The following is a 144,179-nucleotide window of genomic DNA, read 5'->3' as shown; positions in this document are numbered from 1 at the left end:
TGCGGTTAACGTTTTTTTAGGGACACAGCCGCAATGGTTTAAGTGAAACGTGATGTAGACAGCTATTGCGAAGGCCATAGGCCGATATCCGCATAAGGCCGAAGGCCCGAAGCGTCCCAAAGTGGCGTTCCTTTAGCTTCAAGCGTGAGTCGGACTGAAGACAAAAAATGCGACTAGGCTGTAACTGGCACATAAGCAGCAGAAGTTGCTAAGCGGGCGAGGTGTTCAAAATTACCTTGACATGCTCTTATTGTCTTAACTATAAAGTCGCGTCCAGATCATTTTAAACCACTCACCAGCTTAGCAACTTCTGTTGCTGACTGTACTGATTGATTAGGTTACTATTGTTACGTGTTTTAAAAAGCACTAGGTATACAGGGTGGCTAAAAAATAAACTAAGTGTATTCCCGTTGCCAACGTGCAACCCTGAAATCGCGAGGAAAAATTGACCGTAGTTATGCAGAAAACGACCAACTCAATTTTTTTATCAATACAGAAAGCGACCAAAGCCACTGAGTTAGGGTGTAAGTCACTTTGACAAAAATAAAAAGTTGGTCGCTTTCTACAGAACTATGGTCAATTTGGCTGTTTCATACATTTAGGCTGGTCCGTTTTCTATGGGAGGATACTTCTTTTTTCGATTTTGGGGTTGGTCCCATACTAAAAGTCGCTCAGTATAATCCCAAAACCTCCCTGGCTACGGAAATACACTTTTATTTTTGACCATCCTGTAGGTATTATCTCTCTTCGGCCTTCGCTTTTAAAACACTTTCGGAAGTTGTAGGAAGCGCGACCCGTCGGACGCTCGAGTTTTCACTGTTTTCAGCTCTACGCATTTGGACACTTGTACTATTGTTCTGCATTTAATCTTCAGAGATGTAAAGATATAAGCCACCACGCCAGAAAACTTCATGTTACATCTGGTTTTTGATTGACCCATTCGGGTTTTTCAAGACGTTTCACGTACAAAAAATGTTGTAAATTATGTGATGTACGGAACCCTTGAAAGGCGAGTCCGACTCGCACTTGACCAGTTTTTTTTAATATGATAATTATTTTAATAAAAACAGAATTATTTTATGTCCAATGAATCTAAATAAGCAAAAGGCCGTTAACTAAAACTAATACGTGATTTGATTACACAGTACTTAAAAAAGGTATTTTTCTTACCTGCTTGCCATCTGTATTGAAGTCCAGTTTATACATATAGGTACATACATACCTACTACTTGTAAGGATTACAAAATCAACTCTAAACTTTTTACGTTCAAAACAGGGATTCCCCACCCTTTCTGCGCCGAGTCCTTTAACATAGTAATAAAACCAGCCGATATGATGACTTCTTGATTGGGAGCATTCCACGAGCTCTCCCGTACAAACGCATTTTATTTTTCATGAGTTGCGACTTTTTTTTCGGCATTTACCTAAAGCAGGCGATTATTTTTCTGTGCATATTTTTGACCATATGTCATAGAAAAGGAAACTCTTGTACTTACCTGCAAATCTTCAGAAAATTGGCGTTTGTACCAACGGGACAAACGGTACACAATTTCATGGAATGCTCCGTAGGTAAACCTTGCTTGATTGGTATGCTTTGGTGGTCGAGCCCCTTTACCATCTCGCTGAAGCTTTTTCAGACCTACCTATATCTAAAAAAACATGCAAATATTTTACGTGCTCTGGTTAGACTCTTGCCTCAAATTATAAAATTAGTTATCCAATTAAATGAAGATCGAAACAACATATTTTTAGAAACCTATCTAGATTAGGTACCTACCTACGTAGGTAATTAATATGTATATGTCTACATAAAGCGTCGGTTTGAAATATGTACTTTCCGAAAGTAAAAAAAACTAGATCTCGATCACGCTAGATCGCGCCGTCTAGTTCGTAGTTGTTTACAATTTGGTATTTATTACAGGCACGTATTTAACCGGTCAACTAATTAATCGAATTTGGGTAGTTTACAAAAAAATAGAAATGGGTACTAAAATTAATAGTTTGGCAACAAAAACATAGCCTTAAAATATATCAATATGAGCTGTATTTTAATGCCGTTATAGCTTTTGATTATTTTTAGGCAGGTACCAAGTATTTATTTGGCAACTGAATTATTATATTGGAGACCATTTATGAAGCATATTTTAAAAAGAAAACGGCTATCTATTAATTCAAAAATGAAGTTCTTTTAAAATATTTTGTTGATCACTACACGGTCAACCTAACACGCTCCTCCTCGCTTCGCTCGTCGTCGCACCTATCTTTTGACTCTTGCAGAACACCGTGATAACTATTGAAATTAGTAATTAAAAATTTAAAGACCTAATGGTATAATGGCCATTAGGTGTTTCATGATTAGGAATTTCGACTATTAATTATGCATATGTACTGACCATTGGTAAATAAATTAGTGGTGTTTTGTGGACCGGGAAATTTGTCCATTTAAAGAACTAGGTATGCATATGTTTAAATTATTTAAAATGGAGTATTTATAAGCTTATGTATATAGTTATCATATAGGTATTCTGGATATGTACATACATAAACAACCAAATTTTATGATAGCTTTACAATATTAGTTGCCAACTTATTATTTTAGACGCCAACCTATCAATTTAAGTTCCCTATAATTTTTTTGGGTGGCTGGATTTTGCTGCCAGTTTTTTTTAATAATATGATACTTAAATTTGAGGCTAATATAAATTTATTGGCGCTAAAATATTAATGCACAGCCAAATTATATTATTATATGCCCAGTAAAAGTTCCTGTTTAATATTTTAGTTGCCCGGTTAATAATAAGTCTTTATTACATAGTCCTTCTCTTATACATTTAAATCTAGATTGGCAGCTAATCTATAGAATCTTTTCGAAAAATGGATCAGCAGGTAAAGTGAAATGTGTATCGTGCAATGTCACCTTGAAACGATTGCCGGTGGTCCACTCGGTATTTGCGCGCTGGCTTGCGTCCAAGTCGATATAGGTCGGCGCACGAGTACAGCCCTAGTGAAGTAGTGAACTAAGGTACTTCGATTTGAAAAATGTGTCGGACGGGTCGTTGATCTACGCTGGATCCCATTGTAATCGATCATGAAAGTAATATACCTACATACCTAGTTGTGAACATCAAATATCAAATGTGGGATATTTAAATTTAAATTCTTCATTTCAGGCCAATAAATGACCACAAACATTAGAACTTATCATCGCATACTAGGAGCTTGCAGTTAAATATTTCATAGGACCTTTGAAAAGGTACCTGAATGTTTGAGAAATGAAGGCTAATGATTTCCAGCGTCCTTATGTACAGTCAGCTGCAGAGATAACTGCCCCCCTGCTTAGAAATTTGATTGCAGCTGTAGCTAGCTGATTGTACCTATCTCTATGTCAATCTCTCTGGCATACCCAAAAAAATTTATTGGTATGGTTTATTGTCACATCAATTTCAGATCGGATTCTGTTTCAACGTTGTATTTTGAAGTCGGTTTCTCATCAAACGACCTTTGAACAAGCACTCTGAACCCTTCGACTTGAAACCACGAATCACCGCAACCATCAAAAGCGCTACTTTAGACGGCTTCAACCAATTCCCCGAAGTTTTCATACGTCTTTCAGAAACCCTCCAAAACCCGAGCGTTGCCAAACCGAATCTTTGTTATTTGTTTTCTTAAGGCATAATGGTTTAAGTTTTCGTTAAATCTGTTTACACTGCGGTGTTGTTTTAGAATGGCGTAATCACGTAGAAGTTTGTTCTTATAACGTGACTTTTTGGTATCGAAGAAGTGCTTACGCCTTGTGGCCGTTGCACGGATTGCGGTGTAGCATATGCTAACATTGCTCACGCGGCGTAGGCGGGGTCTTATTCATGGAAATCATGGATGACAGCACAGCATTCGGATCACTGAAAAATAACTATTTTTAGACGCTAAACGACAGCGGGAACATAGTAAGCTTACTGGAGGCGAATTCCATTGGTTTTACTTACCTAGTGACAGCGAGTCTACTAGAATGCTATGGTCAATTATCGTAGCTTTTAGCCGCCTATATCATTTTGCTGCCGTTTATCTAGACTTTGAGATAAGTCTGGTAGTTTGGTAGCACTAGGCGGTGGCTGTATTACTAAATTTGCCAAGTCATTAGAAGTAGTTAAATGTTACATTACAAAGGTTTAAAAAAAATTGTCGAATTGCCAATAAAATTTTCTATAGGCAGCAACGTTGGGCTGACGACCAAACCCAGGCTGTGGGAAAGCAATGGATAGCTTTAGACCATAGAAGGTAGGATCCTATAAAAGTGGTATACGCGTGCCTCCGTGAGGGAAAAAACATATGCAATGCGACACTATGATCGGTTGAATTTATTTGTTGCCCACCATAATCCATACTAAATTTACGGTGGGGAACAAAAATTATGTGAGACTGACAAGGACAAACAATAATAGCGCTTTCGCTGCTACTCCTACTGAAAGATACATAAGACTATCCCGTTCGGTCATTTCCCCCCACCCCTCATGCCAAATCCAGTTATATACATACTTTAGGCAGAATCAAATGGATTGAGTTAGAGGAGGCCTCCACCCAAGTGGGGGTTCACCAGTAAGTAAAGGACAATTAAATTTAAACAAAAATGTAAACAAAACCTTAGTGTAAATAAATGGCTTTTACATTTTTTTATACGTACTTACGTAGGTAGGCAATATAGTAAGAATAGAGTGTTCACTCCATACATCTGGTCTTGGTACCAAGAATACCATTATTTTCGCAGTCAACATCTAGCATCGAGTAACGGAATTATCAGTACCGCTACTTGATACTAAAATTCTCTAGTGTCTCGACTCACGAAAATTGTATTGAACAATAATTTACAACTAATATAAAAAACAGAAGGAGTTGAAATAGAGTTCCGGTTATATGTATATTAGCTGAAAATTGTTGAGCATTATATAGACTTTTTGGTCGTTGCAACATCTACTGTCAAGTAACAGTTCTGATAATTCCGCGACTCGATGCTAGATGTCCACTACGAAAATAATAGTATAATAACTGATTTCGTGCTATTGCGACCACATCACGGACATCACCATTGAACTGGTAAGAATTATTGTTTAGAGTATCTCTATAGGTAAATTGACAATAAGTCTTCCCCATAAGTGTATGTACAATGCGTGAAAATAATTATTTTGACTGTGTAATGTAAATAAACATTTTCGAATACTACCCTTACTTACGAGTACATACATACAATATTATACGTCAAAAGGGTGTTTGTGTTATCCTACGTTACAGTCAGTCAGAAACAAAATTGGTAATTTTTCTAGTCAAGACTGAAATACTGAGTACCTGTTCCTATTGTAACTCTAATGGTACCTACCATTAGAGTTACACCAAGAAAACTCTGCAGCGATTTTGATAGCCCACGCAGGTTAGTTGTTATTTATACGTCATAATTTCACAGAAGTTTGACGTTTAAATAAAATAACACTGGCACTGCGAAGGCTATCAAAATCGCTGCAGACTTTTCTTGGTCTAACTCTATAAGGTAAAGTAGAGTAATTTTAGTTATATTCTTCTTAAATTCCCTTTTACTTACAACACATACTTTACAAAATAATTTAACTTTATAAGTTAAGTGTTAAATTGTTCGTTCGAATCGCTCTTGTTTATACATATTTTTATGAATACATATTTTTGGGTTTAGCTCAATTACAGGGTGACATCTACCGGGATTAAGAGGAATTTTCTGAAACACCCAATTAGCAAGCAAGCCATGTCGCAGCTGCCATCTATAAAAAACCAACGAAACGACAAACCATACACCGGTTTGTAAGTTCCCAGTTCTCTTCAGTTTCAGCGAAAGTCGTCAGACGGCGCTGTAATAAAATATTGAAATAAGAAATATACACATACAAATAAAATGTCGGTGTATCATTTTGTCCTATCCAAAATAAACATTCGACCAATAACGAACTGAAAGCGCTACTACAACAAGAGTCATATAAAACTATTGGCATCGCTTTAGTGGGGGCAGATTTATGATTATATAGCAGACGGATGCCAAAGGTCGTAACCCAGCAACGGTCGTTAATGAAAAGGCATCGATCAAACAGATCAAGATCGCATCCGGGCGCTCGCGCGCAGAGTTATTCCCAGCGCGACGCGGTGCGCGCGCGGGGCGGGGACTCGGCGCCCGCGCTCAGTGTGTCGGCGCGCGCCCGCCGCCATGGGCAACCAACACTCCGCCTCACACCCCGCTCTCAAGCCCCGGAAAAACGTCCACTGGAAGTCCGCAGGTACCCAAAACGACCCTGTCGACCGGCAGCAACCCGCCCGCACCCAGCCCCGCGTTCCCACCAGCACCTACCTCCATTTCTATTTTTAAAAACCGTGCGCGCTGCGATTCCTAAAGCGTGGCACAACAAAACAAATCGTAATCGCACCGTCCGGGTTCATGTAACGATTATCACGCGTCTAATTTTGTTAGGAGTTTTATGCCAAGCCACCGTACCGCCGACTGACGAGCTGACGCGCCGAAACTTACTTAACTGAACAGTTTGCGTTGTGGTTTCAGGACGTCCGGCGGCGCCCGGAAAGCCGGATATTATCCCGATCCTGTCCGACGATGAACCGAACGCGATCACGCTGCGCTGGGTGGCTTCAGCGCACGACGGAGGCGCCCCACTGCAAGGCTACCAGGTGGAGTGCAACCGGCTGGGCTCGGCCGGGTGGGTGCGCACGGCGCCACCCGTCGTCGCGCGCCCCGAGCTCGTGCTCACCGGCCTCGAGCCCCCGCACCGCTACCAGTTCCGCGTCGCCGCCATCAACGCCGTCGGCCTCTCCGACTACAGCGAACTGTCCGACGTCCTCAACGTCGGCTCCGACCGCCCTTATAACGAACCGCCTATATTCTACCAGCATCTGACCGATGTAACTGCTCTCGAAAATGATAAAACTGAATTCCGAGTCAGCTTTTCGGGCATGCCCGCGCCGACCGTCTCCTGGTTTAAAGACGATTATGAAATATTCAGCAGCAGGCGAACGGCGATCACGACGACGGAGTCTTCAAGCGTGCTTGTCTTCCACCAGACTCTGCCTAGTGACGAGGGCGAAATCAAGTGCACGGCAACAAACCGCGCAGGGCATGCGGTCAGCAAGGCGCGGCTGGCGCTCGAGGCGGCGCCGAAGCTGCGCTACCCTCGCCAATACGAGGACGGTCTGCTTTACGAAATTAACGAAACGGTATATCTGAAAATGTCTATAGTCGGGAAACCGACACCGACCGTGGAGTGGCGTCACGACGGCCAGCCGATCGCGGTGGACGATCGGGTGGAGATCACGAATACGCCCAAATTTTCGATGTTGAAAATACACTCCGCTCGCAGGAGCGACCGAGGGGAATACCAAGTTCACGCGAGCAACATAATCGGGGAGGACACGGCCGCGTTTTTGGTGACCATCACTGCACCGCCGGACCCACCGCGGCGCGTGACCGTTACGCGACAAGTAGACAAATCCGTCACGCTCGACTGGGAGCCGCCCGAGGACGACGGTGGATGCCGCATAGGCAACTACGTCGTCGAGTACTACCGAGGTGGTTGGAACGTATGGCTAAAGGCGACAACGAGCCGCAAAACGAACGTGACTCTTTTTGACCTAATTGAAGGCAGCGAGTACCGATTCCGCGTGAAAGCAGAGAGTCCATACGGTATGAGTTTGCCGAGCGTGGAGTCGGCGCCGGTGCGGATCCCGGGTCGCTCGGTCGACATGGAGTTCCTGGCGGTGGAATCCCGCATTATCAACGAGGTGCTGACCCGCGAGGACGGCGAGACGGCGTCGGTGTCGCCGGCGCCGCGCCGCAAACGCGCGCAAGCCGCACCGCCTTCTCCGCAGCCTAAACGTCGCGCCGTCACGCCTGACAGGGACCCCACTGGTAGCAACGAATTCATGCTCGTACTGTACCCCGACAAGAAACAGGACGATAAAGCCGGTAAGCACATCTCAATATTAAACATAATTAACCACAAACTTTCAACTGCTATACGTGAAAGTAGTCAGCCTTATGTTATGAGGTTGCGCTCGAGCGACAATAGGGGAGGTAACGGCCCACTCGACCGCCCCGCGCAGCACTTGCCTTGTTATTTGCTGCCCCTTCAAGACACCCTCAGCGTGCTTGAAAACGGGGGAAAGGCGCGCTCCTGCTGAAATATTGAACGAGCTTTATTAACTTGCATAATAACCAATATCTCTCAGCGCGTCAATTTGCCTTTTGAGCTTGATGATATTACAGGAAGTTTTTTATATATTTTAACGAGACGCAGCCATTCAAGAAGCTTTTACTAAAGGTAAAAACCTTCTGTAAAACGTTAGCGTTTAAGAACGCTTTTATGAAGCGCTCGTAACAGTTTTATTTTATTCAATTTGCAACCTTCTTTTTCCGACATTATGCTGGTCGGATCACGTCGAAGGAAATAAGAGTATAACGAACCACTCACTCATGCTCACTCTGTTTAATCTTGTTCCGATATTACATAAGTACCCGCTTTTCCCGTATGCTGGCGTTTAATGTACAGGCAGCTTCAATATTATCGGATAAAACAGTGAGTACTAAGTATCTGTTATGCTGTTAATATCTGTAGTTAGAGACTTGTCGCCACAGTGAGTTATAGTAGTATAGAAAAATGTATCTGTAAAGCTACGAGTATTAGAGCAAGGTTAAACTTTGATGTCTGGACTAGCTAGACTTAACCGATATATTGTTGCAGCTGACTGTAGGTACACCTCGTGTTAGGCACACAATACATAGTAGGTATATATAACTTATTACGATAAGGTGCATATTGCACGATAATTATTATGACAATCAACGTGATATATATGTAGCTATTTATATACCTACCTATAGGTAAATTTCACTTTTCGCTTATTAATAACATTAATTGTTCCTCGCTGTCAAAACATTGAAGAATCTTATATTGTACACGACCGGGAGTTAATCTTATTTGATGCAGGTGTGCTACAGGACAAAGGTCCATTCCATATTGTTCCCGCGGGAGTAATGGATTATGAAATAAAAAAGCTCTAACTCCCTCGGGCTGCGTCTGTCGTGAATTGATACCCTCGTTTCCAATATTTCACTTAGGTTGCACAAAAATAGCAAAGTTAGCAAAGCGAATTCTAATTGGCATCTAGCGAAGTTGCAACGTATCGTCGGGTAGCGAGTGCTCTCGGTACTGGTTTTCTTTACAAATACAGTACCGGAACCGGGAATTCCCGGTTCTCGCCATACAAACTCAGTACCGGGAGCATTCCCTTTAGTCGGGTGTCAATCAAAAGTCACTAACACCATTGAAATAAGTGGACAATAAACCGTGTTACAAGTGTAATAAAGTGCATTGTTTACTTTAATTTTTTGATAGTACTTAGTGACTTTTGCTTGTCACCCGACGAAATGCACAAGCCGGTTTTAATAGTTAGGCGACTAGAGCGCACAATGGGCTCGCTATCAATGACAGGTCATCGTCGCTGGGAGCTGGCGGCGCTCGCCTCAAAGGTATCAGCCACCCCCAGTCCTGCATTCAACTACAATATCTAAACTATACCAAAATGAACCTGCGAATAAGTTTTATATCTGTTTGACGACTGAATTAGATTTCGAACTATAAATAGACACGTCGTCAAGTTAACTCCGACCGCCCGCTCTGTTATACGCGTACCTACCGATTCTGTAGTTAGTCCTAAACCACGCCAATGCTTTTGCGAATATTGTTGTTTGAGAGTTTGCTGCAGCGAATTCACTAACGGCGGAAAATAAACATACAAAACTGTGGCTGCCCGAGACAAATATTATGGACGCGGTGCGCGGGTAAAGATAATCAGTTCTAAGCTCACATATAAAACAAGCTTGCTAATTGATTCGGTTGGAGTTGAACACAAGGTGGATTACCTAAGCTAAAAGACTTACATAAAAATAAACACGAATTGTTTCTCTTTTTCAGATAAAAGAAAGTCGTTCCAGTTAGAGCTGGAGGACGCGTTGTCGCCGCCACCGCTGTCGCTGTCGGCGCCCGAGCTCAGCTCGCGCGCCATCTTGCCCTTCAAGGCGCTGCGCAACGCTGTCAGCTCCACCGAGCTGCTGCACGAGCGCGCCATGGCCCGCTTCTACAAGGCCGTCGCGTTGAAGGAGGAACAAACCAAGAACCAGAAACAAAACAGTCAAAACACACACATTCCGTACACTACACACGACACCAACGACAGCCGACCAATTGAAGAACAACCAATAGAGGAACCAAAAATTAATCCGCCGCAAATATACATAAAAACCGATTCGGTTGAGAATAAGGAGTACAAGTTCAACTCGCGCCTAGCTTCCAACGATTCCGAGTCGTCAATGAACAAGTGGCAGAACGTGTCGTTCGATGAAGACTACACTGCCAGCACTGTCTCCTCGGACGCTGAGTACTCAGACGAGGGCAGTCTTAATGGTGAAATGGACAGAAGAAGCCAGTATTCGAACGAAGAGGACACCTATCATCCCCGAGATAAAGTTACAAGACCCTCACCGTCAAAAGAATATCTTGATGAAGAAGAGGAGGACGAATCCGAGAGAGAAGTCTTAAAACCACTGCCTCTCCCTGATCCTAATTTCGTGCCAAAGCCTATACTCAAACGAAGAGAAGTTGGGCCGGAAGTGAAACCCACGCAAAATTGGTTGAAGCCAGAGGAAAAACATATATCAAAACCACAGCCAAAAACAGAAGAGAAACATACATTTGGACCACAAAGCAAGCTCGATGAAAAGCAGCTATTTGGATCCCATCCGAAGGTGGAGGAAAAACGCACATTAGGGCCCCAGGTAAAGACAGACGAGAAGCGTTTGTTTAGTCCCGAAATTATAGAAGAAAAAGCTAAAAGTGAACCCACGGAAATATCTGAAATTGAAAATAGACCTTTATCTCCAGAACCGAAACCCATAGAAACACTAGAACAGGAGGAGAAACTCACAATAAAAGGAAAAAATAAGATTGAACCCAAAAAAGATGTCTTTGAGAAGCCTAAACATGACGAAAAAATGACCTTATTCAAGAAAATTACAAAAATGCCGGTTCAGAAACCTTCATTTTCCTTTCCAAAAATATTACAAAAGAAAGAAACAGAGAAACCGCCAGAGAAGAATGAAGCGAATGAAAAACCAAAAGCAATTAATAAAGTTGAAAAGAAAAAGGACGAAATAACAGAAGAAGGCAGAACGGTTATTGAATATTACGATAACATAGTTAGAGAATATAAAAGTATTAAAAAGCCATCTACTCCGCTTTATCTAAATACGGAAGATCTTAAACACGTCGCAGAAGAACAAGAAGAAAAAAGAGAGAAGGCTGCTGAACAAAAGAAACTAGTGAAACAGGCGAAAACTACAGCAAATAAAACAACAGGTCATAAACAATTAGCCAATAAAAGTAAAATCGGTAACTCCGTCCCCAAACAGACTAAAACGAAACTAGCGAATCAAACAGATACTAAAGCTAAACCAAAGACGGTGAGGCAAGAAAAAGCTGTACCTTCGAAATCGGACGGCAAACAAAACGAACCTCAAGAGAAATATACTCAACAAATTATTCTTAAGACAGCTGAACGAGCTACGATAGTTATACCTATAGATTACCAGGAACTGGAGGAACAAGCCAAAGTAAACGTGAGGTCCGCGATAGATTACATGGTGGACGTGTGCCTGCTAATGCTCGCCTTCTGGGTCTACTTCTTTAAGGACGAGAGACTGGCCATCCCATTCCTCATACTAATCATTTACCGACAGGTGCAAGAGACGATCCTGTCCGACATCCCCGAGTGGGTGCGGACCCACACGCCCAGCTGGCTCAAGAAAAAAGCTTCTTGACCGTTCCATGAAAAAGACATTTTGTGCGATAATCTGATTGTAATGTGAATACTGTGTGTTGTGTGAAATTGTGGTTTACTTATTATAAATGTAATATATACCTAAACTTGTTTAAAGTTTAATTACCAGTATGGGCGAATATTCGTATTTTTAAAAAGTAAGTGGAGAAAAAACATCAAAACCAGACGGTCATGCATGTCACAATAGATTTTTTGTAACATTCATGTAAGATTTTTTTCAAATACAATATCAAAATTCACCATGTTAAATACCAAGATCCCCCATACCACTCCGGTTATAATAAAATGCGCCAGGTACATATCGCAATTCCGCATACCATTAAACGACTGTCGGAATCCCATGCCGGAGCGGAAGGTCATCGACCCAAAAGCGTGCGCGAAGCGAGACCGCGGGCTTGTGCTGGGCGTGTACTACAACGAGAGCGTGGCCGGCGAGCGCGCCATCCTCACCGCCGCCGCCGCCAAGTACAACAAGGACAACGGCGGCAAACTGTGGAACCTGCTGGAGCTCTCCCCCATCCCCAAGCTCGGTGAGGCCAGGGTATTCTTCGACGTGGACCCTAAATATGCTTTCGTGGCCGTTGCAGGACTCGGGACGGAATGCTACACTTACAACACGGTGGAACGGCTGGACGAACACAAGGAGGCCATCCGCACCGCCGCCGGCGTCGGCGCCCGAGCGCTGCAGGAGCTGCAGCCGGCTCACATCGACGTGGAGTCGTTCGGCAACGCGGAAGCGGCGGCCGAGGGCGCCGAACTCGCTGTCTGGCAGTTTACGGAATACAGAACGCGATTACTCGGTACTCAAGGCAAAGTCGAACTGCACCTCTACGACGACTGCGACTTCGAAGGTTGGGAAATAGGAAGAATTAAGGCAGATTCCCAGAATTTAGCCAGATATTTGGAAGAGTTGCCGGCAAATGTCCTTAATCCGACGTCATTTGCCAAAATAATCGTAGATCTTCTGTGCGAGCTGGATATAAACGTGCACGTGAAGACGCGAGGATGGGCCTCTGCTCATGAGATGGGCGGATTTGTCGCCCTTAGCCATTCCTCCGTGCAGCCACCGCTCTACGTAGAGATCGGGTACTTCGGCGGGAGCCCTTGTAAGCAGCCGGTGGTGTTCATAGGCAAAGGAGTGACCTTCGACAGCGGCGGTTTACAATTAAGATCGCGGGAGCACCTGCGATATATGAAAGGTGATATGGCCGGGGCGGCGTGTGTGGTGGCGATTGTTCGTGCGGCCGCTTTATTAAAACTGCCAATAAACATTAGGGGGATACTACCGCTTTGCGAGATGATGCCGAATTGCATGAGTCCGAAGTTCGGAGACGTCATTTCCAACGCTCACGAGAAAAGTGTGAAGATTCGTATGCCGGCACGGGAGGGAAGACTGCTGATCGCGGACAGCCTGGCGTACGCTAGGAACTATTGGCCGGAATTTATAGTCGACGTAGGCACAATGTCGGAAGAATTGGAGCACGCCCTCGGTAACGCGGCTTGTGCATGCTACTCGAACTCCGAAGGTTTGTTCCGCGATTTCGAAGTAGCCGGCAGCAGGACCGGCGATAGAATATGGCGAATGCCGCTGTGGAAATTCTATTCGGACCGAATAAGCGACGTGCAGGAGACGGATCTGGCGAACACGGCGCGTCACTTCTTCGGCGACTCTCCGAACTGCGCCGCGTTCCTGCGGCAGTTCGTGTGCGACGGCAAGTGGGTCCACCTCGACACCTACAACGTCACCTACACGAAGGGCCGCGACTTCAAGTACCTGCGGCGCGGCATGACTGGTCGCCCTACACGGACCATTATCGACCTTCTTCAGCTAAGATTATGTGCTAGTGGCGAACTGTAAGGGATTCACTGTCGATTCTTGACTAATGACTGCACTCAAAATCAGTGAAAAAGAGTCACTTTATACCTATAAAAATATACATGCCAAATGACCCATATTCATTCTTATGAGTGTATTCGATAATTAATGGAAACCTTTTTCCCAATATTGAGGTTTGCCCGTTGGGTCATCGACCACAGTAACAGTTTCTTAAAGGAAATGTCTTAAGTCATATCTAATGTGTTTGTGTATTTATGTACTTAACAGACATCTGACGTGTCACAATTAATGGAATGGGGAGCTATAAAAATGGTTATTTGGTCATTTTAAAAAGTATAAAATTATTGTATTAGTTTGGTCGTCATGGCAAGGAGTAACGTGAAAACTCGGCGTGAAAATGTCGATTGAGCAATTAATTAAAAAAATCCAAACTCTTAGTTATAATAAAAATTGCAACGTAATGTTTATAAGGGTATCTAAAAATATTTATTTTATTCGAAATGATCATGTTGTAAAATCATAATTGCAAAACAATAATAAGGTGGAAAATAATACTCAATTTTTGACTTTAACTTTTCAACACGAAAAGATACATGTAAAAATATTTTGCAAATATGTAGTGGGCATGATTGAATAAATAAAATACTTATTTATATCAAAACTTAAAAACTTATTTGTTACTATACAAATTCGCCAAATGTATTGAAACTATCTTCGTATGACTTTCAAGACTCAACGTGATTGTCTCGTAAGTGGATTTTTTGTATAAGTAAACAGTTTTTTTTTTCAGTTAATAAAAGATGGAAGTCCAGTTTAGTTTTATTGCGAATCATAAATCTCATTATTAATTTCACTGCCTATCTCTCGCCATTCTAGCTTGGCGCATATGACTGCTGACATCAACAAAAATCGTGCAAATGCACAGGAGCTACAAATTTACTAACCCATTTTTAAGACCAATGTGTAAGTGCTCAATGTTGTGTAGGAGCGACTAACAAAACTATGACAGTCGTTGCACTGTCATACGCACCAAGATACAGTCGAATACCCAAACATATTTACATAACTAACGTTCCAATACACTGACAATACCTAATGTCTACATAGTAAATATATTTTTGGAACGTTGGCTTATTGTAAATATGTTTGTGAACTAGACCGTACATTGTATTTAGGTAGTGACACTAGTGACAGAATCAAACTGGACAAATATATTGGGGCCGTGCGCATTGGGGCTGCCATCTTGTGGCCTGGATCGGAAACATTGATACTTCACGCCAAAGCAAGTGGTGCCCTCTACAGTTGACGTACGGTTTCTTGTGCATTGTAGGTTCTGCCATCTTGTGGGCTACTTTGCCAGCATAAACATGATATTTAGAACTTGACCTATACTCTTTGCTGTACCAGTGCCATCGAAACACTTAGAGAAAGGACTTTGGACGTGGGCATAAAATATTTTTCAAAAACGCTACTACAAGTATCAATTGCATCTAATTCTCAAGAAGAGTACATTGCGCACACAATCCACGTATTTCTTGACGACGTTAGAGCAGTTGCCTGAACGTTCCTGGGTTTCGTAGCAGCATTCCAATTCGCTCCTCTCGTGTTCACAGCGGACGGGCGGCCAGGCCATCTGATTGGACAGCGTGTCCACCATCTTGTTTACCGCGGTTACACAGCGCGTCAGCTCACGGTAGTGTTCCTTTTTTGAAAAAACGGTATTATAATACTGCCCTGCTTATTCTATAGGATATTCATTATTACTACAAAAACTGTATCGCCGTGCATCGACTTGTCAGTGAGATTTACCGAATAGGTACATAACACCAAAAACGTAACCGTAAACCGTATTACCGACCCTTTCAAAGGAAACCCTCAAGTTGTAGCAAGCACTGATTATCAGGAATCATTAAGTAAATCTCAGCCATCAAGACTACCAAAATTACCTCATAATGTGAAGGGCACACAGCGACAACTACTAAGTACAGTCGCCATCAGATATTTCGGAGCGGCCAAGGTGTTCACAATATCTGACCACGCGCTCTAAGTCCCTGACAATAGAGGCGTGTTCAGATATTTGTGAGCACCTTGGCCGCTCCGATATATCTGATAGCGACTGGACCTACTTTAGCTGTCAAATTCCAAACATTAACTTATTTGAGTTTTCTAGAATAAAATTGTTTGGTATGATTGTCAAAATATTGAGAAAAATACCTTGATATCTAAACTAATTTTGTCGACCATAACATCACCAGTATCTTTGTGATTCGCCTTCTGAAGTATTTTTTTGGGGACATAATTGTTTTTCCCATTTTGATCGCAACAGCACATACCACTAAAAATTTGTAAAACTAAAAAATACTAAATTAAAATAAATGTCACAAATGACAGATAATCAGTATGGTTCTGATTAAAACACAAGTGCCTAGTATTTGATACGTTTATTACTTAAAAATTAGTAAGTTCTAGGAAGTTTTGCTTACCTAATATAATATGGCACATAAAAAATATCTATAATATAATTAAAGATACTTTTTAAAATATAATATATTATTATGTTGAAATTATTTCCTAATTGACAATAAACTTAAATATAATAACTCTAATAAATGCAATTATGACCTACCTACAAAATAAAATTCGGACAGTGATAACAACATATCAAGAGGTAGAGTATATATGTGACGTCCCACGGGCAAAGGTACCTTATGGCGGGTATGGAGTTATGCATACCCCAGTAATCTACAATAAATAAGCTATCGATAACACAAAAGATCAACCTTCTAAGTTGCGTAGTTACAGAGATATGATTTTTTGAAAATAATGTTGTGAAATGAGCAACTTTACAATAGAGAAGTTTTAAGTTTAGCCGCCTAAAAAACTATGTTCCTGAAGTAAGTTACATAGTTGACTACAAATAATAATACCTTATATATCTGAGATTAAAAAAATGTTGCGACTTGTTCTGTAATGCAAATAGAAACCTTTGATATCGACTGATTTATGTGTATACTAACCAATCTCTTGAAAATAAAGTTTTATTTCATTTTCACGATTGATTGCAATGAGCTCTCAAGATTTAAATTGTATCTATTAGAAAACGACACTGAGAGACAGTTTAAGCAAAAAGCAATGCCGATTTAGAGGTGAAAATGTATTTTCTGACTTTTTCATATAAAATCAGAAAATTGAATATTTTTACTTTTAATGTAACAAACAATCAATTTTTCTGAGCACATATGAAAGAAATTCTATCATTCAAATGAAATAAATCCTAAAACCCCAACTAAATACTATATTTAACCCCTTATGCCACTTTAAACTTACATAACAATTACAGTATTTGCTCCATACATTTACGAAAAGGTACCTTATGGAAATAAATCTAATAATACATCACTACAAAACATCAATCACATTGAAGTTTATCTTTTATGAATAGAAAATATTAATTTACATTAAACTGCCACAAATTTAATTAGTTCTTCGTCATAATAATCTTAAAAAAGACCAATAATTTGTATGTAATGAAAAGGTACCTTGTGGTTAAGTTACATGATGAGGCATGATGATGATGGAACAGTTAGGATAAACTAATAATATTTTGGGGTAAAGATGGTATAAATAGTCTATTTCTTATCAATAATATATTTTGGTTGCCATTGAAGACAAGCGGCATTGAGGTTCAATGACCTCAGATATTCCATAAGGTAATGCGTCGGGTATTGGCATTTTTCAGCAAACCAATGGCTGATTTATTGCATGCGACCAAACCAAATGAAGATTATTCTAGTTAAGAAAGACTTGACGAGAGTAACTTTGGTATAATAGCAGGCTACTTGGATTTGTAATGTCGGTCGATGTACGGTTATAATATTTGCTAGGCGCCCCAACCAGAACTGAAATTATCAAATTAGTTTTGCAGAATGCTAATACAGTTCTCTACCAAACTTCTTTTCCCGTATTGACTAGTTTTTTTGGGAATTTTCAATCTTTTTTCCATAAGGTACCTTTTCGACTAAACTCTGAGACGACATTACTAGGCTTATAACTAACTTGTAACAAAAATAAAAACAGGTAAACAAACGTTACGCATTAAGGTTTCAGATCACACAATAAAAAAAAATTGAGCATTTTTTCACCTCTTTACAAAACATTTCATATCTCCGAAACTAGAAACCCTCATAAGGTACCTTTTCCCGTGGAACGTCACATATAGCAATTGTACCTATTTGACATTAGGTACTAATACTAATTTAATGCGTCATAGTGTTCATAATATCATATTTTTTGCGTTTGGCGTAATGTGACCAGAAAAGTAACTTTATGGCACTTATAATGGCACCATTATAGAAATAGATTAATATTAATAATATCCTAATTTTGCTTCAGTGTTTCAATAAGTAGTTATGAAGCGGAAAGTATTGGACAGAGTATCTACAATGTATTGAGTATCTATGTCGAATGTCCCCAGTGTTTGTTACCTTCAAAAGGAATCAAATGCAGATTTATTAAGATTTTTTTCGTTGAATTTATACGCACTTAGGTCGCAAACGTTAACGAGTTGAACGATGCGGCTCCCGGCTTAGTAGGTACTTTGTCAAGCGCAGGGCGTAAATCCTTTTGACGGGCGGTTGTCGAATATGCCAGTTTAAAGTATAACTGCAAAACAGAACGAATAAACTAATAAACGAATAATGCGTGATCTAGTGGTTATCTGTATAGATCACTTAGCCACATCAATATCTGTCTAACCTTACTTCCATAGCGTTCGCCTCCGTCGCTTTTTCACGGCTACATTAGCCGTTTGGTTAGGAATCTTGGTTTTGAAAGAGGGCAGCGGTCATAGCTCGTTCTTGACGTGCTCGGAAGGGGCCCCGCGGTCACCGCGGTCACCACGGTCACCGCGCTCACCGGGGTCACCGTTGTCACCGTGGTCGCCTAATACGGTGGAGTCCTCGGTGTCGCTGATGTAGCCCTCGTCGCCGGTGTAGTGTGTCGGGTGTATCAGGAGAGGCGCCGAAGAGTACGCCAACAGGTTGCGGTTGGGGAAGTATGATTTCCATGTGTCACTGTTAACATAAATACATTATTAGTACGGTAGGGTCGGCGGGTGTTAAAATGGGTTTCTTAAAAAACGGTCACCCATCCAAGTACCGACCCCGCCCGACGTTGCTTAACTTCGGTCAAAAATCACGTTTGTTGAAAGGGAGCCCCACTTAAATCTTTATTTTATTCTGTTTTTAGTATTTGTTGTTATAGCGGCAACAGAAATACATCATCTGTGGAAATTTCAACTGTCTAGCTATCACGGTTCGTGAGATACAGCCTGGTGACAGACGGACGGACGGACAGCAGAGTCTTAGTAATAGGGTCCCGTTTTACCCTTTGGGTACGGAACCCTAAAAACCAATTGTTTTGAAACTATAGGCTATTTTTATTTAAGTTAGGTAATATTATTCGGGATTCGTGGGGACTAATAGCCCAAGGCTCTTGCGCATGAGAGGCCTGTGCCCAGCAGTACGTATATAGGCTGAATTATTATTATTATTTGTTTCTCCATTACAAACTCTCGGGTTTTCAAGCCCGGTCATTAATAAGGCGTGCGTGGTGATATTGATCCAAAGAGGCCGTTTGGAGAACTTTGATGTCATGTAGAACGCCTGCTGGAACCCATTCACGGGTACATAAACGTTGGTTGTCGGCCACTCACTTGGGGTGCTGGTCGAACATGATGGGCAGGAACTCGTCCACGGGCAGCATGGTCTCGAGCGGCCTGGCCGCCAGTAGCTTGGCCGCTCCGCGCGCGCTCAGCAGGTACCCGAGCGTCCAGTACGAGTACAGGGGACGGACTGTGTGTTCCGGGGCATATTCTAGTTGGTTGTCGGCCACTCACTTGGGGTGCTGGTCGAACATGATGGGCAGGAACTCGTCCACGGGCAGCATGGTCTCGAGCGGCCTGGCCGCCAGTAGCTTAGCCGCTCCGCGCGCGCTCAGCAGGTACCCGAGCGTCCAGTACGAGTACAGGGGACGGACTGTGGTGTTCCGGGGCATATTCTAGTTGGTTGTCGGCCACTCACTTGGGGTGCTGGTCGAACATGATGGGCAGGAACCCGTCCACGGGCAGCATGGTTTCGAGCGGCCTGGCCGCCAGTAGCTTGGCCGCTCCGCGCGCGCTCAGCAGGTACCCGAGCGTCCAGTACGAGTACAGGGGACGGACTGTGTGCTCCGGGTCATATTCTAGTTGGTTGTCGGCCACTCACTTGGGGTGCTGGTCGAACATGATGGGCAGGAACTCGTCCACGGGCAGCATGGTCTCGAGCGGCCTGGCCGCCAGCAGCTTGGCCGCTCCGCGCGCGCTCAGCAGGTACCCGAGCGTCCAGTACGAGTACAGGGGACGGACTGTGTGTTCCGCGGCATATTCTAGTTGGTTGTCGGCCACTCACTTGGGGTGCTGGTCGAACATGATGGGCAGGAACTCGTCCACGGGCAGCATGGTCTCGAGCGGCCTGGCCGCCAGCAGCTTGGCCGCTCCGCGCGCGCTCAGCAGGTACCCGAGCGTCCAGTACGAGTACAGGGGACAGACTGTGTGTTCCGGGGCATATTCTAGTTGGTTGTCGGCCACTCACTTGGGGTGCTGGTCGAACATGATGGGCAGGAACTCGTCCACGGGCAGCATGGTCTCGAGCGGCCTGGCCGCCAGCAGCTTGGCCGCTCCGCGCGCGCTCAGCAGGTACCCGAGCGTCCAGTACGAGTACAGGGGACGGACTGTGTGTTCCGGGGCATATTCTAGTTGGTTGTCGGCCACTCACTTGGGGTGCTGGTCGAACATGATGGGCAGGAACTCGTCCACGGGCAGCATGGTCTCGAGCGGCCTGGCAGCCAGTAGCTTGGCCGCTCCGCGCGCGTTCAGTAGGTAGCCGAGCGTCCAGTACGAGTACAGGGGACGGACTGTGTGCTCCGTCGCATATTCTTCGTCGTCGCTTTGAAGGATTTTGCGACCTATGTATCTGTAAATCGAAGAAGTTTTTTAAGAGAAGTCTTATTTCTGCAGATGTGGAGCATATTTTTTATCCATCGTATCCTCCTAAGTCCTGAGTTCCTTTAAAAAGGGCAAATCTAATTTTGAACTACCTATGATGGAATAAAAGAAGGTTTCTAAATTCAAAACTTCAAAAATAACTTTAGGAGGGTATTTTCACGGAAACTTACGAACGTGTCTTGCTATTTCAATTAATTTCGATACAAAAAGTAACTGATATTGATTGAACTAGCATGACAAATACGAACGTTTCCGAGAAAATACGATGGAAAACAATTATGCACTACATCTGTACAAGCTTTTGTTTGATGTGTGATGAATCTGACAAGTTAAATTAGACCCATTTCCTATTATTCGACTGAGCTGAAACTAGATACAGTCAATGAATTTAATTTCCGTACCATTTTGTTCCTTAATTGTCCCAGTGACAATCAATATGAAAGTGGCTAGGAATCTCATACTATTGTCACTGTGACAAGGTACGAAGTGGTACTGAAATTAAATGCCTTTACCGTACATATGTAATTTATTTGAGTCACAATGTAATACATATTATGGTAACATCGAAATCTGATGAGGAGGTGGCCATAGGCACTCTGTGATTAATTAACCAACGCAACCTGATTGTGTTAGGGTTCGTTAAAATTGTCATGATGAGTATTAGTTGCCTGTTGAAAAAAAATAAAAATGTAATAATAATTTTTTTTTTTTTGAAAAAAATCGTTATTGTGGGTTCCCAGCGGGGCGAGATGCGTACGATGCGCCCAGTGCGTATGTGTAGACGCTTACTTTTAAAGTCAGTTTAAAAACTTGTGGATCAGACTAGGTACCATTGACCGGGGTGAGTTTCAAATGCAGGGGCGACTTTAAAATTCTAGTTTTTAAGCCATAATATATATTCATGCGAAATTTTTTACAGTAGGTGAATATAAATATGTAGTAATCTAACTATAGATGGTCAAGCAGATCTTGTCAGTAGAAAAAGGCGGCAATTTTGAAAAATGTAGGCGCGAAGGGATAGCATCTCATAGAAAATTTGAATTTGGCGCCTTTTTCTACTGACAAGATCTGCTTAACCAAGTATAGTAACAGGAACATTTTTAGTAAATAATGAATAATGGTAATTCTATTGTCGTTTTAAATTTACCAAAGTGACCCCAAATTTTCCAAAGTCACCCCGGTCTACGGTTTACGACAAGGTACCTATATCTACGATTATCTAATAAGTAACTTAACAAAAAGTGATGTCTCTATATTTAGAAGAATGGGGTTGGCGGCTGTCAAAGATTTGCATAGATGGCGCCATCATAGCTTGATTACGACTATTGCTGCTACGGATGCCGACTATACCATTGCCCACACTATTAACTGGCCATCGGTGGACCTTATGCCTTTTGTAATAAGGTCCACCGATGTACAGTTAAGAGAGTCGTCATCAGATATATCGGAACAGCCAAGGTGCTTACGAACATTTGAAAACGCCTCTATTGTCAAGGCGTTAGAGTGCGTGTTCAGATATTGTGAACACCTTGGCCGCTCCGATATATCTGATGGCGACTGTACGTACACGAGGTCCCAGTCCAAGTGTTTGAGTTCCCTCAGTAGCTGTTGGAAGCGGTACCGGAAGTACGGCGCGAAGTGGATATCGTCCTCCAACACTAGCGCGATGCCGTGGCGTTGCTTCGCTATCTGTACGGAAAACAAACGAATGTTTGCTTAGAGTCTGACCAGCGAGTCGTGTCACAAGCTATTTTTTTATTTCTTTATATGGCAACTTTTTTTCCTATCAAATAAGCTGTCAGTTTCAAATTGTCATTTAATTTTGTTGCCAGGCGCGGTTTTTAATGAAATTCCCGCGTTTTATTTGTGACACGACTCGCTGGTCAGACTAAATACCCAGTAGTAGTAGCCTTACCACGAGTTTAACACTGACATATTCGCTAGCGTGTGAGTGACTTAACGTAACTTACGCAGACGTTAGCGAGTATATCAGTGCCAAACTCCTGTTATAGGTTAAGAAATATTTGTGCAGTCTATAAAGTAAGGACGATAAGTAAGAGGAACCTTATACATTGACCTGTCATTTCCTATCTCAATCGCACGCGTATAATGTATTGATATAGCTGTCCCGCCGATGAATCGACGGTCAATGCCTCGCCGAGAACAGCAAAATAATTACGCGCATGCGAAAGAGGTAGAAAATGGCGTTGTCCATGTTCAATTATATCGAAGCAATTTATATGAATTGAAGAGGCACGAATAAGTGATATGGTAGAAAAGTAAAAATAGTAATAACGATACCTTTTCCCAGACATAATAGTGGCTTAGGAAGCATCCGACCTCGCCCGCCTTCATTGGTCTGAAATCAAATAAACATATTTTCACCACACCAACTCGGAAAGGCTTACTTTACACTTAAAAAACTGATAGCAAAGTTGCATTTTATTCACATGTGAGGCAAAGTAATCAAATGCAAATTTTGAGTTATTTTTTATGTTTGCTGGTAGAATTGACTTTTAAATAATGATTTTGGATGATAATATTTAATAACATTCATTTGGATTTGATTTTGTTTGATATTTTACATTTAATATTTGGTTGGTGTGGTGAAAATTTTTGTGTTTCACTCGGAGGCAAATTTTGTTTAACCCTCGTGCTTTGAAACCCTCGCAAAGCTCAAGATTCCATTTTTCGAACCACTTGCTACGCTCGTTGTTCAATTTTGCAATCTTTCGCTTGCTCGGGTATCAATATTAGCACGAGCGGTTAAACAACAACTTTGCCCCCGAGTGAAATAACTATTGTCACGATTGTTAACTATTTTCGGGAATATGATGAGTGATCATTGAACCAAGCTAAGAACATTTTAGTAGCCCATAGAGTCTGTGCGGAAAGAGCAAAGTCGTGGAATGTATGGGGCCCAATACATTCCACGACTCTTCTCTTTCCGAACAGACTACAAATTTACCCTAAAATGTATTTAAAAAACCTTATCTACGTGTTCAATTATATTAATACCTTTTATGATACGGATCCATGTAGTTAGGCATTATTGTGGCAGAATATTGTCTCAAATCGTTTAAGTCCAGATTTCTGTAAAATAAAAACTTGTTTAGTATCTGATTTTATTGTAGTTTTACGAGTACACAGATTTTTTCTTAACTTGTAAAAAGTAGGTATGTAAAAGTACTTATAAGGTCGGAGCTAGCTAACTATGATAGACTTTGCAATGAGAAAGGGTGGAAGTGTTTCATAAACGTCAAACTTCTATGGAAACATGTCGATCATAATTGCAAGTCGACTCACGTTTACTAATTTTAGTCAGACTATAAAGTCCGTGAAAAAAGTAACTTTGTGACTTAAACATAGGGAGCATTACTGCAATGTTCTGCCGACAGAGTGCAGCACTAATTTGTTTAGTAAACCATAGAATAACTTATACATACTAAGCCTTTAAACAAGTTTTTGACAAGTTTTCGCTATGACATTGATGTACCAAGGCGGTTTGTTTACAGATGGCCTACCGCGAAACGCGATAACCGAAATTTCTTTAATTTATCTGCCTCTCTATTGATCGAATTCAAGAGTAATAGAGAGGCAGAACCGAACTACCGACTGTCTTGTTTCACGGTAGGCCATGTGATTGACATTGTAACGCATGATGTGTTTGATGATGTCAATCAATATTTGTTTACTGTATTGTATGTGCTAATGGTGCCACCTACGCAGAGCTTTGCCTAATATTCCCTATGGAACGGATAGGTTTTAAAATAGTTTTCTAAGCCCACTTGGTTTTTTAATACGATACTAAAATGTTATAAGCAGCACATACCTCCCATCAACCGCCTTAACCGTCGTAACCTCCATCCCAAGCTCTTTAAAGCTCATCTCCATCAACCGGCGTCTCTCCGTCCGTCTCTCCAGATTGATCATGTACACCTCATCGCATCCGAACCTCCAACGTTTCGGGTACTTTATCAAAGACTTGAAGGTATCTAGTAGAGGTATAGGGGAGCCTCGGCTGATGGCTTCCAGTTTAACGTTGAGGAGTTGCTCATGGTCTTGGGTTAGCTCGTCACCGTCTTCTAGGGGCACGGGGACGAAGCCGTACAGGAGGTCGTTGCAGACGGTTAGATTGATGCCTGGAAGTAATGACAGCAAAATAGGGTATTTTGATACTAGTCAAATCAGTTACTTTTTTAGAACTGTCAAAACGATTTGCTAATATGGAATTTATATGAAACATTCTATCCGATTTATTAAATAGAACTTGTGTTTAAAAATAACTCGGATCTGTGTTTTTCTAATAATTATCTGGTGCTTTATTTCATGCATGGTGTATGGTGTAAAATAATTTATCTTAAATACAGTATAATACCCTATTAAACTTTATGTGAAGGTCACTGTGGTAACTTTACCAAAGTAACTTGTTAGGGTTCCGTACCCAAAGGGTAAAACGGGACCCTATTACTAAGACTTCGCTGTCCGTCCGTCCGTCCGTCCGTCCGTCTGTCACCATGCTGTATCTCACGAACCGTGATAGCTAGACAGTTGAAATTTTCACAGATGATGTATTTCTGTTGCCGCTATAACAACAAATACTAAAAACAGAATAAAATAAAGATTTAAATGGGGCTCCCATACAACAAAAGTGATTTTTGACCAAAGTTAAGCAACGTCGGGAGTGGTCAGTACTTGAATGGGTGACCGTTTTTTTTGCTTTTTTTTTTGTTTTTTTTTTGCATTATGGTACGGAACCCTTCGTGCGCGAGTCCGACTCGCACTTGCCCGATTTTTTATCAGTCTATGCGTCAAAAATATCTATCATTCTCCAAAGATCGGTTTTTCTAGGATAGCGGTGCCGTCATATAGCGGCCGTCTCCATACTAAATAATACAGACATAGACAGAGAGAATCATACTATCTTTGTCTTACACTAGTACTAGCACCCAAAAGAAAAGGATGAGTATAGTTCTTACTGACTGGCAAATTGCTTTGACCAACTATAATTTGACTACATGACATTGTTTTCTAATTATTAGCACATTTTATTCCTTATTATATGTAATAGAAGGTTTCACAGTGTGTACCATGATATTTCGCGTTGACAGCAAACGCTATGATATCATCTTCGGGTCCTTCGTAGCCCTTTATCTTCGTATTGTCATAGGTGAGGCCGTCAGACACATCACGCCTGAGTGACACGAGCACCGCAGAGTGCACCATGGGGACACTGAAGCATCCAACCTCGGTCCTTGTTAAGATCGGCTTGTAGTCCTCCGTTCTTTCGTAATAATAGTTCTCGTTCATTCCACACCTGAAATAGGACATACATATAGTATTTTTAGACTCGCCCGCATTTTTATATCCTAGATAATAAAATAACGATCCATGCAGCCAAAAAATAAAGGTGAATTAAGCAAATAGAAGATTCACGTAAGAATGCAATGATTAAAATTGACTACATTTACAAATGAATTATTTGCATAAAGCATGCTGCAGTGGAAAAGGCTGTTTATAAAAAGTTTTGACGACCGGTCTGGCCTAGCGGGTAGTGATCCTGCCTGTGAAGCCGATGGTCTTATTTAGTACAAATTTAATGGATTATAAGGACCCATTTGCATGCTGTCAAAATCAGCTAAAAAGGCTTGGACATGTAACTCTATAACACCTTTATGTAAAACCCTTTTTATGTGCAAATAAATGATTATGATTATGGTCCTGGGTTCCAATCCTGGTACTTAAGGGCATTTATTTGTGTGATGCTGGTATATCGTCGCCTGCTACCCATAGTAGAAACATTGCTTAGTTTGAGGCTAGGTTGATCATCCGTGTAAATTGTCCCCTGATATTTATTAATTAATTAATTTATAAAGTCGCCTGACACGAAGATCAATGAAAACCTCTAGCGCAGATGTCCGACCAGCGACGTTCAACAAAAAGCGACGACCGAAGTTTTGAATGCGTCCAACTGTTTACTCTTAGAAGTACTTGCTAGCCGACCGTCGTACAAATAGACAGACGTGGTGGGGGACTTTGTTTTATAAGATGTAGTGATTAAGGCCCGGGGCTAAGCGTTAACCCAGTGTCAAATTGTACTGGTAATCATGGTAAATCCAGGTTTAACCGGTTAACCCCAGGTTAGTGGAATGGTGCAAGTGAGCCTAAATGAATAATAACAGAGGGTTAGCATGGGCACGTGTTAGCAGTGGGCTTAAACTTAAAACCCATCTTCTTAGCGCCACTTGCATCATTTCACTAGCCCGCGGTTAACTGGTTAAACCTGGAGTTACCAAGGTTACCAGTACAATTTGACACTAGGTTAACGGTTTGACCGGTCAACCCCGGGATAGTGAGATGGTGCAAGTGGGCCTAAAAGGTTAAAATTAAATAAGCACCTTTATAACGAGGTCATGCATCAGACACAACAAGATGCAACAAGAATGAGTGATATCCAACCAAAAATTAGAGTAGAGGCCGTCGGAGATCAGCATGGGGGCCACCACGGGCACATCTTTCCTGACTAGACTTTTGAGAGTCTGCTTTTCTGTGAGAAACACATCAGCATCCAGCATCTGAAATTAGAAAGGATACAAACCAATGAATATAACAATGAATTGTTTTCAATGTCATGTTTTGGCCAATACACTAATAAATATTACAGAAATAGAAAGTTTGATGAATTTTAGCAAGGCTTCTACTAAATTGGTTTATTTTTACAAAATACTTACACAGTAAGACTTAAACTGTGCCTATAAATTTTACAGTACATATGGAGGTACTTTACCGCCCTAGGTCGGTAATTAGCACAATACGTGCCTATGTCGAAAATTTAAAGAGCCATATGTACTGTAAAACGTTGTACAACACACGTGAAAGATGCATCTGTTTAGAGTATAATATTTTTTCTAGTTTATGCAATGCCAAATTTTTATAAAATGTATGTAATTTACTTTTCTTTTTTTGCCCTATTACAGTGATGGAAATTGAAATATTAGTGATTGTTCTCTGCTTCTAAGTTGGATTTTTCGAAATGTAGGGACCACACCCTGCATTGCGTTAACTTTGAAACCGGGATAATTTTGAAAATAGCAAATATGTATCTATAAAACCAGAAGCGCTTCGTATTTTAGCAACACTGCTGCAATGCATACCACATCATCTTCCATGCAGTTACTACAGTAGAATGTGCTTTAGTTAAGTAGATATTTGCCATTTTAAAATTACCCCGCGAAGCTATCCCAATGCTCACACCATCACCCACACTGTTAACTGTCCATCGGTGGACTTTATGCCTTTTGTAATAAGGTCCACCGATGTACAGTTAAGAGTGTTGCTGTTTCTACATAATATTACACTTACAAATAAAAAGTCTGCCCATTTTTTCCTAGCATAACTCAATGCTTCCTCTCTTAGCCGTATAACATGCTTGAAATGCTTAGGGCTCCAATGTACGGCATTCTTCTCATCTTCGTGACGAGGCCCACTAGTTTTATTGGCCGTTATTACTATATCATTGTAGTCAGACTTGTATCTAGCTGCCCATTCTTCCAGAATACCTATGCTGCCATCTTCATTGAAATCACTGTATATCCTGTTTATAAAAGATTAACTTTAGCTATTATTAAATAAATTCTTATGTACAGTCACCACACGGGATTCTTATGTCATTTAGGGTTCTTGCTAAATTGGGACAGTGAGCAGCGGAAGTTGCTAATCGGCTCAGGTGTTCAAAATGATCTTGACGCGATTTTATTGTTAAGAGAATAAGAGTGTGTCAAGGTAATTTTGAACACCTCGCTCGCTTAGCAACTTCTGCTGCTGACTGAACAACCAATTTAGCAATCGCGGAGCGTGATGTGACATTAGATGACCATTGTAGCAGAGGTAGATTGAAGAGATAATAGGAGAATATTAATGGATTCGCAAAACAAAAGCATTACCATAATTAAAATAAACATGTAGGTATTTGGAGGCTTTTTATCTAGTATTAAAAACATTAAGCCAAAAAATATGCTCACCAGGAACTTGCACTATTTTTATTGTTTATTTTGCCAATGTAATTAATGTAAAGGGTGGCAAAAGCAAATAATGGATTACAAACACAGTTATTAGTATAAGTAGTACCTGTTTGTCTATTATTACGTCATTATCTGTGAGTTCCTATAATTGGCTGCCCGTATCTACTATAATTTCTATGTTAAAATGTCATAGGTGGTGGATCTCCAAACAAATTAAAAAATAAATAAATTGTTTGTTTTATAACAGCTTACATTATTATTTAATTCTTAAAGAAGGTATTCGTACCTAATAATGAGAAATAAAACAGTCAAAACAATTAACAACTTCGCTGCATTGATGAAATAGTTTAATTCCTTCGCAAAGCCACTTAGCTTAACTTGCAATTGCCCATAATTATAGCAAAAGGTCCAACCAAACTAGAACAGTGTATTATTAACATTTGTAGTGGCAAGTGCCCCATTTCCGATACAAAATCAACACACCAAGCTTTTTCTTGGCACTGAATGTGTTAAACTAGCCCCCACCCCAACTGTGTATGGAAGTAATGTTGATAATAATAATCATCATCTTTCAATCAATAATTTATACATATAGCCTTAGCAAATAAAACATCTAAATGTCTCTCTTGAATCACTCTATCTTTTGTTGAAAATCAAATTCGCTGCAGACTTTTTATGGTCTGACTATATTACACTCATGTTTAGTATTCTATCTAAAAGTACTATAATTTTTTGAAATGTACTATATTTTTGATGCCTAATTCTGGAAAATACTATATTCCAACAAAAAAAAGTTGGCAACCCTAATCCAAACCAAACATTTAAAAAAAATATGTTAATGTTGTGTAAACATGAAAAAGAGAAGTAGTAGTCATCAAATTCATCTTGCCAAATATTATTATTATATTATCATTTCCTTATAGGGTGGTATTTCATCTGTCCGTGCAATATCTTGGTCCAATGTGTATGTATATGTCTCACATTTTGCTTAATGCTTTGGACAAGTGGAATACCACCCTTAGGTCAGAGACATCATTAATAGCTGATGATCTTTACATTCTAAAACAACACATAATTGGAAATATTCTGAGCTGTGTAGCGCACATGCGGTTGGTAGAAATACAATTCGTGTCGTGTCACAAATTTAATGAGGTGACCTAATTTTATAACGCATTAATGCCCATTTGGCGACCGATGTTTAACACTTACCAAATGTACAGCCTGTCCTTTGGATAGTCCAATTCCGTCAGACAACTCAGGAAATAGGGCAATGTGTGCTCTTTATTGCGAACCAGCACAGATATGCCCACTGATGGCCATTTTTCGCTAGAAACATCGTTGCAGCTAGTGTAAGACAAGCGGAATATGAATAGTATTGACAGAACTTGTATTGATAGCCGCATTATCTGTCTGTAGCATAGAACATTGGGTCACAAGATTTTTCTTATACACAGGCGGATTATGATTTATGTTCCCGGCTCACGTGTTGAATTACATTCAGAGGAAAACATCAACATTACATTACAAATCATCAATGTCATTTTTATTTTTTTATTGATGTTGCCACTCTAGAATAATAAGTATTGATTTGAATTTGATCTCACACATTTCTTGCGTACGCAAGTGCGTACACACCGAAATGATTATGAATCGTATAGATAGGAACGCACCTATTCGTACAAGGGAGATAGCTATATTTTTATAATGTTTTTATAAGAGCAGTAAAGTTGGCCGCTGACTGCTCGGTGTGTACCGGTGTGTACTGCCGGCCTAGCCAAGGTTACAATCGCTTTCGCTTCGACAACGAAAACCATTATGTCTCTCTATCACACTTCCATATTAGTGCGACAGTGACAGTTGCGTTTCGATCGCTACGGAGCGTAAGCGATTGGCATCTTGGCTACGCGGCCTGTACGCAGGTAGACTACGCAAGCTACGCAAGTACGCAGTCATTTATCTCCAAGCTGTTTGAGACAATGGAGATGGAGAAAAGTGACTACATTTCATTTTTACCTGTCATTAATGTCAGAAAACTCAGCTGTCAGATATAAAATACACATCGTTGCCTTGTAAATTGTAAACTAATTTTATTTTGAAATTGAAAGAAATAACTAAGATATAGCTCGTCGTCAAAGTCAATATCACAACATGTCTATTTCCATGATTGCACTAGTCATATTGTTTTTCGGAGGAACGATATATTGCGAAGAGGTACAAATTGAATTTTCGGAAGGTAAATAGTAACAAATCAATATTTAATTTAGTATGTTATCCTAATTTAACATGTGTGGGGCATGTGAAGGTACGTTACCCTATAGGTCCTTTATAAATGCTCAATAAAAACTGAATAACTAAGTGCGATTCATAAAACTATTTGACCCTGAATGGATGCACTTATACTCGCCAGTTAAATAAGGATGTGCAGTTTGAAATAATCGTTTGAAGAGAGGACATGTTCTAGGTCATTATAATAAATAAATAAATATTAGGGGACATCTTACTATTAAGCAAAGCTTGTATTATGGGTGCTAGCTGACAATATACATACTTATATACATGACATCCACGACTCAGGAAAAAATATTACATCACACAAATAAATGTTTTCACGAAGATTCGAACCCAGGACCACCAGCATCACAGGCAGGGTCACTATCCACTAGGCCAGACCGGTTGTCATTATAATAGTTTAATTTAAGAAATAACAGAGAATCAAATGCAGCTATGAATAATATTATTTTACATATAATGAATTTCGATATAATGTAATTTCTCTGTTCTGCCAGGTTTTGAGGAATTTATTAGTATCTTTATTTATTTTTCTTCTTAAGTTAGGTTGTTTATAACATGAATATATAAATTTATTAGTTATTATTATGTTTCTGCAATTATTTTACAGATGATTTCAAGTGTACTCTGCCTGATGTGAAAAGTGAAGATGACAAACTAAATGTAACAAGGTTCAGATCTGACTTCTCCAAAATATCTGAGGTATGACACATTCAAACTGTTTCACTACCTGCTAAAATTGCTAAATTAAGTTACAGTTTTATTGTGCAGTCAACGTTAAAGCTATGTTTTCACCTTTTTGCTTTATTACAAAGGAGTAAGGTGCAAAAAGGTAAACATATTTTTGTCATTGACTGTACCTACTTACTATTACCAATTCCGCATTACAAATTGTTTTTGTGTTTAAGTTAAATGTTAGGTCATCATAACACATTCGTGAACGGTAAGTGATCATGTCATAAGTGGTGTGTTATACGCCAAACGCAACTAAAAAGTAATATGTAAATGTGTTAACATTTAACATTATTATTTACAAAAACAAATGAATTATGGTTAACAACAATATGTCAAATTACATTCTGAAATACTTTTTAGGTTAAATTTCCAGGTGTGATAGGTCCTCTGAATGAGAGACTAATTTGTAAGATCAAGTGCATTGATGGCAACTGGGTTGGTCCGCTCTGCTCCACCACACCAGGTTGAATATTATCTTATAGTGCATGAATCATTGTTACATTAATAATTATCTTTGTCTTATTTTTTATTCTACAATTTAATTACAATTGTTACATTATCTATGAAAAGGGACCTTATTGTCGATGGCGCTTACGCCATTATTAACGATGCTCCGTCATAAATACAATGTCGCGCTACGCTGTGCGGCGTAAGCGCCATCGACAATAAGGTCCCTTTTCATAGATAATGCCCCAATTAGAGTTTCTCTCAACCAGTAACACTTTATTAGGGATTAATATTGCACTTACTACCAATAAAGTGTTATTTATCCTCTAGCCGCCAAGAGACCTATAAAAAGGCCTTCCATTCCACTGTATATCTGAATTTTATTCGGTCAAATCTAAATTGCCTGTCTTAGTAAGTTTTGATTTGAGGACGGCTAAAGGTTATAATCATGGAATCATGAAATATATTCAACCATACGCTGTCGCGACCTTAGTAGCCTTAATTCAACTTACTTTACTTTTACAGATGGACGGTTTCAGCCGATCCTCCGTGAATGTGTCTACCGCAATAACCACCCCTTGCTGGCCATTTCTTTCAGAAACTCCACCATTGAGGTAACTTTTACTTTATTATAAAAAAAATCTTTTTATGTCATCATCACCCATGAAGTAAAAAACAAACAAATAAATGTAATTATTTCTCATAAACGTTCTAACTTACTAATTTTCAGACAAAAAGTTTCCAAAATTGTGATACAATTGACATGTAAAGTTTTTGCAACTTTTGCAATCTTAAATATTATTATGAAATAAACCAAATTAAGTATCTACTTTGCAAATTGCACATTCAAGCCGACAACATATTATATGTTGGACCCCTGGAAATACTGTATTAGTTATTAGGCATGTTCCATTGGTAACATAAATTTCTATATTCTACTATCCTGTTTTTTGTGCAATAAACTTTTTTTTTTAAATATGTATAATATATTGTACAGAAGGTAATGCAGTTCCCCCACGGCGCCACTGTGGTAGCGCGGTGCCGCAACTTCGGGCTGTACAAGATGAAGGGGGACGGCGTGCTGCGCTGCGAGAACGGCGACTGGGCGCCGCGCTTCCCCGAGTGCGTGCCCACAACGCTCATCACCAACTTCACAAGTGTGTACAGTTTCATAATCATATCATAATAGCCTTTATTGCCAAAAACTAAAACGGTATTATATATATAAACAAGTTAACTTATAAACTAGCATATTTGATTGTCCGCATTAGTGGTCGGCGTGTCTTGTGACGCATAGGCCTCTCCCAGCTGTTTCCATTCCTTTCTATTAGCGTATTCTACTTTTGTTTTTGTTCTTAATTCTTCTGCTTTTCAGTTCTATTTGTTTCATTTTTTATTTTATTTTTATTTTTATTTTTTAATGTTTCAGTGTTGGAGCTATTTCTTATTGTTTCAGTGTTGGAGCTATCTCTTATAGGAGCTGGAAGGGATTGGTCCTAACCCCCACGGGGACCAGCCGGATTGGGGGTTTATTGTGGATTTTCTTTGTCTGGTTAATAATTTTTCCTTTGTGTGTTGTGTCTTCCGGTTTCCGATGTGTGTCTTTACAGGTTTTGTGGCTGCGCTTCTTCTCGTGGGATCTTTCTGTTTGCCATAGCGTCAAAAGGGGTAGTTTTTGATTGTTTAGCTGGCTGCTTGATTCGTTCTTGTGTACAGTTTATTTTTATTTATTCACTTACTGCCTAAGGCTGGTTTTAGTGTGCGGATCGTTCCGCACCGGAGCAATACGTATTAAGTTCAGGTATGGTTCAGGGAGCGTTTACAAAATGTCAAAGTGGTTGAGCACCCCCTTGTAGTTGAGATAAAGTTACAAAACTTGGTGTATATTATCAGCATAATAAGTGTAACCAAATAAGGGGTCCCGCTGCTTCTAGCTATGTAGTACGTAAAGTAGGACGGCCTGTATGCATTAGTAAGACATTTTTGCCTTGTTGCCCCAAATAGATTTTTTTACAAAAAATACATTTTATGCAATAATATATTCTGCTTTAAATAACTAAAAATTGAGGTTGTCGCTATCTCTGAAATATTAAAAAAAAGGTTAAAAAAATAAAAATAAAAATTTCAGCATTTACAAACAAGTAAGAAGCATGATTTTTTTTTGAAAATTAATTACTATTAAGTGCATGTAACATCCAAAATTCAAAACAATCGAACCACTAGTTTAGCTACAATTTCGATTTCCGAAAGTCGCCTAGGTTTATTCAATCGTAATATTACTAAACAATTATGTTGTCTTTCATGTACCCAGGAAAACCCTGACTGTTTGAGTTCCGAGTTGTTTAATTGTATTAAAAAGGAATTTGATGCCTGTTTCATTCAGAAAAAGGTGCAAGGCAAGGCTAAGACTAAATTTAGCGACTGGGCTACACCGGATATTCACGAGAAAAGACGCCGGCTCTACGTCTTATATGATTTAAAGGCAATTGATAAAAGACCGGAATTTCTGGAGTACGTCAAAAATTATTCTAAATCTTTTAAAATGTTGTGTGTCGCCGCTAAAGCCGATTATTTGTCGAAAAAGATCCTAAATTCCAGCGATAAAGTCAAAACTGTATGGCAAGTTATCAGTAATGAAACTGGAAAACGTAAACTGAAGGATCCGCACTACAACCTACGAATTGCTGACACTTTAGTAAGTTCCGACCGTGAAGTGGCAGATCATTTTGAGCGGTTTTTCTCGAATATCCCGGTAGAAACAACAAGATCCCTTAATTCATCGCCAGACGTCGCTGAAGAAATTTTGAAGACAAATGTGGCAGAATCAGTGAACGCATATATTTAGTATGGAAACCGCCTTTAGGAACATTACCGTTCAAATTCTCGGGCCAAATTAGCACACATACAAAATTACGCCTACATTTAAATAAGACGACGCGTTTACAGAGCCTGTAATCAAAGCTGGTAAACAAAATAATAGCCATCTTTATTACACTAATGGTACATAGCTAAGTGTAGATGAAATGCATATAATGTCAATAACTACCAATCAGCGACATTAATCCGCTAATAACCTTTTTGCTGTACGTACTGGCCGCTGAGAGTTTGCGGTTCATATTTGATTAGAATATGACTTGGACAGGGATAGGTTTATGCCATACATTGAAGAACCAGTCAAATAATTCACGTATAATAATTTAATGCAGATTAAAAGATAACTAGTTCAAATGTTGTTATGAAATGACAGACTAACTCAACATAAGTAAATATATCATTGTTGTATAAATGTATTCCGCTATAATAAGTATTTTGTATATTTTATTATCAATTTGTATGGCAGTGCGAAGTCACGTTCAGGTATAGTCTGTCCGTTTTTCTAACATCAAGTACGCCATTGTAAATGTATGGTAAACTTGATCTTAGAATTCGGACTGGCTATACAGCCTGCAAAATTTACATGGGTACACGAATCGGGTCAAAAATATTTGAATAGGCGGAGTCACAATAAATCCCCACTTTCAGTTCCAATGGAAATATTTTATATAGCTGGTCAAGCAAGTTTGTCAGTAGAAAAAGGTGCAAAATTAAAATTTTGTTTGGGACAACGCCCGTTCGCGCGCTTACATTTTCTAAATTTGCCGCTCTTTTCTACTGACGGAAATGGCTTGAGAGAGAACCTACATATATGTGACGGTAGAGGGTGGATTCGAATGATCAACATTTTCAGATAATGTGTGTATTTGTTAAATTAATTCAGTGGAAGTGTATCTACATATAGGAGACCGGGTATGATTATCTCACGAGTTATATCTCATGAATAGAACATATTCTAGATATCTTTCCAGGCCTCCACTTAATTTCATGTCTCTCTAATTGGACAGCTTTTTTCCATAGTTCTCTGCGAATGGCATCTTGTGGGAATCTGAATGGAAAGTAATGTAAAATGATAATATCAAATTTGATTATTAATTTGAAATAATTAGGTAGTTTTTTTACAGCTCCATCTCATGAAATAAAAAAGGAAAATACAAATCTGTAAGAAAGAATTCATTACTACATTTATAATTATATAGAAAATACCTAAACCAAGCACAAGTTAATAAAATGGTCTACTTCATTTGGCATAACACCATCCCTATTATCCTCGCAATTTAAAAAGTCGTATGTTGTTATGAAAGTCGTATGCAGTTGTTACGTTTTAGCTTAGCACGGTAGTATTGAAAACAAATAGTCATGTTTATTCCAAATTTTACTGAAGTTATCTGTTTACTACAAGTGAAAAGTGATTCCACTATCCTTGGTATAAACTAAAATAACTTCTTCACCACTTCACGACACATGAAGACATTTTTAATAACAAAAAAACGTTGTTTTTATAAATCAATTTAGCCATCCGTCACTGACTGTCATCTCGGACGAACTGAAGTTGCGAATCGAATAGTTTGTAAGCACCGCCTACAATCGAATAGTTTACGTTGGGTCATAAATGAGCGGACAGAATACTTCCATGTATATCAGTTCGCTGGGCAGAATGTACAGAAATCCTCAAATTTTCGTACGTCTCATCGAATATAGTTCTTAAGACTTTTAGGTCTTTAAATTTAAAGAAAACAGAAGATCTTTGGGGCCTGTCTGTCATAGTATTAGATTCCATCATTGAGTCAATTACACCATACTTAGCTGAGATTTTCAACAGATGCATTGATGCTGGAATTTTTCCAGATATTATGAAACATAGCAAAATTATCCCTCTGTTTAAATCAGGAACGAGAACAGATCCCACGAACTTTAGACCGATTTCAATACTACCGGCATTAAGCAAAGTGTTCGAGAAACTTATTCTGAATCAACTATTGTCACATTTCAACAGAAACAAACTGCTTGATAGCAATCAATTTGGTTTCACCAAAGGTCGATCGACTACTGACGCCGGTGCGGTACTTCTAAAACACATCTTTGATGCTTGGGAAAAAGCTCAAGATGCTGTTGGAATTTTCTGTGATCTGTCAAAGGCATTTGATTGCGTTGATCACGAAAATTTAAAGAGAAAATTAAGCCGCTATGGGATAAAAGCTAGTGCCCTTGACCTGGTCTCATCGTACCTTTCGGATAGAACTCAGCGAGTAGTTATTAATGGAACTCAATCGGCGGGGTCCCCGGTAGCCCTCGGAGTGCCTCAAGGTTCAATTCTTGGTCCCTTCCTGTTTTTGGTATACATTAATGACTTACCAAAAGTTGTGCAAGATAGACATGATATAGTGTTATTTGCAGATGACACTTCCCTTATATTTAAAGTGGACAGAAAGGAAAATAGCTTCGAGAGCATTAATGACGCGCTATCTACCATTGTAAACTGGTTTACGGCAAACAATTTGCTTTTGAACGCCAAGAAAACCAAATGCATCAAGTTTACGCTACCTAACGTCAAGCAGGTAAATAACAGCAAGATTAAAATAAAAGGTGATACGCTGGAATTTGAGGACCGAACTGTTTTCCTGGGAGTCACTCTAGACTCCAAACTGCAATGGCATGCACATATAGGCACTCTAGCCGGAAAACTTAGTTCAGCAGCCTATGCAGTGAGGAGAATCAAACAGCTGACAAACGTAGAGACGGCCAGGCTGGTATACTTTAGTTACTTCCATAGTGTTATGTCTTATGGAATTCTGTTGTGGGGAAAAGCGGCAGATATTCAGACAATATTTGTGCTGCAAAAACGAGCTGTACGTTCCATCTATGGACTGGGCGCTCGAGTATCCCTAAGAGAGAAATTCAAAGAAGTTAACATTCTTACCGTTGCATCTCAATACATACTAGAGAATATTATGTATGTTCGGAAAAACATCCACGAATTCAAGGTTAACAGTGATATCCATAACTATAACACTAGAAACAAACATAAACTTACTGTGCCCGCCCACCGCCTCCGTAAGGTTAGTACGTCTTTCGTCGGGAACTGTACACGTTTTTATAACAAAGTCCCCACTGATGTAGTGAATTTACCACTTCACAAATTTAAGTCGCACATTAAGCACTCCTTGTTACGTAAGGCGTACTACACTGTAAATGATTTTATAAACGATAGAGATGCTTTTAAGCCGGTAGCTTGATTTCATTAGTATAATAAGAATTAAATAAATATTGTTTTTTTTTTACATTGTGAATTAATATGCTAGTGTCCAGTAGAATTGACACATGAGACAATGATGTTCTCGCTTGATTATATTGTTTAATTTAATTTTAGTTTTGGACACTTGGAGACCTTATACATCTCTAAGTACATATTTATTTATTTGATTATTATTTTTGATTGTACATACTTACCTATATTTTTAATGTTTCTGACACTTAGAGACCTTTACATCTCTAAGTCAACTTAGGCTAGTAATTATGTGAAGCTATATTACTGTCTTTTTATGTAACATATGAGCACAAAATGCCGTGTCTTACAGCTACATGTTATTACTATTTTAATATTAATGTAGGCCGGTAGCTTGAACATGTCATGCTCGCTTAAAAGTCTTTGCTTACGGTGGCGTTGTTGATCGGGTCGCCACTTTCCCGAATGAAGGTTGAGGGAGGCGATGGCTGAGATACGCGTCATACTCGTGAACGGGTGCTGTTTGTGGAGACTGGTCTGTTAAGCTAACACGAGCTATTATACTTAGTAACTTTTATTAATTAATTACAGTGAGACGCCTCATTCTGTTCTCGTATGTTTCTTTTCTTTTAATGAATGTATTAATTATACAGGATATTGACTCTTGGAGACCCTATACATCTCTAAGGATAACTTGATAAACTATATAATCTTATAGTTCTGACACCTAGAGACATTTACACCTCTAAATATTATAGATTTTTTTTGTGTGTGTTTTTTTATCTGTATTTTGTATGTAATTCGACATTAAGAGACCATATACATCTCTTAGTAATTGTAATACGTTAGATTGAATTGTTAGTTTTATTTTATAAGATTGTTGATGTTATTATTTTTGCTTTTATGTAAATTCAATGTTGACGTGTAAAAGTGCCCTTGTGGCCTATTTGCTGAATAAATGTTGATGTTGATGATGTTGATGACAAAATAATAAAAAGGTTTAAAAAAAAATATTTGGCCATACCAAAGGGGATTCTAGGCTTGAAATTTGGTAAATGATATCTTATAATAAGACAAATAAACGCACCTAAGAATGACACTTCAGCCAGGGGCAGTTTCACTATAGGATTGCGGCCAAACCCTTTACCGTGTAATGATTGTAAACAGGTGACGCGCCCCCAACGATCCTCCACACGGTCGTCAGCGGCTCAGCGGTGGTGTCCGTGGCCGGCGAGTTGTTCGTGTACCCGGAGAGCTCGCTGCGGCTCGACTGCGTGTCCAAGCGGGCGCTTGGCGATCCCGAGTGGGGCTGGACGCAGGCGCTGGGCCAGCACACACAAGGTGCGCGCTTATATCGTACTATGAACCCGCACAATCGGTAACGACATAAGGCGAGCTTTGCAGGGTCTAACTACTTTGAGGCCAAAATCGGAAACTTAAACTTGATATTTGTAATTTGTAAACAGGGCATGTGCTGCTCCCAGCAGTTCAAGCATGCTTCGAATCAAAAACCATGCGAATGAAAGGTTGACATTGTCCATTCATGCCGCTCCCCGGGACCTTTGTCTGTTACGTTACGCACCTATGCATACTGCGTCAGCGTTGCCTTTTTACAGTTTTCTCGCACATTCCTTCGCGCTCTTAAAGCGAGCCATTGTTAGGGTTCCGTACCCCAAGGGTAAAAAGCCCTTTAAACCCTATTACTACTAAGACTCCACTGCCCGTCTGTCTGTCACCAGGCTGTATCTCATAAACCGTGATAGGACAGGTGAAATTTTCACAAATGATGTATTTCTTGCCGCTTTAACAACATTAACAACAAATATTAAAAAGTACGGAACTCTCGTTGGGCGAGTCCCACTCGCACTTGTCCAGTTTTATTATTATTACAAGCTTTTATTTTAGTTTCACCTGTCCCGTGGTCTGTCGTTCTGTAATCAAATCTTGCAAGTTAAATTTGATCCACTTCCCGGTTTCCGATTGAGCTGAAATTTTGCGTGCATGTATAAATCAGATGACAATGCAATATTATGGTACCATCGATCTGATCTGATGAGTCAGAAGGTGGCAATAGAAAAGCTTGTAGCAAAAATGAAATTTATGCCAAAAACTGAATTTTACAATATCGTTCGAAACACTTATAGCTTCGCATTCGCTACATGTGAATGTACCTCTACTATGTGGTATTGTTGGCAGGCTGGTCGGAGGAGGAGGGCGAGCGGGAGACGCACTGGCGGCTGACGCTGACCAAGATGTCGGCGCGCCACAGCGACCAGTACATCTGCACTTCGCCCGCCGGACACACCAACACCGTGCAGATTAAAGTTGTTAGTGAGTTTGCTCGATTAACATGTTACTTCTCATGGAATATTTGGGTTCATTAACTTTTTGTTGACACCCTTTTTGAACCATTGTATGTGCCGATGTCAAATAAAAATAAAAACTTTCATATCACTACACCTTATAAAACCAAGTCCCCCGCCGCGTCTGTCCGTATGTACGTTCGCGATAAACTTAAAAACTACTCAACGGAACGGAACAATTACCTATATCGATTTTATGTCGATTCAATTTGTTTTTTTTTTAATGGTGGAGCCATGAGGTACGCGTAGTTATATAGCCATTAGTATTAATAGGATTACCTTTCTACCACGTGTTGTAATGTTTTTCCAGGCGTGATATGCCCATCGTTGAAGATCGCATCGCCGCGCGTGCGACAATTCGCTCAAGGAACGAGACTTGGGCATACGGTGCATTTCAGTTGCCAGCCGGGCTTCCATCTCAACGGGTCGGCTGTCCTCATCTGCGGGGCGGACGGTATAAACATGCCTGCGCTTTAAGCGATATTTATTCCATAAAAAAACGTGCTGCCTTTGCCTTGTTTACACAACGAAGTTTATTGGTCAGCTATTTACTTTTGGGTTCAAAACTGCCAATTGGTTGCTGTAAGTTGTACTTAACTTGTAGCTTCTTAAATTACAGGTTTTTGATAATTCTATTTTGTTTCGTGATACAAAACCCAACTAGAAATAAACAACTTCCTAATTTCCAGGTAATTGGTCATCCCTACCCCCAACGTGCGTCGAAACCTTCTGCCCTATGCTCAACACCCTCGGGCCTCACCTGAGCGTCGTCGAGTACAACTCGTCGTACGGTGGCCGGGCCGTGTTCCAGTGTGCATGGGGGTACAGGCTAGTAGGGCCCCCGGGCCTCGAGTGCGAGCAGGACGGCGTGTGGAGCGGCGACACCCCGCGCTGCACGCGTGAGTGGGACAAATTTACTAGAGTACAACTCGGCTTACGGCGGGCGGGCCTTGTTCTAATGCCGTCGTAGCTTTATTTGACATTTATAAGCGCATTGTAATAAACCGACTTGAATAAATAAACTATTTATTACTGTACTACAATTTACTACATACCATCGCATCTACGTAGGGGCCCACAGATTACTAGTCCGCCGGACGATATCGGCCTGTGAGTTAGAAGCAAAATTTGACAGCTCCGAACAACTGACAGACTGATATCCGGCGAACTGGTAATCTGTGGGCCCCTTTAGGCCTGGGAGGGTTACTGATGTCAACTAATCTGTTACCAACTGCTTTAATTTTTTTTTCAGCTATATACTGCCCAGACCCGATAGTGCCAGCGAACGGTCGTCTTCTCACACAGTCCTCCTCAAAACACGGAAAGTACCCAGTCGGCGATCTCGTCATATATGCGTGCGAGGAGCAGTTCCAAATGGTCGGGGAATCCTCCATAGTGTGTACGGAGAATGGGTTCTGGTCGCACCCCCCGCCGTTCTGTCTGCAGCCCTCAGAGATCAGGAAGGCGGATACTATTTATATTGAGAACACTACGCTCGTGCATGTTGAGGAGTAAGATGTGTTGTGTGCAGTTATTATGTACAGTAGGCGCTCGGTATTCCGTCCCGACGCTAGTCAATCCGGCACGCCCATTTCCGGCATTTAGCGACTCAGGTGAGCCGCTCTAAAATCCAGCAGTTTACACATTACTATAATATTAAGAGAAATAATAGGTAATAGACCTGGAATCGGAGAGTATTGTTGTTACGTGTAATTTTTTTTTCGAAGCGGGAAAGCTAAAATGCCAAATATTACTTACTAAAAAATTTTATCAGATCAAATAATCCACTCTATATCTTTATACGGGTGTTTAGTGTTTACCTCTCGCATCGGCGCCATGGCCTTGATTGCTTAGCGTCAGGGTACCCGCTTCATAATTATCACGTGGCGTATCATAGTTGCGTAAATATCACCAAGGGGGAGGGGGGTTGAAAATAGGCCAAATACGATCACATGATTTCTGGACGGCCCCTAAGGGGGAGCATTCACCCGGATTACCGAGCGTTTACTGTAGTTGTAGGGGTGCAATGGTGCTGAAGTAAAATAATTTTGTGTAGGTAAGGCCCATTTGCACCATTTCACTAACCCGCGGTTAACCGGTTAAACCTGGAGTTGTCATGGTTACCAGTACAATTTGACAGTAAGTTAACGGTTTAACCGCTTAACTGCGTATTAGTGGGATGGTGCAAGTGGGCCTAAGTATCTTAAACTTGTTGGGGGGTATTTTGTAGTATAGTGTGAACAGGATGAGCGGCAGAGATGTGTGTAATGTGACTAACGTGTATGTGTATTAAATTAAGTGTGTGTATATGGATCCGTGGATAGTGTACATTGTCATGTTCTCATTTTACTATGTACCATTTATGGCGGGGTAGCGGTCGACACTAATAAAGTGAAAAAAAATTTTACATTAAAATTAATTAAGTTAATTGATGAACCAAGAATAAACTTTTATTATTCTATTAAGTAAACTTTTATTAAGTGAACAAAAATGAAGTGGTAAATATTTAGATTAACTCCTATCCATGTTTCACGGTAGGATAGTTCCTTTTACTTTAGCACTGTTGTATCTCTACTCTCTGATAGATCTTAGTCAAATAAGCCAAAGATGTACTTATTCCTGTTTAAGTGCTATGTTGTTGATTGTATTAGTTGTAGTTGTTGGTCATGTTATTATTTATTCATTAAAATTATGTGTTATGAAATTTACTTCCGTTTGACTTTAGTTAGAATAGCCCCCCCCCCCCCCCACATCTGGCGTCTTTCGAGCGTCGGCGTCTACAATTCTATGTCCGCTGCTCGACGCAACGTCGACGCAACTGCGCAGCGACGTCATTTTCCATAGCGCTGACCAGACGCCGACAGACGCCGACGCTCGAAAGACGCTAGATGTGGGGGGGGGGGGCTAACATCTTCCAAACCTACATAAAATATTATTTTAATTTGAAATCGTATAAAAGGCCTGTGGTGTTCGCAGTTATCATTGAGATAAAGCATCGGTCAGTCACTTCCTGACATCACTGAATAGTAATAGGCGGACGCTTATAGTCTCATAGCTTGACTAAGGGCCAGTTGCACCAACCACAATTAACCTGGTCAATGTCAACCGTAAGATGTTAGTTACGATCCACAATCTACTTAATTATAATAAAACTTATTTGGCTCTCCCACTCCCATAGATGATACTACGACGAAGCACAATTCCAGTTTCAAGACAAAATTTCCCCGTGAGATAGAACTGAAGGGAATGGTAAGTAAATAAATACATATTGATATAGAGGCAGCAATATTTATTATCGAGTAAAGGCACAAATTTAATTGAATAACGCACATCCATAGGTACTGTTTTGACATTTTGTTATCCTTTAGGTATTATCTATAGTAGTAATAGTTATTAGGAACGCAGTTATATATCTGCTAAGTCAGGTCATTTAGTATAGATAGATGAGGAATGAGATCATTTAAAAGTATCGGGCAATGTAACGATAAAAGATATTCTTCACAAAATTATAATGTAGAGACAAAATTATACCACCATAATGGAAATATTGAACTTGAATGTAATGTATAAGTAGTATGTAGAATCGTCCACCTGCAAGCTACATCTATAGTACATATATAACTACCTACCTCTTGTGTAAACGTTACCCACCAAAAATGAAACTTTGTCGTCACGCCTATAGTTTGTCGTGACTGGAATGAAAAGATATACCTACGTCAGAAAAGTTGAGATAGGTAGGTATCAAAAAAAGTAGTACAACATAAGCCAAAGACAGTCAATATCTGTTCTACATAAAAATTGCCGTAAAATGATTGGCAAAAGATCAAAGGGCGAAAATATGATAGTCTGTGCGGCAAAGAGAAGAGTCGTGGAATGTAAGGGAGCCCATACATTACACGACTCCTCTCTTTCCGCAGCACAGACTAGCTTTTATTCTAGACGTACTTTACAAAGGTTCTCATTTATTATTTCTACAACAGATGACAAAGCTACACTAAAGAGCAATGAAAATCTGTCACATTGTATAAAATATTTCCACAGGGTGAACTAGCTGAATTCATTGCGCTGTTGCAGTCTAATAATATTATCTAATATGGCGAAAGTTAACAATATAAACTATTTATAATCATATACATAATGCATACGGTAGTTTTGCATATATCATATTTTAATTAAGTATATAAATATAACGAGATAACGTACGGTTATAAGCAGAAATTTTGACACATTTTTGCACTAAGTACCTAAGTATTCTTAATCCTAGAGTAAATGTAATCAGAAAATCTTCGATCGGGCAACACCAAAAGTAGATCATTATAGTAAACATATCTCTTGTAATAGATTATGGTTTTAATAATGCTGCAGTATTTAAATAATCTAGCCACAACACTTCACAACAGATACCAAGTTGCTTCTACAAAGTAACTTTATGTCTAGAAAAATAAGTTAAGGAATATACATAACTATCTAGTAAAGTAACACAATAGTGCACAATACAAAATCTAAAATCGCCAATTTTATTCTAGATGGGCTATCAATTAAATTATAATTTAATAACATACACTCGAACATTTCTAATATACCAAAATAAAATGAGGTTATCAGTGAATTGCAAAAAAAATTACGTAATTAACCGCAGTTAAGAAGCTGTGAAGGTCTTGTGAAGTCTTAACTTAATTGATTCATTTGTGTTACGAAAATTAACTATCCTATGTGAATTGTATTGTATTTATTTACTTAATTCGTACACATATAAGTCTTTAGCATACGCTAACACGTTTTCATGCATCTAACTTAAATAGAAATGGCTGTCGTAACACAATGGAATCAATTAACTTTAGACTAACAGTTACAATGTCCAATTTTTTTGCAATTCACTCTTATGCTGCCAAAATGCGTGTACTTATGCACTTACTGACGTTTAATAAAACAAAAGCAGGCGGGTATTAAGTTTTAGGAGAATGTGAAATTCATTTTGGCGTGTACCCAAGGAGTTCAAGGCATTTTAAATGTTAACATCGTACCGTACAGTCAGCTTCTAATAGATAGTGACGGGTCACATCACATGTATATTTAAATTGCGACAAGAGGTGTGTTACGATATATTTGGCCACGTTAGCGGTCACACACTGATGCTGACTGTACCTACTTAAGCCACATCTAGAACAATATAAACATAGAAACATATAAAAATACAAAACCTAAGAATTAAGGAAGGCATAAGAACATAAAGTACCTTACAACTGTAACATTCTATACGAAACGCAAATTAATGTTGCTGAGAAAAGATATATAAAAAACTATCTAGACTAGGTACTACAATTTATACATTCATATTCAACAATCAGTTAAAATATTATCATTTTTAGGTATTCATTTTCCTGGAACATATATTTAATGTCAGTTTGGGTAAGCTCTTTAACGCTGTGGAATTCGTTTATCGATGTAGATAAGGAAAGTGCTTGAAACAGAAATGCTTTTGACCCCTGTCCTTCAGAACAAATTATCGACTTGAATGCCTAGTTCAATACGTTTATCAATATAGAATTTATAACAAGATATATAAAATATATACCACATTACATCTTAGCAGATTTATACACGGTGGCCAAAAAATAAGATTGCCAGGGAGGTTTTGGGATTATACTGAGCAACATTTACAATGGGAGAAAAAAAATTTACCCACCCATAGAAAATGGACCGGCCAAAATTTATGAAACAGCCAAAATTTTTTTCACGTTTTCGGTGTTGGTCCCATAGTAAAAGATGCTCAGTATAATCCCAAAACCTCCCTGGTAACGAGAATACACTTATTTTTTGGCCACCCTGTATAATGCAAATAAATATATTCGACTGAATTTTGGCAACCTCTTTTAAACAACCTGGATAAAAATATAATGTAACAACCATGTAAGTAACGTAAGTTTGTCAATGCATACCAAAACTTCCTAACGCCTCACCTAACCGCCGCCATACAATCCAAATTACACTCTCATTTTAAAACGACTTGCTGAAATGACATGAAACTTAAAATATCTATGTCCCGTTCTAGTTTGCGTTGCTAGTAATTGTAATACAAAGAAAATAGAGCGAGTTAACTCTTTACATAAAAAAACTTCCAACACGAACTTTTTTTTACGTGTAGGTATTAAATTAAAAACCAGGCATATAGATAGTCAATATCTGAGAGACCAAGCTTCGCTCGGAAAACATAAATACTCAAAAACGCGAGTTTTCCCAGGGGTAAGACCTAGCTAGATAGATTTTTCGCCCCCGAAAACCCCCATATAGCAAATTTAATCGAAATCGTTAGAGCTGTTTCCGAGATCCTCGAAATCATCATCATCATCATCATCTCAGCCTATATACCGTCCCACTGCTGGGCACAGGCCTCCTCTCGAGCGCGAGAGGGCTTGGGCTATAGTCCCCACGCTAGCCCAATGCGGATTGGGGACTTCACATATACCTTTGAATTTCTTCGCAGATGTATGCAGGTTTCCTCACGATGTTTTCCTTCACCGAAAAGCGACTGGTAAATATCAAATGATATTTCGTACATAAGTTCCGAAAAACTCATTGGTACGAGCCGGGGTTTGAACCCGCGACCTCCGGATTGCAAGTCGCACGCTCTTACCGCTAGGCCACCAGCGCTCCTCAAATATGATCCTCGAAATATAATATACAAATAAACAAGAATTGTTTAAAGTATAAGATACAATTTAGAATTGCTCGTTTAAAGGAATTAGATATGTTACTTGAATGTTCTTAGTGTAAAAATAAGAGCGTAACTTCAATTGTATGGGAGCGTGTTTTTGGCGGAGGGTTTATTTTCCCACAAAAACGTTAGTTCCGTTAACATAAATGCATGTTCGGTTTCCATTTTGAATGTAGATGCAAGTTTGATATGCATTGCATTGCAGGCGATGCATACGAGATTGCTTGAAAATACAGTCGACTTTATTGTACGCTAATCAGTCTTACATTAGGCACCGAATATTCTAATAAGCACACGAGAAAAAACTTCCGACTTAACTTATTAATTTAAAAAAAATACCATAAGATCGTGTAAACAGACAATTAAAAAGTTTTTGTACATAACATATAGTAATGAGCAGCAGAAATGGGTACTATTTTTGTCCATTTTGGAATAAAATGTATCAATTTGTACTGTAGGTATACTTACGAAATTTCGTTACTTTATTTTATTATATACTCTGACCTCGAGACATTACATTTAGAATTTATTAATATTTATTCAGGTTTAATATACCACGTGTTGGGTTAAATACATTTTATTCCAAGGCCAACTACCCAACTTGTAATATAATGGGTACCTACATACGAGTACAATGAGGAAGTAGTCGGCAGAAAATAGCGTTTTTTTTAAATAAGTACATACATACTTATAAAAATATTCAGTACGAGTATACCTAGAAAATTGTCATTTTACTCATTTTAAAAAAGAACACACGCTCTACTACTTTACTTTCGTCTTATCTTAGGTATTTGCTATTTGCCAAACTTGAGAATAATTTCATCAAAAAGACTAACATTTTCGTTGGCTGACTGTTCTACTATATATTTGGTCACTCAAGTGACTTTTGTAATAAGAATAGAAATAGGTAGTACTTAAATACATAGTTACAAGTGGTAGTATATAAGGGACAACGTTTAACTAACCAAATTCACATGAAGTACAGTCACAAACGCATTTTACCGCGGGTGACCGTTGTAGGAATTTATGTAAAACGGTGTATTACGCGGGATATCGTATTAAACACGAACGTACCTATTTAAATTTGCCTCATGTGATTGGCAAGCAATGTCGTGACCCATCTGTAAACCTATACTAAGACATATAACTGCCCGTTCATAAATAATATAGCCTCATTAACATTGTTTACAAAGTTTTACTTATAATGAAAGACTTGACATTGAAAGTAATCTACATTACGTCAACGTCTGTAAATGCCGGGTAGTTAACGGTCAAATAAAATAATGTTCCCATATCGCTAGAACACGAGTTTAATTTGTAGCGACTTTTTAATTGATGAAAACCTCCATCACCACTGTAAATATGTTCCTACCTACTTTTTATCCGCCTATCTTTCCACATAAGTCAAAATTTAACCGAACATTCTCTTCTCACCAGTCAAAAGTCTACACCTCGACATTGGCAGAATCCGCCTTGCTAAATAGCGAGGAGGTAAAAGGTGCCCCAAATGTAGGGTCATGAAGCATTTTTTAAGAAACCGTGGTTCCACTATGGTTCACAACTTAGATGAAATTAAGATATTTATTCGTGATGTTCACAAAACACAACACTTCAAAGTCAAAGCACACGTGGGACTTTGTCATATCACTTTGTATGAGGACAGTGATAGAGTCTTATCTTTTAGTATTAATTTTAATCTATATAAAATATAATTTAAGTAGGTAATTTAAATGCAACCTAAAATGTATTGCTGTTCAAGGCACTCACGTTCACTTTGGATCATATTGGCTATGTGCATGAATATGACACCGCCACGACACGGATTACATTAGTACCTAATTCAATAGTTGACAGAGCACTACAAATGGTATTATTATTCATTCTCACGAAAATTCACAATATTATTGCTGCTGACCTGCGTTGTCATCATATTTAGATCCCCAATCCGTCTCAACACGAAATTGGCACATTCAGTTATAAGCAATACAAATGTGGTATGTTCTGGTAAAACTCTCCGTAATATTTCTCTATTTTCGCGTTAAGGTGACAGTCCATTTTCAACGACAGCTGCAATTCTGTTCATTTTACTATGGAAATTGACAATGACAGCGACGCGTTCAGTACCGGTAGTGCAGCTGCGGTTAGAAATGGAATGTTACCATTAAGGTGACAGTCTATTTCCAACGACAGCTGCATTACTGTTCATTTTACTATGGAAATTGACAATGTCAGCGACGCGTTCAGTACTAGTAGTGCAGCTGCGGTCAGAAATGGAATGTTACCATTAGGTGTATATGTAGGTAATAAATTTCAAGTCCATCTGACTACTACAAAGGGTCGTAATCGACCACCAGTTCATATTATTTACAATAATAGTAACAAATGGCACTCGGAACTAAACAAGTAAACATCCATGCCAAATGTCAAGTGCACAGATGCAATTACTATCATACATGTTCAACTCAAATTTATCTCTCAACCATTCTTAGCAAAGCTCAAATTCCAATAACAGAATAAGATTGTTGAGAAAATGATACACGTGTCACCACCAAGAATAATGGACAAGTTAAAAATATCTTTAGTACCTTTTATTAAGGTTCATTTTAAAGTGATGCAGTACGAGTACTTGAGAAAAATTGCAACCTTCAAGCTCAATGCAACAGCCAACCGCCAATTTCAATACATATGCTGAAGACATAGAGGTAGACCAAGAAAAGTCTGTAGCGATTTTGATAGCCCACACAATGCAACGTTATACATTTTAAGTTTAAAGGCGGTTGGATGTTACACGAAATTACAATGTAGGTATAATATTACTATTAGTTTGTTATCAAATGAAGAACATTGATTATGAGTTGTCAAGGAGTGATTACAATTGCGAGAATTACTATGAAGCAACTCTAATGAGCTAACATAGGACTGCATTTTGCATACAAATCAATCTTATCAAGTCTACCCTAAAAACTGTTCTAGTTCAAAATGAATTGTTTTTTATGAGTAAATTACAATTGCAATTCTTGTGCGCAAATCTAATACCATTAAATATATGTGTATACATTTTGCCACATATTTAGTTTCACAATTGTGCTCTATGATTTTTCTATAAAAGACATTTTATTCAAATTACATAATTATGACTTATGAGCTGCCATAAAATGGAAACTTACTAGTCACGAAAATTTTGTTCAACAGCAGATCAAATCACACTTAAGTAATAAATTACAGGTACTGAGACTCCTAAAGCATACATGTCATAAAAGACAAGTAAATGGTCAGTTTAAAGACATCCATTTAAACAAATAAAACATGGAGACAAAAACACTGGAATGAAATGAAAATTGAATTCCTCACATAAGTCATAAAACTGTAGATACACAACACAAAGAGTACCAAATTTTGATCACTGATCACGAAAAGCTTGCCTACTAACACTACACTATGTTCACTTACACACCTTAATAGATGTATTCCTGATCACCCAAAATGCAATGGAATAAGGTGGCATTGAAATATGATTACCATACTTTATGTGGATCGGCTCTAGTTCAGGCATAGAAGACTCAAAATACAATGGCCATCCATTTAATAAAATTGTCTTAGATTGTCTATTGTTTGATGGAGCATGAATAATATACTCATCAATAGACAAATTATCTCCATGCAAAGCAGTTCCGTTTAGAAGAAATTTCGCTTTAGCCATTTCCAAATTTACAGCAAAAATAGTCACTGCTGTTGTGTCATTGGTATATTTTCTGTTTGTACAATGAGCATACATTCGCTGGAAGCGTGAGCACTTACAGTTTACTCGTAATACCTTGTTACCAACTAGTCTCTTGTATATGACACTTACCCACCAATCGGGTAGTGGGTTAAACTGTTTATCTACTAGACTGTAGTTGCCTCCGAAGAAACTTTGTCTTACAACTGTGGTCACATTGTAGGTGGCTGCCAGGCCCAGCTTGTCTAACCATAGTGGGCTACCTGCATAAGAGTCTGACAAACCTGGGGCACCTCCACCATATGAGCTACTTGTCTCAGTCAGCCACATTGGTATGTTTTTGTACTGTGTTGTGTGGTCATGCATAGTTTTTAATTGGCTCTTTAGCAAATCAAATGTGTCCGGATTCCAGAAGTCTTCCAACTTGGCTGTTCTGCTGTTTAAATAATATTGATGCCAAGACCTAGCATTTATGTAGTCAGAGCCGTTTGAAAGGAAATCAACCATGTAGCGCAGACATTCCGGTCGGCTCTCCTGAGGTCTTGTAGTATCAGGGCCAACTAGCATAGAGTGCTTGTAGCGGTAATGATTAAGAAGCTTACGGAGGTGCTTAAAATCTTGAGCTAAGGCTTGGGGGGTGATACTTACATTAAAAACATGTTGAAAGGAATTAGGTTCATTCCCTAGCTGCCAGTCTATGTGGTGATATTTATGTTTGGAGTATTCTAGTAGTTCAATAGCGTTTTGATCGTACCAACCACTGTCGTTGCGTAGCAATACGTTTAAGGTGAACAGGAGCCTCATTTTCGTCGCTTTACAAAACTCGTTGATCTCAGTCCATTTCTTACCGGTCATTATGAAGAATGGATGGGGCTTGCCGCATAAGATATGGATTGAAGAGCAGACGGATTTGGAGTAGTTTTTGGGGCACGGTAGATCGCAAGATGTTGCAGGGATAACATCCTCTTTGCTGAATATCAGTCGGTCGGACATGGTACCGCCGAGGCGGAGCCGCGCGGGCGCCAGCGCCGCTGCCAGCTTTCTAAACCTCGGCTTTGTAAAGTCTATTGTGTCATATTTCTCGATTTCTGATGTGTCGATGCCGACGCTGAGGAACTCGTTGGAAACAACCGTTCTCACCGACTGCTCGTCAAGCGTGACGTAGCACCTCTCGTGCGCGTTCAGATTGTAGAATAGCACCAAAAGACCCACGTTGCAACATGTTACAAACACACAAACGGCAATCAAGCGTCTATTCGACAGCATTTTGGAAACTATATGAACCGATTATCAAAAATAACATGTGTTAATTTATAAACTGTCGTTTAACATTTTGGCATTTATTATTGGGATACGCGGTACTATTGTTAAGTGACTGGCTGGCGCCTGCTTGGCTACGCTGTGCCGAAAGCACCGACACCGACCCGAAGCTCCGAAAGTTTCGTTCGACAGTGGAGTGGCGCAGTGTTGGTGAGGGTGACAAATGACATGACACAACGGGGATACCAGACAAAAAAAAAATTTATAGAATAATATATAAAAAAAAAAATGTTTTATAATATTTATTTAATATTACAAAAATAAAAGAACTAATAAAATAATTAAACTAAAAATTAAAATTAAAACTAAAACTAAACTCTAACAACTATATACACATATTTACAGATAAAAAATGGGAGCTAGCTCGGCGCCGGATGGTAGGGTGGGCAAGCTGGTGAGAAGGCTGGTGGCATTGGCGCGCTGAATGGCAATGCCAATTCGTTGGGCAAGGAAGTACCCAGCCCTCTGGTCACCCGTAGCATCATTAAGATGCTTCGCCAGCTCCCTAAATATTTGGTGTGCCCCGGGTCCCCAAGGCCCGAGGGTTTCCACCCCAAACGGCTCAAACATGCAACCAGAATCAATAGCTGCATATTTGCGCCGTTTGAGGTGCTCGGCCGTTGCGGCGGCCGTCCCGGCCTTGGTCGAGGTTCCCGGGAGGTGGGACTGCGCCAGTGTGTCGACGCAAGTGGCGTCCCACACTAGACGCCGGCCCAGCCTCCAGGGAACCAAAGTCATCCCGTCGGGCCGTTTGCCGTCGTCCCTGCCGGCCTAGCCAAGGTTACAATTGCTATAGCTTCGATATCAAAAAGCATTATATCTCTCTATCACTCTTCCATATTAGTGCGACAGTGACAGTAGCGTTTCGATCGCTACAGAGCGTAAGCGATCGACATCTTGGCTACGCGGCCTGGTCAGCCCTGTGGGTTCCAGGACGGCTGGTGCTCCGGCACTGGTAAAGGCCCGGCGCAGAATGTCATTTTAATATAAAATATTATTTTTTTGTACCTATATTAAATTTAAAAAAAGACTTCTGTAAGAATTTGACGTGATTTGTTTAAATAGTAAAATAAAGTTTATGTTTTTTTAATAACTGTTTATAACTCATTATTTTTGATAAGTAGCACATTTCCGCATATTTGAATCAGTCGTGCGCGTGAGCGGGCTTTATAAACGGGTTTTATGCATTGTGTGCGTGGTACAGGTGAAGGCTCCTCTTCACGTTGGGCCAACACCAACGCCAACGAGGGACGCATTTATGCGTTAGAGGGAGCAAGTGATATTGCTATCTCATTCTACCGCATGGCTGCGTCCCTCGTTGGCGTTGGCGTTGGCACAACGTGAAGAGGAGCCTTGAGACGGTACTGGGATTGTACCCACGCGAGCCCAAAGAGAATTAAACCACTTCGTTCGCGAGCCGTCTACTGACGTAAAAGCGAAAACTAATATCTAATATAGTTTGGCCCAGGACTGTCTCATTTCAAACACAGAGAGAATCATACAGTCTTTGTCTTACGCTAGTACTAGCACCCAAAAGAAAGGGATGAGTATAGTTTTCCTGGTTCTGCTGACTGACAGGTTGTGTTTGCCAGACTATATTCTCTAAGCATGCGCATGCAAATGTAAACCAATTTTGGCTATAAGAATGGAATAAAAAGTATACTTATCCCTATGTTTGGGCTAGCATAAGAAAAAGACTACAATGTTGACGACAATGACGACATAGTTCTCGACAAGATACTTTTGCCAAACTTACGTCAAGTATCAACACACTGAACAAACTCCACGCGCAAGTATGTATATAGTTTGCGCCTCTACTTGCTCCTTCTACATCCGCCGTATGCATCATCAACCACTTTCGCTGTCAGTCACTAGAACATTTCTTGGCATCAGATCAAGTTCTATGACTATGATTGACGGAGTTAGGTATAGCGACTACCTTTACCTTCCATAATAGCGACTTTCATTGTCACGTAAACAAGTGCGACTATCTCATTCATCCTGAGCCATAGGCTTAGTTTAGTTTAGGTACATCTCAAAGCTAACCCTCTAATATAGTTAGCATTAATAGCTGTCAATAGAGTTGCATTTTATAACTGCCATACATGGCTTCGTATGAACTTCGAGGCTTGTCCACCCCAATTTTTGGAACTTTAGTTTACATTATAAAGAAATCTTTGGCTTTCTTAATACTATAGAGTACTACTGCGTATGGCGGGAACTAAGCCCTCCCAAGTCGATGAGAGGAGCGGCCAGGGATGTAGTGACTAAAAAACCGGGCAAGTGCGAGTCGGACTCGCGCACGAAGGGTTCCGTACCATAATGCAAAAAAAAAAAAAACCCATCACCGATCCAAATACTGACCACTCCCGACGTTGCTTAACTTTGGTCAAAAATCACGTTTGTTGTATGGGAGCCCCATTTAAATCTTTATTTTATTCTGTTTTTAGTATTTGTTGTTATAGCGGCAACAGAAATACATCATCTGTGAAAATTTCAACTGTCTAGCTATCACGGTTCGTGAGATACAGCCTGGTGACAGACGGACGGACGGACGGACAGCGAAGTCTTAGTAATAGGGTCCCGTTTTACCCTTTGGGTACGGAACCCTAAAAATTATTGGTGTCTAAATATGTTGATAACTTTATGTTACTAGTTACTAGGAACTTGAGGTTAATATAAAACAACAGTATTTGTTATAAATATGTTTTATTAATTAATTCAACAGCGGAAAACATTCAATTAGTTTAAGTACTGGTAGCAGTTGTGACAGGAAGTAACGATTGTACAGTTCTATTATACCTAAAGGTGGAAACATTTACAGACACAATATGTGACTACAAAAACATGAATATAATCAGGTAAATTGCGGACTAAATTGCTATATAATTATAGACATTTATTAAATATAATTGACACAGACGTTATCAATAAAACAACGCCATAATATTGAATGCAGATAGGTAATAAAATAGGTAAAAACATCAGTAAGTACTTAAAAAGAAAATAGAAAAAATAAATTTATTTTACTGACTCATAAATGTACCCTTAACATTATTACAACAAATTCGACATTCTAACAAACATAAACTAAGTACAAAATGATTTAACAAACTACAAAATGACTCACGTACACCGCTCATCGTCGCCTTAGAAGGGACAGATAAAATAAACAAAAGAAGAACAAGATTTTTACAATTACATGTAAGTAGGTATACAATTAAAAAAAAGGAACGTTATTTTTTTAATTATTGTGTATAGAGCTTTACCTATTCTCATACAGTATTATTCGTCAAAGGAGATTAGGTATTTAATAGAGCGAACACCTTTTTGTCAGATAAGCAGTAGCGGATTTGCAGTCTGCCGCCCTAGGCCCCAGGCCCTGTAGCCGCCCCTTTCTCAGCACCTATCATATTGACTACATTTTGAGTCATTTCTTGTTATCCTCAGCGAATTTTTTGTCACAATTTGCCGCCCATGCCCGGGCCTACTTGGCGTTAGGGCAAATCCGCCACTGCAGATAAGAGGTTAGCCAATGTTATATATGAAGCAAAATATTAAATACTTATATAAAAAATGTCAACGTCCCAGCTTAGGAATGTAGAATAATATAATTAATATAATAGTATATACAGATACTGAATGTTCAGCGGAGAGCTCAGATGTTCAGAGTCTACCTATAAGCACGGATTAAAAACCGACAAAATGCAACTTTACTTTTTGATATGTAAGTATTCTTGTATCTAAGGTAAGGTACATAAGTAGGATTACCTAGATTTAATTTAGATACACTAATTGAGTATAAGCACTCATCACACAAAAAGTATATAGTTCGCTATAAAACGCAATGAGCCATCTCAATAGTGCTCTGGTCCATAAACCATCGTACCTATTATCCGACAACAGTTCAAATCGATTCCATTACGTTTGCGAATACAAATCGTCTACGAATATGACTGTCACATAAAAGTTGCCGGTATGATATTTCTCAGTCCATGGGGCCGATTTTTGAATTTGCATTTCGCCGTTTTCCACCGACTTTCGAGTGACGAAATCGAGCGATCGGAATTCAATAATCGGCCCCCATATCGTTGTCGATTTACCTACTCAGTGCAAAACCTGTACAGTTATATTACCACTTATGTAAGTTACACTATTACAAAAATTATGTCCGAATTATTTGGCACTCACGTTACGGTTATTTTTTAAATATTTTTTTTTGTTTTGTCAGCTGCATTTATTCCGGTTGGCATTAGGATAGTCGGTGTAACTTTTGAGTGGTTCTAGTGATGTACTAGTTTAGAGTTCGTCGTGCTTGGGTCCGGAGAACTCCTCGTGGCTGATGAAGCCGTTCTTGTCCTTGTCCTCGTGCTGGAAGATCTCCTCGACCAGCTTGTCGTGGCTCTCAAGCATGTTCTTAATGTCATCGCTCATTTCGGCCCCTTCACTGGCGGTCATCTGCTTTTTCAGATATTCGCTCACCTGTAAAAGGGAGAAATGGGGTTTTGTAATAAATATACACTAGCGACCCGTCCCGGCTTCGCACGGGTTAAACAGAACCACCTTGACCTTCCTCTAGAATCATTCTACATATTGATAGATAAAAACCGTAGTTTTATTGTTTATCGCGAACATACATACACACAAACAGACAGACGCGACGGGGTATTTGTTTTATAAAGTGTAGGTAGACGTAGTGATAGTGATTTTTACTTTAATTATTCATATGTGACATCTACTAGTATGTAAAAATAGATGTATGAGTAGATATTACCTATAGTGTACTAATGAAATTACATACTTAAGTATAGGTATTCATTATAGGATGTATATAGGCTGTACCAACATCAAATTGGGAATCGAATAACTGCAATTCTAGGGACCCCTGGGATGTTTAACGAACGATATAATTACGGCCACGCTGGGAATACGCATGGAGCTGTCTACTATTTTATAAAATAAATAACATTGATAACATATATGCATTCCGGTTTAATATCTAGTGAATTAAAAAAATACATGGTAGTCTCTTATCGACTTCCGGATGAGATCCGAAAATAAAGCACCGGGGATCATAAATATACTTTCAATGTTCCAAAATTTCTAGGTAAGATTATTCGCGATTGCATCAGTTTAAGAGGCGGTGATATTTTCCTGTAATTTAAAAGTAGCTTGGAATTTGAATAACATTTGCGCATAATATATATATTTTCGCAGTCATCTGCGCATAATACACTAAGATTTGCAAGCCTTATTAGAGCAGGTTTGGTTGGTTAAGTTGGTCATGCCATGCGTTGTAAGAACTGGACTACAGCTGCAGATTTTGACTGTAAATATCCTTAACTTTTACAAGTTTATCTTGTAAACTGGAGCTTTAATAATCAACAGCTAAGAATAAGAAGCTAACAAAGTAGGCGAAGAAGAAAATGCGAAAAAAGAAGACAAGGAACGTTAACTGATGCGGATAAAGGCGTTACATGTGATTTGAAGTCCCGATACTACAAAGAAGGGTGGGTCATATGGGTAATGTATCATGTGCGTAGACTAGGATGATAATTTTAAATCAATACTAAGTAAACTTCCCATACCCTGGATGCATCCGAGTTGTCACAATTTTAGGCAAGGAACATTATGATCTGTATCTGCCGAGCAAGTATGAGCATCATATTCGTTGTTATACAGAGTTTTCATCTCATCTGTAAAGGGCACATATCAACCCGGGATCCTGTAATAGCTACCTATGCGTTTTATATACAATTCTCCCAAAGAGCCACAGTAGTGCATAGTTTAGAAGAGCAGGATACCCTCCACCACGACTGACCTCCTCTCTCGACAGCTCCTGATCGCCGTCTGTGTCCATGGCTTGGAACGCTAACTGGATACTCACCTAGTTAAATTTAAACTATCGTGAATCATACTGACATTACATTATAAACTCACCGCTTGAAGATGAACTCCCGACTAGTCGGTAACGACTTCAATTGTGGCTTATTTAATAGTATTAGCTGTCACTGTGTAATTTGTGTACCCATCTTTTTGTTATTTTTTAATCGGCTTTTGTTCCGTACAATCCGATAACTATACTCGTATTTTGCGACAGCGCACTACCGCCGCGCTAACCATAAAACTTAATATATACGATTAGGTTACGTTGCGTGCCCTACGCTTTGCTCAATGCCCCAGCGACGAGCTGACATATAACATACATTACAACTGGCATATCCACGCGCGTGTCTACTCTGCAACCACACTGCATACACGTCTTGGTTCGGCCTTAAGAATCCTTTTTAGTTTTGGATACTCACTTCCTCGCGGCTGAGCTGTGCGTCCTTATCGGCGTCGATCTCCTTGAAGACGTTGGTGGTCGGGGGCGAGTCTCCGATGTTGATGAGCTCGACCTCGAAGTGGAGGGTGGCGTGGGCGGGGATCACGTTGCCGGCTCCGCGCTCGCCGTACCCGAGGTGGGACGGGATGGTCAGCTTACGCTTCTCACCTGGAATTTGAAAGTTAGCACATTTATTTATCGCTTAAATTTTAATTAAATGTGTAAGATATAGTGGGGTTAGAGGATAATGCTTCATTTTCCCCTAGGCAATAGGAACAGCATGAAGTCGCGCCAATTACAGGACCATATTTGAGCAAAGGGTTTAAGATACCAATGGAATGGACCAACGTCTAGATAAAAACATCAATCGTTGTTTTTGGGCTTTGGCCTTATAATTAGTCACTTGAGCCCTGCCTGCGAGCAGCTATCTTCAACTCCTACGTATATGTTTAGCGAAAATTTGTGTTTTTTGATCATACAATCTCCTCCTCGTTTGACCTGTACTGAATGCGTAACATACAATAAGTATATTAAAGCACTTCGTCATCTAGTAACCCCAAAACAGCCCATATAGAATTTACTGCGGACCTAGGATTTGTGTCTGATATTATAAGTGCACAAAACAATCCCGTACAGTCAGTAAACTAATTTCGAAGTGGGATGCGTCTAGAACTTGTGCAGCAGTTATGTAAGTGGCTCTGTATATTAGGTTTTGCACTGAAGAGTACTACCCAACTGACAAAAAGTTGTTAACAATTCAATGGCTTTGGGAAAACGTTGGTAAAGAAAAATATTTATAAACAAGTTTTTATTGGTTGTAGGATAAATGAAGTTAAATAAAAGCACATAAGATTGAATTTAGCTTGACGTTCTGGATCGTTTTCCTACATATAAATAAATACAATATGAACTTACCGACACACATGTCGAGCAGACCCTGGTCCCACCCCTTGATTACTTGTCCGACGCCAATCTGGAAGGTGAAGGGTTGGTCCCGGTCGAAGCTGAAAAGAAAAACTTCTATTAAATGGGGACACATCTAAAGCGGCTATTAAAAGTTTAATTAGGAAAATGGCGAGCAAAAAAATACTCGTGTACGATATTATGTACTATACGTGAAAATGTAAACAATCGATGAGATCAAGAAACGTTTACAATTTAGATCTCTACCTCTGCTTTACCTACGAAGGTACGTGCAAAAAGTAATTTTCTTTCTTTTTAAATAAAACATTGCCGAATTCATCTTGGTACTTAATTCTAACTAATAAATATAGTGATTCTGATCGATTTCTCTTTGGCCGATGCTTTTGAATGGACACGCAAATTAAATTTACAAATACATAGTTATTTGCTGTCGGTAGATTGATGACCACAACTTAATTGCAAAACGATTTGGCTAAAGTTTTATCTAAACCGTGAGGTGAAACCGTACAATCACAATCAATTTCAACCGATGTTGTTATGGTCAAAACATGAAGAAAACATATCTGTTGATTGAACTCATTCACTCTTCAACTCACTGATGATTCCACTCGCTCAGTCGCTCATCTAACCCAGTGTTCCTTGCGCGCTCTTTCCCACTCATGATTCGAATGAGCCGCTCGAGCGTGATGAGCGAGGAGCTAGTGAGACGATGCGAATAGGTTTCCGAGCGGTTAGGAAGAATTAGGAGGGTGTCGGGAAAAAAAACACCAAGGGATCGTATCGCGTCATTCGCCACCTTGATCGCACTTATGGCTGTTGTGTATCTGATTGATTGACATTTCCCTCTACTCACTCTTGAACAATATAGTTTATTACAAATCCACTGAACTGAGCGAAGTGAGCGAAATGAGTGATATATATCACCTCGAGCGAAAGATATGAATCAATTTTTTCATCTCAGTGAAGCGTTTTGCGCATCCCTACAATCAACAATGTATTATCTCAAATGTTGTTTCAAAAATGATTGTTCAAAACCTGTTGTCCAACTATGAGGTCCATACCATTCACCTGTTTTCGAACTGCGTTTTTAATCCAAACATTTTGTTTCGAACTATACGTGTTAGTACCTACCTACAGTTCTGACGAACACACAAGTTTTGTCTCCTGTGATAATAGGTAATGATTTGATTTTATCATACTTATCCATATAAAAAGAGTATTTATTCATTTGGATAAGGGTTAAATAAAAAAATTAACCTTCATAGGAAAAACTAGTTTAGTGTTTGACCCACATAGGGCACTGGGCACTCCATTTTTAGTTCTTGCAATGTGGACGAAGCAGAATGAGCCACTAGTGTGTCTGAACTAGGTCCGGACCGCGGCTTAATTTCAGTTCAGACAAAGCCTGACCGGGTAATTAAAATACTTATGCAATAGTTGAACTGAATTGCCTCCCGAACAGACCGGTTACGTGAATTCGTTTGAGATAAATGTTTCCATTTGTATACATTTTCGATTTTCCAGTCCGATGAGTGTTTTATGAAATTGTAACCTAAGGCTTAGTGCGTAGTACTTTAGCATTGTAGGTCAATCCAACTAATTTGGCGTCGAATACCTATTCATGGAAATGTTTACGAATCAAATAAATAACCTGTAATCGATGAAGTAAATTTTTTTTTATAGCGAGATATTTTCTATGCAATGAGTTTTATGTTTTGTGTACCTACTTATAACAGAATTCAGTATCAAAATTTTAAAATGTATTAAATATCATCATACAACCTTAATTACTTTTCATCATTTAAGCGAGTTAAAACAAATTCCACCCGGCACTTGTAATTAACCTAGAAGAAAATCTATACCGGTAAAAAAACAACGGGTTGAATTCAGGAGTGCCGGCAGAAGTGAAAACTCAATGAGATTGTAACAGTTTTAACGTCACGTCTTACCTCTTGCGCTCTCGCGAGTTAAACATTTTTTCCCCATCACAAAAAGTGCACAGCGCCGCTACAAAAGTTTTCACTTCGAAAAGTATGTGCCTACGTCAAGTTGAGTTCAATGACGCATGTAAAATAAATAGAAGCACACACTAAATTTGAACAGGGTAATCTATCAGTCGCCGGGTCCCATCATTTTCTATTTATTTTAAATCTGTTATGATTAGTTTGTGTATGAAGTTCATACACAAAAGAGGGCTCCGCTTTTAAAAACTGAAACAAAATTTATTTCAGTTTTTAAAAGCGGAGCCCTCTTTTTATTCTTACTATTTCTGTGTAGATATTGTTAGCTAGCATCATTCTCACCACATTTATCAGTAGGTACGCTGGTAAATGTGGTGAAAATGGTGTTGATTTTACGCCGATCCCCTTTTGGGCTGAAGTTAATCGAGTTTCCGTTGTGTATTACATGAGCTAGGTAAAACACATAAGTAACTTCAACTACATCGGCCACCGCTATGTGTTAGCAGTCTCTGGACGTCTATACACGTCGATATATTCCAGCCCAGCATCAGATAAATTGTCCGCCAGAATAACACTATTATATAGGCCTTTGTTCCTGCTCGGTGTGGTGCAACCATTAACGTTTATGTACGGATTTGATGGGGAATACAGCGCTGGGGTAAATCTTGTTACTGGCGTAGTAAAATTAGGTACTGGGCTGCGTTATGGGTATAATAAGATATTGTAATATATTAGGATAAAGCTCACTTAAAAAAATATTAGACAAAGTTATCTAACTCTCACACGTGAAGAAATTTACGTAAGTTTATAATGAACTTAACATTTCTCTCTTAATACTCATCGATCGTGATTTCACGTCTTGGTCAAAATAAAGGGGTTATGTTTGTCCGATGCAAGCGTGTTCAGAATAACAGGCAAAGCCAACCAGCTGTGTCAGCAAACATTCAGTCTCAAATCTTTATAATTAATTTTCCTAGATGTTATATAATTCCCCAGGTCCCTCCAGGCGTGATACAAGACGCAATGCTTTCAAAGGAGAAATGTACTGAGTCCGCGCAGGGTTCATATAGACATACTGCATATTTCTTTCGGAACGGGTCATCCTGCGTTGTGGGGAAATAAAAATGTTTGCGGAAAAATACAGGTGTCGTGTCACGAAGGATAATGTTTAAGAATTTAATATAATTGTATGTAAAGGTGAGACTTGAGAGTGAAGGTAACGCCTGTGCTTAAGAAGTTATAAATTTCCCGTGAGACACTATGAAAATTTGCGAGGTGTAAGAAGTGAAATCAGAATTCAACTGGCAATTTGACACACTTCTAGAGTTAGACCAAGAGAAGTCTACAGCGCTTTGATAGCCCACGCAATGCAACTGTTATTTTAAACGTCAATCTTCTATGAAATTATACGTATTATATTATGCGTATAAATAATAAGTGCACTACGTGGCCTATGAAAATCGCTGCAGACTTTTCTTGGTCTAACTCAGCGGTCAGCAACCCGCGGCCCGCGGGCCGCATGCGGCCCGCCGACCTCTCGCTTGCGGCCCGCGAGCCTCCCTTTTTATTTTGTATGTAATACTGACGAACGACAATGTCTGCTAAAGTCACAAATATTACCAAAGTGCGGCCCGCGTCATCTTCGTTAACTACTATGTGGCCCTTGGCTGCTAAAACGTTGCCGACCGCTGGTCTAACTCTATGTATACTTTAATGGGATTTAATAGATAGGTACATCTATGTTGAGTATACTTATGCACTTTTCTTTGGAAAACTTTGGATTGAAATACTACGAAATAATATTAAGGTTCGATAAATTCATTTTAGGAGTTATATAAACGCCATATACCAACAATATACATAAACGTAATATTTCACCGACAAAATCGCAATTTCCTTGTTTTCCATACATCGAAACGGCCCCTAACATGGTGACGTCACGAAGTATAGCCATTTTGTTAGAAGCGTTTCATGCGTATAGTGCGGGTGCCAGACTTTGACCATCATTTGGACTTTTGTATTGCTTTAAGACAATGGGCCCCATACAGACATTTGATCCTAAGATCAAACCTGGAGGCCGATTTTTGAAATTCGAGCGCTCGATTTCGTTACTCGAAAATCGGTGACAAAGTGTGAAATGCTAAGTATCGATTCTATTCATACATTCGTTTTCAATTCTATTAGTAGAATTCAAATGCCGGGTACTGGAGATATTATTGAACGAAATACACGAAATCGAGCGGTTGAAATTAAAAAATCGGCCCCCTGATCGATTCATACTATTCATAAAAAATTGTCAAATACCTTATTGTGCCGACTACTATAGTTCGTTTTTTTAGCATTAGAAATAAGGTAAACAATCTTGATGTGTCTTTTAATTGAAAACCACATTTTAAAAATAAGTTACGGTAAATATGTAACAATTATGAATCTAAAACGATCATTTATATTCTTCTGCTTTCAAAAGTAATAGTTACTAATTTTTAAAATGCGTTTTTCAATTAAAAGACATGTCAAGATCGCTTACCTTCTCTAAAGTTCTTTCTAATGCTAAAAAAAACGAACTATAAGTTCACGTGCCACTGCCATGTAATAAAGGCCACGACCTATTATGAAACTGTCATTTAAGGCATCTTACGACTGACTGTGTTTTCTGTTAAATTACCTATTAGTTTTGTGCAAGTGCCTTGAAAGATTTATACGTCTTTGGTTTGGAACAGACTTGTAAAGAAATGTTGCACAACACGCGCTTACCTACTCGTCTTCTTGAGCAATTGTATCTTGTTTATACTAGCCTAATGCCTTGTATTTGTAAATTTTGTATAGAAGAAACAAGGACGTTGAATAAGAATGGTACAAATATGTATGATATCATATATGTAGCGGCAAACATAGTGAAACTGACTGATCTGTAACACATTATGCACACCTATGTTGGTCAAATAAATAATTTACCTAGTACCTACTTGTATTATCGCACCTATTTCAAATTTATTATATTTATTGAGGTGCCCCGGCCAAGATGGCAACATTATGATGATCATTGACAAACGCCAAACGAAAAGAAAACATATAATTACATATGTATATTACATAAGTCACGTGGCTAATTCCATACATTATTTAAATTTCGATTATTTCTCCAGTCATGGACAGTATGGCGCACTACTAGTAATTAGAGTCTGCGGAAAGAAAAGAATCGTGAAATGTACGGGATCCAATACATTCTACGACTTCTCTTTTCGCACCGACTAACAGACAGATATTAATGAAACGTCTATTACTCTTGTTTATAGTAAAATGTTAAAACTGGTCTTTAAGAAATGATGTTAATAACTGACCTATTTTACAGGATGTGTGGTTACCAGGTTCCCTACCTATAGATACGTCCCATTATTGGTAGTACCGATTTGGTGCAACACCCATTATAGGGATGTTGATAATTATCTCCTGCGCTGCGGTAGTCAGGTACCAATCAAAATTACCGAGCTCAATCTGTTACTACCTATACGATTTACTTAGTACGGTTCTCAGATATAGCAATTAAAGCAAATGTATTGTTTGTCAAACCAGATTGGAACGGAGCCTTGCGGGAGAGACAATGACATTGTACCGCCGGGACAATTTTGACAAGCATTCATCTTAGCCTTAGTTCTATTTCAGATTCAATGCAGACAGAATGCAAAAACATATTTTACTGACAATTTAATATAAATAGGTAATAATAGTAAATTAATCTAATTAAAAATAACTGAAGCAATTTATTATAAAATGTGTTTTTAATTAATTATCTTTTTTACAAAAGCGCAACTGTTGAACCGGTCTTTGTTATATTAAGATTGACATTTCGAAAGTCACGATGATTTGTTTAATTTCGTCAACTGCAAGAAATATGCATCACTGCAAGTAGGTAAACAAACCCTTACATTATTGACATACGTTCATCATTTTAAATAATCGATCTCGTTAATATGAGTTAGTTAAATCCTGGAATATTCTTGAACATCCGCAGTTCGCAACAACACACGACGCGTCACGCTCATGATCGAAAGTTCGCACAATATTGGTGACGCAAGTGCACCTCAAGGCTCGATCACAAAGTCTTCATTAGTTCTTTAGGGTACCTACTCGAAATTTCTAGAAAACTAGCGATTTAATATTTATATTATACCGCAAAACGTAAATCAAGACCAAAAAAAGTAAGACAATGTTGCTACTGCAATAATTTGTTTGTAAAATAGTAAATTCCTTTTGATAAATAATCGCGCTAAGATAATTTATGTTGGTCAAGCAGATCTTGTCAGTAGAAAAAGGCGGCAAATTTGAAAAATGTAGGCACGAAGGGATATCGACTCATAGAAAATTTGAATTTCGCGCCTTTTTCTACTGACAAGATTTGCTTGACCATCTATATATTAGTAATTTTATTCCTACGATTTAAAAAATTACTTTTATTTACTTATTTTTACATAAATACGTGGCAACATTGTCTTACTTTCTTTTTAACCGACTTCCAAATCCCAAAGGAGGAGGTTATCAATTCGGTTGTATGTTTTTTATTTTTATTTTTTTTATTTTTTTTATTTTTTATGTTTGTTACTCCATATCTCCGTCATTACTGGACCGATTTTGAAAATTATTTTTTTGATTGTATGTATATGCATACAGATTGGTCCCGTTTTTGTCAAAATCCAGTTCTGATGATGGGATCCATGAGGAATCGACGGAACTCCTCAAATCTTAAAGGCATACATATGGTGATTTTTGTGTTTTTATCAACAAATCAAGCATATACATTCAAAAACGTGACATTTGATGAAGTGGAACTGCTGATGATGATCAGAACGGAACTCTTCAACGACGCATAGTTCACCTTTGGCGATTTGTCCTCTTCGTTATGTTTGTTAAGCAAGTTAAGTTTTTAAGCCACAATTTTGTCAAGCTTGAGTTCTGATGATGGGATCCATGAGAAATCGAGGGAACTCCTCAAATTTTAAAGGCATGCGTATAGAGATTTTTGTATTTTCATCAGAAAATCAAGCATTTTCATTAAAAACTGTCGCATTTGATGAAGTGGAACTGCTGATGATGATCAGAACGGAACTCTTCAACGACGCATAGTTCACGTTTGGCGATTTGTCCTCTTCGTTATGTTTGTTAAGCAAGTTTAGTTTTTAAGCCACATTTCTGTCAAGCTCGAGTTCTGATGATGGGATCCATAAGGAATCGAGGGAACTCCTCAAATCTTAAAGGCATATGTATAGATTTTTTTGTATTTTCATCATAAAATCAAGCGTTTACATTAAAAACTGTCGGATTTGATGAAGTGGAACTGCTGATGATGATCAGAACAGAACTCTTCAACGACGCATAGTACATGTTTGGTGATTTCGAATTTCGATTTTGACTTGGACTGGGACCCGGACTTATACCCGGATCCGGTTCGGACCCGGATTCGGACTCGGACTCGGACCCGGACTCGGACCCCGACTCGGACCCGGACTTGGACCGGGACTCGGACCCGGACTCTGACTCAGAGACCCGGACCTTGACCCGGAAAACCACTATGATACCTAAACTAACCACTATGATTACCTACCATAAAATGTGGGTATGATGATGCCAAACCCCTCCCGCTCAAACTCCCGTACACCGCACCGCATGCGCCGTTAAGTGGGTTAGGTTAGGTTTGAACTGCGATCCTCACAGAACCGAACAAAAGTGGGTTAGGTTTGGTTAGAACTGCGAGTCTTACAGAAACGAAATGCTACTAGAAAAGTGGGTTTGATTAGGTTCGAACTGCAATCCTCACAGAACCGAACTGCTATCAGAGAAATGGGTTAGGTTAGGCTAGATAACTACGACCCTTACGGAAACGAAATGCTACTAGAAAGTAGGTACTGGTTTTACCTCCTTTTCTACATAGTGCACCATCTACCATAATCTTTCACCGGGCCCCATAGAAGTCGGTTTTTTTTTCTTAAAAATTATTGGTCTTGAATTACGTTTTGCAGTTTAGTACTCTAGGTACTGCTACCTATTACATGAACTTCACTTCAAGAACTACAGAAGGTCGTTTTATTCACATCTTATTTTCAGTGTCATTACTACCCCTTTAATGTTATATTACATACATATGTATAATGATATCAAATAGGAGACAAAAAGGAAACAAACATATTCCTCTGAACTGGACATCTGTCGAAAATTAAAACATGCACAAGCTTAAAGCTTACGTGTATGATTTAGACGTTACTACTATCACTATCAAACTGCGGTACAATACTTAGCAAATCTTACTTACTTTTAAAAAATTCCCATCCATCCATCCATTCCAAGTGGTTACAAAACAAATACCTTATAACTTGCAGTATTTCTGGCAAATTTCTCCTCCTTATTTAAAGATATTTTTCTAGAATACTATAGCATTCGCCCGCGACGTTGTTCGTGTGGAAATCTTTAAAACTTTCAACCGCATAATCACCGCCCACAGAAAACCGGCTTATATGTAGTGGTATAGTATTAAAAATGTCTTGTTGTTAGTTTTACAACATTTGAAGAATACCTATGTAATAAAAGTACCTATATAAATTTCAGTTCTACCTTCAACGGTTTAGGCTTGCGTGTGAATATCTGTGACAATTGTTTTATACCTACTTATACATTTATTGTGAAAAATAAAAATTACCGTTTCGTCTCGTTGCGCCATCTTCTCTGAATGGAGATGCACCATTAAGCAATCCGTGTAATGAAATGGTAAAACACCGATTTGTATGCAACAGCAGATGCAACCGGCTTTAAGGATGCTTTCATTTTCTTAATTTAAGTACTTGTTAGTTTAGTGTGTGTCGAAAGTTTTTTTTTAGCTTTACTTTTTTAGATTAAGACTTTTTTAAGTGCATTTTTATTGCCTATTTATTTATATTTAATTATGTTTTTATTTGACAAAGTATGCTCTATGGCGCTTACTCTAGAGTTCTCTGAAAAGACTCGGAGTCCTGAAGCAGAGGACTCAAAGGACTCGAGTCCTACCCAATACTACTTACTGACCCCCTTATTCATCATACCAATACGTCGGAAAGGGACAAACGATTATTATCGCCTTGTCAACTTTAGTAAACTTTTGTGAATAAGGGGGTTATGCTTTAATTGCTTTCAAATTTAATATACAGGGTGATTCAGGAGACGTAAGCAGGACTAACACTGCGCATTTTGTAATTAAGCAACTGTTTTGTATCAGTATTAGTGAGATTAACGTTAATTTTCTACTCATGTTAAAAAAAAATTACTAATTTTATTTACGACATGCATGGTCACCCTATGATTAGAATACTAAACTACCGATATTCTGTGTCAAATTGAATGTCATCACTGTCATCACGGTCTGGTTACTTTTGAAAACTCGTATCTCACTCAAGTTTGACAGTTTACTTTCTTCGTAATCAAAATCCTGTCATTACGGTTAAAGAGGTTTTATGTTTATTAATTAGGTCTTGTAGGGTAACCATGATTGTAGAGAGTTAAACTTGCCCTCACCAAAAATTAAAAAATAGAAAAAAGTGTCGTTGTTTCACCTAAATACGACGGTGATCGATCAATTATCAGTTACTGAGTGTGCAGGATTAGTCCTGCTCAAGTGCTCACCTCTCATGAATCAACCTGTATAATTTATAATCATAAATAATTCTATTCGAAGCAGAGTTACTTTAGGTACCTACTTACAAATGATATTGTTTTTATTGAAGAATTTTTTTATTGAAGAAAAAACGAGAATTTTAAAGAACGAGAAACACAAAAAATTTCACCACACCAACCAGAAGAAAATATTACCTGTAAGATATCAAACAAAAACAAACCAAATCAAATACAAATGAATTTTATTAAATCATCATTTAAAAGTAAATTCAACCAGCAAACATAAATTTGCATTTGATTACTTTGCCTCACATGTGAATAAAATGCAACTTTGCTATCGGTTTTTGAACAATCAAGAGAGCCTTTACCTGTTGGTGTGGTGAAAAGAGTAATTAGGTACCTATTGGCTTTCCCTTTTTAAATGAAAACCGTAAACAAATATTTTCAGCCAGTAAGGTGAAAGGTTAAAGTATAAACAAGTATGATCAGACCTTTAGATTGCGTAAGGCGCATCGTGATCTTTGAGAGAGAAAGTTGCATACACGACCAACTGTTCTGAGAAATGTGTTGAGGAAACATACTGGACATAAGACTCTTGTAAAATACACGGATATTATACAATCTAAAGGAAGCTCTACAACCTCTTTGTCTGTGGTTATGTTATCTGTATTCTGTTGTATCAATAGATTACTGCAATGTTCTGCCGCCAGAGTGCAGCAATAAGCTAGCTAGTAAACAATAGAGTAACTTATACATACTGTGCCTTAAACTGTTTTTTGACAGACAATAAAATATGACATTGATGCATTAAGACGGTTTGTTAACAAGGGCCTACCGGGAAAAGCGAAAAACGAAATTTAGTTATCTGCCTCTTTATCGCTCGATTATGCAAGAGGATAACGAAATTTCGATTTTCTTGTTTCGCGGTAGACCCCCAGATTGTGATGGATCGTGGTAGTGGCGCCCCCTACGCAGAGTTTCGCGCAATATTCCACATTACATGTATATTGTATATTGCATCATAGTATCCACTTGATCCACATGGTAAGTTTATATTACATTTCGCCATCTCAAAAATAATGAACTTGGATTGAAGTATTATTTTGACTACAGGATCCGCAGTGCAACAACTACAACAACCTAACTAAACTTAGCTAACTTTAACCCGTTTAACCGTTAACCTAGTGTAAAATTGTTAACGGTTAACCTAGTGTAACTTTAAGCTGGTTTGCCTGAGTCAATATTTTAGTATATATTGCGAATAGCCTGCCTAATCTCTTTGAATTTACGCACACATTTTCTCGATCTTTCTACCTTTGTACATGCATTTCTACATTCACGGCCTCTACATAAGAATATCATGTACATTATATGTATATCGCAGGTTTATGCGTTTCTCCCGATTTTTTTATGCGTGCTACACGAGACAAGTTATGGGATACATAAAGCCGCGGCTGCTGACATAAATTTATTATATAGCCCGTTAATTCTAATTTCCAAATATACTTGTTTAGTCAAATCTGGGCCTGACTATTACGGCATTAGATATTGGTCAACGACGCATCATACTTACTCGTTTCTACTGTCGTAAGTAATAAGCAACAATACTTATTTGTTTTACAAGGGGGCAAAGTTCTTGTTTAACTGCTCGTGCTAATATTGATACCCGAGCAAGCGAAAGATTCCAAAATTGAACCACGAGCGTAGCGAGTGGTTCGAAAAATGGAATATTGAGCGTTGCGAGGGTTTCAAAGCACGAGGGTTAAACAAAATTTGTGAGTGAAACACCCCCCGAGTGAAACACAAAATTTTTCACCACACCAACCTGAAGCAAATATTAAATGTAAAATATCAAACAAAATCAAACCAAATCAAATTCAAATGAATGTTATTAAATATTTATCATCCAAAATCATCATTTAAAAGTCATTTCTACCAGCAAACATAAGAAACCAACTCAAAATTAGCATTTGATTACTTTGTCTCCCATGTGAATAAAATGCAACTTTGCTATCAGTTTTTAAAGTGCAAAGTAAGCCTTTCCGAGCTGGTGTGGTGAAAAAAATTGTAATGTGTAAAAAGATTTATACCGATTTAAATACGCAAGACAAATAAATGAGGATTGATAGAGTCGAACCAAGCTGCTCCATGGCATTTTCAATAACAAAGTGTGGAAATGCCATCTTCAATGTCAAATATCTATTAAGATATAACCGCCTTAAATATATCAAAATGGTAAAAGTCTCAAGGGGCCCACTGGTTAACAGTCCACCAGACGGAATGGCCTGTCAGTTAGAACAAAAATTTGACAGTTCCGAACAACTGACAGGCAGATACCATCCGGCGGACTGTTAATCAGTGGGCCCCTTTAAAGCCACTTGCACCATCCCTCTAATCCGGGGTTAAGCGGTTAACCCTGTAACCTAGTGTTAAATTGTACTAGTAACCATGGTAACTCCAGATTTAACCGGTTAACCCGGGTTAGTGGGATGGTGCAAGTGGTGCTTAGTGGTTCGACTCCCAGGACGCTCTGAGGTTGGTGTTGGTAAGATTGAAAATTTACACCACGTGGAAAATGTTTCTCCGATACGAACGTAGACCCCAACTCCTTCCTGGAAACTGACATTATGGAAAATATTTATAAACAGTTTATATTAACCATAGCTATTATGCACCTTCCCTTATATTATTGAATATTAAAATTAGAGAGGAGCGAAGAACAACTTCCATGTAAATTTTTAAAAGCTACTTACGCAATTTATAACAATTAAATAATAATAAAAAAATACAAGATTAAAATATACGTCAAATTGCTTAAAAAATTTTTCTTTAGGTAATGTTAACATCCTGAGAGGGTAATGGGGGCGTCGCCTTTCGTCTGAAATATAGTTTGTTTTAGAACTCGGCAACCTATTTTCTATGAAATTCAATATCAGGTTTTGATTGCACCGTAGCGCTGGTCAATACCTAGGTGCGACGGCCAATGTACGAAATTCTTCGCACTCCGCTTCGCACTTGGTAGCGGGACTAGCGGGCAGTCCGTTATTAAATCGACGGGCGAGGTAATCTCCTTATATTTACGATACAGCCATAAATTTCAATCAGCTGGCGCGGTAACCCGACGGCTGAACTAGGATTAAGGACAGATTGTTGAAACTGCACTGCCGTTCAGTGGCATCGCATATTTTCGTAACATAGCCTAAGTCCATGTTCATGACATGTCCAAAGCAATATCCCTACTGCAAGTCCTCTACCCACCCCGAGTTGATTTTCAGTTAAATCAAAAGGGCATCTTGGTAGATTTGATTTGTGGGCTAGACTTGAGGTTTTAGAGGATTTAACGACACCATACCTTGCTTCGTTACAAATATTAATATTTATTCAGATTGTAGGTATGTTGTTTTTGTAAAGAAGAAAATGTTTCTGGTAACTGATCAACTAAATTAAAATAGTAATACAGTAGTGTGCAATATAGTAACAGTATACTTACAATAGAGTAGATAAGTTGAGTAAATAATTTCCTAAGGTCATGACAGTCATGGGTGGCACACCAGAGACTCAAGTCAGCAAACAAACCAAGTAGTCGATCAAAAATCAACAAAGTTCGAATGATGGCCCATTAGTACAAGCAGCGAGGAATCGTCGTATTAAAAGTTTCTTATTAGAGTGAGGCTAGTTTGAATTGTCTGAAAGTGCTCTTATATTATGCATTGACTGGTAGACTAGCTCGATTATTCTCGTTTTTAGGGTTCCGTACCCAAAGGGTAAAACGGGACCCTATTACTAAGACTTCGCTGTCCGTCCGTCCGTCCGTCCGTCCGTCTGTCACCAGGCTGTATCTCACGAACCGTGATAGCTAGACAGTTGAAATTTTCACAGATTATGTATTTCTGTTGCCGCTATAACAACAAATACTAAAAACAGAATAAAATAAAGATTTAAATGGGGCTCCCATACAACAAACGTGATTTTTCACCAAAGTTAAGCAACGTCGGGCGGGGTCAGTACTTGGATGGGTGACCGTTTTTTTTTTGCATTGTGGTGCGGAACCCTTCGTGCGCGAGTCCGACTCGCACTTGCCCGGTTTTTTGTAATTTTAAATCAGGTATCGATTTTTATAATAAACACTGAAAATATTAATAATGTAATAATGTAATGTAATGTACCGTAAAAAGTCTGCAGCGATTTTGATAGCCCACGCAGTGCAAGTGTCATTTTAAACGTCAAACTTGCAGACTTTTATTGGTGCGACTATATACTTAAGCATATTAAGAGCATCTCTGTTGGTGCGACGAGCATTATATGATAACTTATTCTGAATGGGAAACCAGGTGTAGGTTAGCAGTATGGCGGCGTTGCCAATGCATATAATAAATTAGAAAAGGTTAGGACATACATTTACTGACAGAGCCATTCGAGTTATTAGCGTCCTGCGAGTAGGGTGGCCTGGTTTAGAAAGGCTAGCCAAAGTAGGCGAGTATTGGGAGAAAGTCCTCGAGTCAGTCGAGTCACGAACGAAAGTGATGAGTGACCCTCATTGCATCCGGCACCTAAATCGGTAACGGTCCATCGATGTACGATACTCTGTATATTTTCTTAATTAGGTAGGCGTACAATCAGCCTTAGCCAAGCGAAATGTTCTAAATGATTTCAATCCTATAAGTTTGCTGTTTCTCAAATGGTATATCGTACTTACATATATGGCCACTTGAACCATCGTAATAACCCGGGTTAACCGGTTAAACCTGGAGTTACCATGGTTACCAGTACAATTAGGGTTGGGTTAACGGATTAACCGCTTTACCCTGGGTTAGTCGGATGGTGCAAGTGGCGCTAGTTATATACTTAAATAGGAGTTGTAAGTATGATATAGTTAAAATGACCTATTTTCTTTTATTTGCTTTCTTTAAAAAGCTAATTACTTAATTGCGTATAATTTTCACTAATGTCGGTCTGTAGGTATATCTCATAAAATTGGTTTCAGCGTTTTATACTAGTATCTATAGATCTTAAACAAATACTATTCCGTCTGCGAGCGCTAATAAAATGTACAAGTATATGTATATGTCAATCAAGATAGTACCTATGTAATTGTATAAAACTGCACATATGAATAAAAAACTAAATATATATGAGTCCCGCTCTGGATGAATAATTATCTAATTAAGACTGCATCGAGCAAAATCAGCGAAAAAGGCAGTCACCGTTTAGTCGCTAGCGTTCACATCTCTTGATAAAAAAAATTATAATAAATGTCATTAATATCCCAAAGAGTGTGTTTACAACGAATCACCCTTGAAAATCTGAAATGTTTTACAATATAATAAATACACTTATGCAAAGTTGTACCTAAAACGTGATGAACGAGTGTCAGCGTTTAGTAAAATTTGTATAAAAAAATCGATGCTCATGCTATAAAATCGAGTGATTTCGAAAGCCAGATAACTGGACTACAACGAATCAGGCTTTTCCTATTTTTCCTCTTAAAGGCTACAGAGAAATTCAATCGTAAACGTAAACTTTCGTATAATTTCCATACATCCGCCATATCTGTCAAATTCTCCTTCTCCTCAGATGCCCGCTGTGGGCCGTTGGAAGCGGACGCGTACTTCTTTTTTCCAAGTTGACAGTTCGATTTGGTATATATATTGACAGAAATTCATGTCCGTATACGAATGATGATACCAGTGAAAAACTGTATTCAAAATTAATAGGGTAAATAAATAACGTCACACGGAGATCTAGAGTCATTAAAATTTCGATTTATTTTTATTCACAAGTCATAATACTTAAAAAATATGACAAATTATTTAATAAAATATATTAATACAACCAAAATAACCAAATCAGTATAATTAGCTTCTTCCTAATTCACTTAAAATGAAAAAAGTTTGAAGATTTGTTATTTCTTATTGGAATAAATTTTCATTGTGCTGGTATTCATATTACGTCATTTTAAAAACATATATGACATAATGTCAATATACTAGATAAACAATTTATCAACAAAATTCTTCACATTTTAGCCTAAACAATATAAACTATTAAAATTTTATTTATGAAGACGAAGCAATGTTGTTCACATAATTTCAGCAATAAAATTCTTAGTTTCAACCAGTTTTGTTGCTATTCTAAGATCTATCATGTGCTTTGAAAGTTAATGCAATGATATATCATCAAGAAATTGAAATCAAGACTCGACCTGCAGTTTCAGCGGGTTTTTGTGGCTATATCATCAGTTGAAAGAACGATATTTAAAGCCAGTGGCATCGCAGTGGTCTGGTTTACGAGTACCTATATTGGTTTCATGTGACGATGTTTATATAAATGTATCTATCAAACAACAACGTGCTTTTATTTCATTGATATTCGGTGCAAAACGATAACTCAGTAACGAAATAAAATTATCAGAAATGAATTTGGGTTTTTTCAGTGAACGTTTATATTTATGAAGTCGTTTATGAGGTCTTATGTCTTATCGGCGTGGCTTTGGCCTTTGGACATTTTGACGTGAAACGTAGGTAAACGTCTTTAAAAACCCGTCGAGGGGCTCGGATCAAAAACCGATGTAACGAAAAAGTGTTATGGCGCGGCGGCTTATATCTCCGAAACTATAATACCTATAAACATAGTTTTGATACAGATGTGTAGAAGAAAGTAGCCATTACTCGGAACAGCACGTGTCGCTGACATAGATGGTGCTGATTCTGCGCTAGACACGACGTATTCGGAGAAAAAATGACCCCTATTTTCAGTGTTCATTTAGTAATGACTCATCAGCCCATTAACCGATTTCGGTAAAATTCATGTCATTTGATAGATCTTACTTTATTTTAATGAAATATGAGTAAAATAAAGTACGTGGAATTATAATAAGCTGTTAAAAAATAAAAATGTGACAGTTTTTACAGAATTTTTATCACTGCTCTTGTTTGAGGCTACCGTGTGCGAAAAAAAGGGGTCAAAACTGATAAAATATACCTGAAATAGTAAGATAAAGCAATAACGGTTCTTTTAATACCACATTCACCATAGTAATACATGCTCATCTCCTCAAATAATGCATTAGCATCATGGCGGCGCGAGTTACTTTGATAGAACACATATAACGTATGACGGCTGCTTGACAATCCCGAGTTCCTAACGCTACGTCTTACGTAGGCGAACAACGCGCGAACGGCGCGGCGAAAGCGGCCGCCGCCGCGCCGCGCCGCGCCGCGCCGCCTGACATTCGCGTGCAAATCGCGCCGCACCGCGTTCGCAACGAGATCGCTTACGTAGGACACTTCTATGGGCATCAAAGGATTGATTTCGCCGCGCCGCGCCGCGCCGCGTTCGCGCGTTGTTCGCCTACGTAAGACGTAGCGTAATGCTAGTAAGTATATAATAATCTTAGTTAGGTACTTTCTGATGTAATTGGTAAAACATAATTTAGAAAAGGTCACTTCTGTGGACAATAGGTACTATAAAAGGTAACGACTGTGGTTCATATATATCCGGTTTTTCTCATTTGAGTCTCAAGTATTGAATGAAATATCCTGCATGTAAAGGTGCTGCGTAAAAAATTGCTTTTAGATTCCCTTAAATGCGATGGCTACAGGAAAAACACGAACGAGTTTGCTATAAAACGTGTATTACCCGTATAAAATATCTATTCTCGTAATTTTGGTGTGTTATTTACAAAAAAATTGTACCTAATCGTTACATTCATTACTCCAAAATGAATTAATTGATCATTTAATTATTTAAATAAGTGTGACGCTGTAATTAATTATTTTAAAATTACCCATCAAATGCTGTATTCAAGTTCATCTAGATACAGTGAATCATTATGACCCCAAATAATCTTTACAGATAAAATTTAGATATTACTCAAAATTATTATAATACATCACGCATTCGCGAGATGTGCGACTTTGGTATTCAGACACAAAGCAATAGTACAAGATTCTAACTAAATGCGAAGGTCGAAGGCTGCGCTCTACGTAAGGCCGAAGGCAAGAAGCGTCCAGGATGTCAGTGCTTTAACACAGAACAATATTACAAGTCTCTAAATGCGAAGGCCGAAGGCCGAGTCCAGTCTGTCAGTTCTGTGTTTAACCACTGACATCCTGGACGCTTCGGCCTTCGCATTTAGACACTTGTACTATTGTTCTGTGTTATAGCATTTAAATCCTGGACGCTTCGGGCCTTCGGCCCTACGCGGAGCTGAGCCTTCGGCCTTCGCATTTAGACACTTGTACTATTGATCTGTGTTAAAGCACTAACATTCTGGACGCTTCGAGCCTTCGGCCCTACGCGGAGCTCGGCCTTCGGCCTTCGCATTTAGACACTTGTACTATTTTTCTGTGCTAAAGCACTGATGTCCTGCACGCTTCGGGCCTTCGGTCCTACGCGGAGCTCGGCCTTCGCATTTAGACACTTGTACTATTGTTCTATGTTAAAGCACTTAAATCCTGGACGCTTCGGGCCTTCGGCCCTATGCGGAGCTCTGCCTTCGGCCTTCGCATTTAGACACTTGTACTATTGTTCGGTGTTAAAGCACTAACATTCTGGACGCTTCGGGCCTTGGGCCCTACGCGGAGCTCGGCCTTCGGCCTTCGCATTTAGACACTTGTACTATTGTTCTATGTTAAAGCACTTAAATCCTGGACGCTTCGGGCCTTCGGCCCTACGCGGAGCTCGGCCTTCGGCCTTCGCATTTAGACACTTATATTATTGTTCTGTGCTAAAACACTAATGTCCTGGACGCTTCGGGCCTTCGGCCCTACGCGGAGCGCGGCCTTCGGCCTTCGCATTTAGACACTTGTACTATTGTTCTGTGTTAAAGCACTAACATTCTGGACGCTTCGGGCCTTCGGCCCTACGCGGAGCTCGGCCTTCGGCCTTCGCATTTAGACACTTGTAATATTGTTATGTGTTTAAGCACTGACATCTTGGACGCTTCGGGCCTTCGGCCCTACGCGGAGCTCGGCCTTCGGCCTTCACATTTAGACACTTGTACTATTGTTCTGTGTTATAGCACTTAAATCCTGGACGCTTCGGGCCTTCGGCCCTACGCGGAGCTCGGCCTTCGGCCTTCGCATTTAGACACTTGTAATATTGTTTTGTGTTATAATACTTAAATCCTGGACGCTTCGGGCCTTCGGCCCTACGCGGAGCTCGGCCTTCGGCCTTCGCATTTAGACACTTGTACTATTGTTCTGAGTTATAGCACTTAAATCCTGGACGCTTCGGGCCTTCGGCCCTACGCGGAGCTCGGCCTTCAGCCTTCGCATTTAGACACTTTTACTATTGTTCTATGTTAAAGCACTTAAATCCTGGACTCGCCCTTCGGCCTTCGCATTGGCGGTCCACACCACGTTTCACGTCAGCCATAGCGGCTGTGTCCCTGATACAGCCTCTCTCATTTTTTTTTGTAATGCTTTGTAATAAGGTAGGTGAGGTATCTAAATCCCTAATTGTAATAGCTTTTTTTGAATGAATTACAATTTAATTATTTAAATAAAAAAGTGGTCCACAAACATACACATCCGCTTGGTCCGCTAAAATAATTTAAGTGCCCTACATAATAGGTATATTTAAGATTAACAATCAGTAAACATCATTAATTACGCTCAAATGCTTATGTTTCAGTACAAATTGGGTGAAATATTTCCGACATAAAACCTAAAGGTAAAAGTACAATTTGCTAAGTAAACTGTCAATCTAGATTAATTATAATAGATAGAGTCTTATAAGTTAGCTTACTGAAGATTTTGAACAACAAATAGGTACTAAATAAAATACAATTTGTTTTTCCATGACTCATGTAGGCCGTATTTTACTATAGATCATTTTAAATCTAAGATGAAATTAATTCATGATAAAAGCTAATAAGGCCCGGTAGTATTTTCTGTTATTCTTGAACTTGTACTATGACTAATTGTAAGAAGGCCCACTGTCAGTGCCAGTAACAAGGCCCGGTTCCGAACCAACATGGTATGTTTTTTTTTATAAAATGGATTTTTCAAAAGCGCCGGAATATTTTTATAACTATTTTGGTATATTAAGAAACATGAACTAACTAACTAACTATTTTGGCTCAGCGATCCAAAGAGAGTCTTGGCCTCCGAAACGAGAGCGTGCCACCTGTCCCGCTCCTGCGCAACTTCCTGCCAGTTACTGACGCGAAGCTGAAGTAGATCCGCCGCCACACTGTCTTCCCAGCGATACCTGGGCCGACCCACCGGACGGCTACCAGTCGGTCGTCCCAAGAACGCCTTCTTGACAGCCCGATCCTCTCCCATTCAGAGTAGGTGACCGAACCAGCGAAGTCTGTGCGCTTTCGTTTCGCCGATGATATTGGGTTCGGCCACTAACTCCTCGATCTCGGCATTTTTCCAGATCCTCCAGGTGCCGTTATCTCTCTGAATAGGTCCCAGGATCTTGCGATAAACTTTTCTCTCTGCTACCAGGAGCTGACCTTCTTCTTTTAGTGTTAGGGATAGGGTGTGCTCCCGGTAATGGTTTTCTATACAAACACGGGACCGGAACCGGGAATTCCCGGTTCTCGCCATACAAACTCAGTACCGGGAGCATTCCCTAGTTAGGGACCAGGCCTCACAGCCATACATTAGGATAGGCCGTATAACGGTTTTATATATCCGTAACTTTGTATGTTTGCTGAGAAGCCCGGACACCAACACTTTGTGGAGGGCTGCACTGCACCGCAGGGCGTTTTGGATGCGTATTTTGATCTCCTCCTCTCTGGTGTTTGTGTCGGTAACAGTAACAGCAACAGTAGCAGTGTAAGAAACATGAACAAATGAGAAATATATATTGAATTGGTTTGGTCATAATATCCTGATTATTAATAAAACTATTTCAGTTAATATAAAGGTGGGCCTTATATGCCTCACCTGACCTTATTCGTTCACATTTAGATCCTATAACTATATTTGGTCACTTTGGCCGTCACTATCTATTTGATGCCGATTGTACTAACAATTAAAAGTACAGCTCATATGTACTTTTACCTGTACTGAAACTTAAGCATTTGAGCGTAATTAATAATGTTCACTGATTATTAACATTACGTGTTAAAGAACTGTGTCCCGATTTGGGCCATGGTGCGTCCATTAATGAATCGCATACTAACGGATAGAGGTTTACGAGTACATTCACAGAAAAATGATTATAGGCAACCCAATACTAGTGGCTTAATTGCCGTTTAATGATTCTGAATCTGAAGATTCTTCTTGGATACTGTCAAATCTTATAAAATATGTCACCCATTTCTGTTCATGGAGGTTTTATTAGTTGTGTTAGATGCCTTGCATACCGTTATTACCAAATAATGGGCTGATAAGGCCCGGTAGCAACGAGATCGTACCGTATACCAAAAATAAGGGAAGAGGGGAAATGGTCGGCTCCCCGGTCCAATCTATGCTATATTTCTTCATGCTCTTAGCAACTAGGGCAAGTTATATATCATTTTTGTATAATCTAGGGACGAGGAATTCAGTTTTTAAATAATCGTTATAGGTATGTATAACGATTCATACAAATAAACTGATTTTTGCACAATAAATGAATATTATATGTATTTTTTTACAATCACAGTGTGGTGATTTGTACTAAATAAAAAAATTGTTAAATTTTGCTCATTTATTCTCCATTCTAAAAAGTATCACTTTAAAATAGGCACTCATATATTTTTTCTGAATAATAATTGTGGTACCGCACGTGGCAAGTCAAACATTAAATATTGAAATAAAATTAAATAAAATAATCATCTGGCATTTGAAAAGTGTGAATACAATGTTTTTATATTTTACAGATAAATTACAGGTGATAATTTTACAAATGAAATGAGTTTCTGCCACCAGTGCCACCCTATTATAAAGCCTTAGAGGATATAACCAACGGAGACGCCATGTCTAAAATTTTCGGTACAAAATAGTCTGCCGTTTTTTGCGGGGGAGGGGCACATCAAATGTATAGGTACGTCAAGTCAGCCAAACGTCAGTCCATACATATGGTTGACATGTGGTTGACCATTGGCCGCCTATTTTCGACAGAGGGGAACGCCTGTTAATGGCGGCTCCATTGTTAATTACTCCGAGTATAAAGCAGTAGACTTTTTTAATAATAAGGTATGCCCACCAAATACGCTCATAAGAACGATATATTCTATCGATATAGGCTATGAACTATCTAATGATATACAGGGTGTAATCGTTAAGTGTAGTCAGGCTATAATTCCGTAAATATAACAGATATCAGAAAATTTCGAATTGATATAGAGAGCGCGTAATCCAATGAGTAAAATATATTAATATTTTTATTCATAAAAGCAGAAATATCCCAAACATTAACTTTAAACCCTCCCTAACTCCTAAATATTTAGTACGATGACTCACCCCTCAAAGAACGTTGGTGTCGTAAGAGATAAAACTGCTTGAGATTATTATTTAATAAACGGTAGTTTTATTATTTTATTACAGTTTACTATCGCAAATAATGAATCTCAAGCAGTTTTGTCTCTTAGGACACCGACGTTCTTTGAGGGGTGAGTCGTCGTACTAAATGTATGGGAGGGTTTGAAGTTAATGTTTGAGATATTTCTACTTTTATTTAAAAAAAGTTATAAATGTAATTTTACTCATTGGGTAACGCACTTTTGATATCAATTTGAAGTTTTCTGATATCTGTTATATTTACGGAATTATAGCCTGGCTACACTTAACGATTACACACTGTATAAGTTACTTCAGGACGCGCCATGGACCAGAACCCATACTATCCGGGACACAGTTCTTTAATATTATGTAGGGCTAAAAAGGCCCTCTGTCAGTGCGGGTGACAAGGCCCGGTCCTGGGCCTTATTGAACGTATGAGATGAAATTATCATCATCATTTCGGCCTATATACGTCCCACTGCTGAGCACAGGCCTCGTCTCATGCGCGAGAGGGCTTGGGCTATAGTCCCCATGCTAGCCCAATGCGGATTGGGATGAAATGAGATGAAATAGTAAATTTATATATTTTAATATAGGTAATTATGAGTTATTTGATTTCCCAATAAGTTTTAAGTAAGCATCACTTACTGACTTACAAAAGTATAAGTGTAGTACCTGAATTTTATTAGATGTTTTTAAAGCTTTATTATTAACAGAGCTTTAAAAATTAAGTTATAAGTGAAATTAAATAAGCGTCTTTAGTTGTAAAAAAATATGTTACAAGACCTATAAGTAATAAAGGGATAATTTTAGATATAGTCCACTTTTTTCGAGTAGATAGATGAGATGATTTCTTATATTTTTAATAATAAAACTCCTAGGTTTAATTCGGTCTGTCTACAAACCGCATACCTACCATTGCCCACCACCACACTGTTAACTGACAGTCCGTAAACCTTATTACAAAAGGCATAAGGTCCACCGATGGACAGTTAAGAGCGTCGCCGTTTTGAACCTATCTTAATACAAAAGTCAACAACGAAAATAATTAATTACCTAATACGTCACATACCTATGACATGACATGAACAAACAAGGAAAGCTATATATAAAAAAGTGTTTTTTCTCTGTCTTCTCACAAAGGAAAGCTGTGACAGTTTGAATTCCTCAAAGAAGGTTAGTAGTTAACACTAAACTCGAAGCAGCACCTTTAAAAAAACATTAGGGGTCACTGACCTGTCCCAGTAAATTGAGGTAGTGTGCGTGAGCTGCGTTTGTGTGTGAAATGGGGTAATTTGACAGAATCTGAAAATTTACCCTCCTCTACGCCCTCTTAAAACGCGCGTGGAAACTTTTATATTATGAACTAGAGTTTCGGGGCAATTTTATTTTAGAATTCCAATTATGAAATGCACACTCTCCTCCCTAGTTAGTACCGGTTACTGCCCCACGTCTGTGCTACATTTTATAGGCCAATTATAGGCCATCATACAGAACCTAATAAGAGTATAATTAATAAGTTATGAGGACTATATATAAAATATAATTCTAAATAGCGGGCATATTTAAATTGAAAGACCACGGACGAAGCTTCTATTTAAATATATTTCTAATTTTAATTAAAAGTAAACCTATTACTGACGGAACCTGATGGTCCTGATGAATAGCGCAAAATATCGATCAGATTCAAGCTCGGAGAGAAATAGTACGTATTAGTTACTCGTACTGTAGTTAGCTTTATATGTATCAGTGTGTGCCTGCTTAGTTCAGCCGCCAGATAAATATATCGGAGCCGCCGAGGTGCTCATAAATATCTGAACACGCACTCTAACGCCTTGGCAATAGAGGCGTGGTCAGATATTTGTGAGCACCTTGACCACTCCGATATATATGATGGTACATATTCTCGTATGTACCTATTATAATAGTGATGACATACACCTCATCAATCTTGTCATAAAATACATGAGGAATGTTTTTTTATTCAAAAGAGGTTAATAAGAATACAACATACATACAGACTAGTTGCGATATGCCAACACTTTTTTTTGACAACGGAATTAAAAAGACAACGCTATCGGCTCCTGGACAAGAGTTGGCACAAAGATAACGTGCCGCTGAAATTTTAATACCGCGGTTAGTGCTGGATCCAGATGGCGCCGACAAAGTCGCAGATATACTGCAAATTTAATATTTATAGCCGGCAACACACCTTGTTTTTGCCGCGATGAGACATTGCTGGCAACATTTTGCGGACGTCTCTATTTGATAGCGTTCGGTTTGTTTCGGCTTTAGATAATTGAATTTTTTATTCACCCTCCAAGTCGTTACTGCAAATGGGCTGTAGCGTTCATGAAATAGTTTTCGTAAGCCTACTATCCTTGCGGTGTAACAGTTAATAGACTTAGCACCACTTGCACCATCCCACCGATCCGGGGTCAAAAGGTTAAACCGTTAACCCAGTGTCAAATTGTATTGGTAATCATGGCAACTCCAGGTTAAACCGGTTAACCCCGGGTTAGTGGAATGGTGCAAGTGGGCGCTAGTCACTCTACCTAAGTCAATAGTGACATTTTTAAAAGCTCTATTAATGATGAATTATGATTAAGTACCTTATTTATTTGCCTAATCGCCAGCACCACTATTAATACTCTTATAGGTCTCAATCAGGTCTTAGTTTGCTATTTTTAAGTGAGTACCTATTTAACTTTAATTGCTGCTTTAATCGGAAATATTTTAAGCTAATGAAATCCCAATGAACTGTGTTTGATCTTCTGCGTATTACTTAGCAATACATATTTTAATAGTTAAAACGCCGGGAGTTAACAGACACGTGGATTACGTGGATTTAGCAATAAATATTTTGTTAAAAACATTAACCGGCTGCAAAGCTTTTGTGGGATTAATCTAAAGCTCAAGTTATTTGAAACAAAATAAGAAGAATTATTTATGTAATAATATTTTTTATCAATAAATCGTATCGTATCGTATGAGTTCTGTCTGCCGAAGCAGTAGTAGAATAGAGGGGAGATTACTACAAAATCAATTTTTTTCAAGCATTTTTAGTAGACCCGATATAAACATGTAGAATACATTTTATAACATTTGGTACTTACGAGAGGAGCCTGTAAAGCAGGTCCTGCCTAAAGCGAGTTAGGCCCTGTTTTATTGCGAAATTAAGTGCGAATGTCTAAGTACCTATATATAACACCATGAACTGTAAGTATATTCATTGTTTTGCATAGAAGGAATCTATGTTGTGTAATTAATGAATTAGGATACAGCGCAGATGAAAACTTATATTATAACAAATTTAATAAAAAGAGACTTTATTTTGTTCAAAAGTATACTAATAATTCGTACCTATAATATTATTTGTTTCACTTCTTCAATATTAACTTGATGGGCACTACGTTTTAGAAAATTCAGTTACAACAATATTATAGTTCTCTTTTTTAATTTTTTTTAAAAGGTTATCGGTGAAAAGAGGTAAAATAAATATTCGATTAGGTACCGCCGATTCACTGTGATTACAAACCTGTCAGATGCACTAGCGAAGCCCTATATAGATGTATAGAACTGAAGCTTTGAGTCCGAGTAATCAGAAATGGTAAGCAATTCGAACATTTTTGGTGATATTGCGATTATACTATACATGGACATTTTTTAAATCCGGAGGAAAATAGGGACTAAATTTGTATGGAGAATCGGCCGTCCCCTTTCCTCTTAACAGTTGTTCAGTTTGACGTTGTTTATAGTATGTATTAAACCAATGTCTAATAAATCTAATAATTCTCATGTTCATATAATTGCACACCTACTGCTGCGATTTGCCGATGTCGTTGAAAAACTGTGACGTCAAGCCAGGGGGGAGGGGTTTGCCAAATCTGACCATGTGTGACAATGACGGGAGGGGCGGAGGGGTCAAAAACCTTGAAATTCGTGTGATGTAATTAATGGATGACCCCTTTCCTACAACTTGTACCTAGTGTCCCAGAACAAATCCAAACCACAAGTTTCGGAAACAAAATCCATAAATGCCGATCTGTTCTTTTAAACATACTTAATATTTGTGCGCTGAATACAATTTCACCCTTTATAGATTCAGTTCGCCCTAGCCTGTGTGCGCTTCGTGGAGTCTTTTAGTCAGTAACAGGGTTACCGGACAACATGCGACAAAGCCGCCTCTCACACAATAGCCATTAAATTTCAAAGTGGACAATTTTATAGACAACGGTCGGCACGGCGATTAAATAAAATACTTTTGCTCCAATATGCTCGGAAATGTTCACCTTATTGTGGCAAAAATAGTATGGGAAGTTCTTCATTATGGATAAAAATCATTTCTGTACAGTCAAGATATTATAAATATGGACTCGGACGAAATTACCTTATACCCGCACACTAAGAAAGTTAAATATAAGTCCTGCACATTAAGTAAACACGCTCATATAGTATTTTAACTCTCAACGTTACGTTTTTATAATTATTTAATAGCAAATACACACAGCAAAACTCGACTATTTACCTAAATACGTACATATAGGCACTGAATTGCCGACGGAATTTGGATTATTGAGTTGGACTAGCTAACTCTGCAGAGAGTGCGTGAGTGTCACCAAAGTCACCATATAGGTACAATAACCACCACCATATAAAGGTAGGTCTAGGAAATTATAACGTTTACAATGACACTTTTCCTCGCAGTCGGCGCAGTGTTAACTTGGACGGTACAGTCGCCATCTGATATATCCCAGCAGCCAAGGTGCACATAAATATCTGTACACGCGTTAGAGTGCGTGTTTTAGATATTTTTGAGCACCTCGGCCGCTCTGATATATCTGATGGCGACTGTACAAGCTTTTAGCCAGGCGGTCTAGCCAAGGTGACAATGGCTTGCGCTTCGCCCTTGAATCGCTTTGTGTTTCTCTATCGCTCTTCCATATTAGTGTGACAGTTGCGATTCGTTCGCTATTAGGTAGCGTTAGCATGTTGTCTACAGGATCAGATTGGAAGTCGAGTTTTAGAGATACAACTTCTTCTTCTTCTACCTAGCGTTATCCCGGCCTTTGCCAGGGTCCGCTTTCCTCCACTTTGCGTGATCCTGGGCGTCGTCTCGTGTGAGCCCGTTCACGCTCATATCTGCGTTCACGACATCGAGCCATCGCTTTTTTGGTCTGCCTTGGGGTCGGCACAACCTCTAAGGTAAATAAGAACATCTCAATAGAACCCGTCACGTACGAAAGACCGATGCATCTTCGTATTAATATATCATTTCGTCGTAACTAAGTGGATCGGACAAATTGCTCACTAGTTTATTTAATATTTATTGGACGGGGTACGTGATCCATCAACGCGGCGTATTGTAGACGGCGGCGATGAGCGTCCATCTTTGGAAGTTCTTTTTTCAAGTCGCGGGTAACGGAAATATGGGCCGGGGGGAGACACTCCTGACTTCGGACAAACTCGGCCCCGTTCGGTTCAGCATTGCTCCGAGCAATTACTCAATTATTAGGGTTGACACAACTTGACGTCCTTTTGCGTGCTCAACCACAGGTAAGTTAGCGAGTTGAATTTTGACAACCCTAAATAGCCGAACGGGACAGTACCATAAGAATGGGATAGCTTGATTCGTCTCTGAATCCATGCCCATCGGTGTAGAAATGATAAGTACCTCAAAGCAAATACCTATTAGTATATAATGTAACGGTGCGTGTAACGAAGCGTTACACTATCGACCTTCATACTATTTCTGGCACCATACAAATTCTAAATTCCTTTTTGAAATTCAAATCCTATTCCAAATTCCATTCAATGATTTTTATTTTCAGTTCGATCACATACTTTGATCGATAAACATCATTTTATCTAACGGACTGTACTCCCCAAGTTTCTAAACACGACCGTTTAAGTGTGATTTTATTAGTAAACGTAATAATTCATAAGTGCGTGCAGTTCAGTATAGTGCTCGTTTTGTGGCCCTGCACACCTTCCAGATATATATCTACATCATCACCAAGGCACATATTGTAAGTTATTTGATTTCTAACCTTCTGAATTACGAAAGTGTTTTTATACATACCTATCTGTTAACACGTAACCTGTATTGTTACAGGTGCCTTTTTATTTAAATAATAAATACCCCTCATCGCTCTGGATCCTGCCTTTTCATTCCCATCATCCCTGTGAGGCTCCTCTACCTGCCCCCTCACACTGGCGCCATCAACGTGCTCAAACCCGGACCTGACAAGACACCCACCCGCCCTACGACGCTGAGCAGCCCGTTCCAGTACCTCCGTGCCAGCACCTGCTCCTACCCAACAACCGCAACCAGCTGTTCCAGTTCTACATTTTTTCCTTATTCTACCAATTTTTTTTTTATATTGTTTGTAATTGCTAGCTTTAAGATCTTTTCAAAATTCTAAAAGGTTATAGTCGACCCAACTCAAATTTTCGCAATATCTCTCGGCCTAACATCATTTTATTTAATTTTCTATTTTACAACCAACCTTTTATCTAATCCTCAACCGTTTAACCAAAATTCCCCCCTTAAATAACCAATTACATATACATAATCACGCATCTATCATCATTCATCATCTTATACCAATTTATCTATATCTATTTTCTAATCCCTATTATGCCAGCGTCCTACGCTTTTTGTCGCGCCACGTAACAAAACTCTTAACATAGTGATTACACAAAACATCTATCACATACAATTACACAATCCAAGATTTCCACTGAAATCTCACAAATTGGTTTCAATCCTAAGTGTTTTTAAAACTCCTTGGAGTCACTGAAGTGCGAGCCAATCCTGACTTACGGCAGTACTGTTGGAGATAATCCGATAGCTTATCCTTCACCCGATTAAATAAATATACACAACTAAGCCTAATATCACAATAAACTTCTCCTTTCGATTCAATAATAAATAAAATTTAATACCTACATATTTTATTTATATTGATAACATCAATTATTCTCTTCGTAATAGGTATCCACTTTAATAAACAATGAATCCAACACTATTAAATAAACCTGAACTCATCTATGAGCTCAAACTCAGGAACATTCAGTTCCCAGCCACCGCGCAGGCTGATGATTTAAGACAGCTCCTTACTCCAAATTTATTCGCGGACCCGTGTTCGAATCTCTCCAGCCCATATGATCTTGAACAGGATATCACCGAAATTAGCAGATGCCTCACAATAGTTTCTTCTCAACTACAGCTTGCGACCACCAACCAAGCGAAGCACGATAGAATAGCGGTTTTCTTATTTCATTTATATAACAGAATAGAACGTCTCCATATTACCACTGAATTATCTCCAGAAATTATTGACAACTATTCGAAAATATGCGAATTTTTGTCAAAATGTCAAACAAAATTTAACATGTCACAACCGTCAACAACAACGTCAACTTACGCGTCAGCAACCTCTTTGATAGAAGATTCCACAAATTTAGACCTACTTGCTCGAAAATTAACCAACCTCTCTGAAGCAAAACCAAGCGATTTTAAAAAATTCAACTATAAAGGCGATAGTTGCCCTTATGATTTTATTCGAAACATCGAAGAGTTTGCAATTGCACGTAACATTGACGACAAACGCTTACACAAATATATATACGATTTTTTATCAGGCACTCCTTTAGATTGGTATAGGTCAAAGAAAACAACCCTTACAGATTGGAAATCATTTAAAACCCACTTCTTAAAAGATTTCGAATTGCATGACCATGACCACAACTTACTACAAAATATACATTCCCGTAAACAAAAACAACATGAACGAATAATAATGTATTTTTCAGCCATGGAAGCCCTCTTTTCCAAATTACATGAACCCCTTTCTGAAAAACAAAAAATAGATATCCTCCGTAGAAACATGAGCCCTTATTACAGTTCCAGATTAGTTCCTACAGATGTTACGTCTATAGACACATTATTCCAATCGTGCAAATGGTACGAAAGCTGTAATACTACCTCTACTTATAGCTCTAGCAACTATACCAACATTCAACAAGATTCTAACCATACCCCCCCTTCCCAACCGTACATACCACCATTCCCATTTAATAAACCGGTCCATACTGTAACAGCACCACCTTCTACGTTACGTTACTCCTGTCCGCGTTGCAGAACAAACGATCATTCTTTAGATATTTGTACAAGTAAAAATATAGTATGCTTCCGCTGTGGCAAACAAAATGTCACTTTTGCAAAATGTACAGTTTGCCATAAATTTCCAAAAAACGCATAAAGGAGAAAAGTAACTTAAATAAAACTACTGCTACAGAATGGAACCAATGGTTAGATACCATTAAATTATTTATGTCATCATACAATACTACATCAGCACTTTTCACTCAAGATCCATACGATGAACGACCTTATGTCAACATCCAGACAAATAATTTAACTTTATGTGGCCTCTTAGACAGTGGCAGTGCTTTAACTATTTTCGGAAATAATTCCCATAAAATTCTCTTATCCCACAATTTTACCATAAATTACGACCATAAAGTCGTAGGCTCTGTAGCCGACGGCTACCCTATATACTCTATTGGTACAATTCAACTACCAATTTCATACAAAAATATTGTGGCTATTATTACCGCTCATGTTATCCCTACTGTAAAGCAACCCTTGATTCTAGGCACAAATTTTTGGAGAAAATTCAATATAGCTCCCCACATATTACCTGACATAACGTCATATTCTGATAAACATATAGATACCCTAGTTATTTCCACCTGCGACCAACACATCACTAATTATGACAACCTTTCTGCAACCCAACAGTTAATTTCAGATACTATTATTGAAAAATTTAAAAATATTTCAACAGAAACCAAACCCTTAGGACGACCCCACCTCATTGAACATCACATAGATACCGGTGACCATCCACCAATCAAACAGCGATGCTATAGGCTTTCTCCAGAGAAACAAAAAGCTTTATGCAAAGAAGTTGATGAAATGCTAAAGCTTAATGTTATCGAACCCTGTGAAAGCCCATGGCTAAACCCTGTCATAATAACTCCTAAAAAAGATGGAACGTGGCGTTTTTGCATCGACAGCCGTAAACTAAATTCGATTACGCGCAAAGATGCCTACAAACTCCCACTCATTTCTGACATTCTAGATAATCTAAAAAATGCTAAATATCTATCATCGATAGACATAGCAAAAGCATTTTGGGAAATACCCCTACGCCCTTCTGATAGACCTAAAACTAGTTTCCATGTACCCTCAAAAGGCATGTACATGTTTCGCGTAATGCCTTTTGGATTGACTAATGCCCCTGCTACCCAACAACGCTTTATGGATGCGTTATTCCCTTCTGAAAACCTTGATAACTCAGTATTTACCTACTTAGATGATATTATCATCATAAGTAATACTTTCGATGAACACATCACTTTACTTAATAAAGTTTACCAAAGGCTAGTACAAGCCAACATTACTATAAACTTCCCCAAGTGTTCATTTTTCAAAAAAGAACTTAAATATCTTGGTTACATAGTTAATGAACACGGCTTTCAAACAGATCCTGACAAGGTTAAGGCAATACTTAACATCCCACCTCCCACAACTCCTCGAGAAGTTAAAAAGTTCCTAGGTACAGCAAGTTGGTATAGACGCTTTATCCCCGATTTCAGCACAAAGGTTGCACCACTAACTAAACTTACCTCCACTTCCAAAAAAGCACCACCATTTAAATGGACATCACTAGAAGACAATGCCTTTAAATCCATTAAAGAAGCTCTAGTCTCTACCCCTGTTCTTGCTTGCCCAGACTTCTCAAAACCCTTCGCAGTCCACTGTGATGCATCCAGCTTCGGCATCGGTGCCATGCTGACCCAAGAATTTGATGGCGTTGAGAAACCCATTGCTTATATGAGCAAATCCCTAACTGGTCCCCAAAGAAATTACTCAATTACAGAAAGAGAACTCTTAAGTGTCTTACTAGCCCTAGAACATTGGCGTTGCTATCTTGACAACGGCTTAAAGTTCACAATCTACACAGACCATTCCGCATTACAATGGTTTCTCCATCTAGATAATCCAACCGGACGTCTAGCCCGCTGGAGTATTCGTCTATCTACATTTAACTTCGAAATTAAACATAAACGTGGTAAAGATCATCTAATCCCTGACGCTTTATCACGCTTACCTTCAGTAGACGTTATTAACTACAATAGTTCTAATACCAATGACGACTGGTATAATAATATCTACGCTAAATGCAGTTCTAACCCCAACACCACTCCAGATTACATAATACATAATAATAAATTATACCGATACTCAAAAACCCCTTCGTTACTCCAATCTGAGTATAATTGGAAAGAAGTTATCCCACTAGAGTACAGAATACCCATTATCACAGAAAATCATTCCACCCCAACTTGCGCTCATTTCGGAACATTTAAAACATACAATAAAGTTAAATTGAAATATTTTTGGCCAGGAATGTACAAAGATATTTCAAATTTTATTGCCAAATGCGAGACTTGCTTAGCTTGCAAACACCAAACCCAACTAAAACTTGGCCTAATGGGTAAACCTAAGCAATGCTCTCGACCCTTTCAATGCATTTCAATAGATTTGATCGGCCCCTTGCCTACTACACTAAAACACAACAGATTCATCTTTGTCGTTACTTGCTGTTTTTCAAAATACTGCCTCCTCTTTGCGATTAAACGTGCTACGTCATCAGTAATCGTTCATATTCTAGAAAACCTAGTTTTCCTAGTGTACGGAATCCCACAGACCATAATTCTTGACCATGGTCCTCAATTCGTTAGTCAAGAGACAACGGATTTATTCCACTCCTATCAGATCCCAAAAATACACTATTGCGCAATTAAATGCGCCCAACCAAATCCCGTGGAGAGATATAATAAAGTTGTTACCACAGCAATATCCTCATTCATACAGGATGACCACAGGAATTGGGATATCAACCTACATAAGATACAATTTGCTATTAATACTTCCGTAAATGAAACAACAAATTATACTCCTTCTTTCCTTGTATTTGGTCGCGAATTAGTCACATGTGGATCAGCATACGATAAATCTGATCTCACAGATGATATTATATTCGCGCCCAGAGACGAATACGCTGATAATCTTGGTCTTCTCCAGCCTGTCTTCTCCGAAGTACAAGCCCGTCTTTGGAGAGCACACCAAACCAATTCTTCATCGTATAATAAACATCACCAACATTTCGAATTCAACGAAAATGACATCGTCTGGAAACGAAATTACGCAATTAGTAATTCTCCTAAACACTATTCTGCTAAACTTGCACCCAAGTTTATTAAATGTTCTATCCTAAAAAAAATATCACCCTTAGTATATGTCCTACAAGACATGTCCGGCAAAATGCTCGGACGATGGCATATTAGAGACCTTAAACCTCTCCCCAAAATTCTAAAATAAATAATATACTGTTTTTCCTTAATTAGATTCTTATTTGGCTCAAACTTAGCTACTTTTCTCCTAAGCTCCTATCTTGTAAAATATTGTATATAATGTTATACATTTATAATTATATCTCATCCCCATTATACATTTCGGACTCATTACATTTCGTACATACCTACTTAGTACGAATTTATACGTTCATTTATACTATTTAATTTATATAACGTCATATTACGTTCATATAACGTTATTCAAAGCTAACTCTACCAGAGTTAGAACAATACTTATTTATATATTTCTTCCCTTGACATAACGTTCATATTTACGTACTTAGGTACATACGTACCGTACAGTACATTTATTAATTCCATTAAGGAATTACCTTATGATATTTTGTAGTAATCCTACATTCCATACGGCATTATTTTGTTGAATAAATTTCAACAATCGTACTCTTTGTAGGTACACATTATTGTAGATATTATATTTAGATTCATTAATATTCAGCGGGTGGTTACTGATTAATAAGCCTTAATACTAATGGAGAGCGATTTAATGAGTACGTCCTCTACTTAAAGGAGTACTCTATTGAAACTTATTTTGGTTAAACAATTAACCAAAATTTTATAAGATGATGTATGAATGACCTTTGGTATGCATGTTTAAATCGCCTCTCTTGTATGATAAACATTGTATATAACATCCCCACCTTCTAAATTTATCACTCATACCCATATTCATTACATTATATTTACATTACGGAAAAATCCTTTGGCCTTAAGCCCCAGGATTTTCCCTTCCAGGGCGACCCCGGTAGTGTAACGGTGCGTGTAACGAAGCGTTACACTATCGACCTTCATACTATTTCTGGCACCATACAAATTCTAAATTCCTTTTTGAAATTCAAATCCTATTCCAAATTCCATTCAATGATTTTTATTTTCAGTTCGATCACATACTTTGATCGATAAACATCATTTTATCTAACGGACTGTACTCCCCAAGTTTCTAAACACGACCGTTTAAGTGTGATTTTATTAGTAAACGTAATAATTCATAAGTGCGTGCAGTTCAGTATAGTGCTCGTTTTGTGGCCCTGCACACCTTCCAGATATATATCTACATCATCACCAAGGCACATATTGTAAGTTATTTGATTTCTAACCTTCTGAATTACGAAAGTGTTTTTATACATACCTATCTGTTAACACGTAACCTGTATTGTTACAGGTGCCTTTTTATTTAAATAATAAATACCCCTCATCGCTCTGGATCCTGCCTTTTCATTCCCATCATCCCTGTGAGGCTCCTCTACCTGCCCCCTCACATATAATACTGGCTTAAATCTGTGTATTTTGTTCATTTACACTATGATATGGAAACTCTACAACGTATAATATAGACATGTGTACGAGATGAAAATATTTAACTCCAAGCTTTTCAAGAGACTAAAACGCTTGTCAAAAATACGTTTTAAAAGCAAAAAACAAAGGTAACATCACGTGAAAAACCGACATCAATTCCACAACCGCTTACCTCGCACGAGACGTCGTATATCTTTTTATTCGAAACCATGCATAAGAGGAAACATTTTTTATAAAAAAAACATACACAACATAAACAGTGTGCGAAATAACCGTTCATCTTAAGCATTTGTCAAGAGCGGCTTACGGTAACTTAGTGGGGGCCTCTCGTGTTGTGAGGTGTCCCTACACCCTGCGTCATTACAGAGTAGATTTATATCGCATATTACATGTGCCCTATTCATACAAAAGGGTTATTATCGTCTGTCAATAACGCGGTAGGTACTGATGTTAAGGTTTAACTAGAAGTCGAACTACATCAACATCAGACAACTCTTGTGTCTGAACAAGTCGCATATAGGCAGGCCAGCGAATAGCGCCGCTGAAAGATACCCCGTAATCTCCAAAAAAAAGTCATAGTTTCTTTATCGGACATATTTATATTTATTAGTAAAGTTCTAATTAGGAAACAGGATGCGCTGGCACAGGGAATTGCACTTGTATGGTTAATGCCAAAGATTATTCCGCACAGACTACGCACCTCTCGTCATACGGACCGCTCTGCCGCTAGTCTACAACCTACTTACGCTACTCTACAACCTACAACAGAAACAGATCATATTTTATCCTTGGCACAATATTTTTTACTTTTTTCGCAACGCACAGATTGTATGTAGATCATTCTTCTTTTTCATGACCATTCATCTGTTGCCAGAATAACAGTATGCTGGTATATGCTAGATATTGAAGTAATGCATAAAAAATGTCTTCCCAAATTATACCTTAACCAAATAATAGGAATTTGTTGTAAAGTGATGGCAACGCAGTAGTTTACTTTATTTTCATACAAATCGTTTGAAATAGGTACTCGTAGTTACCTATGTAGTGTTCATTATGTTGATATGGAAGAACAAGTAGCCTTAATATGCTCTATCTGATTTGCGGTCGGTATATGATCTGTGGTTGCACTCTGAGGCAGCTGCCGGGAAAATATGCATCGAGTTCATATCAAATTTATTGACGCACTTTACAAAACTTCTGTTTTACATGCTTTTATTCGACTTCGTTGTGTTTATAGAGTCGCACTAAACAAAGTTTGCAGCGGATTTGATAGCCCACGCAGTGTAAGTATTATGTATACGTCATAATTTCATAGAAGTTGGACGTTTAAAATGACACTTGCACTGCGTGGGCTATCAAAATCGCTGCAGACTTTTTATGGTCTGACTATACATGTTGTGTTAACTTTAATAATAAAAATGTAACCATTTATTATCTTAATTTAATAATCATGTCATTGTAATAAAATACTTAAGTAACGATTGTGAAAAAGGAAAACTTAACATTCAGCCACTAACCAAACAACGAAGTTTTCAAGATTCCATGTAGCAATATGGTAATACGGCATTATCCCGGGCGCGTTGCCTGCATTATTTGGACCTAGCCCGTGCTAAGCTTAACTAGATTTCCGGATTAGGCTTTACTAAAAATTTTGACGAAAAATTATGTTCATACCATTTTTACCACGATGCCCACGATCACGTCTGTCAAATACTGGAATATGTTACAACAGTTACAAGACTTGAATAAGCAAAAATAAGACATGTAAACGAGTATATTATTAAAACTTTATAGTTGGAGTATGATGTCGCTGTACGTTTTGTGGTAGCTGAATTGTCAAACGTAAGTGATTAAGGTACGCATTTGTTTGTGTTTGATGGACTTAAGTATCATTCACAACAGCAAATGCTGAGTTTACATGTACTTAATTGAAATTGCGCATTGTCCTTTCATTACATATGTCGTGTAGAATATATGTATAGTGACACTAACCCGCGCGGTTAAAACGCCCAAAGTTCGCCTAGAGTAGGAATCCAATTCAAACGTACATCTGCTGTCAAAATGAAGTCATGTTGTTATCAATCGCGTCAATTCATGTACGAATAGATACGAGCGAAATGCACGCGCGAATGACAACAAAATTACATCATTTTACATCAACATACGTCTGGTTCTGGTGACCGAAGAGCTGGCGGCTACCTCGCATAACGTTATCAGCATTGTGATACAGCGAGGAAATGCCACCAGCATCATAAATAAATGATTATCATCATTTTGATATCAGAATGTAATATCATATCGGAATGAAGTTAGAATTGGCCTCATGAATGTAATGTATTTCGGTATTCGCAGCACACGCTGCGCACTGCACGTAAATAATCAAGGATGCGTTTCCACGCGCTTGCGTCCACGAACGTTCTCAAGCCTGTGCAGGCGCCGGAAAATCGCTTGAAGCCAGCTTGAAGCCCGTCTTGGGCTTGAAGCCTTTTTGATGTGTAGCGGTAAACACGTGCCTGGGAAAATAAGTCTTAGAACTTACGCCTTGTCGAGATTTTTAAATATACCTGTACCTATGCGTATACAGGTAGGTACACATAGCGGACTTGTTATCTTAAAGCTTCGGGGTCACCTATTAAGCATAGGTTTAAGCCATTAAGAATAACACTTCAGTTTATACACGGTGGCTAAAAAATAACTGCATTCCCGTTGCAATGGAGGTTTTGGGAATACATATACCTACTGAGCAATTTTAACTATATGGGACCAACCAATAAAAAATTTACTCTCCCGTAGAAAAAAATGTATGAAACAGCCTTAATGAATATTAATGACAGCAAAATTATATTATAAAGCAGTTTATTGAGTACCTAACACAAATTATTCCAGATATATTTTTAAAACACAATTTTTACATGCATTTTCAACTTAACCCAAACTTTACTCCCCTTTTTGCTGCAAGGGGTCTCTATTAGTATTGATTTGCAAATAGATGTAATTTCGGTGTAGTTTTTTTAAATCCTGCTAGGCCAAGGGTCGAAGGACCCGGAGCCAATAGCGGGCCGTAAAACACGAGATCGCGGCTCCGACTTGTTACTTATTCAAGGACCACATGTGACCGCACAATCCACCGCCGATCTCCACATCGACTACATTATTCAAAAAGGACTATATACTTTTTACTATTATTTATGCCGGCTTCATAAACGTAAGTTTAAAAATCGGGTCGGTACTATTTTATAATTTGACCTATACCAGGGGTGCGAAACTCCTGACTTCGGTCAAACTCAGCTCCGCTCGGCTCAGCATTGCTCCGAGCAATTATTAGGGTTGGCACCACTTGACTTCCTTTTGCTTGCACGACCACAGATAAGATAATCACTTGATTTTTGACAACCCTAAATAGCCGAAAGGGATAGTGACATTGATTCGACCCTGAACAGCTGTCAAACTTCGTTTTTGTAGGAAGTTTCCTTTCTGTACGGTAGTACTATTAATCATTCTGTGCCTATACTATGTGCTGTTTATTTATTTTTTAATTTTTACAACATTTTATCCCATAACTAGACTCTAGCTACTCTATCAAGAGAATCGTATGGAACTGGAGGCACTGGAGCTAACTATGAAATTAGACAAATAATAAGAATATGCTGGACTGCTGGATATAACGTGAAAAATACATTTAATATACAATACAACCAAGTAAATAGAAGTTTCATTGCAAGTAAAGTCTAGTATTTTTGAGTATCGTATGTAGGAAGCGCATGTACCTATGTCCTGTACAGTTTACTACCTCGTCGCAGCTACTAAAACATTTGAAGAACACTTATTTTAAGTTAGTACCTAAAAGAAAGTAAGTTCTTAAATATTTAACTTTTTTAGTTCGACCAAACCGTACCCACCCGGTGTACGGTCCTTGTATCTATCTAATCTAATAACTTTAATCGAGGCAATTTTTGTTTATTTATTTATATTTATTTATATGTATTTCGGGGATCTCGGAAACGGCTCTAACGATTTCGATGAAATGTGCTGTATGGGGGTTTTCGGGGGGCGAAAAATCGATGGAGCTAGGTCTTATCTCTGGGAAAACGCGTATTTTTTAGTTTTTATATGTTTTCCGAGCAAACCTCGGTCTGCCAGATATTATATTTTAAATCGAGCAGTAAACAGGTAATCATGTTAACAATGGAAATTACTGAATTTGCTTATTAAGTATGGGAAGATTTCTAAAGATGTTTTGTTTTCTGACATGCCAAATTAAAAAGCGCCATTTTGCCTAACCTCGCAGATAGATACTCGCAGGATATTCGCAACTCTCTATACTTCTATAGCAGTCTAATCATTAATGAATTATAAAATTCTCAGTAAAACTGAACAAGTCCCAAGTGAACGCCTCGATACGAGAGCACCGAGCCGCCTAATGGACATCGCGAATCTCGCCTCAAAACGCGTTTTAAATCTCGATATTCATGAATGACAGAAAACCCATATATATAATATAAAGTATGATGCTGGCGCGCGCCCATGCATTAGATATAGGGCGTAAAATATCAAACGCGCCGCGCATTCTGAGGAGCATGTCCGTTCTCGAATTTTCTATTTAGAAACGACCCCGCCGGGACGATTCGAACTCTAAACTGGTAAAGAAATTTATATTAGTTATACTGGAGTTTAGTGGACAACCTGAAATATTGAGCATAACGTGAAACCGCCCAATTTTGCCCTGGAGGGCAAATTTGCCCATTGCCAAAACCATGGACAAATATTCGTAATACTTTTAGGCAAAATGTTTGTCACAATGCTAATGCATTGATTTATGTATCAATTAAGTCATTGTGAAAACCTAAGCATTTTGTTTACAAATTGGTGGGTGGATAATGGAGCTATTTACAAACCTTTGTTTGATCTCACAAGAATACAATAGTAAAGACATACATGACAATGCGCATTGTCAATGCGAAAGTGTGTCTGTCTGTTACTTCTATACGCTTAAACCTCTGAACTGGATTTAGACAAAATTTTGTATGGAGATGGTTTTCGCCGAAAATGGACATATCATATAGGGTAGTTTTTATTAATCATCATCATTACACGCAGACGAAGTCGCGGGCAGAAGCTAATTTGCCTATACTTGTATATGTGACGTCCCACGGGTAAAGGTACCTTATGGCGGTTGGCGCTTACGCTTACGCTATTATTAACGCCGCTCCAATATTATTGCGGCGCTATGCGACGTAAGCGCCAGCCGCCATAAGGTACCTTTTGCCGTGGAACGTCACATAATTATGTATTATGTAAGTAAGTAAAAATATACATATTAGTACATATTATAGCAAAAACATCAAACGGTATCCACCATCATACAAAATATAGTTTTAGCTGGTGTAATCGAGTGGGAACATTCCACTACCACAATTGAAAATTAAATCCATGGAACTATTGAACTGACATGAAGCTATTGTCCAAATATGAACTCGTATTTCTTAAAGATTTTGCAATGGGGAAAAATATGTAGCGGAATCAGAAATACCTATCATTGAACCTTACAAGAGAGATCTAAGCCTCCTAGTATGGCACCGGTTAACTGCAAGTTGCATCGTAAACTGTAGGTACTACAGTCAAGTGCAGTGAAAAGTAATTCCCGGCGCAAGTCTGCATAGAAATAGAAACTTTTGTGCTGGGGTGCTTACCGTGTCTACTCTTTTTTGACTGTATGAGATCCTCCTACATGGAGGCCCAATATTACCCTCAAAACACTTTATAAATTACTATCAATACGCCGGATTACAGTAAACTGTAGAAAATATTAGTGTTTTAATGTGCGTACGCACAGGAATTAAAAATGCAAGCGAGTCCGTGAGTACTTACGCCAGCGACTGGAGCAATAGGCGATCTCGTAAAGGGCTCGCGTTGTCATACAGCCATAGAAGAGACATCACTGCTTCTCCAACAGGCTTTTGGTGTTTGGGGAGATGATGTGTATGATGACACTACTACCCTTACAATTTGTATATTTGCAGTTTAAAAGCTCTTCCAATCGCATGGTGCTAAAAGTACGAGTATAAGTGACGTTCCATTTCCAACTGCAGCTGCAATTCTGTTCATTTTACTATGGAAACGCGTCGCAATTTCCATAGTAAAATGAACAGTATTGCAGCTGCAGTTGGAAATGGAATGTCACTCTATATTATTATGTGGACGATGCATACGTACGTACTAGTACTATTTATATGTACCTACTTCTCAACACTGCGCCAAAATTCAGGACAACTGATAACTTGTCAATGTCATATGATAACCCCTACAGATAATAAGATAAAAAAGCAAAGGTTATTACTATTTGTGTTAATGCAATGAAATGCAAGGTCACAATATACGGTGCATTTCATCTTATCTTGTTTTTACGTTAATTGCGAAAGAAATATTGTAATTAAAATAAAATAATATTCAAATCGATAATATGTAAGTAATACCAATTTTCTGCACACATGATATTTTTTTTATGTCACAAGAGATAGTTAAATTAGACCAAAATACTAAGTCAGTAACTATTTAATTAATAATTAGTTATGTTTTATGGAATACTTACGCATATACTTATTATAGCATATATTATGCACTAATGTAGTTTTTTGCAATGTGCATTACTGTGGCCATGGCGGATATGTTTTTAACAGTTGACACAAAGAATATGAAGATATCGTCGCACGAAAAATCATATTTTGCTGCGTTGTTTCATACGTTGCTTTCATTTTATACCTACCTCCCTGAATACGCACTTCGCACATATCCAACAGGTTCGTCTAGTTAATATGTAGCCGGTCTAATAGCTATAATAGGAATAGTAAGCATTTTCTAAAGACCTATAAATGTTCGTGTATACGATCTAAGCCCGCGACACATATCCTTCCAGCACTGTAACTCCGCGCCACCGTAACCCGGCGTCACTGCGGCTCCCCTCGCGCTGAATTATTAACGCGTGCCATCCTTGAAGTTGCATCGACAGAATTAAAAACTTACACAGTTACTCCATATTTTCCTGTTGTTGTGAGGACACTTCTCGACGGTCGCGATTTTAACTTTTCTTTATGGGAAGTTACTATTTTACTGGTACGAGTTTCTATGAAACGGCAACATTGATATTGACACGCGCTTATAACTAACATACAATATATGGTGTTACACGTTTAATAAGCGAAAAATCTTCTTGTATCTCCTAGAGTAAAATGTCTGTATGTTACGAGTATTTCTGTTAATGATTAAAAAAAAATCTCAAGGCGTCCACGGAACACCAAACTTCAAGCGGAGAGTACATTAAATTTTCAGTACCTTTAAGAAGTATAAACTTAGATTGTAATAGTGTTGCAGTCACTTGCTCTTACTTGTTGAACGTGTTGTGTTGCTTACCTGCGAACAAAATAAAATAATTGTAACATTTGACATTCGATAAGAGAATGGACGAGTCAGATTAGATATCTACAATTTGAATAATTTGGTATACTCGGTGTATTTTTTAGGTGATACATGATAAATTATATTGTACGCGATTGTATACTCATTTCTTTGATCAACTTTTACTACACCAGCAAGCCTGATCTCCACACATGATGTCGAATTGAACTTTATTATGGAGCTTATTCTTATATCAAAGTTTGCTCACGGTAACGAGGACATTCGTGTATATCTTGTATCACCTAAATAAAAAGTACATCCCTGCATTGTTAATAAAATTACGGTATTCGAACGTGAAACGAAGTTTAAAATAGCAAAAGCATAGTGCATGCGGTATTTGGAGTCGAGACAACAGTCTATTAGCGTTGCGGTTTACGAACCGCATAGGGCGCATTTTCCAATTGCCTGCCGACCGCACGGTAGGCGTGCATGGCGGTCGAACCAGCGCCTCTACCGCGAAAACCGAAATTCGCAAATGCGGGGATCTTTCCTTTTACTCTCATTAAGACGTAATTAGAGTGACAGAGAAAAATGCCCGCAATTGACGAACTTCGATTTTCGTGGTTATAGGCCAGGCCGCGTAGCCAACATGCCAATCGCTTACGCTCCGTATTTTAGCGATCGAAACGCAACTGTCACTGTCGCACTAATAATGGAAGAGTGATAGAGAGACACAAAGCGTTTCGGTGTCGAAGCGATAGCGATCGTCACCTTAGCTAGGCCGGCTGTAGGTTTAGCACAGAAGCGACAGTATCTCGTCTGCAAGATAGTCTACTCCAAATTTTGGGCTTACTAAAGTTCATATTGTGTTCAATTAACTTTTTTAATAGGGAAGGATTTACGCAAGTATTATAGATATTTTTACTTTTAAGGCCTAATTCATTCAAGCGTACAGTACAGCTATTAGCCTCAGTAAGATCCAGGACCCCTATTCGACAAGCGACGTTTGACGTATCGTGTTGATCTCCCGTTGATGTGGGAAAAATCATAAGTTCTCGAATACGTACAATGTCTAAATTTGACATTAACAATCCACAGTTAGGGTGACAAGCAAACCAAACCGAACCACCCCTAGTTTAGAGTTGAGTTTTGGTTGTACCAAATGATATTATCCACCGTTGATGGAATCAACACTCAGTATGCAATAAAATCAACTGTTGATTTGACGTGGATGCGAAATCTTAGTTGTACGTGTCGAATTTGGCCCCTGGTCTCCCGTTGGCCAATTATAGGTATATTGAGGCGTCAACGGGAGGCCAAAGTATTAGTAACGCACAGCAATAAGAGCAAAACGGGGCCAACCCCAGCACTCACTTTTCGAACCGTTTGGCCGTAACACCGCACACACGTACACTCTCGGCTAATATATGACGAACCGTTTTAGTTACCGATTCAATCCGGCAAGTGTATTCGATACCATAAACAAGCCGCGGTACAAGACGGCGATGTATTTTTTTCAATATTAAATATTAAAGGGCGGGAAACTCGCCTCGCCCATAAAGTTTGCCCGCGATGCATCACCTGGGTCCGACAATCTTATTTTATTGGCTAGTGGAGAAACGTACCTATCGCTGTAACTAGAATATATGTTATCGGTTACACTTGATTTGATTCTACCCTTTACATAATCGCCGACGGCTTTATTCGACTACGCGACATTTTCACGCAGTTTTTTTAATATTTACTAGCTGTGCCCGCGGCTCCGCCCGCGTGGAATTCAGTCTGTGTCAGTAAGCGGCTTTGGTAGGCGTACACTGCGTATAGAGTGGCACGTACCGTACGTCGGTCTATACCCGACTCTTTTAGTATATGAGGGCGCCGAAGGCGCCCAGCTTTGGAACGCGTACAGCGAGCCACGTACGTCGGATTACGCCCGACGCTTTGAGTATGAGGGCGCCGAAGGCGCCCGGCTTTGGTAGGCGTTCAGCGTGGCACGTACGTCGGTCTACGCCCGACTCTTTTAGTATGAGGGCTCCGAAGGCGCCCGGCTTTGGAACGCGTACAGTGAGCCACGTACGTCGGATTACGCCCGACGCTTTGAGTATGAGGGCGCCGAAGGCGCCCGGCTTTGGTAGGCGTTCAGCGTGGCACGTACGTCGGTCTACTCCCGACTCTTTTAGTATGAGGGCGCCGAAGGCGCCCGGCTTTGGAAAGCGAACAGCGCGCCACGTACCTACGTCGGGCTACGCCCGACGCTTTGGGTATGAGGGCGCCGAAGGCGCCCGGCTTTGGTAGGCGTTCAGCGTGGCACGTACGTCGGTCTACTCCCGCCTCTTTGAGTATGAGGGCGCCGAAGGCGCCCAGCTTTGGGAAGCGAACAGCGCGCCACGTACGTCGGGCTACGCCCGACTCTTTGGGTATGAGGGCGCCGAAGGCGCCCGGCTATGGGACGCGTACAGCGCGCCACGTACGTCGGGCTACGACCGCCTCTTTGAGTATGAGGGCCCCGAAGGCGCCCGGCTTTGGAACACGTACAGCGAGCCACGTACGTCGGATTACGCCCGACGCTTTGAGTATGAGGGCGCCGAAGGCGCCCGGCTTTGGTAGGCGTTCAGCGTGGCACGTACGTCGGTCTACTCCCGACTCTTTTAGTATGAGGGCGCCTCTTTGGAAAGCGAACAGCGCGCCACGTTGTCGGGCCACGCCCGACGCTTTAGGTATGAGGGCGCCTAGGGCGCCCGGCTATGGGACGCGTACAGCGCGCCACGTACGTCGGGCTACGACCGCCTCTTTGAGTATGAAGGCGCCGAAGGCGCCCGGCTTTGGAACACGTACAGCGAGCCATGTACGTCGGATTACGCCCGACGCTTTGAGTATGAGGGCACCGAAGGCGCCCGGCTTTGGTAGGCGTACAGCGTGGCACGTTCGTCGGTCTACGTCCGACTCTTTTAGTATGAGGCCCCGAAGGCGCCCGGCTTTGGAAAGGGTACAGCGCGCCACGTACGTCGGGCTACGCCCGACGCTTTGGGTATGAGGGCGCCGAAGGCGCCTGGCTTTGGGACGCGTACAGCGTGCCACGTACGCCGGGCTACGACCGCCGCTTTGAGTATGAGGGCGCCGAAGGCGCCCGGCTTTGGAACGCGTACAGCGAGCCACGTACGTCGGATTACGCCCGACGCTATGAGTATGAGGGCGCCGCCCGGCTTTGGTAGGCGTACAGCGTGGCACGTACGTCGGTCTACGCCCGACTCTTTAAGTATGAGGGCGCCGAAGGCGCCCGGCTTTGGAAAGCGTACAGCGCGCCACGTACGTCGGGCTACGACCGCCGCTTTGAGTATAAGGGCGCCGAAGGCGCCCGGCTTTGATAAGCGTACAGCGTGACACGTACGTCGGGCTACGCCTGACTCTTTTAGTATGAGAAAGTCGTAGTCGCTTGGCTTTGGTCCGCTTCCAGCGCGCCACATACATCGGGCCACCCCCGACTCATTTAGTATGAGGGCACTTAAGGCGCCCGTCTTTGAAACTGGTACAGCGCGCCACGTGCGTCGAGTTACGCCCGATGCTTTGTGTATGAGGGCGCCGACGACGCCCGGATTTGGTAAGCGTACAGCGTGGCACTTACGTCGGTCTACGCCCGACTCTTTTAGTATGAGGGAGGGCGCCGAAGGCGCCCGGCTATGGAACGCGTACAGTGCGCCACGTACGTCAGGCTACGCCCGCCGCTTTGAGTATGAGTGCATCGGGCTACGCCCGACTCTTTTAGTATGAGGGCTCCGAAGTCTCCCAGCTTTGAAACTGGTACAGCGCGCCACGTGCGTCGGGTCACGCCCGATGCTTTGAGTATGAGGGCGCCGAAGGCGCCCGGATTAGGTAAGCGTATAGCGTGGCACGTACGTCGGTCTACGCCCGCCTCTTTGAGTATGAGTGCATCGGGCTATGCCCGACTCTCTTAGTATGAGGGCGCCGAAGGCGCCCGGCTTTGGAACTGGCACAGCGCGCCGCGTGCTTCGGGTTACGCCCGATGCATTGAGTATGAGGGCGCCGAAGGCGCCCGGCCTTGGTAAGCGTACAGCGTGACACGTACCTACGTCGGGCTACGCCTGACACTATTAGTATGAGGGCGCCTAAGGCGCCCGGCTTTGGAACTGGTACAGCGCGCCACGTGCGTCGGGTTACGCCGGATGCTTCGAGTATGAGGGCGCTGAAGGCGTAACGGCGGACGTAAGTATTCTTATGATGTATCGTACGTCTAAATCGGTTAAGGCATTCAGAAGTTAAGGCGGAATAAAGAAACTCACATAAATAAATATATACCTACATACACTCGTCTTTCTTTTGGGCAGTCGTGAAGTGTAAAAAGACGGGACTGTGCAATTAGGGGCAATTAATTTGTTTAATTTTGTTGTATTATTAAATCAACATAATTATTCAATTAAATTTGTTGATACCCGGTCTTCTAAACATAGAGTTAATTTGGCGAAATCCTTCCTCGGTGGCTTATTCGTGTCACTACGTATTAAATTCAGCGCCATCTGTTAGTTTTCCAGGGTACCTACTCAATAGTGGTAGCACGTATTTGAAAAAAGTTTGCCCCTCCTTCCTAAGTAGCGCCATAAGATTCAGAGGCAAACTTAAATCAAGCGGGTGTTGTGGCTACCCCCCCTTTTAGGGGTTGAATTTTTATAGCCTATAACCTGGCCGGAGATTTTCTCGACAGATTAGTAAAGTTTGCATCAGAATCCGTTCAGCCGTTTTCACGTGATGCGCGTTCAAATAAACAGACAAACAGATAAACAGACAAACAGACAAAAATTCTAAAAACTGTTGGAACGTGTTCTGTTATCGATTCTAAGTATCCCCAGCCAACTTTTTTTCAAATATCTTCCATGTACAGACTTTCGACCCTCTACAGCTTTATTATATGTATAGAATAGATATACCTACTCGCGACGGTTACTTAAGTAGGTAATTCTGCTCCTTTCTTAGTGTCTTGGGCTAGAAGGACATTTCATTTGGTGCATTATATTTCTTTAATCGATAAAGTACCATCCCGGTCATTAGATCAAAGTTTTAAATTGAAATTCCATTTATAATTATAATGTAGTACTTTACGCCACCATAAACTTGGAGTTTAGAAAGAAAATGATGCAACAGTCGCTCGGTACAGAGTTTGCTTATAGTTCGTTTTTTTTAGCATTACAAATAAGGCCAGTTTTAAAAATAAGTCACGGCAAATATGTAACAATTATGAATCTGATCATTTATATTCTTCTGCTTTCATAACTTTCATAAGGAATAGTTATTGATTTTTTAAAAAGCGTTTTTCTATTAAAAGACATGTCAATATCGCTTACCTTCTTTCTAATGCTAGTTAAGAAAAACGAACTAAGTTTATAAGGAAGCAATTACACTCTGCTCACAAGGAACCTCTGCTAATTCTCACTTGATTTTTTTTTCACTATATAATCTCCCATGACACTATCCAAATCATTCTGGTCACTTTCTAACACGTGAAAAAAACGCCGTAGAATCTCAGCAATTGTCCCTTAAGCTGTATCGGCCTAAAACAATTGTCCCCCAAGACCGTAGGATTCCCATGCCCATTCCCCTACGTAACCCTCCGAGGAGTTCCGTACAAATAAGGTGACTCCTAAATCGCAATATAGTCGGATATACAACCATTCAGACCGTGTTAGCCATTGCTGGCGCGAGACGAGCGCTCAAGAACCAGTATTGCGATTACGCCATTTATAGTGGTACGTATGTGTAGGTACAGGTACTTCGTTAATATTATATTGTTTGTAATAAAAGTAAGTTAAGTTTTTCCAGTATATCGACCGATAGTTGTAGTCGTCTGTGATCCGTAACGTGGTTAAAGTCAGCAGTCAATAATCCATAGGCACTAATATTAAACAAGGAAGTCTGAAATCATCCCTTAAAGGGGTGGAATTTCGTATATGGACTTAACAACAACTGCACAACAAATTTTGTCAATATTTAGGAACTGTCCCGCCCGCGCGGTGGAGCACCGGTGCTGGCGCACGATTTGTTTGAAATTTGGCATAGAGACAGGCGTGTCTCACTCCGCGATTTCGTTGCTTTGCTACAGGTAGCAAAAAGTACATCCGTTCGGCCCCAATTTTGGGGTTTGCCATAAGCCGCGCGTGACGCTGTCGCCACGTAGCGACCATATCTCTGCTGATGGTGACTGACGCGTTTTGTTAGAGAGTGAGTCTTCTGTACCTATAGTACTATTATTTATTCTGTGATAGTGATAAGTAGTTTGAGTCCCGGGGAAGGACAAAAGGTAGTTTTCATTCAAGAAATCACCCTTTAAGGGGGTGAAAAGGAGGTTGAAGTTTGTATGGGGCATCAACAAAACGCAGATTGAATAAAATATTAGCTACCTACCAAAATTAATTAATAATTCCACGCTGACAAAGTGGTTAAAACAGCACCCCAAAAGTATCTGCCACAATGAAATATTTTTACAAGTTTGCGTTTAAAAATATCTATCGTAGTATAATTATTCTACATATAGAAACATATCTCATATTGTAAAGTTGTTAAATAAAAGTGGATACTTTTGACGCGTAGCCTGATCCGCTAATTTTTATGCTGACATCAGGGCAGGGGTATCATTTCAGTTGCTTATCGACCTCTTGCGATTTAAAGGCTCAGACGAACCAGTAAGTACTGTCTCCTATTAAGCATACCTTATATTTTAATTATCTCGAGTTCACGGCAGGCTGGGCCGAGCGAGCAGTCGACTCGCCAACGAACCGAGAGACAGAATACGGGGCAAAACGTGCGGGTAGCGTGAGCTCATTTGGGCCTCGATTTACAGTACTCGGTAGGAAGTAGGAGTAGGCATTACTTTCCTCGGACACGCGCAATTCAGCTTTGAGGAGCGCATGCAAAATAGGCAAATTGGTAATATACTTATATTTGAAAAATAAAATTGCATATTATTTCATCTTAGCAGGCGTAAATAAAAAAAACCGGGCAAGTGCGAGTCGGACTCGCGCAAGAAGGGTACCGTATCATAATGCAAAAAACGGCAAAAAAAAAAACGGTCACCCATCCAAGTACTGAACCCGCCCGACGTTGCTTAACTTTGGTCAAATATCACGTTTGTTGTATGGGAGCCCCACTTAAATCATTATTTCATTCTGTTTTTAGTATTTGTTGTTATAGCAGCAACAGAAATACATCATCTGTGAAATTTTCAACTGTCTAGCTATCACGGTTCTTGAGATACAGCCCTGTGACAGACGGACGGACGGACGGACAGCGAAGTCTTAGTAATAGGGTCTCGTTTTACCCTTTGGGTACGGAACCCTAAAAACACACAGAACCAGAAAAAAAACAAGGTACATATTAATACCTACGTAGGTAATATATATTTGTTAATAACCTTTTTTGTGCCCACAGTTGATATTAAATTTACCATTGGTAAAATTGCCAAATACAAACATAAAAAAACCGGGCAAGTGCGAGTCGGACTCGCGCACGAAGGGTTCCGTACCATAAAGCAAAAAAAAAAAACGGAAAAAATGCAAAAAGAAAACGGCCACCCATCCAAGTACTGACCACGCCCGACGTTGCTTAACTTTGGTCAAAAATCACGTTTGCTGTATGGGAGCCCCACTTAAATCTTTATTTTATTCTGTTTTTAGTATTTGTTGTTATAGCGGCAACAGAAATACATCATCTGTGAAAATTTCAACTGTCTAGCTATCACGGTTCGTGAGATACAGCCTGGTGACAGACGGACGGACGGACGGATGGACGGACGGACGGACGGAAAGACGGACGGACGGACGGACGGACGGACGGACGGACAGCGAAGTCTTAGTAATAGGGTCCCGTTTTACCCTTTGGGTACGGAACCCTAAAAAACAACCACTGCTTACAACACAACTATACTGAAGTATTGATCCACCCAAGGCAGTAATTTTTCCAGTTTTAAATTTATTCTAAGACATGGTGGAAAGAATTGCTGGCTAGGGATGATGTCTTGATGGCAGAGATGGCAGGGAGATGGAGTGTCGATCCAGACGCCGTGAGTTCAAGTCTCACCCAAGACAGTTATTTTTCCACTTTTAAATTTATTCTAAGCTTAATAAAATCGTTCGCAGACGTTTCTGCTTGTTATAAATTAAAAAAAAACGTGGAAAGGTCAGGGGCCTTGGACTCGTCAGAAATACAGCTATGACGTGGCTATTCATACGCAACACAACTAGGTAATAGTCACTCTGTCCAATCCAGTGGCCGATAGACGCAGTGGATGCACTACTTAAATACTTCGATTTTTAAGCTAAGAGCTACAAATAAAGCGGCGTGGCTAGTCGTATTTTTAAGGCAAATTTAATTTATAAATGACGAAGCTGATTAAAATGAGTCCATTCTAAGTATTTACCTGATTTATTTCTGCCGTGTTCAATGCGCCGAGCGGCATCTAGCAAAAAGCATACATGTCAGTACTTCAATACAGTTGACGTCAAAGATATGTATACATTCAAGACCTTATTAAAATGGTATAAAGTGCAATGTAAACATATCCTTCAAATTAACTGTACACTACCGCTGTGCGAAATTAAAAGGTCGTATCTTTAAAAGAATCAGCTGAACACATACGCCCTTTTAACAATAAAAGGTTAACATTGAAATCGCATCGCAGCATTTGCTCTTCGCTCAGCGTTCATGTATGCTTTTTGATAGAGGCGACTAACGCTACGTCTTACGTAGGCGAACAACGCGCGAACGCGGCGCGGCGCGGCGCGGCGAAATCAATCCTTTGATGCCCATAGAAGTGTCCTACGTAAGCGATCTCGTTGCGAACGCGGTGCGGCGCGATTTGCACGCGAATGTCAGGCGGCGCGGCGCGGCGCGGCGCGGCGGCGGCCGCTTTCGCCGCGCCGCGTTCGCGCGTTGTTCGCCTACGTAAGACGTAGCGTAACAAGGACACAAAATATAAAAGTGCAGAAGTGGAAGTGGTACCCCGACAGATCAAATTTTACTTTTTATCAGAATAATAGAATCAAACCTAAATAACATACTACAAAAGTCCGTCTAAGTCTACTAATAGTGTTGTGTTCCTGCCGGTGAGTAAGGTTGTCACTGACAACCTTTCTGCCAGAGATCAACGAGGGTGCGGAGTGTTATGGTCGGCACCGCGCTTGTAACTCCTCTGGAGTTGCAGGCGACATGGGCTGTAGAGACTGCTTGCAATCAGGCGGGCCGTATGCTTTGTTTGCCACCGATGTAGTATAAAAAAAGCTAACTGCACCGACTTGGCAGCGAGAAAACGTGGCCGCGCCTCTATGTATACAGGCTGACCCAAAATAATGTTGACAAGTAAGTTTTGAAATATTTTTCTTACAAATAAGTTTTGAATTGAAATATTCTTTTCCGTATGCCACGAATGTATGACTACCAGAGCGAACTATTAGCATCTTGGCTAGGCACCTAGGTTTCGAATCGATAAATTTACTAGAGAACAGTCTCAAGATTGCTAATAAAAATTTTGGCAATCGTATTGTAGTCTGAAAAAGTGCTACGATTTTTCAAAAACTCTGTTGGTTGGCTACTGAAACTTAATTCGCGCGGCTATTCATTGGTATCGGTATCCCTACTGTGGCGAACGCACTGCGACAAAATGCATATTTGTATGCATGCCGCTACTCAAACGTGAGGTTTTAAGTTGAGCGCATATTGAGCTGTTATAGTTTGAACTCGTTTACACGGTATCCGGCGCTGTTACCGCAATAACAGGCAACTTATGTTTGTCTTCTGGCTTTAAAGTTAACTAGGAACATCGTCTAACACTAATACCGATAACTGAAAACTGTCTCTCAGTTGTGCGGTTACATGTCTCGCAAAAGAAGGCAAATGTTTCACCTTTTGCCTGCTACGAGTACCTATAGGTATATTTCGTGTTCAAAATTTTACATTATTGGTACAAGTATGAATTGCTGCCAAAATTCTCCAGTCCAACCAATCCCATCTTACACTTTTGTGATTTTTCTAAACTCGCTATCTTATCTTATAGAAAATAATAGACCCCATTATTGCACGAAAGTTATAGGTTATCTGTTGGACCACTGATAAAAATATTTGACCCTCAATGTGTCCCACGCGTTATTTTGTTTCAAGGCATAGTACTTATTGTACATATATGACAGATGACTCCATTCTAGTGTTAATAATATGTATATTATTGAATTTTATAATGACGATCGTCTTGACCGATAAGATAGTGCAATTAATATGTCATAAGTAAATATATGTATAAGTCCTGATTACTTAAGTAAAGATATACATTGTAACTTTGTTATCAAAGTTTTAGCCGTATTTATCCAACGCTTTTATCATGATTGAACGAAACACTTTCAGAAATTGTTAACGAATAGTAAAATACCACGTATACGGTGAAAACGTGTGCTCTTATCGAAACAGGAACGAATCGTTTCCATGTTTGTATTGCATAGATTTAAGAGAAAGGTAGGTACTTAACATTCCTTTGATTTATGCAAAAAATAACGAGTACTTAGGTATTTGCTAGCCTGCCTCCCACATGTTTACTGGAAAATCGTCTCTTATTTCACTCTGAGAAAATATTTATCTCATACACCTGTATCTTCTTTCTTTATACACATTTTTTTTCCTTTCTGTATAAGGTTATTCGTGGTGTAACTCGGTATTGTTGAAGTAATAATCTGTGTGTAGAAATGTATCGTAGACAGTGATCTTAGTGGATTATATTTGCATTGTGTGGGGCATATGTCGCTGTTACGTGTTTTTTATACGCCAATTGGGATAAAGAATATCAACAGTATCAGTACTTATATGTAGTAGAATAAATAATGGCATGGATCAATGAAAAGTAAATATTCCTAGTCCTAAGCTGCAAGGTGCTAAACATTATAGAAATAGTCAGATAAAAAAGATAGCTATTTATTTATTAAGGTGCCCACTATTAAAGAACTACTCAGGTTTAAAATTTCTGTTCAAGATACTCATCATCAAAACTTTAAAATATATGCCATTATTCAGTATTTAAATATACCTATATTTTAATTCATGGTAACGAACGGCAGGTCAAAAGTGGTCTACTTGTCGTTATTGGGACACGTCAGTATTCGCTTATCGCTAGGCCACTCGCTCCGCGTCGAATTGATGAGTTGTGGTAGAAGGCGAAAATAATTGGATACCGATATCAACATTCGTTTTTAATAGTTTTTAATACGAACTTATCAATGGCAACCTCTCTGGCAACCCCAGATTGCGATTAGGATATTTTAATACATGACGATTGAGTTAACAATAGGCTATTCTACATTTTTGTACATTTACACGAAATTTAATTTGATATGGTATTATTTGAACCGCACCGGGAAAATACTTCAACAGCGAGAATTTTATTATTGGAATTCTTGGTACATTACCGGTGGTTGGTTTAATTTGGAAAATGTTATTATAAGTGTATGTGTAATGGTGTATCAAGACCCCTATTCGACAAGCGACGTTTGACGTATCTTGTTGATCTCCCGTTGATGTGGGAAAAATCATAAGTTCTCGAATACGTACAATGTCAAAATTTGACATTAACAATCCACAGTTAGGGTGACAAGCAAACCAAACCGAACCACCCTTAGTTTAGAGTTGAGTTTTGGTTGTACCAAATGATATTATCCACCGTTGATGGAATCAACACTCAGTATGCAATAAAATCAACTGTTGATTTGACGTGGATGCGAAATCTGACAGTTGTACATGTCGAATTTGGCCCCAGGTTGATTTTGTTTGCATCGTGTCATTTATCATGTTGTCAGAATTAATCCTTTGTTGGGTCTCGTTTTCGAATTTACAAGAAAAAAGTGTAGGTACCATCTTCATGAAGGCAAGTATAGCAAGCTGCACAGAAACTTGTTTGCCAGGGGGTGTCAGTTCTGCAGCTTACTGCATGTACAACATCATAATACTGACACGGTACTCACGGTAGTGAAAATTACAGCTCAATCGGAAACCGGGAAGTGGATCAAATTTAACTTCCAATATTTGATTACAGACAGACAGACAGACAGACAACGGTCAGGTGAAAGTAAATAAAAGCTTGTAATAAAAAATGGGCTAGCTCTCATAAATATCTATCGACCTTTACCTCTATTATATTGCCAAATAAATAGCATATTAGCTTGACGTATACATTGCTACTACAACACACTCAATTTTTTGTCACAAGAATTCCTAGAATTCACATATATTTTTAACCGACTTCCAAATCCCAAAGGAGGAGGTTATCAATTCGGTTGTATGTTTTTTATTTTTTTTTTTTTTTTTAACCGACTTCCAAATCCCAAAGGAGGAGGTTGTCAATTCGGTTGTATGTTTTTTTTTATTTTTATTTTTTTTATTTTATTTATTTTTTATGTTTGTTACTCCATATCTCCGTCATTACTGGACGGATTTTAAAAATTCTTTTTTTGATTGCATGTATATGCATACAGATTGGTCCCGTTTTTGTCAAAATCCAGTTCTGATGATGGGATCCATAAGGAATCGACGGAACTCCTCAAATCTTAAAGGCATACATATAGTGATTTTTGTGTTTTTATCAACAGATCAAGCATATACATTCAAAAACGTGACATTTGATGAAGTGGAACTGCTGATGATGATCAGAACGGAACTCTTCAACGACGCATAGTTCACCTTTGGCGATTTGTCCTCTTCCTTATGTTTGTTAAGCAAGTTAAGTTTTTAAGCAACATTTTTGTCAAGCTTGAGTTCTGATGATGGGATCCATGAGAAATCGAGGGAACTCCTCAAATTTTAAAGGCATGCGTATAGAGGTTTTTGTATTTTCATCAGAAAATCAAGCATTTTCATTCAAAACTGTCGCATTTGATGGAGTGGAACTGCTGATGATTATCAGAACGGAACTCTTCGACGACGCATAGTTCACGTTTGGCGATTTGTCCTCTTCGTTATGTTTGCTAAGCAAGTTTAGTTTTTAAGCCACATTTCTGTCAAGCTCGAGTTCTGATGATGGGATCCATAAGGAATCGAGGGAACTCCTCAAATCTTAAAGGCATACGTATAGAATTTTCTGTATTTTCATCATAAAATCAAGCATTTACATTAAAAACTGTCGCATTTGATGAAGTGGAACTGCTGATGATGATCAGAACAGAACTCTTCAACGACGCATAGTACACGTTTGGTGATTTCGAATTTCGATTTTGACTTGGACTGGGACCCGGACTCGTACCCGGATCGGAACCGGACCTGGACTCGGACTCGGACTTGGACCCGGACTCGGACCCGGACTCTGACCCGGACTCGGACCCGGACTCGGACCCGGACTCGGACCCGGACTCGGACCCAGACTCAGACCCGGACTCGGACTCGGAGACCTGGACCTTGACCCGGAAAATCACTATGATACCTAAACTAAATAAACCGCTATGATTACCTACCATAAAATGTAGGTATATAGTATGATGATGCCAAACCCCTCCCGCTCATACCCCCGTACACCGCACGGCATGCGCCGTTAAGTAGGTTAGGTTAGGTTTGAACTGCGATCCTCACAGACCAAACAAAAGTGGGTTAGGTTTGGTTAGCACTGCGGGCTTTACAGAAACGAAATGCTACTAGAAAAGTGGGTTTGAATAGGTTCGAACTACGATCCTCACAGAACCAAACTGCAATCAGAGAAGTGGGTTAGGTTAGGCTAGAACTACGACCCTTACGGAAACGAAATGCTACTAGAAAGTACTGGTTTTACCTCCTTTTCTACATAGTGCACCATCTACCATAATCTTTCACCGGGCCCCATAGAAGTCGGTTTTTTTTCTTAAAAATTATTATTATAAAAAAGTGAATAAAGTTTGAGTAAAAGGTGCGTTGGGGTATTTGACTCGGAAAAAGGGCTGATTTTGAAAATTGCTAAATATTTACTAAATTAGAAGCTCTTTCTAATGTAGCCACAGTAAGCAAAATGGCATGATAATCTTCGCAACAGTGTAAGTGTTGCAAGTGCTTTTGGTTTAATAGATATAATAGCCATTTTCAAAATTACACTGCTTTCGAAGTTACCCCAATGCATCTTATTTACTTAGTAAAATAGGGTTTGAAATATTAAACACATTTCTCGAAAACTTGATTAAATATACGAAATAGTTGTATCGAGTGTACCTACGTTAAAATTTAGTAGGTATGTGTGTGTACAGTTGACGTCAAAGATATGTTTACATTTTTCGCCTTATTACAAAGGTAAGTAAGGTGAAAAACTGTAAACATATCTTTGACGTCGACTGTACATATTACTTATGCACGAAAAGTATTCTTAGTGTTTGTATGCGACGTGACCCCGGCCACCAGCTATCTGATTACATCAAATGCATTATTAAATACCGAAATGGAGTTCACACATTAAAAATCTCATAACTTCAATGTTATCTAGAAACAGACAGGACTCGTTCCCAAGATGTTTGAATGGATTTGAAACAATGGAATACAAATTTACACGAAAATGAAACAGATAGTTATTTTAAATTTCAACCCGTTGTTCATTGTTTTTATTATGATTTGAGTCATTTTCTACCTGTTTGAGATACCCACATTAAAAAGTTTAAATACATGCAAACCTACATACAAACATTTTACGCATTGGCGCTAAAATGCAATTGTTATAAGATGCACTGTGGTCGTAAATATTTTAATTATATTAACGGCATATCAAACAGTTGTTTTCTATTAAAGATTAAGTACTTCAGATGTGCGGCGGTGGACGCTGCCAGTCGAGCGCATCGAAACAAAGCGTTTTTCCGTGACCAATGCCTGTGACCGTACCACAAAAAACAAAATTCGATTTTATTCATTTTATTTTCGGAACAATTTATCCGTTTTTCGCGGTAGACCCTCTATGCGTTCGACTCACTTCGGATAGGCTGCGCTCGGTTGAGCGTTAGCAATGCCGCCGGGTAAAAGGACCAGTCGTGTTTACCCAATTAATTATCTCTCTGATCCGTCCACATTCGGAACTTAATTTTCTTTCATGGGAAGTTTCTCATTAAATTTCTATCGGTGTCCGCTCAACACAAATGCAAAGTAATCAAAATTGTTAATGAAACCGCCGCGACCGCAATTGGCGCGGCGCGTCGAGAACGAGCCGTAGCTGTTTGGTGTCTGCGGAAAACGTAGTACCTACATACATAATCATAATATATACCTAATATATATTAAAGATGTCGAACGGATTCATTTATTTCCAGGCAGTAAATGATCATACTGCATAATTTTAGTATTTACGTACAAAATAACGTAACATTAAAATTATACATCATTTTTAGCAGTCACAATACTCACAATAGGTAATAGGTACCTACCTATTTATGTTACCTATCTGCTGTAGTGTCTTAAAATCTGTAAATTTTATTTTGTGACCTGAGTTTGGTAAGTCGCGGTCTCCTTAAATGCTTGATGAAGGTTAGTATGTACTATGTATGTATATGCTTGGTAGTCTGTTTTCTCAACCAATCGCAAGTAAGTGTTAGAACTGTAGAGAATGACTAAGGATGCTACAAAAGTAAGATGGAAAAGTTACTAAAATGATAGTTCATTTTCACAATCAAACTATCATTTTGGTACTTTTAAAACCAGGCAAGTAGATTGTATTATCGAACTGCATGTCATGAGGATAAGTTATTATAGAACCTGAGTTTAATGGATCTTTGAGTTGGAAATTAGTTCCCTAACTAAGCATCTCATTTAACCGGCCACAGAGTGATAATCGCACCATCAAAGTTACGGGCGGTGATATAAGCTTGCGTCAAACTTATAATTGTTGAATACACTATTAAAATTAAACCCTCACACAACACCAAAGTTGTTGGAGTCGGCAGTCGAACTTGGTACTAACGTAACTTAATAAACTTGACAGTTTTAGCCACTAAGAATCCCTTGACTGGAGTGAATTCGGCCGCGCTCGGATTTGAGCTGGTCCGAGCAACCAGTGGTTATAGTTCGTAGCTTTGCAATATAGCCCGGCCACTAATCCTATTGTCTATTGTTAAGTAAAACCACACGTGCTACTTACCTGCAAAAAAGGGTCATAATTACTCTATTTGGCACCTGAGCGCGGGCTAGTCCAACGCTCAAAAAACCATTGTAGGTGCGCTCTCCGATAACGCGCCTTTGTTACGCATCTCGATGACACATTTTAGACTGGTTCTGTAGTGTTCGACTCGCCGGCACTCAGTAACCGAAGTACTGTACTTTTTATGCAGGTGGTTATGGCACTTGGCACGAGCGGTTTTATTTAACAATAGACAATAGGATTAGCTCAGGCTCTATTAGAAACCTACGAACTATAACATTCGTTGTAGTTTGTAGTGATAGAGCAATGTTGATGACTAAGCGGCACGATTATTCCACGAATTTAGCCAGTTTAGTCCAAAGATGTTCTTGGTATTCATCAAGGTTTGCTGCATATTCTGTTATTCTAGTCGATGGTGGCGAAGTTAACTTTGACCAGAAAACTAGGTTACCCAGTGCAGTATCACGCTTACAACCTCATGCCAACCAGCATACGTGTATGATCTCTTATCGCATAGCTTACATGGATTTTGAGGATACCCTTATACTGGTTCGTTGGGGATAGACAACAGTCCCGTGTATCGTGACACGTATTCCCGTAAATATTGTTATGGGCGGTTCGTCACTGCATATTGAAGGATACATTTCCCAGGCCAGGGCGCCTCGCGCTAGGGTTTTGAGCTTTAACCACTTATAATAAGGTTTGTTTCTCTTTGACACAGCATTTGTAAGGATTTTCTTTGAGACATTTTTCCGTTGAACGAGAATATACTAGTCTTAACATTGGTTACCCATCGGCCCGATGTAGCACATTGGTTTATTCATAAAACACAAGATACCTAGACAAACAATTTTACGTCAAATACATATTTATGAGCAAATAATTAATTTCAAGATGTAGGTTAATGTCTTATGCATAATTGAGTATGTTGCTATATGTGTACATAGCACAAGGAATAACTACAAAGAACTAGGGAGCCAACTCAAAAGTATTGTTGGAACTCTAATAAAGAATTTACGTTATTTATTTTGGAAACAACACACGTTAGAAGCAAAGTTTACACAGCAAAAAGTTGCATTACCCGCTACTTGTATTACCATAACAAGAAACAGTTTTTTTAAAGTTATGACACGAGAGTCTGGACTTTAGACAATAGACTAAAAATTTGTGGTGTAATTAATGCATTTAGATACTTGTTTTTCATTATAATGTATCACGTAGGTACATTATTTTGTAATATTCGTAGTTGGGTAGGTACCTAATTATCGTAAGGAATTATCTAGGTAGGCACGGTTTAAACCCTGTATGAAAATTTGAAAATGATAAACATTTTAATCATTTTTAGCAAAAAAGTAAAATAATAAAAATATGCCGTCTCGTGCGGCGTGCCAATGCCACCAATATAACTCAATCATTTAGAGTCAAACCAAACTAAGTTAGCAGCGTTGTTGATAGCCCAGGCTGTGTAAGTGTTATTTCAAACGTCAATCTTCTATGAAATTATATATTATGACTTTTAAATAACACTTGCACAGTCTGGACAGGCTGGGCTATCAAAATCGCTCCTAACTTAGCATGGCCTAACTCTTCTCATTTGACATTTGCGCTAAACACCACTCCATTTTACGGTTTACATATTGGTATAATTGGTATTCCAAACGTTGTCTAATCTAAGGACATACACGGAATGTCTAAGCGCCTTTCGAATAGAAACTTCGTTTATATGATTAAGTTGCCCATAAAGAGCTTGTCTGTGTGTGATGGCCTTTCTCTTTAAAGACTGCACACACCGGCGCAATATGACGCGATCGATTTCGTTTACATTTTGACGTGACGAGTAGCATACCTTTTTTTAACCCGACCACGATAGTGAGAATAGATAATATTACGATTGTTAAAATTAAACTACCCTATGTTTATATTGGTTACTATCTATTTATATAACACTTTAAACTCTCGCGTTTTGTACACATATTTAATTACACAAACGGGTCTACCGCGATATAATTTCATTGTTTTTACCTTTAATTCCGACGTAATCGCGTAATTAAATACTATCTATTTATGTTTTTCGAATATATATTTTGATGAATGAGTATAGTCATCGAATTGTTTACATGTCTCTGGTGACAGACTATATTTTAATATCTGGGAGCTGGGAGATCGAGCTTTGCTCGGAAAACGTATTAAAACTAGCCAGATCGATTTTTTGCCCACGAAAACCCCCATATAGCAATTTTCATCGAAATCGTTAGAGCCGTTTCCGAGTACCCCGAAATATACATACCTATAAATAAATATACAAGAATTGCTCGTTTAAAGGTATAAGATAAAATAGGAAACAAAAAATCTGTAGGTAACTAGGGTAACGTCAGTTAAAGGAACAAAATATAGCCTGTTAACTATGAAGTTCTTTCCATAGGAAATAGTCTGGAATGCTTATTTGTTCCTGGTGTAGTGGGTATTTTATAGTAAAAATATATATACTGCTCTTATAATAAAAGGTTAACAATGTTATCATATTTACAAAAACTTGTCAATTTTTTATCCGTCTACAGCTAATGTAACAAATATAAATATACGATGTTTTTAGTTAAAGGTTAAAAGCTTATGCTGAAGTAAGCGATAATTTACTCAGACATATTTTTTTTATATTCTTCGATCACGTGAACATATAAACGTTTCAGAGGGCGGCAATATAGTAAACTCAAGTAGAACAGTACGGTTACCATCAGTTTGTCACTGACATAAACGCCGTCGAGAACGTAATTTACTTTCTATACATCTCGCTCGCACTAATATGAGAGTGCGAGCGAGATGTATAGAAAGTAAATTACGTTCTCGACGGCGTTTATGTCAGTGACAAACTGATGGTAACCGTACAGATGCTCGCTGCACAAAACAATGCAATTACTTCATGCAAAGCATCAAAGTTTTTAAAACTTTTACTTCAAGTACTGAACCATACCAGCTGCTTTCTCTCCATGGCGCAAACGGGTAAGATTCATATTACATAATAGTTACGTATGGAAAAGTACTCATGTGGTCCAGTGATTTAGATAAAGTGTGTGGGCAGCATTACCGTGGCTATGATGATCTTTATACTCGCTTTTAATGGTACGCTTCCGTATGAAATGTTGACTTAGCGTAATGAAAGCGTTGCGCGCGTTTTAATGAAGTTATTGTTATGTTTAATTGTATGCTTAAATGCGATAATATATGTTGAAATGCGCGTATAAATTACATAAGATATTTAAGCAACGCCAAGCCACATTGCTTCCTCTGCTGATTCTATAGGCGTGCCAGTGAAATATACATACAAATTACAAACACTTCTTCATCAACTGTGAAAAAATTATGACGAAATCATTATTATAGTCGTCGATTTGTAACTGGCTCCTAGCCGCTAATCCATTGTCTGTTGTTATGGTAACATTCCATTTCTAACCGCAGCTGCACTACCAGTACTGAACGTAAACGCGTCGCTGTCATTGTCAATTTACATAGTAAAATTGACAGTAATGCAGCTGCGGTTGTTGGAATTGGAAATGGAATGTTACCCTTAAAGTGACATTCCATTTCCAACTGCAGCTGCAATACTGTTCATTTTCTATGGAAATTGACAATGACAGCGACGAGTTTCCATAGTAAAATGAACAGTATTGCAGCTGCAGTTGGAAATGGAATGTCACTCTTATTTTACTTAACTTCATCATTCGTGCAAAGTGCAAACTGCATTCAACATTGTAATGCGACTCGTCGAAATCATGATTTGTCGTCGTCCACCATTTCCGCCGTATGTGTACATTGGTACATATTTTATGGGTGATAAAAAGTGTGAAGTAGTTTGAAAGCAACAAAACGCCTTTTAATAGCAGTGACGGCTTGTAAATTGAATTCAGGCATTTTTAACTGCTGCACTGAAGCGTCGCACCTGCGATACGCGCGGTACATAAGTAATTAAGTAACTAGATTACCTACTTAGGTTAACATTCTGAAATATATCGTCACATCAACTAAGCCATGCATTTTTTTATACCTATACATACTAAAGGTCGATTGTATGATGCACAAACGATGGACGGACGCTACGAAAAACTAAGTTCTATTATATTTTGGTTTGGTGAGGTTATTACTTTTTAAATCAGAATGCCGTACTTTGACTACTTTGAAATGTTTGCTTCAAATCTTATATTACATATATTTAATTTTCATTATTTTAAGCTTCATTATAATTAAGTAAATATTACTAGCACGCTGTGTTCCTGATAATTCCTATAGATTACCGGTAACTACGATAATTTACGGTTGTCAGCATTAAATGTGTTTCTTACTCAAGCAACGTATTTATCGATCAAAATGTTACGTTGGTAGTAAAAATCTTTTAATAGTATCGGCTTTTTAGGCCTAGAATGGCAGAATTTCCTCAACGCAAGTTTTAAAACTCTCATACCATTGTGATTAGGTTTTATGCGTTTTCCGGGAAAGTACTGCATTTGGTTCAAAACAATGGCAGTGAAAGGTGGTTCTTAAACATGTAATTGTCTGTACCGCCACAGTTTCTCACTATTTAACCGACCGTACAATAAAACAATACAATATGTAGGTATCTAAGTACCTTGGTTGAGATGAGACAAATATACGCTACTTAAGTCGTGAAATTGCATTTAAATTATAGAATACCTAATTACCTGTGCTACGGAAAACTCTCAAATTTTAACCGTCATTCTCAATCTTACTCAAAATCGAGTTACATATCTTAACACAAACTACATACTATCCGTTAAATATATAGATAACACCTTAGTCTCAAAACTCCTCTAAAACTATTTAAAAGGATGCATACAACTTAAAATACGAGTATAGAGGGGGTTAATAAATGTAATACATTTTGAACTTTAAGACAAAAACAATAAAAACAACTGACATTTTCATGTTTACCATTTTTAACTAACCCCACTGACCTAACGGAGCGGACGGAGACGACTCGTAAACAAATCACACCCACAAAACTAAAGTGCAGTAACTTTAAAAAAAATAAAAGAGCAATTTCAATCTTAACTCGATGTTCATTGAGTTTAAAATGCCAGTAGGCTAACGTGTTGGATCGCTGTTTAGAGTTTAAACAGCAAATGCAACATGCATACAGAGTCCGTCCGAGCAGTGCATATGTATCCTTCGGGAGTTGGCGTGCTGAAAACAAAATGGGTTTCCCAAGACTTTCGAATTTAAGCAACGTTTTTGGCGATGCGAGTATAGACTTGGAATAAGACAAAGAAACGATGAGAGATTTCCCTCCACTAGCCTTAAATCATTTGCCCAAATAGTTAAATGAAAAGCTTTGTATATCTACTATAGCTCCGAGTTGTCCGAGCAACATACAATGTAGGAACTTAATGGAACATCTAATATTCAAAAAGACTTAATAGTTTTCGCTCTCTGAAGCCCTAAATTTAAGGCTGTTTTTAAACGATGTAGGTGGTATTAAAACAATCAGTTGATTTAATGGGTAAAGTAGCAGAGACACTTGGTTTGCTGGCAATGGAAAGGCTGATGCATACTTACAGCCCGTTCACACAGGGTCTCCGTTTTACTGTTCCGTTTTATCGTATACGTTGTTTTTTCATTGATGGCGTATGGAGTTGTATGAGCGACTTCACATATGACACAGTATTCACGACTATTCAGTATACAGTAAAAAATGTCGGTCCGTTAAATTATGACATTCCGTTTTGTCATCGAATACTGGATGAACGGAATACGTATCCGTCATATATCTGGGCTCTCAGTTAATGCCGGATACGTTATACGGTGCCTATGTGTGGACAAAGCATAATTTTTTGTTGTATCTGTTAAAACGGGTACTGTAAATACGGAGACTCTGTGTGAACGGGCTGTTTTACTTGTCAACCTTCACGTCAGTTTAATAAACAATCAAAATTAAGTAAAATAAAATATCAGTTTTTAAACTGCCACCGGCTATCATTGAACCTTTCAGTTCAGAACAAGAACGTTATTCGAAGTCAGAAGTAACGAATATTTCCTTATAGGTCTTTACACATTAGGTACACAGATCGTAACGTTGAAAATATTACATGATGCCACTACGCCGCTTTTACTTTCTGTTTGTCTTACATTTTAACTTAAAATTATAGCAAATAAAAGCTATCCATTACGTTTTTAATTACGTTTTATACAAGGATAATGTACCTCCTTTAATGACTAAAATATTCGTGCTTGTGTTTGATACAAAAGAAAGTGGACGTTCTAATTGTCTTCGTCTAGCATAAACAAAGCAAATTGGACTTCTTAAGTTCTTACCTCTAGCTTACGTCTTACCTCATTATTCAAGTTATAGGTACATTGTATTGGCTGAATAAAGAAATTGCTAGAGATTGAGCTTATTTGTTATTAAAGGGCATCTTTCTCGTCACGGCTCTTTCGAGCTTGTTTCAATAAAACTTGCTTCAGAAAACTGTGCTGGTTAATTTGGAAACATTACTACACAGAGAGTTGAGAAAGTAATAAATAATAAAAGTAAAAGTAGTTTGGAATCCATGCTCGTGGGTAAACTTTATAGAGTAGCTAAAATAACCGTATTTTTTTTATGTCAATAACATTTACTAATGTAAAATTAGTAACTGTGAGAATAAAACAAGCCTCCGAAGAATAAAAAAACTCTATGGAAGTTCCGAAAAAATACAAACTTGACAGAGGGATACAAAAATCGTGAAAACAAAGAAATTTAGAGAAAATCCGGCATCTAAAACAAATCCTCAGTTCACAAGCAAACTGCTCTGAATAATTGATTCATCTTAATAGCATACAAGGTTTTTTCATTATAAAAAAAGTGGGCGATAGAAAAGGAAACAGGTAAACGCTCTTTGTTTTAAAATCAAATGGCATGTGAGATGGTTCAGAAGGACTTTTGTCGGTTTCAACACTTTCAACTGCTCTCGGATTCGGGAGCTGACCTTTAGTAACGATACCTTTTCTTCGAGTCACACTTGCATCATGGTGGGTCAATACCTATATAAAAATAGTTTGCTTTATCCTTGTGATGCAAGATATATTTTTAAGTTAAGTTGAAGTTTTTCGAACAAGAAATACTTTCAGTCGGGCGTAATAAACTTATTAGTACTTACTACTTAAGGGTATGTATCTATGGGTGACATGGGTGTACACTTGTACAGACACTATGTTCCAGTCTTGGTGAGTTTAAACTGAAAATTAATTAGATTTATGATAATAGGTTCGTCTTCAGAAGGCTCGAGCGAAAGCTACAACTATTCGATGTGCATTCACGAAGTTCCCAATCCCAACCAGTATATAGATACCTACTATTCATTGTGGGGTATAGCGAGAAAAAACAATACTTTTATTTTCACTACACCTAGAGGCTCTCTGTATTCTTTAAAAATAATGAGAAAAAAAATTAATAACGTTCATTTGAATTTGATTTTGTTTTGATGTTTTACATTTAGTATGTAGTTAATTTCCTCGCGTTGGTGTGGTGAAAAAAATTGTGTTTCACTGGGCGGCAAAATTTGTTACACTCGTACATAAAAACCCTGCGAGGGTTTTTATTTCATTCTACTTACAGTCGCCATCAGATATATCGGAGCGGCCCACATGCTCAAAATATTCTGAACATGCACACTGGTGTCATGACAACAGCGGCGTGTTCAGTGTTCAGATATGTGTGAGTATCTTGGCCGTTCCGAGATACATATCTGATGACGACTTCGTTTCGTCGAAATAATTTACAAATATTTCTCGGATGTTTCCTTGCAACACAATGCAGAAAAGGAAACAATCAAACCATTCCGGCCCCGGTTCAAAGGCATAATAATTGGCATAATTTTCAGTGGAAAGCGTTAAACAGGCATAGTTTCTAGCAAAATAAGTTATTTATGTTGCTGTTACGATTTTTCAGTAAGTATGTAACTAATTTACAAGCAGGTTCACTAATAAATTCATGAAAACCTAAAATTATAAGAACTTCCAAACTGAATATGATTGCAATTTGCAAGATTCGAAAAAATATTTATGCAAAGAACTTTAAAAGTTCAATAAGTACTTATACATACATTATACATATACTTTAGTCATTAACCGAGCAAAAATAATCACAAAATGTTGTATTATATCTTTAAGGTCACCCAGTAGAATCGTAAAGCGAGACGAATACTGAAAATCTTTACTAAGTAATCATTAAACAAAACGAACCGTCGCGACTAAGACCTAATAAGTTTTTATTAATTTCTGTAACTTCTGAATATATAGGTTAAAGTTGTTTATTCCGGCGCGCCTACGGTTGGAATTATTTAGCCCCAGTAATTAAACGAGGTGTTCTCTCCTACACCCACAGTCATAAACATACACACACTTTTTCCCCTTACTCCTTTGGCATAAGGTGAAAATGTGTATACATGTTTATGATCATGACTGTTAAGGAGTCAGGAGTTTTGAACTTTGAGATAATCACACGTTGCCACATCTTCTTAAATTGTAGCAATTTGGACGTACCTATGCTATGCCGGTTGCAAGGAGAAATTTAACTTAAACTTTACTTTAACTTTATTTAGACGAACTTCGGAATTAGACGAAAATACCGCGTTTACACGATTGCATACATTGACACAAGTTTATATTGATCTAAGAATGTATCGTGGCTACTAAATCTTTGTTTTGATAATGATTTATACCAAATATAAGGCATTCTAAGGCGACTTAGGCCGCTCTGCCGCCTCAGCACGGCTAGCACGTGATGGGCGCGACAGAAGACAGGCGAGAAAAAGCCGCGACTGGCAGACAAATGTCAAAGCGACAAATTTTAGTCGCTTGACAGTTCTACGCGGGATATTCTCGAAACTCGTAGCACAAGTGCACTATGGGGGGCAAAATATCCCGCGCTTCAACTTCAAAATAATTGTCGTAATGTGTTTGTCGTATTTTAATGTATGCATATATTCGCTAATTTTATGAACGACAGCTACGGATGTAACCAATTTGTTTTGTTTGCAAATTGATATTGTGCTTTTTTTAACGACTGTTGAATTGAAAAGTTATGATTTTTAAGCGTAGATAATTATGTTTCACAAGGCTGGGAAATTTTAAAACTACCGTATCGTATCAAGTCACATAGAAAAACTCCGCAATTTGACACTATGCCTACAACGAATAGTCATACCAGTTAGATGTTACCAAAGTAATATTAGATTTTTTAACACGTTTAGGGCAAAACTATTTCTACGTAAAACCTTACTATGTTTTTTTTAGTAAAGGTACCTACTTCAACTTAGAGAACTAGATTACCAGAAGTTGTAGAACCAGCCCGCAACCGTGTGAAACTGGCTTAACATGATAAGGCAGATCAAGTTAGGACAGTTTCACATTCACACGGTCGACAGTTTTGCTATTGAGAGATAAGGCCTTCAATAAAGTGACAAATTTTGTTACTTATATAATGTTTTTCGGTATATTAGGTGGGTATATGGAAATGGTGTAAATAAAGTTTTTATTTTTTACATAGGTAGGGGAGGTAGGGGACCATTGGGCAGTCGGGTGGCTCGGGCACCCCCTTGTAAATCAGGACTTATTACAGACTAAAGGCCTGTGTAGTGTGTACACCGGCGTATGCGTGACGTGCACGTGAGCGTGCGCTAAAATGTTGGAGCCGCACACGCACACGACACACAAGCGGTGTGCCGTCTCTCATAAGGATCTGTATAATACAACGCCGCATGCGCATGTGCACGTCACACACACGCAGCCGGTGTGCACAGGCCTTAACTCTCTTATTCATAAAACTTTACAAGCCACAAATAGTTAATTGATATTTTATCCCTTTCTGACAAATACTTAAGTCCAAATTGCAGACAAGCGACTAATAGCTAATTGAGATTGAGTCTTGTAGCAGTTGTAGCGCGTTTATGAAATGCCATAAGCCCCATGCCATAAATCCCATGGTGTTACCTACCTATTAGGTATACCTATTTGGATATAATACCAAGCATTTAACGTTTTAAAATAGACAAGTAAAGCAATACCAGTCTTATTTATTGAATTCTATCTACCTAGAAGGTATTGGAATAACATCGCATGAAGTATTTTTAAATCTTTAATTTTAGCCAAATTATTTAATACAGTAGTTTTTTATTTCCTACTTTTAGAAATTACTTAATTCGGTTTAAAATATTCCGGGCATCGAAAATAGACCCACGCTACAGTTTATCTAAAACACCTATTACTTAGGTATACCTACTGAAAATCCGTGGACAAAAAACTCTCGTTAATGGGTATTATAAATTTAGCGCAGCACATGTGCTAAGCGTAGAGATGGGTAGGGGTGAGTAAATACTGAGTATTTACTCGGTATTTACTCAAAGCACCCGATAAATACCCGTATTTACTCATTTAGGTGGGTAAAAACGATTGCTTATAAATTATTCAAAAAGTGAGATTTAAGAACAAAATTGTCTTTTATTGAAGAGTGCTAACGTGTATTAACAATATCTATAAAATAAAAAGCATAGAGGACGCTTAATTTAGGAAAAAAAGGTAATTATTAGTGAGAGGCAAATTTTGTTACCAATTTTGTTTTAGATAAGAAGGTATTTACTTTAAAAATAAGAGAACTTAAATTCTACCGATGTTCTAGATAAGTGCATGTCGCGCAAAAGTGCGTGTTTACGCGGCACTTACGACCTTTTATTCAGGGTTTTTTAAAGAAAACTCAAAAATGGCTCAAGCGAGGATGTTCAAAATATTGTTTTTTGTACTTTATTATACGGCTAATCTCCCAATATGTTTTCATATTTTTTCTGAACTTTGGTTCTAAAGTTATAGAGAGATAAACATTACTTTGGCCTTTCGAAATGATTTTTTTCCAAAAATATTCAACTTATCCAAAAATGTTCTTAGAAACATTCCAGTTATTTTTAAAGACCCATTTAATGATGTGCAACATGTTGTTGGTTTCTGAGATTTTTTTTTGTGACAATTAGTTACATGTATGGAGTGCCCCTCTTAAAAATACATTTCTTACAATTTTGAGTACTCAATCCAGTAGCGGCTTACAAAATACACCTATATTTCAAATTTATATGCCCCTTTCAGCACTCTAAATAGTTTATACCCACCAATTTGGGTATAAACGAGTAAATACGGGTATATTGAGTAAATACTGAGTATTTACTCGGTATTTACCTGTGAGTATTTACTCACTACCCATCTCTAGCTAAGCGGGGTAATCATTAAATCATATTTTATCAGTCGATTTATCTAAATTAAAGACCTTGTGATTGCTAAAACGATTTCATTAGTCACATGTACAAGGTGCTTAACATAATGAGTTTTTAACGAACAAACAAATTCTATACTGTCGCATTTGCATATTACGACTAAGTAGTAGTAGAAGAGCCGGCCGCAAATTTTTTAACCGACTTGATACCACGATGAAATACACAATGGGAAACCATAAAAGTGATGCTAAGTCCGAATTCGATAGTCTGCCACGGCGGAACTTGCCGAAAGTACGAAAAAGAAGGCCACTTCCGGTGCGAAAAAAGGGGGCTGATTTAACCCATCTGATACCGAAATAATAATTATGGCAGCAGTTAGAAATTTACATGTAGACACATAAAAGCGAAGTCTGCCAGTATTTTTTTAGCCGGAAGTGCTTGGCAGACGCTCTCAAAGGTGGCCAACGGGACCCCTAATTTAACCCATCTGATACCACCATGAAACCAATTCCAGTCGGTAGGTATGAACCCTCATGTCAGGAATATATAAGTCTGCCAAGGCTATTCCTGCCGAAACACCTTGGCAGACGAGATTATGTAAGCAAGGTCGGCATCGGTTACCCTACACTAACCCATCTGATACCACCATGAAACCAATTCCAGTCAGTAGGTACGAACCCCCATTTTAGGAATATATAAGTCTGCCAAGGTTTTTCCTGCCGAAACACCTTGGCAGACGAGATTATAAGCACGATGACCATCGGTTACCGTACACTAACCCATCTGATACCGCCATGAAACCAATTCCAGTCGGTAGGTATGAACCCTCATTTCAGGAATATATAAGTCTGCCAAGGCTTTTCCTGCCGTAACACCGTGGCAGACGAGATTATGTAAGCAAGGTCGGCATCGGTTACCCTACACTAACCCATCTGATACCACCATGAAACCAATTCCAGTCGGTAGGTATGAACCCCCATTTTAGAAATATATAAGTCTGCCAAGGTTTTTCCTGCCGAAACACCTTGGCAGACGAGATTATAAGCAAGATGACCATCGGTTACCGTACACTAACCCATCTGATACCACCATGAAACCAATTCTAGTCGGTAGGTATGAACCCTCATTTCAGGAATTTATAAGTCTGCCAAGGCCTTTCCTGCCGAAACACCTTGACAGACGAGATTATGTAAGCAGCATCCGCATCCGAGGGATCCGTATTTTGGAATTATACAGATTACGGACATTATTAATAGCTGTAGGCTTATTTATTACTTTATGATTATACATATTTGTATATTATTATGTTATTAATAAAATATATTTATAATTTATTAAACCTAAACTTAATACATTGGGAATTCATTACCTGCTTACGGCAGTAGTAGGGATTAGTGGGTGAGTTCTGGCTCACTGAGCCAGGCCAACATTACAGTCCCTCCCCCTTTTTTCCCTTGTTGAGGCCCTGCAACCTTGCCTTGAACCCAAACTAATGTCATTGTAGCTCGAATCTAACCTAATCTATTTTTATTGCTTTTAAAATATTTCAATTATCTACTTTTGCAAAGTTAAATGTTGTAATCTCTATTTCGCAAAATGGAATTTTAATGTGACTTTAATGTATGTGCAGTCTACTTAGTAATTGGGTTTAAAGATATAAAAACACACATTTTATTTCCTATCCTAAGTATCCTATCCTAAGTTTATTCAAATAATATTCTGAACATATATAGTAACATCATTACTTATTCTGTGTACAGTGGAGAAAACGAATGAAATCATGCAATTTGATTTTGCTATTTTTAAATAAAGAGTAACCAAACAGTATTTTCCACAGTTATTGGTAATGATACCATCTCTTACAATTTCTCTTCATGAACATTTTATGATACCTAACCTAACCTTCCAGTTTTCGCCCGAATTAATCAAAAAATTCACCAACACCATTTACACCAACCAAATAGAAAACGGGTCCGTGTCCGAATTCGCGATCTCGAGTCCGGGTCCGCGTCCGGGTCCAGGTTCAGGTAGAAGTCGAATTCAAAATCTTGCTTCTTTTGCCAGTGGGGTAACTTGCTTAACAATCAATTAGAAAAAGACAAGTCGTCGAGGAGTTCCGTTCTGATCACCATCAGCAATACCACTTCATCAAATGCCACTGTTCTTAATGTAAATCCTTGTTTGCCTGATGAAAATACAAAAGTCACTATACAATGCCATTCAGATTTGTAGAGTTCCCTCGATTCTTTATGTGTCCCATCATTAGAACTTGAGCTTGACGAAAATGTGACTTAAAAACCTAACGTGCTTAACAAACATAACGAAGAGGACAAATCCCCAAACATGAGCTATGCGTCGTTGAAGAGTTCCATTCTGATCATCATCAGCAGTTTCACTTCATCAAATGTCACAATTTTGAATGTAAATGCTTGGTTTGTTTATAAAAACACCAGTATCACTATATGTTAGGGTGGTTCAAAAAACATTTTTTTTTCCTAAGGGGCACCCCCTTATTTAGTTACACTTATTATGTTGATAAAATACACCAAGTTTCGTAATTTATCTCAACTACAAGGGGACGCCTCACCACGTTGAAATTTTGTAAGTTGTTTGAAATCCAAAAAAAAGAGTATTATTCAGAATTTTATTTAAATATCTGGTTTCACACTATTTGCACATGTGATGTATAAGTTTTGAAGTAGAAAAACATTTTCTTTCAAAATAATATCTTTTAAATCACACTTTCAAATAATGTGAAAACTACTACTTACTTAAACATCTACGCACTCAGGTATACCAGCAATTTGGAACGCCTTATCGTGACCGGTAAAATAGAGGGAAAAAGGCCTAGGGGTAGAAGTCCCAAACGATGGTCGGACCAAATAGCGGAGGAACTAAAAATACCTGTCAGCGACGCACTCCACCAAGCTACAGAACGGGACCGATGGAGACAACTAGTTGACGGAATCAAACGGAGTCACGATCCTCAGCAATGAGGGACCGATTGAAGAGAGAGAGACATAAAGATCTAAAAAATAGTAACTTAATTTTTTTGGATTTCATACAATTTGAAAATTTCTAAGTGTTTGAGCACCCCCTTGTAGTTAAGATAAGATTACAAACTTGGTGTATTTTGTCAACATAATAAGTGTAACAAAATAAGGGGTGCCGCTTCTTCTAGCTAGAGTTTGAATTTTTCCCATACAAACGTGAACCACCCTACTACTATATGTATACCTACAAGATTTGAAGAGTGCCCTCGATTCCTCCTTAATCTCACCCTCAGAACTGGGTTTTGACAAAGACGGAACCAATCTGTATGTATATACTTACAAGTTACAACTCAACTAAAAAAAGAATTTTCAAAATCGATCCCGAAATGACGGAGATATCAAACATTAAAAAAAACCGAATTAATACCTCCTTTATAGGGTTTCGTAGTCAAATGGCAAAAAACGGAACTCTTATAGATTCGTCATGTCTGTCTGTCTGTCTGTGTGTCTGTCCGTCCGTATGTCACACCCACTTTTTTCCGAAACTACAAGAACTGTTTAAACTTGGTAAGTAGATGTATTCTGTGAACCGCATTAAGATTTTAACACAAAAATAGAAAATAAATACAATAAATTTTGGGGGTCCCCCATACTTAGAACTGAAACTTAAAATTTCTTTTTCATTAAACCCATACGTGTGGGGTATCTATGGATAGGTCTTCAAAAATGATATTGAGGTTTCTAATATAATTGTTTTCTAAACTGAATAGTTTGCGCGAGAGACACTTCCAAAGTGGTAAATTGCGTGCACCCCCCCCCCCCCCTTTAATTTCTAAAATAAGAGAATGACAAAACTAAAAAATATATATGATGTACATTATCATGCAAACTTCCACCGAAAATTGGTTTGAACGAGATCTAAACTAGCCTCTAGACTGCTTGAGTCTCTTCAGCGATACAATATTGACTATCGGTACATCGAAGTGTTGAAGTGTTTGTATAGTTACGCCACCATGTCGGTCCGAGTCAGGAGCAGAGTGCGAAGGTGATTCTATTGCAAAGAGGTGTAAGGCAGGGAGACGTTATCTCTCCGAAACTGTATACTGCCGTAATGGAAGACGCCTCCAAGCAAGGACTTGGCATCAACATCAACGGCGAATACATCACTCACCTTTGGTTTGCCGACGATATCGTATCATCGCAAATATGCGCGCAAATAATCGCGATATGGTATCGTAGTCATGGCAAAGTCGATGGAGGAACTCAGCATGATGGTCGATGACCTCAACCGAGTTTCACAACGGGTGGGCTTGAAAATGGACATGGACAAGACGAAACTTATGTCAAATGCCAATGTTGTGCCCATCCCAGTCTCTGTTGGGAACTCGGTACTCGAAGTTGTTGACTCGTACATCTACCTAGGACAAGTAGTCCAATTAGGTAGGTCCAACTTCGAGAAGGAGGTTAACCGCCGAATCCAACTCGGTTGGGCAGCGTTCGGGAAACTACGTAATGTCTTTTTGTCCGACATACCTCAGTGCCTCAAGACGAAAGTCTTTAATCAATGTGTGTTATCAGTGATGCCTTACGGCTCCGAAACGTAGTTTTTCACTATCGGCCTCATCTCAAAATTCAAAGTCGCTCAACGAGCTATGGAGAGGGCTATGCTCGGAGTTTCTCTGCGTGATCGAATCAGAAATGAGGAGATCCGTAGACGAACTAAAGTTACCGACATAGCCCACCGGATTAGCAAGCTGAAGTGGCAATGGGCAGGCCACATTGCGCGCAGAGAAGATGGCCGATGGGGTCGAAAAGTGCTTGAGTGGAGACCACGGACTAGCAAGCGCAGCGTAGGGCGTCCACCCAGAAGATGGACGGACGACCTTGTTAAGGCCGCCGGAAGACGCTGGATGCGGGTCGCTTCCAACCGGTACGAATGGAGGTCCAAGGGGGAGGCCTATGTTCAGCAGCGGACGTCTTATGGCTGAGATGATGATGATGAACATTGTCCGTCACCCATGACGTCAGCGTGTTACGCGTTACGCTGTCTCGTCGTATCATTTTTTCCCCACCTTAAAAAGTGCTCAGCGCCGCTAAAGAAGTTTTCACTTCAATAATACAAAAACAATAATAAAGCAAACCCAAAAAGCGGCCAAGTGTGAGTCGGACTCGCCCATGAAGGGTTCCGTAGCAGCAAGCAACATAACAAAATTGCGGTTTACGATTTATGACGATTAAAAAACACTACCTACTAGATCTCGTTCAAACCAATTTTCGGTGGAAGATTGCATGATAATGTACATCATATATATTTTTTAGGTTTGTCATTCTCTTATTTTAATATAGGACCATTTATCAACGAAACCTTGCGCACTCAGTTAGTTGAAGCTCTTGTTCTTTCCAAATTAAATTATATGGATTTAGTGTATGGTCCACGTCTCCTATCAAAAACAAAGCGACTTATACAGAGGGTGCAAAATGCTTGCGCCCGGTTCTGCTTCAATATCCCACCTAGAGGCCATGTGACTCCTTTCTTAAATAAACACAGTGTTCTTAAAATGCTGCACCGTCGAAAGCTTCATCTAGCTTTCTATTCGGCATTGTAAAATACAAATCTCCGTCATATCTTTTTGAGAAGTTGTCTTGGATGTCCACTCGTAGATCACTTGGCGCACGTAATTGCAGCGTGCAGTTGGTAACTCCTCGACATGCTACAGCTGCCTTCCGTGGGAGTTTCAAGTACATGGCCACCCGTTGCTGGAATAACATTCCACCCCCTCTCAGGAACCTAGAAAGTATTATAAGTTTTAAAGCCAAACTCAAAATATTCACACTACAACACCAGCGGCAACAGGAAACTTTAAGGCATGACACTAGTTGCTTTTAATACGGCCCCGACACTATCATGGATACTGACATTACTTTGACGGAATGACGTTTTTAGTGATAGTGTAGGGAGTGTCATGAAGGAATGACGGCAAGTAATGAAGTTTATTTTAATAATTTCCGTCAGTATTGGAGTTATGTCAAAGTAATGATACTAGAAATGACATTATACTGACAGTGAAATGATGGACGATAATGAAGTTATTAAACATTTTTAATATTTTTGAAGAAATGTCAAAATAATGACATTATACTGATAGTGAGTGGAGCGCATCACTCTAATCCCTCATTCCGTCATTTAAAGTACTTTAGAAGAAGGTTTTATACTAACAAGAATCATTACTGGCATTTAAATCAATAAGTGAAGTATACCTACTCTATTATCATTGCTCTAAAGTTTATTTTCACTTGACTCTTAAGAAAAAAGGAAAACATGCAGAATACGATGCACAAAGAAAATCTCTGTCCTTTTCTAAAAGTTTCCATACATGAAATAAAAATTAAAAACCTTTTATTTTATGTTGTTTACAACAATTTAATTATATTTTTACCGGGAAACGCGAAAATCTAAATTTAGTTATCTGCCTCTTTATCGTTCGAATATGCAAAAGTGAGGATGATGATGATGAAAGTGATAGAGAGGTTAGATAACGAAATTTCGTGTTTCGCGGTAGACCCCCAGATTGTGATGGATTGTGGTAGTGGCGCCCCCTACGCAGAGTTTCGAGTAATATTCCCTATTCAGGGAAATAGAATAATATTACGCAATACTCTGCGTAGGGGGCGCCTCTAGCACATACCGAGGGCTTACCGCGTAATTTCGTTTTCTGCCTCTTTATATCACTCTTGAGTATTCGAGCGTTAGAGACTGATAACGAAATTTCGATTTTCGCATTTCGAAGTAGACCCTCTGAATTTGCTAGTGGACCCTACGCCGACTTTTGCGTAATATTCCCTTTTGCGTTTTATTTCGTGCATAGAGTTCAATTTTTTTTTAAATATGGCCAACATCCCTATTTTGTATATTCTGTATATGGCCTTATATAATAACATGTTGTAAGTATGCATCTATCCTATAAGTAAACTCTCTGGTTTATGGCATTATTTATAAACGCGTTACTGGCCTGAATTAGCTATGAATAGTTTTGATCTTCTCGTTTTGGTCTTTATCTCTCATTTTGACTTATGTATTTGTAAGAAGGATAAAACATATTAACTAAATCAGGCCTGTAAAGCTTAAAAAGTTTTATGACTAATTGAGAATGAATAGTTAGTGTTTATGGTTGAATTTTCCATATAAGACTATCCCGTTTGAACTTGCTTTATGACGGACTCTTTTTTTTATACCTCCTTACTTCGAACCTCCACAGATATTGTTTTTACTAAACGTCAGGTCAACCGCAGAAACCCCGACTAGTTTTAATCAGCAAAATCCTAACCACTTTTTTAATATATAACATAATTATGTACAAGTATTAGTATTTCGGATACCCCAAAAACCTGTGTCTTAAAGTGGGCTATAATGGTTTGTACAAAATAAAACGAAATAACATGTACATTAAATTACAATGAAATAACACAATAAATTGAATATAAACTAATCCAGTACTTACGGTGCACGGAAATCTCAACGCTACGACTACACATATTTCGTCGGCTAGAAGACTTGCGTCAACTAACAAACAAGTTGTTGTGTTGCTGTTTGCGAGCGAGAAAATTCGAATATTGGCGAGAACTTTTAAATTTTAGCAGTGTTTTAAGCTGTTATTTTATATTTTAGCGCTTTGATTCACTTTACCGGATCCAAGACCGGATCCGGTGAATTTTGCCGGATCCGGTATCTTGAAAAATGTGCCGGATCCGGCCGGATTACCGGATCCGCCGGACCGGATTGCAATCCCTACATATCAGGTACCTTTTTTCTTAACCAAATTATACATTCTTACATAACAGAAGAATCCAGTAGGTACAGTCAGCGTCGCATAGTAGGTAGCATCCAAAGTATTCAAATAGTTCGGTTCACCATATAATAGGTATGTATGGCGTACCGAACTATTTGAATAGGTACTTTGGATGCTACCTACTATATGATGCTGATTGTACTCTAAGAATAGTTTAATTCCCGGTTCGTGGTAAGAATAAAAAAAAATATTTGGATACATTTTTTAACTACCAATCTTTCACACAGTCACGCACGCACGAAAAGGTTGAAACAAATAAATATTCTTATTAATTAACTATTTCTTTTTCTACATTTTTCTGGCTCATCGGGCATAGAGTTGCCACAGTACATAGTATAATTACGAGAGGTTAGAAATATTTGAATCGATGATTGATTGAATAATGTCTTGGTTTTGTGTTCTTCAAAACGTACACTACAACATAACTAAGAACGGTTAGGAAAATAATAACTTAAAATTCCCCGTGAAAGGTAATGATGAAAATACTGATAGAAATACTGATAAGTGTGTGGGGAGATTTAGGAATGTCATGACCTGACTGGACTAAACGCTGGAGCGTCATGAAATTTCATGTCATTGCTAATGATAGTGTCGGGGCCGTATAAGGTAATTACTGGCGAATATAACTACTCGTCAATAATTATATTAAGGTAATTATAATTATAAATAGAATATTTTTAGATTGAATTTTAATATGTATGTCCTAAATAGCAAGCAATTGTATAATAATAAATACCTGTTTTTATGTCCTTTCCTCACTGTAAGTAACCCAATGCGTCTGTATGTATAGTTTTGCTGTCATATCCCTTCTTTATCGCTGTCTGTTTGCGCGTGTGTTTTATCTGCCTTTTATGTAAGAGATATTTTCTTGATCTCTCCTTCACTTCTCACTTTGGTAAACAGAATAAACAGTGTGTTTGGTAACCTTTTTTAACGTTAATCACGTGTGTTCTTATTTACGAGGGACGTCTGAAAACTTATAAGCCTAAGGTATTTCGAGGTTGTATATGTGTTTATGATACTGGCCGCTAGAAAGGCCATTTAAAAATAAATTATTAAGAAAACAATATGTCAGATTTTTATTATTCTGTTTCGAGATATTCAACTAGAAACTACATAATGTGTGAATTACCAGCGAATATTACGAAAATTGAGCATCGTGCTGTAATTAAGTTCCTTACAAAAAGTGAAAAATCACCGCAGTGTATTTTTGAGGAAATGGCTATTATTTACGGTGCTTCTGGGCCTTCTTATGCCACAGTCAAAAAGTGGAGTCGCTTATTTAAACTCGGGCGGGAATCCATCGAAGACGACCCCCGCTCAGGGCGGCCAATATCGGTAGTGACCGAAGAAAACGTAGCCAAAGTCAAAAAGTTGGTATTGGAAGATAGAAGAATTAAGGTTTGGCAAATAGCTGAGGTCCTAGGTATAAGTAAAGAACGAGTCGGAGAAATTTTACACGAACATTTGCACATGAGTAAAGTTAGTGCTCGTTGGGTGCCGAAAATGCTTACTGCCTTCGATAAAGCACGTCGTGTTGAAACTTCCCAGGCGTTTTTAGACTTGTGCGAAGATAATATAGACGAAGTTTGTTCCCGAATAGTAACTGTCGATGAAACATGGATCAGACAGTATGACCCGGAGTGTAAGTCCGAATCAATGCAGTGGATTGAGAAGGGGGAACGGCCGCCGAAGAAATTTAAAGTGCAAAAGTCGGCCTCTAAGTTAATGGCTACGGTGTTTTGGGACTGTGATGGTATTCTTTTAATCGATTATTTAGAAAAGGGTTCCACAATAAATGCACTTTATTATGCAGATCTTGTAAGACAGGTACGACAAGCAATAGTTGAAAAAAGGAGAGGTAAACTAAGGAAAGGAATTTTGTTTTTGCAAGACAACGCACCCGTCCACACCGCTCATGTTGCGAGGCGTGCTTTGAAGGAAGTTGGCTTTGACGAAATCGACCACCCACCGTACAGCCCCGACCTAGCCCCTAGCGACTATTTTCTATTCAATAATTTGAAGAAAGAGTTGAGGGGAAAGCGATTTACTAGTGACGAAGAGATGAAGGCGGCCGTAGAGGAGCATTTTGAAGGGCAAAATAAAGAATATTTTTTAATGGGCTAAAAGCACTATATAAAAAATGTAAAAAGTGCATTGATTTGGGAGGAGATTATATCGAAAAATAAACAGTGATTTACCTTTGAAAATTGTGTTTTTGTATCTTAGGCTTAGAAGTTTTCAGACGTCCCTCGTATTTATGTTGTTTGTTTGTATCCGAATATTTGTAATGTTTTCACAGTTATTCCATGTGTTTTATGTTTGAAATGTTCTAGTATTCTCAATTGTTATTGTTAGCACCCTGTCTGCGCGGCATTGCCTTTTAGGTTATCTGTCATTTGTCACACCCGTAGGCCAGATGGCGCTGGCAGCCGCCGCATGATTGCGTTCAGTTCTACGAGGCCGTGCCGTACAGCTGCGATCGTGGCCCACCAAAATGGACTCGCCGGAAGACCAGCGCCGACTCTCGGGTCAGCATTATGCTGAGGCGAGCCCATTTCGTGGTAAACAATTTGTAATTATGTTTGTATTAAAAGCCTTGCATGTTACTTTTGTATGTACACTAAGTTTATCACGAAAAATAAAATAAATGATTTATGAAAATGTTTTTTTAATGTTTGATATCTCCGTCATTTCGGGATCGATTTTGAAAATTCTTTTTTTAGATGAGTTGTAACTTGTAAGTATATACATACAGATTGGTTCCGTCTTTGTCAAAACCCAATTCTGATGGTGAGATTTATGAGGAATCGAGGGCACTCTTCAAATCTTCTAGGTGAATGAAATGATGATGATGATCCTTCCGGCCGATTTCGACCATGGCGACCACTTCGACTCCTAGTTAGCTCGGCACTCGTGCGCCCGAATATGGCTGACATAGCCGATCTTGGAGGTGAACCTCCGCGCACATTGAGGGCACGTGAGAACACCAGCCACATAGTGGTAGTGAACGGAAGCAGGCTGGCGCGCTTTCAGATCATCGCGTTGTGTCGAGGTCAACTTTACGTTGCTTCTCGAAATCGCGCACTTTGTCATGCACCAGCCTGCGCCACTCAGGACGTTGTGCTACATATAGTAGTAGGGTGGTTCACGTTTGTATGGGAAAAATTCAAACTCTAGCTAGAAGAAGCGGCACCCCCTTATTTTGTTACATTTATTATGTTGACAAAATACACCAAGTTTGTAATCTTATCTTAACTACAAGGGGGTGCTCAAACACTTAGAAATTTTTCAAATTGTATGAAATCCAAAAAAAATAAGTTACTATTTTTTAGATTTTTATGTAAGTAGTAGTTTTCACATTATTTGAAAGTGTGATTTAAAATATATTATTTTGAAAGAAAATGTTTTTCTACTTCAAAACTTATACATCACATGTGCAAATAGTGTGAAACCAGATATTTAAATAAAATTCTGAATAATACTCTTTTTTTTGGGTTTCAAACAACTTACAAAATTTCAACGTGGTGAGGCGTCCCCTTGTAGTTGAGATAAATTACGAAACTTGGTGTATTTTATCAACATAATAAGTGTAACTAAATAAGGGGGTGCCCCTTAGGAAAAAAAAATGTTTTTTGAACCACCCTAACATATAGTGATACTGGTGTTTTTATAAACAAACCAAGCATTTACATTCAAAATTGTGACATTTGATGAAGTGAAACTGCTGATGATGATCAGAATGGAACTCTTCAACGACGCATAGCTCATGTTTGGGGATTTGTCCTCTTCGTTATGTTTGTTAAGCACGTTAGGTTTTTAAGTCACATTTTCGTCAAGCTCAAGTTCTAATGATGGGACACATAAGGAATCGAGGGAACTCTACAAATCTGAATGGCATTGTATAGTGACTTTTGTATTTTCATCAGGCAAACAAGGATTTACATTAAGAACAGTGGCATTTGATGAAGTGGTATTGCTGATGGTGATCAGAACGGAACTCCTCGACGACTTGTCTTTTTCTAATTGATTGTTAAGCAAGTTACCCCACTGGCAAAAGAAGCAAGATTTTGAATTCGACTTCTACCTGAACCTGGACCCGGACGCGGACCCGGACTCGACATCGCGAATTCGGACACGGACCCGTTTTCTATTTGATTGGTGTAAATGGTGAATTTTTTGATTAATTCGGGCGAAAACTGGAAGGTTAGGTTAGGTATCATAAAATGTTCATGAAGAGAAATTGTAAGAGATGGTATCATTACCAACAACTGTGGAAAATACTGTTTAGTTACTCTTTATTTAAAAATAGCAAAATCAAATTGCATGATTTCATTCGTTTTCTCCACTGTACACAGAATAAGTAATGATGTTACTATATATGTTCAGAATATTATTTGAATAAACTTAGGATAGGATACTTAGGATAGGAAATAAAATGTGTGTTTTTATATCTTTAAACCCAATTACTAAGTAGACTGCACATACATTAAAGTCACATTAAAATTCCATTTTGCGAAATAGAGATTACAACATTTAACTTTGCAAAAGTAGATAATTGAAATATTTTAAAAGCAATAAAAATAGATTAGGTTAGATTCGAGCTACAATGACATTAGTTTGGGTTCAAGGCAAGGTTGCAGGGCCTCAACAAGGGAAAAAAGGGGGAGGGACTGTAATGTTGGCCTGGCTCAGTGAGCCAGAACTCACCCACTAATCCCTACTACTGCCGTAAGCAGGTAATGAATTCCCAATGTATTAAGTTTAGGTTTAATAAATTATAAATATATTTTATTAATAACATAATAATATACAAATATGTATAATCATAAAGTAATAAATAAGCCTACAGCTATTAATAATGTCCGTAATCTGTATAATTCCAAAATACGGATCCCTCGGATGCGGATGCTGCTTACATAATCTCGTCTGTCAAGGTGTTTCGGCAGGAAAGGCCTTGGCAGACTTATAAATTCCTGAAATGAGGGTTCATACCTACCGACTAGAATTGGTTTCATGGTGGTATCAGATGGGTTAGTGTACGGTAACCGATGGTCATCTTGCTTATAATCTCGTCTGCCAAGGTGTTTCGGCAGGAAAAACCTTGGCAGACTTATATATTTCTAAAATGGGGGTTCATACCTACCGACTGGAATTGGTTTCATGGTGGTATCAGATGGGTTAGTGTAGGGTAACCGATGCCGACCTTGCTTACATAATCTCGTCTGCCACGGTGTTACGGCAGGAAAAGCCTTGGCAGACTTATATATTCCTGAAATGAGGGTTCATACCTACCGACTGGAATTGGTTTCATGGCGGTATCAGATGGGTTAGTGTACGGTAACCGATGGTCATCGTGCTTATAATCTCGTCTGCCAAGGTGTTTCGGCAGGAAAAACCTTGGCAGACTTATATATTCCTAAAATGGGGGTTCGTACCTACTGACTGGAATTGGTTTCATGGTGGTATCAGATGGGTTAGTGTAGGGTAACCGATGCCGACCTTGCTTACATAATCTCGTCTGCCAAGGTGTTTCGGCAGGAATAGCCTTGGCAGACTTATATATTCCTGACATGAGGGTTCATACCTACCGACTGGAATTGGTTTCATGGTGGTATCAGATGGGTTAAATTAGGGGTCCCGTTGGCCACCTTTGAGAGCGTCTGCCAAGCACTTCCGGCTAAAAAAATACTGGCAGACTTCGCTTTTATGTGTCTACATGTAAATTTCTAACTGCTGCCATAATTATTATTTCGGTATCAGATGGGTTAAATCAGCCCCCTTTTTTCGCACCGGAAGTGGCCTTCTTTTTCGTACTTTCGGCAAGTTCCGCCGTGGCAGACTATCGAATTCGGACTTAGCATCACTTTTATGGTTTCCCATTGTGTATTTCATCGTGGTATCAAGTCGGTTAAAAAATTTGCGGCCGGCTCTTCTACTATAGGCACTTAAACTTGATTACAGCTAAAATAAATACACAGAACTACAGCAAATAGTGCAATAGTAATTAAATTATCACAGTTAGTAACGAGCACCGAAATAAAGCGTAAAGTAGGTTAAAGTTTTTTGCTGTCCGTGATGTGATAATGAAATTGTTGTATGTACGTTATGGCGAGCGGTCGGCGTACAACGACTTATCACTCCGGAATTCGGCGTGGCATCTATATTTAAGATCTTTAAGGTTACCTGGAGTCAAACTTGTGGCCGTCATCAAGAGTGCCGGTGTAGTGCATGGTCAACATATCGCCGTTCTTAGACTTCGCGGTGCAGCCCTCAGGCACGTAGACATTCTCGACCTTCAGTTCGGTGACCTCCGAGCCCGCGAACGTGGCACCTGCCAGTGCCAATACGGCAAACACATAGCGGAGAGCCATGACTAAACTTACGAAAAGTTCTTGAGGAGGCGAGGTGCGTGCGAGCGCGAGTACGGACACGGAACAACTGAATCGCGCGCCGTGGATAACTTGAATAAAGTTTGCAGCCGCTGCGTAGATAGATGGGTTTGCGTCTCGCTCATGCCGCACTTATCTCCACGGTGCAAGCGCGACGGCTATGTTTTTGTCGATCGCGATACACGAAGTGGTTACGCGTCTCCGTTCGGAGTTTGCCACGCGAACGGTGACGCGATCCTACGCACCATCGCGCCCCACTTTCCAACGTGGTAAACTTCTGCTGTCATTGTCAAATTTTTACTTAGATTGGCATACTTACTTGTAAATGAGTTTCATTCATAGTTAATTAAGCTAAGGACACACTTATCCCACGTACGCACAGTACCGTCATTACAGCCAACATTGCCCACTTAAAAAAAAATGTAACATCATATGACGTTGTATTGCTCAGCACGTCCATAGTGATCAAACGCATCAGTTTCATTGAAGGAAAAAAAAATTGTTTTACCCACTTTTTTGGCGTTTTAGAGGGCGGGCAAAGATATCCGGGGGTAGCGCCAACATTGCCCACGTCAATTTGGTGTACAAATACAGCTCGTATGATGATGA

General features: G+C 39.0%; 6 protein-coding genes across 7 annotated transcripts; 3 read left to right on the top strand and 3 right to left on the bottom strand.

Annotated features, from left to right (window-relative positions):
- Positions 1–6,085: 6,085 nt before the first annotated feature.
- Positions 6,086–12,147, top strand: LOC134678263 (titin). The gene is made up of 3 exons (XM_063536746.1): positions 6,086–6,287; positions 6,566–7,981; positions 9,990–12,147. Exons 1-3 carry the CDS (start codon positions 6,218–6,220, stop codon positions 11,888–11,890), a joined length of 3,387 nt encoding a protein of 1,128 aa, XP_063392816.1. The 5' UTR covers positions 6,086–6,217; the 3' UTR covers positions 11,891–12,147.
- On the top strand, positions 12,145–14,558 carry LOC134678264 (cytosol aminopeptidase-like). Its single transcript, XM_063536747.1, has one exon. The coding sequence runs from the start codon at positions 12,152–12,154 to the stop codon at positions 13,766–13,768; it is 1,617 nt and encodes a 538-aa protein (XP_063392817.1). The 5' UTR covers positions 12,145–12,151; the 3' UTR covers positions 13,769–14,558.
- A 661-nt stretch (positions 14,559–15,219) lies between these two features.
- Positions 15,220–30,309, bottom strand: LOC134679467 (glycosyltransferase 25 family member). The gene is made up of 11 exons (XM_063538393.1): positions 30,020–30,309; positions 28,152–28,383; positions 27,249–27,364; positions 25,880–26,106; positions 24,622–24,931; positions 23,808–23,882; positions 23,091–23,148; positions 22,357–22,478; positions 20,560–20,757; positions 15,962–18,819; positions 15,220–15,449 (listed from the first exon to the last, which is right to left on the bottom strand). Exons 1-10 carry the CDS (start codon positions 30,211–30,213, stop codon positions 18,591–18,593), a joined length of 1,761 nt encoding a protein of 586 aa, XP_063394463.1. The 5' UTR covers positions 30,214–30,309; the 3' UTR covers positions 15,220–15,449; positions 15,962–18,590.
- A 479-nt stretch (positions 30,310–30,788) lies between these two features.
- On the top strand, positions 30,789–43,448 carry LOC134679462 (locomotion-related protein Hikaru genki). The gene is made up of 10 exons (XM_063538383.1): positions 30,789–31,043; positions 31,710–31,801; positions 32,195–32,297; positions 32,807–32,895; positions 33,279–33,438; positions 39,549–39,722; positions 40,578–40,712; positions 41,055–41,198; positions 41,434–41,643; positions 41,997–43,448. Exons 1-10 carry the CDS (start codon positions 30,959–30,961, stop codon positions 42,257–42,259), a joined length of 1,455 nt encoding a protein of 484 aa, XP_063394453.1. The 5' UTR covers positions 30,789–30,958; the 3' UTR covers positions 42,260–43,448.
- A 580-nt stretch (positions 43,449–44,028) lies between these two features.
- On the bottom strand, positions 44,029–52,606 carry LOC134679327 (heparanase-like). Its single transcript, XM_063538229.1, has one exon. It carries the CDS (start codon positions 52,441–52,443, stop codon positions 50,902–50,904), a length of 1,542 nt encoding a protein of 513 aa, XP_063394299.1. The 5' UTR covers positions 52,444–52,606; the 3' UTR covers positions 44,029–50,901.
- Positions 52,607–55,189: 2,583 nt separating this feature from the next.
- LOC134678325 (FK506-binding protein 2) lies at positions 55,190–143,634 on the bottom strand. 2 transcript variants are annotated; one of them, XM_063536857.1, is made up of 5 exons: positions 143,365–143,634; positions 59,738–59,826; positions 58,803–58,990; positions 58,319–58,384; positions 55,190–56,979 (listed from the first exon to the last, which is right to left on the bottom strand). In XM_063536857.1, exons 1-5 carry the CDS (start codon positions 143,550–143,552, stop codon positions 56,797–56,799), a joined length of 714 nt encoding a protein of 237 aa, XP_063392927.1. In that variant the 5' UTR covers positions 143,553–143,634; the 3' UTR covers positions 55,190–56,796. The 2 variants fall into 2 exon arrangements, with proteins under 2 accessions (XP_063392927.1, XP_063392926.1); XM_063536856.1 differs by lacking the exon at positions 58,319–58,384 and having other exon boundaries at positions 143,365–143,632.
- Positions 143,635–144,179: the final 545 nt, after the last annotated feature.

The sequence above is a fragment of the Cydia fagiglandana genome, chromosome Z (assembly GCF_963556715.1).
Source record: "Cydia fagiglandana chromosome Z, ilCydFagi1.1, whole genome shotgun sequence".
Taxonomy (NCBI): Eukaryota; Metazoa; Arthropoda; class Insecta; order Lepidoptera; family Tortricidae; genus Cydia; species Cydia fagiglandana.
This window is presented reverse-complemented; position numbering and strand designations above follow the sequence as displayed.

What these genes read in the sequence shown, in the direction of transcription:
- LOC134678325 (XM_063536857.1), bottom strand. Translation starts at nt 143,552, where the DNA reads ATGGCTCTCCGCTATGTGTTTGCCGTATTGGCACTGGCAGGTGCCACG. An exon ending in CACAGCTCAGCCGCGAGGAA is followed by an intron (nt 58,385 to 58,802) that starts GTGAGTATCCAA and finishes AAATTTAACTAG; the next exon opens with GTGAGTATCCAGTTAGCGTT. An exon ending in AGGAGCTGTCGAGAGAGGAG is followed by an intron (nt 56,980 to 58,318) that starts GTCAGTCGTGGT and finishes TCCCTTTTACAG; the next exon opens with GTGAGCGAATATCTGAAAAA.
- LOC134678264 (XM_063536747.1), top strand. Translation starts at nt 12,152, where the DNA reads ATGTTAAATACCAAGATCCCCCATACCACTCCGGTTATAATAAAATGC.
- LOC134679462 (XM_063538383.1), top strand. Translation starts at nt 30,959, where the DNA reads ATGTCTATTTCCATGATTGCACTAGTCATATTGTTTTTCGGAGGAACG. An exon ending in GCTCATCACCAACTTCACAA is followed by an intron (nt 33,439 to 39,548) that starts GTGTGTACAGTT and finishes GATTGTAAACAG; the next exon opens with GTGACGCGCCCCCAACGATC. An exon ending in CGACACCCCGCGCTGCACGC is followed by an intron (nt 41,644 to 41,996) that starts GTGAGTGGGACA and finishes TTTTTTTTTCAG; the next exon opens with CTATATACTGCCCAGACCCG.
- LOC134679467 (XM_063538393.1), bottom strand. Translation starts at nt 30,213, where the DNA reads ATGCGGCTATCAATACAAGTTCTGTCAATACTATTCATATTCCGCTTG. An exon ending in AATGGGCAGACTTTTTATTT is followed by an intron (nt 27,365 to 28,151) that starts GTAAGTGTAATA and finishes TTCTAATTTCAG; the next exon opens with ATGCTGGATGCTGATGTGTT. An exon ending in GGCCTCTACTCTAATTTTTG is followed by an intron (nt 26,107 to 27,248) that starts GTTGGATATCAC and finishes GTCCTATTTCAG; the next exon opens with GTGTGGAATGAACGAGAACT.
- LOC134678263 (XM_063536746.1), top strand. Translation starts at nt 6,218, where the DNA reads ATGGGCAACCAACACTCCGCCTCACACCCCGCTCTCAAGCCCCGGAAA. An exon ending in CGTCCACTGGAAGTCCGCAG is followed by an intron (nt 6,288 to 6,565) that starts GTACCCAAAACG and finishes TTGTGGTTTCAG; the next exon opens with GACGTCCGGCGGCGCCCGGA. An exon ending in GAAACAGGACGATAAAGCCG is followed by an intron (nt 7,982 to 9,989) that starts GTAAGCACATCT and finishes TCTCTTTTTCAG; the next exon opens with ATAAAAGAAAGTCGTTCCAG.
- LOC134679327 (XM_063538229.1), bottom strand. Translation starts at nt 52,443, where the DNA reads ATGCTGTCGAATAGACGCTTGATTGCCGTTTGTGTGTTTGTAACATGT.